This window comes from Malania oleifera, chromosome 9 (genome assembly GCF_029873635.1).
Source record: "Malania oleifera isolate guangnan ecotype guangnan chromosome 9, ASM2987363v1, whole genome shotgun sequence".
NCBI classification, from domain to species: domain Eukaryota; kingdom Viridiplantae; phylum Streptophyta; class Magnoliopsida; order Santalales; family Ximeniaceae; genus Malania; species Malania oleifera.
Genome location: NC_080425.1, coordinates 16,432,807 through 16,576,985, shown reverse-complemented (window position 1 = coordinate 16,576,985; position 144,179 = coordinate 16,432,807). Strand labels below are relative to the sequence as shown.

At 36.4% G+C, this 144,179-nt stretch overlaps 2 protein-coding genes across 3 annotated transcripts; one reads left to right on the top strand and one right to left on the bottom strand.

The window, feature by feature from the left end:
• Nucleotides 1-47,736: 47,736 nt before the first annotated feature.
• Nucleotides 47,737-70,135, top strand: LOC131164145 (uncharacterized). Of its 2 annotated transcripts, XM_058121132.1 has the most exons (7): nt 47,737-47,846; nt 47,950-48,253; nt 68,102-68,226; nt 68,423-68,488; nt 68,591-68,737; nt 68,841-69,010; nt 69,515-70,135. In XM_058121132.1, the coding sequence occupies exons 1-7, from the start codon at nt 47,782-47,784 to the stop codon at nt 69,910-69,912; spliced, it is 1,275 nt and encodes a 424-aa protein (XP_057977115.1). In that variant the 5' UTR covers nt 47,737-47,781; the 3' UTR covers nt 69,913-70,135. The 2 variants fall into 2 exon arrangements, with proteins under 2 accessions (XP_057977115.1, XP_057977114.1); XM_058121131.1 differs by having other exon boundaries at nt 68,423-68,737.
• Nucleotides 70,136-74,283: 4,148 nt separating this feature from the next.
• LOC131163855 (uncharacterized) lies at nt 74,284-133,081 on the bottom strand. The gene is made up of 13 exons (XM_058120659.1): nt 132,594-133,081; nt 125,741-125,814; nt 125,327-125,410; nt 125,094-125,174; nt 102,539-102,619; nt 91,283-91,375; nt 79,413-79,592; nt 79,268-79,335; nt 77,638-77,689; nt 76,942-76,995; nt 76,758-76,850; nt 76,395-76,461; nt 74,284-74,700 (listed from the first exon to the last, which is right to left on the bottom strand). Exons 1-13 carry the CDS (start codon nt 132,733-132,735, stop codon nt 74,609-74,611), a joined length of 1,161 nt encoding a protein of 386 aa, XP_057976642.1. The 5' UTR covers nt 132,736-133,081; the 3' UTR covers nt 74,284-74,608.
• Nucleotides 133,082-144,179: the final 11,098 nt, after the last annotated feature.

Below are 144,179 nucleotides of genomic sequence, written 5' to 3'. Positions count from 1 at the left end.
TCTGATCGACCGAACCACGTGGATTTGGAAAATCGCCTCTGAAACCTTTAAGGTAGTTGACCATACTTTCAATTCAATTTTTTTCCTGGTCGACCAAACTGAACACTACGGTCAACTGAACCTCAAGTTCGATCGATCGAGTCTCTCGGGTTGTTGAATTTTTACCGAGAGTTAAACTAGGTTAACTTTAATTAAGCTTACTTAATTTTTTCAAAAATACCCAGCGTGTCCCCAACGACTATATTTTTTCCAAATTCTATATATAGCCCTTCATTTGCAAAAATTAAGCATAGATTAGGATTTAAGATTAGGAAAAATTCTCTGAAAAAATTTTTTGTCCAAAATATTTATACTTTCATATTTCTTCAATCCTATTGCCAAAAACCTACCTCTTGTACTCATTTAGCCACTTGCTTTGAAAGAAGGTAATGTTTTCATAGCATTTGTATAAGCTAAACTCTCTCTTATTTATATTTGATTGTGTTGATTTTTAGAGAGTTAGCTAAGGTTTTTCCCATAATATTTCATTCATAAATATTTGATTGGGGAAAACCCTTGTGTGGTTTAAGATCTTGCATCCTCATTGAAAGTTTTCATTAGCTTTATTTGTGCTTTGATGAAAATATTTTTTAGCAAGATTGAAAACCCTAGTATCTACTGTGCTTGATATTTGAGAAATATTGTTTGAGATATCTGTTAGGGTTATGGAAAGCTTATGATTAATCACATTACAAGCATATTGGCTTGAAATCAAAAGCCTTACTCTCACATACACACATTGATTTGAGCTGGATATCCTATCATATGTGAATGCATTATTTGGTTGAACATATTGGTACACATCTACTTAGTTTAAGAAGCATATTTGGTTGTACACAAAAGGTTGTATTCCATTATTGTATTCCAAGTAAGGGCCTGAAGAGGGAGACTAGTCCTGGTAAATAATCTCAGATTGGCTTAGACTCGGTTAGAAAAAGTTAAGTGCACCATCCTGTTAAGGTGTGTTTAGGTTGAGGTCAATCCCGTTAATTGACTTAGTTGTAACTGGGGCCGCTTCACCCGTTAAGTGAGCAATAGTGGTAATCATTGTATTTGTGATTTAAGGTAGGGACGTAGGTAGTATTGACCGAACCCCGATAGAATATCGTGTGTGCTTTTATTTTTCCGCAAATTTATTTACTGCACATGTATGTTATATTGTGAATGTTACGCAGGATTTACTTTCTACATATTAATCTTATCTACGAATTTGGGATTGCTTAGAAAGACCCTAGGTTGCGAAATAATACTGATATCTTACTTAACCTAGGAGAAAAAGTTTAAAATTCCAATTCAACCCCCCCCCCCCCTTAGGAATACACCAATCCTAACACTTGTGAAAAAGTTGGCTATTGAAACTCTTTGTTGGGGAAAAAAATTATTTATTTATATTGATTGTTTTATTCATTATTGTTATGCACTTGGTAGTTAAAGAATTGACTTTAGTAAAGAGAAATTCATTTGTGATGGTGTTTATACAATAATCATATATCCATAACCATTTAATGCCACAACCAACTTCTCACTCTCTTTAATTTGACATCTTTATTCATCATAAGTTGATGTAATTTTTTTTTTGTGGCTACACATTTAAATTTAAATTAGAATACGAGATTTTAAATAATCACAACAAAAAATTTAAAAAAAGATGAATTTCAAAATTCACAACATTTAAATACTCAAAACAATGAATTTACAAAAACATGCATTTTAAGAATTTTAGGGCCAACAAACACTTTTTGTTTTTCATTTTTTAGTTTTCAAAAGAATTGTTAATCGAATTACATGCTCATATATAAAAAATAAGAGTCAAAATTTGTAAAAAATAATGAAAAATATTTTCAAACTTTTCTATATAACTTTGAAAAATTATAAAATGGTATAATATTTTTACAATTATTCAAAAAATTAAAAATGAAAAATAAAACTATTTAGATAAATAAATAGAATTTTTCCTTTTTTATTTTTTAATTAATAAAATATTAATTAACGGTTTGGTGGGAAATTTTTTTTTTTTTTTTTTTTTCCATTTTGATGCTTCCAAAATCTCGCTGGATCGTTCAGCGAGATTTTAAGCAAAACTCGTTAGACTATCCAATGAATTTTAAATGAATAGGGCTACCCACTGGTTGGGGAGGAAGGTATAAAAAATGGAGATGAGGTATGTACCTTATCTAAAACTCTTAAACTCTTATATTATTTCATTTAGATTTGTTAGTTTGATTCATAAATTAGTATTTCATACATTCAATTTGCTGATTGGAAGCATCATTCAAAAATCCCCAATTTTTGAGATTAGGGTTATTCTGCTTTCATATTTTATTTTGTTGAATTTGTTATATATTGTGTAATGACAAAAAAAAAACATTAAAAATATAAAATAATAATAATGAATAAATAAATAATAAAATAAAAATTAAATTAATTAATAAATAATATAATATAATATCTTTAATAATATATATATATATATATATATATATATATATATATATATAGGATGATAAGGATGTTATATAACATCCTTATCAATTTGAGATTTCAGATTGAAAACACAACCCCCCTTTTATTTCCCTCTCTCTCTCTCTCTCCTTTTTCTTTTCTTAATCCTTAGAAATCCCTGAAATTACAAAAAAGTCTCTCCCTCAATTCCCTATAAATAGGAGAGTTCTCAGTTCATTTTTCATAAGGGATTTCAAAGAAGGAATTGAAAAAAACAAGTGAGGAAAAAGATTTAGTAGTGGACAAAAAATTTTTATATACTTAAAATTCTTACTCTTCCACTCTTTCCAAACTCATTTTAAGAATTCATCTTTAACCGTGTTAGAGGAGTAGGTAAGTAAGTAAAATTATGTTAGCTCTTTTTATAAAATTTATACCCAAGATTATTTGTAAGTTAGTTTATTATGTTAGTTTATTTTTAAGAAATATTTAATTTCTCTTGGGGAATTTCTAGCATTATGATATTGTATTAAAAATAAATATTTTTACCACGAAAATCGTGTGACATGAGCTTATTTTTATTACGTTGCATGTTTTATGATGAGATTTTCACAATGTTATTTTTATTGCATAAATTATAATAAGATGTTTTCAAAAACTCTTATGGCTCAGAGATCACAAAATTACAGATGTTTGGTACCGTAACTTAAAGTTTACAGGGATCATTGTGCACCCTCATTGTTTATAGAGTGGTTTTACAGAACAGTGAATTTCTCCTGAGTGCACACCTAGGTCGAACTAGGACTTAATAGGGAAAATCTCACTTAACGTTAAAGTTAAAATTTGATTTAGTTTGGTTAGCCAGTCAGCTAAGTCCAGTCTTCGAATCGCACAACCTAATCATAGGGGTAAACATGACTTAGAGTTAACAAGCCTAAGAGAGGTTTCAAGAAAATCAAGTATATTTCTATGTAGGACATACTAGTATATAAGATATCAAAATGAGCTTTCAAATGCATTTTCACACACAAGATATCTTATATTTAAATGAAACTTCATAAGAACAAGCATTAATTATCATTGGCTTTAATATCTTTTACATACTTTTGTCCAAGATTGGTTTAATTCATTAAAAAGCATCTTAGTGTGAAAAATAGGGCAATTAGTCGATTAACTGGCCTTACTCGTCTACGAATTAAACCAGTAGCCAAATTGAGTTTCTGCCTAGTCAAATCGTCAACGAATTGGCGTAAGTCATCGACGAACTAATTAGGGGAACTCATCGATGAATTGGAGCATATTGTTGATGAATTAGTTCAGTAGCTAAATGAGTTTTGTGCCTAGGAAACTCATCAACAAATTAGGGTAATTCGTCGATGACTTGGGGCAACTCGTTGACGAATTGGGTATAATAGTCGACGATTTGCATTGAGCCACTAAACCAGTGAGCAAGAAAATGGCTAGTTCTCAAGCCATTCAAATGGGATTCACTCCCAACGTTCAGATAATGGTTAGCTTGTGCATTTGCCTATAAATACAAGTCCATAGACTTATTTAGGAAGGGTCGTGATGATTTTACATGGTTTTTAGTCAATAACATCTTTGAATATCAACCCTAAGCACTTTGCATTTAGTTCATCATTTCAGTGCTTAATAGCTCTCTTACTCTCCAATCTTGTATGATTCATTACTTGAGAGAATAGTGTGAGGTTCACATTGTATTTGATATCATCTCAATTAAAGGAGCATTACTCTGTATATCATCTTCTTGTTGCGAAGAGTTCTTTGTGAACCAAGTTGTGAAGGTTCTTGGTGAACCGAATTGTAAAGATTCTCGGTGAATCCTGCGGCCCTTGGTGAGCGGAAGGGATTTATTCTCGTGTGAAGGCTCGTGGTGAGCATTGAGGGATTTGTTCCCTTGTTGTAGGCTTCTCTGTCGGTAAAGGAGTTTGATAGTGGATTGTGGAATCCTTGAGTTTGTCTCAAGGCATGGACGTAGGCTGGGCTCCAAACCACGTTAATTACCAATGTTGAGCTTTCTCTTCTCTACACTTTTTTATTTATGTCTTGTGCATGATTTACATTTTATTTATTGTGATATAATTGCTTGTATCTTGCAAAAAAATTTATTTTGTAGAGAAAAAGCGAAAACACGCAAAAGAGTCCATTCACCCCCCTCTATACTCCACTCCCAAGCTGACAAGTGGTATCAGAGCAAGGCACTTAATTTTTTAGAGTAAAATCCAGAGCAGAAAGATCAATTGGTTTATTTGGTAAACACCTCTTCCCAAGGACAATCCGTAACCAAACACCAATGCTCAACGACTCCAGCTATCCAGCATGGAAAAATCAAATGGTCATCTTCATTCAATCATACGACTTGGAATTATGGAAGGTCATCTCCAAAAGAGACTTCTCATTCACAAATAAAAATGACAAGAATAAGGATATTCCGAAGGCTATAATGGAGCTATCAACAAGCGAAAAGAGGTTAGTAGAACTCAATTTTAAAGCAAGACATTTTCTTAATTGTGCTTTAAATGATATTAAATATAGTCGTGTTTGCAGATGTGAAACCGCAAAAGAAATGTGGGATATGCTTCAAAACACTTGTGAAGCCACACCTCAAGTTATACAATCAAAAACATGCGTACTAGTTAGAGAAAATGAGACGTTTAAATTAAATGAGGTGAAGAAATTTCATCCATGCTCACTCAGTTCACACGCCTTATAAATAATTTAAAAACGCTCGGTAGAACTTACTCATTAGAAAATTATATTCAAAAAATTCTCCAAGTTTTACCGAGTCATCAATGACCAATGAAGAATCACACAACCAAGAGAAGCCTAAGAAAAAATAGATTTTCACTTAGAATCATCTAGTGCTCCTCACCAAGATACATTAGCAGAAGAAATTAGTGAAGATGATATTGCATTCTTCACAAAAAAACTTAAGAAACTCTTTAGTAAGAGAATGCAACAATTAGGAAGAGAAGAGTCATGCATTAAATGTTGCAATTACAATAACATCAGGCACGACAAGATAAATTGCCCACTAAATCAAAATGAAGGAGATTTTCTAAATAGGGATGAAAATGCCATGAATGTTGCTACTGGGGATGAAATCGATGGATTATCCACCGATGATGAAATATAGAGAGAAACACATTCTTGCTTCATGGCAAATGAACAAGAAGAGGAAATAAGCTCTAATGATGAGGAGGATTATGCTCCTTCTTATGATGAATTAAGGATCACATGTGCTAAAATATATGATGAATTAGTTGTGGTCAAAAGAAAGAACAAAAATCAAGAGGAAAATTTGTCAAAATACAAACAAAAAGAACCTTATCTTTGTTCTACCTTAAAAGAGGAAAATATCTCCCTTAAAATGGAAAATGAGGAGCTTATTGAAAATGCTCAAAAAGACCATGAAGTTTTTCAAGAAGAAGTAGGAGATTTGAAAAATCAAATTGAAAATATTTCAAAAGAAAATACTCTCTTGAAAAACAAAGTTGAAGATCAAGGTAAAACCATTAAAGGAAAAGAAAACTCTAATAAATTCTTAGGAATTAAAAGAAATAGTTTTTCTAAAAAGAATTTTAAATCCTCTTTTAAATCACATGGTTATGCCTCATCAAACAAAAATAGTACAAATAAGTCAAAACCCTTACACACAAACAAAATTTGTTTATATTGTGAGAGAAAGGGTCACATCCGGTATTCTTGCCCTTATAAAAGAGCTAGAGGCAAAGAAAGGAAGTTAGAATTGGTAGTTAAGAAAACAAACCGCTTGGGACCCAAGGAAGAATGTGTACCAAAAAGAATTACATGATTTTTGAATATTGCTTCCTTAGAACCTAGGATTAGGAAATAGGATTTAGGTAGACTTAATTATACCTAGGTAAAAAGGAATGTGATGACTAAGTTTGTGCTCAAAGTATAAAATCTCAGATTATGCGTTATAAATTGTTTGATTACTATGCTGGGAACTTTAGAGATTTAAGTCAATATTGACGAATTCAAATGTTAAAACCAATATGATTTTTTAAACTATATATATCATGTTAATTGGTTTATTTCTTTTTAAAGTATTGACTATAGTTTATGGGATGAAATAGCATGCACACTCTCACAAGATCTTTATTTAAAGCTTCTTATTTAGGAATAAATTTATGTGTGGCAAATGGAAAAACCTTGTAATGAATAATGGTTCAAAAGCATACTATGATAGGTAAATTCATCTCTTATGGATTCCTTAGTTACTTAATCTGTTTTTGATGATATATGCTTAAGTTTGGATACATAGTAAGAATATCTAAAGCATAGCACAACTTATACCATACATGAAGTTGAGTTTTAGTGGAGTTAATCATAACAACAAGTGGTATTCAAAAGTGAAAAATTAGTCATCACAAATATTGTAGCAAAATCCTACTAGTGAAAACTCTCTAGCAATATTCTACTAGTGTTTACCAAAAGATATCCCATCAAAACCATTTAAAAGTTCTTAGCTATATTGACTCGAGATAGAGCATTCCCTCCATGCTTGACCTACGGAAAAATTATAAATCATTGTTAATGAAAGCATTCCCTTCCAAAGAAAAATACTTACCAAACTACAAAAATTTTACAATGGAGTATCTATTCATAGTATCCCATTATTGCTCAAATTGTGAGCATATGTTTAGTTTGAAGAGTACCTTCTCATTAGTGGCCTATTGGGATATCTCCTATCTCTTAGAGCATTGCTAAATAAAGCCTTGTATACTCCTAAATGCTCATTGCCAACTAGTAAGGACATACTTACCATACTTAAATCGCAAGCATGAAATCTTTATGGGAAATGTCCATGTAAAGACCCGAAAATTTAAAAGGATTAAAATAATTTAGGAAAAAAAATAAATAAAATAACAAATAAATAAATAAAAGGAATGATGTGGGAAAAAAATTAAAAAAAAGAAATTAAATTAAATTAAGTAACTAAATTATTAGTTGTTAAATTAAATATTATTGCATTGGATTTAAAAAATAATAATAATTAAAATAAGATATATATATATAAGTAAGTTAATATATATATAAATATATAAGTTAAAGTAATATAATATATATATATATATATAAGTAAGTTAATATATATATATAAAGTAATCTGAAGATAAGAAGATAAGAAGAGAAGAAAGAAAGAAGAAGAAAGAAAGAAGGAAAAGCAAAAGCAGCATGCCCCCCACCCCCTGAAATTTCATTCCTGCCAGCTGCAGCCGCCTCCGTCTCCGTCTCTGTCTCTCTGAATTTCTCGGTAAATTTGCAGCGGATCAAGAAAGGGAAGGTGCCGTTAGATTTCTGATTCCGCTGCCGACATTTCTACTAGAGCAGATTGGTCGTGGGAACGACTTAGGCACTGCTCTTGGGGAAAGGTAATTTTTTCCCATTTTCTCAATTTTGCTTTAAATCTACTGTTAAATCGGCGAACGGGTACCACCACGTGGTCCTAATCATCGTCATCGTCATTTTGACGTAAGTAATTTTTCAATTGGGATTTTCTAGGTCCTACTCCAAAGCGAGAGTGAGATTCGAAAAATTTGGCAAATTAGTTAAATATGCGGGTATAACTGTAAATTGAAAATTATGACCCTAGAAAATATTTAAATAGTACGTTATTTAGAAATAATTTAAATGAAATTAGGGTTTTTGAATCAGGGCTCGGGTAAGCACCGCGGGTGTAATTTTGGGCCCCGCAGGCATAATTTAAAAAATTAAGTGGGAGTGTTAAATATTAGTTTAAATGTTAATTTGAGGTGTGTGGAGCCTAGGGAAGGTTAGATGGGTAGTATTTTGAGGAAATTAATTAATTAATTTGGAAAATTTAGTAATTTGACTATATTTAAGGGTATATTTATTTATCTAGAATTTATGGGCTTAGAAAATATTAAAATAATATTTTATTCAAGATTAATTACATGGAACTAGAATTTTTATTCAGGATCCGGGTGAGCGCCCTAGGTATTTTTTCAGAGTCCCTGTCGGTGTAGTTCGAGAATTCAGGTAAGGGAGAAATTTATATATTAAATCAGGTTTTTCATGAATTAAAAATGAACATGTGTTATTTATGTATATATGTTTTTATGTGGGTTTAAAATGCCAGTCATGAAATTTATGTTTTCTGAGCCTAGGATTGTTGATATAGTTATGTATGTGTGAAAGTAAACAAACGAAAGTGAAAGGAATTTTCTAAGGAATTATATAAGAAATGAAGTGTATTTTGTGCATGTAAATGTTAAATGTGGGTTGACTTATTTTATGAGAAATATGTATGAATTTTACTGCTAAATTGTGTGGCATGAGAATCTGTGCAAATTATATGTTAAATATATGAGATGCAGGCTAAGTAAGTAAAACAATGAGAATAAAATATGATATGGACAATGTTGCCTGTGTATGTTAAATGCAACCATGTAAATGTAAGACAGTTGAAAGACAGCCATGTTAGCAGATCTAGCACACTTCTGTGTAGACTGATTGATGACAGCTAAAAGGAGCTGTGTTAGTAGATCTAGCACGTTTCTACGTAGACTAACTGATGATGGCTAAAGACCAGCTATAGTACGAAGTAATGAAATGAAATGTTATGCAATGAAATGACGATGAAAAGGCAATGAAATGAAATGACAAAGGTAAATGATGTAAATGAGAAAGAGTCACTTAAAGTGAAACGAAATGTAAAGTTAAGTTATGAACAGGAATGAATGTGCATGAATGTATAATGACAGAACAGAATAATGTATTATGATAATAGAAGTATGTATGTACATAGAACAGGTTACGAATGGGCGAGGTATACTCTTCGCCTGAGGGCTTGCTGAGTAAGGCGAGTGCACTAGTAGCTTCAAATGTGGCAGTAGCTCTATAACACACTAGGGCAGAGGGAACCTACTTGTATAGGCGAGTAGGATTCCCTATCCTTAGGGGCCTTTGTCGGTAAACTATTGTTGAACTGTGTGAGTACGAGATTAATCTACTACTTGAGGGCTTACTAAGTAAGGTGAGTGCTCTGATATGTTTTAATTGTGACCTTAGGGTTACCTAAGTACCAGAGCAGAGGGGTGCTACTTGTATGGGCGGGTAACCACCCCTATCCTTGGGTAATCTTAAATATTTGCATGTGATTGTTTAGGTTTAGAAAACGATTTCAATGTTATATGATGATTTGCAAATGAAATAAAAATGATATCTATCTATCTCATGTTAACCACACGCTGTTTTAATATGTATATTTCTTCCCTTACTGAGATGTGTCTCACCCGAATATGATTATTTCTTTTTCAGGACATCCTCGAGGTCGAGCTTAGGGAGCTCGAGGGTATTTAGCATTTTGAGGGACTTAAAGAGAAAGGGTATATTTTCAAAACACTTTGGGGGAATGTAAATATTTATGTTTTAAGTTTTTATGTTTTAATCCTGTTGAGAATAGGATGGTTGTGAAAATACTAAAATGCTTTTGGAGATGTATGTATATATGGGGATGCAGGTGTTGGATGGATACTTTGGATTATAGATAGAAATTAGTAAACTCTGGTATTGTGTTATATGGAGATTTTATTTATGTTTTTCGCTGCGTATGTTATGTTAATTATGGATTATCAAGGATTTTATCCAGTATAATGCGTCGGACCCGGGTTTAAGGGTTTGGGGCGTTACAGTCCACTTTTGATAACTTTGAAATTATAGCTCTCGAGCTATATACTCAATCTAACAAGCATCTCCTCCGAAGGAATACATGACTTATTTTTGGATGCTAATACAGAAAGCAATACCAAAGTAATTCAAGGAGAGGTTATCTTGACATAGGACTATCTACCTCTGATCTAGAATTAACATTGAATGCTTAATCCAACAATAAGTGGTATCAAGTGATGAGTTGACTAGATCTTATCCTTAACTCTCTTTAATCAGGTAAAGTGTAGCTTTGAGAATCATTTATATGAAACCCTATAAGATGAAAGGAAACCTTCTATGTACTCATTCGTGTCAAACTTTGAATAAATGGGAGATTCATCTTATCAATACCTCAAAGCAAAAATGGGTTCTCCAAATGAAAAATACATTCTCACCTAAGAAACCCACACCCAACCATGAGCATCAATGTGTTTGTGATATGCAATTTGGTTCAAGCATTCATAAATTTTATGGTTGACTAAAAAAGAAGAAATTTTCTTCTTATACTCTTATTTATCTATTGTTGAAATATCCTTTATATAAGAGTATCTATCCTTACTCAATTTATAAGCTCTCAACATTAGATAAATCAAATAGAGCTTTGTAAGTAAGGAAGCCAATCTAGGCATTTCAAATGTTGCGGTACTCGCCTCACCAACATAGAAACTAGTTTTAATAAACTTTTAGGTCATTTTAAGCTAATTGAATAGTACCTCTCTTTTTTATGATGATCAAAGGGGGAGAAGGTATGTGGTATTATGAATGTGGGGGAGAAGTGTATTGTAGATTGGTGTATTAGGTATAAATCTAATGAAAGTTCAGTTTGCTTATTGTTTTATCTCAAATGAACTTTCTATTAATGTATTGCACATTATAGCTCCAATGGATATGAAATATCTAGTTGAATAATTTTATTATGCCTTATATGCATATAGTAATGGGGAGCAAAATTTATAACTTATTCAAACCAATATATATATTGCAGCCTAAATAACATTAAAAACATTAAGATTTTTTTTAACATTAATATGATCTCTGTTGTATGATAATCTTCAAAACACTCATATACATACATATATATATATATATATATATATATATATATTGCAGCCTAGCCTAGTCTTTGACTAATTCTCAATTTAGTAGGTCAATTGTTTTTTAATCCTCGAACTAAATGACAAAATTCATTTTCATTTTTCATCCAAAACTTGAATTGTCTTTCATGCATAGTGAGTCAAACTATAAAATTTTGTTAAAACACAAGTAAAAATTTAAAAATAAATATTAATGATGTGTCAAATAAACACAATAACGAGGTGTTATGGCATACGCTTATATATACATTTTTGTTTTTCGTAGGTCTTTACTATTTCTTGAGGGTCGATCTAAATGGCAAGAAGCCCAAAGGGTGTTTCGATGACTGCGTTGTTGTATATTGGGGGTGGGGGGGGGGGAGGGAAAATTATCACAGGAGTAGAAGATGTTAGTTATTGTTAGCTTTGGTGTATTCCCAAGAGAGGGGGAGTGAATTGGAATTTTAAACTTTCTTCATAAGTTCAACTAATCCAACAACCAGTATTACACAAACCTAGGGTCTGTATATGCAGTTCCAATATGCGCAAATAAATATAACATGTGAAAATTAATTCAGGTGCAGCATTCACAATATAATATACACGTGCGGAAATATAAATTACGGAAATATAAACAGTGCACACACGATATATTATTGGGGTTCAGCCAATACTACTTACGTCCCTACCTCTAGCTCGCAAGCTCGAGAATTCCATTAATGCTCACTTAACAGGGGAGCGGCATCGGTTATAACCAGGTCAAATTAACACAGGGCTGACCTCAACCTTTACAAATTCTCCTTGTGGGGCGGAGAAGGCTCTAGGTCAAATTCACGAGGCTAACCCCAACCTTTACAACCAATCCTTGCTGAGCTGGGTTACCGCCCTCTCAGACCACACCTGGAATTACAACCATTAAACTTTTTGTACAAATAAAAGTGTTTCTAATACAAGCAGACTTGTACAACAATATACACAATATAATCAATGCATACCAAACATGTAGGAATTATAAGCTCAAGGGTGTATATGTGTGCAATCTACACTCAGTACAATGATAATCTCAAGTATGCACAAGAGTGTTCAAACAAGCTAATCTTTGAAAACCAAGTATACCAAATCTTAATGTTAGATCAGTGTTTCAAAGATGCTAGCAACAATATTCAAACAAACTCAAAAATATTTTCTTCAATGTAGTAGGCACAAGAGTTGTTTAAAAATGAGCTTGCAAAATATTTTTTTTGCGTACAAAAAATGCAAGCTCAAGTGAGTATTGCAATGATAATGCAAACTCACTTAGCTATATGATTTTTCTCAACCAAAGATTTATCAAATGAAATTTGAGGAAAAATCCTTTGCTCAACCTTCAAATAAAAATCACAAGCAAGAAGGCAAGTGAGGGTTCTTAGCAAATTAGAATGATGAATAAAACACTCACAAAATAAGATTTCACAATGGAATGAAGTATTATGAGTGTATGGGGTTTGAATGAAAAAATGGTGTTTAGGAAATTTGAGAGAGTTTTTGGCTAATCCTATTTGCTAATCCCCCCCTAATCTTGACAAATGAACCCTTATATATAGAGAAAGGGTAAATTATGACCGTTGGGGGACATTTGTTTAAAAATGTTTAGCAAAATTAACCCTGTTTAAACATTTTAACCTCAGTAAAAAATTAAGCAACCCGAGAGGTTTCGGGTGGCTGAACTATGGTTTGGTCGCTTGAATAGACTCAGCTAAAAAAGCCTCTTTTGTACGTTCAGGTGCCCACGTGTATGTTCAGTTGGCTGAACAAAAGTCAGAAATTTTCTGTTCGCGATTCAGGTGCCCGAAGCTAAGTTTGGTTAACCGAACACAGGTGTTCGGTTGCCTAGGGCCTATTTTCGACAGCCCGAGTTGGTGAAAAGTGCTTTAACATGGGTTTAGTCACTTGAAGCCAGGTGAACCCGCTGACTTCCTAGTGGTTCGGGCGCCCAAGGTCTTTTAAACAGCACAGGTTCGGTTGCTCGACCTCTCACCAAATTTTCAATTAAGTCCAATTTTACTTTAATCAACCCCCCTGATATATTAAGTGATTTTGGGGACATCTTATGTGCTAGTGCTGGGACCTAGGGTCTTTCTAAGGTCTTTTAAGGATATCGAAAAAATTCAGTGTCGGTCGACCAAAGGGTGATCCCTAAGGTATTTTTATGGTCTGCGTATGATCATTTGCTGAGCTTACTTCCTACATGCATGACAAGCAGAGATTATTGCAGACCCATTTAAGCTGAAATTATTACAGACCCAATGATAAAAAATATAACAATAAATATGTTGGGTTGCCGCATGTCATTTTATAAACTTGTCAATAAGAACCTGCACACAAACTTGGAAACCATTAAATACCTGAGTATTTGTCATAATCAAAATAGAGTATGACCCATAGGGTCAACAGTTATAGTAATAAGCTTATTCGACTAATTCGAATTGGCAATAGGACTAAATTAAACAAATTGTATGCGAAGATATACAAACATTTGCATATTGATCCAAAACAATATGCATTGCGGGTGACCGCACGATACCCTATATGAGGGCTCAATGATATAGTACTCTGTGAAGTTGTTCCTATAATAGATGACTATGGTCTACGCATTGTGTTGAATGCACACAGTTCAAGCGCGACATATATAAATGTGCAGTTATATGTGAAAACCATTCCTCAAATGGGCGTCATCGAGGATAAGCAGATGGAAACTCCTGCCGAACATGTGGTTGAAGTGGAAGAAGACACCCAACAAACACGTCATTATGAAATCCTTGTTTATCTCACGAATTAACAGGGAAGGCGTGCGGAAGATTCCGCTAAAGGTCCAAGATTTTTGTTTGCCATTGCAAACGCTGCGTTAGACGAGAGGATGATTATTACGAACGATGTTAATTTAGAAAATGAAGAAACGTACAAGAAGGAAACCGCTGAAGGGTTAAATGAGTTCATCAATGATGTGAACCCACCCCCATGAAACAAATGATGTCATTTACAACGCTCAGTTTATGGATGAACCTCCAATGTATGCTCAAATTGATGTAGATGCTACAGATTTTTCATGCAAAGAGGAGCTTCCTATACAAGCGACTCGTTGGGATGAGTCATCCAAGCTAGGTAAGGGGATGCTTTTCAAGTCGAAGGATCAGCTAATAGATGCAGTGCGGATTTATCATGCTCGAACCCACCATGACTTCTACGTTGTGCAGTCTAACCTAGTGTTATGGGTTGTTAAGTGTAAGGAGTTCAATTGCAGATGGAGAGTGCATGCAATGTTTCGCAAAAAACACAGTTTATTCGAAATCACTCAATATGGTGGTCCGCACATATGTTTGAATGAACTGCTATCACAGGACCATAACCAAATCACATCATCACTAATTGCTGAGGAGATAGTGAATATAATTAGGGGAGATGCGTCCACACAAATCACCACATTGAAAGAATTCATAGATCGTCGCTTTAGCCATTTGATCTAATATAAGAAGGTCTGCTAAGAAAACAGATGGCAATTGCCCAAGTCTTCGGCAATTGGGAGATGTCATAACAAACTTTGCTGAAGTAGATGGAAGTGATGTGTGCGTACAATCTTGGTACTATAGTCAAGTGGAGGTGGACTCCTGTTCCAGGATGCGAAAACACCGCAACGTTGGTATTTGCATTTTGGTCGTTTGCAGCATCCATTGAGGCTTTTCATCATTACCCTCTCGTATATGTGTAGACGGGACACACTATACGGTAAGTAAAAAGGTAAATTCCTAATTGCAACGTCCTCGGATGTAAATAGGTAAATTTTTTCCCTTGCATTTGTCATTTTCCAAAAAGAAAGCCTCGACATATGGAATTGGCTTCTATGTTGTCTTCGTTCCATTACCGATAGGGATGACATTTTCCTGATATCAGATAGGCATCCAGTAACGTCCCAGAAAATAATATACATGGAAGTGTAAAAGAAAAATAAAAAAATAAATTAAGATTAATTATTAATTAATTAATTAATTAAACATTATTAAATTGAACTAATTAAATTAAAATAATATGATGATTATATATATATATATATATATGTATCTTATCATCTCTTGAAGTTTCTTTAGCTCCGGGAGAAATTAGAATTGAATTGGCCCTGAAGCCATCTCTCATCTCTCTCTGCTTCTCTCTCAATTTGTTCGTCTCTCTCCTTGTCTTCTCTCTTTCTCTCCTCAATTTCGTCAGCCAAACGGGCGCCGATCGAAAAACGGAAAATATTGCTGGGTTCCATTCTCCACTACCGACATTCCTACTAGAGTGGATTTTTCGTAGGAGCGTCGTAGGCACCACTCTTGGGGTAAAGTAAACCCACTCTATCTCCTCAATTTCTTTCAAATCTTCAGCCTAACTGATGATCTGAAACCACCACGTGGTTCTATGAGCATTTTTCTACAAGTCTAGCGGAGCATATTTTTGAATTGGGTTTTCCATGCACCAATTCAAGGTTAGGGTAAGATTTAGGAAATTAAGCAAATTGGTTATTTTTGGGAAAGTATTTATTTATTTAAAGTTTATGAGTTTAGGAAATATTAAAATAGTATTTTGTTTGGGGTGGAATTGGTAAATTAGGATTTATGAATTCAGGGTTCGGGTGAGCGCTGCGGGTATAATTTCAAGATCCCTGCAGGCGTAGTTTCTGGAAACCAGGTAAGGGGAATAGATTAAGCCAGTAATTTTGTGAATTTACTGATTAAAATGGAAAAATAAGATGTGTAAGTATATGTTTATTATGCGAATTTTAGAAAAGCCAACTATTTGAACTGTGATTTTGAGCATAGGGTTGTGTTATTATTTATTATTTGCGAAAATGAAATGATGAAAATAATGGATTTTCTGGACAATTATGGAGATAATTAAATGTGTATTTTCAGTAATGTGAATGATGAATGTGGGTTGATGTATTTTAAGTAAATGTATAAATATGTGTATTATTCTAAATTGTGTGGCATGAGTAAAAAGATTATATTGCGATGAACTAAGATATACATACATATATATATATATATATATATATTTATGAGATGTTAGATATATTGAAATGCGTTGAGAATATTTATTGTGTGTGATTGTTAAATCAGAGTTGAATGTGAATGTTAAATTGCAAGTTATGGTTTGAGAACTCCGATAAATTGTGGTTTCGTGCTATGCACAATACTGTTGTGCATGATTTCTGAAGAGCTAGTGCACCCACACGTTTCGTGGAGAGTGTGGAGAAGGGATGGTCGATTGTGTTGTGTAGGGTAGAGTTACCCCTAAAGTCCGGACCAGTGTGGGAAAGCCAATCTGACCTACAGACTGAAGAGGTTTTTTTTATTTATTTAACTCTAGTGGGTCGACCATGGTTACGTCTAGCCTTCGGGCTGCCCAACCCGTCATGGGGGGAAGCATGACAGTGTTTATCCATCCGGTAGTGAGTTCTAAATGTATACTTGTAAATTTAACCAATGTATAATATGAGAACAAAGATTGTGAATACAAATTACATAAAGGATCCCGGGGGACGATGAGATGTAACTCCCCGGTGATGATTATTGAGAAAGAACTCGAGGAACGGCGATACGTAACTCCTCGATGACGTGGAAGTGATATTTTTGTGATGTGAAATACTGAGAAGTGTGAAAACTGGGAACTTGAAAAGATGAATAATACAGAGATAACAGACACATAGTAAAGTAATAAATGTATTATATATATTAGTATTATATGTATTTGGGGCGAAGTATACTCTCCACCCGAGCGCATGTTGAGAAAGGCGAGTTGTAGAGACCCGAAGAATTATAGTAATTAAGTAAATAAACGAAAGGAGAGAAAAGGATTTTTTAAAAGGGGGATTGATCAGGGTCTCATCGACGAGTGTAGAGTGCTCGTCGACGAGCAGGCTTCTTGGGCACGTCGACGTGGACGCAAGTCTTGTCGACGAAAATTCACCGACAGGGTTATTCTCAGGGCTTGAAACTCATCGATGAGGGTTGGTGCTCGTCTACGAACCTCCTTCTTGGACTCGTCGACGAGGCACCGTGGTTCATCGACGAGGCCACGTGGACAACACTTTATATAAGGCCAAAAATCACATTTTCCAGCGAGAAACCTGCATGCAACCTCACTTTCTCTCTCTAAAAATTCGCCCCTATGACTTCTCTCTAGGCTTCTGGCTTCATCCTTCACCACTTTGACGATCGGAAGCGGCCACACTACTCCTAGGAAGATGCTCTTCATGTCTGCTAGAGTAGTTCGTTGGTTAGGCCAACTTGGGCACCATCCCAAAATCTGGGTAAGTTGGGTATTTTAAGTTTTATAAGGTATTTGATATTTCTGAATAAAGGAAAATGCTTTGGATAGAATATGTAATGACTAGAAAAATAATGGTATTCAAATATTAAGAGAGAGGAAAATGGAAAATTTAAAAGGATTCGCGTTCGTCGAAGACGTTGTATACCCTCGTCGACGAAAAAATATCGAGAGGCCATTTTGTACAGCTCTAAATTTCATTGACAAAGGGGAGCACTCGTTGACAAAGTTCCTTCTTGACCTCGTCGACGAGGTGACGTGGCTCGTCGACGAAGGCGAGTGTATAAATGGGTAAAAACCTCATTTTTGGCCCAATTCTTGCGCAAACACTCCTCTCTCTCTCTCTCTATGTCCCTCCTACCTTCTCTTTACGATCTCGGGCCAAATTTACGCCAGTTTGACGATCTGAAGCCACCATGACGCTCCTGGAGAAGTTCTCTGCATATCTGCCGAAGCGGATCGTTGGTGGGTTTGAGTTGAAGTTCATCCCTGGTTTAAGGTAAGAAATTTTATTCAGAATTTGGGTTTTCCATAATTATAGGAAATGTTATACACGGAAAAATACTGAAGTTTAGTTCTGGGAGTTGTTATTTTTAGGGTGTTGAACGGGGAACCTTGCGGGTGCAGGACGAGCGTATTTAGGGGGTTTCTTTTCAAAATCAGGTAAGAGAATAAACTAAAGATGTTATTTTTTCATGCAAATTATTATTATTTATCAGCAAATTAATTTGTAGAAAAGCATATATTATACTTGATTATTATTAAGAAAAATGCATATTTGGGAAAATACTAATGTTATACAGGAAATACGATTTTAAAATGAAATGTATGATTTTACTCAGCATTGTGTGGCATGAATATTATTTTACCTGATAAGTATTATGATATGGCAAATTTATGAATAGAGTATGTTTTTCAGAAGTTATGAAATAATGCAGTATATTATGGTTTTTGAAATACATGATAAATAAATTATTTATTCCAGAATGATATTTATGAAATGTTCGGCACAAGGCCGTGATTGATAGCCGGCGTGAGGCCGTGTACATGTATGATTTCGGCGCAAGGCCACAGATATGAAAGTAAACGACACAAGGCCGTATGTATTTACATTATTACAGAAAATGCTATCAATCTATTTATACTAAATTATAAACTATCATGTATTATGTATTATAAGAGCCCGGATGATAGTTTGGTTCATTTATAAAAGCACTGTACGTAGCTATACAGATCATATTACTATGTTCAGATTTGTGCTAACCGCTCCACAAGGGGGTGGGAGATGGATAGTCGATGTGGCTTTTAGAGTAGAGTTGTAGATGTCCACCTGACAGTCTGGATCAGGGTGTGATGGACCCATCGTACTTACATATATTTTTGACTCGATAGTGGTCGGCCAGCTATTGTCGGGTCCCGCCTTCGGGCTGCATAACCCGTCATGGGGAGTAATACATGACATCAGCTAGCTATATATCCTGAGTGAATTTTCTATATTATTAGTTATATGAGACATTTCATGATCAGTATAAACTGTTGACCTTATGGGTCACGCCCTGGTTTTGATTATGACAAATACTCATTGTATCTAATGAGTGTTTGAGGTTTTGTGCAGGAACTAAGGGTGATAAGATAAAGATGTGCACAAAGCAAGAAAAGCCGGAAGACCAATTTATAATTTAGCATTGTAATATATTTATATTGGTCTGTAATAGTAAGCAGGTATTTAGTTTGTAATAAGCTCATACACATCACATGTATGATTTACTACGTAAGCTCAAACAAACCATGAATGAGAAAAGGACCATAGAAAGACCTTAGGGTTTTCCCTTAGGTCGACCGACACCGGACTTTTTCTATGTCTTCAAATTGGACCCCAAGTGCCCCTAGGACACTCACACTTTCACATATATTTGTTAGGAACTTGAATAGCGCTTGTTTTGCTTCAATACGAGACCGAAATGCACACACGATGCACTTTCAGTCGACTAGCCAAGCCAGTTCATTTTGGCCTGGTCGACCGAGACTCCCTTGGGTCAAAGTTTGACCACCCGGTTGACCAGCAAAGGTAGTTCAAAAGGCCCTGGTCTAGTGAAACTCCCTTGGGTTAAAGTTTGACCACCCGGTCAACCAGTAAAGGTAGTTCAAAAGGCCCTAGTTGACCGAAACTCCCTGGGGTCAAAAGTTTAAGCAACTGGCCGATCAAAACTGGTAGTTCAAAAGGCTCTAGTTGACCGAAACCCTCCTAGGTCAACAGTTGACTATCTGGTCGACCGAGAACATTTGTTCTCCAACTACCTGGTCGACCAAAGGGTCCTCGGGAGAATTCCCAGCGGTCTGGTTGACCGAACCAGGCAGTTCACAATACCTTGGTTGACTAAAACTCGGAAAATTGAGAAATCGCCCTCTCCTGGTCGACCAAGACCTTAGTTCAATATTTCCCTGGTCGACCGGACCATTTGAAACTTGGTCGATCTAAACATTTCTGGTCTACCGGGCCTCTCGAGTTGCCCTGATTTTTTACCGCAGTTAATATTTTTTAAACAGGATTAAAATGCTTTAAACATCATTAAACTTTTCTAATAATACCCAATAGGTCCCCAACGGTTATATTCTCTCCCATGTCTATATATATGAGATCATTTGAGAAAATTAGGGGTGATTAGCCACTTTGATTAGGGAAGAATTCTCTGAAAAATAAAAACCCTATACTACTTATTTTCTTACTCAAATCACTCATACTTGCCTTCTATTGTTGCCTACATCAGTTGTAAGTTGATTGAGTGTTTTGCTTTAATAGGTTTGCTCTCCCATTCATATTTGATTGATTTATTTTCATCGAGAGCTAAACCTAAGGATTCTTAGGGGTTTTTGCTAATAAGCCTATCCTAAGAAGACCTTATTTGATCTTTTGAGCTTGCACCTTTATTGCAAGATCTTAAGAAGATCGTATTTGTTTTTGGTTGCAAAAACCTTTCAAACACTTCCAAATATCTATTGCGCTTTTATCCCATAAAATATTCGAAGAGATATTTGTTTGTGTGATAGTGATCTTTGTTGCAATATTCTTTCACTCATATATTATTTGCTGAATACAAAGATTACACATCTTTTGCAAACCAAGCATATACATCGTTTAATACTTACATGCTTGAGATATCTTACTGATTGAAATACTTAAGACTTGACACCTTTGTGTGAACTTATTTGTTGAATATCTTGTGATACAAAGATTATTTGTTTGACACTCTCACATACGCATTACACTGATAGAATATACTTTGAGAGTTGAACCATCTAGACCACATTGAGCTTACATATTGAATCACATTGTGGTGTATGTTATTACGCGCATTTGGGTACATATCTGCTTTACACAAAAGCACAATCACTATACCATCTATTTATATACACATCTGTTGTATTTCTAGGCATAGGCCTGAAGAGGGAGACTAGCCCTGGAATAGTCCTGGATTGGCTTAGACCCAGTTAGGAAAGTTAGGTGCGTCGTCCTGTTAAGGCGTGTAGGTTGAGGTCAGCCCGCTAATTGACCTGGTTAAGGTTGAGGTCAGCCCTGTGTTAATTTGACCTGGTTGTAAACGGTGCCGCTCCACCCTTAAGTGAGCTATTAGTGGAATCCTCAAGCTTGCGAGCTTGAGGCGGGGACGTAGGCACAGTTGGCCGAATCCCGATAACATATCTGTGTTTGCTTAAATTTCTGCATTTTATATTTACCGCACATGTATGTTATGGGTGAATGATGCGTATGACTTAATTTCCACATTATATTCATCTACGCATTTGGAAATTGTATAGACTGATCCTAGGTTGTGTACATACCGTTGTTGCATAGATCAACCTAGGTGAAAAAGTTTTAAAATTCCAATTCACCCCCCCCCCCTCTTGGGAATACACCAATTCTAACATAAACTATTATAAATTATGAAAGTTATGTTTATTCAGATATGTTATGATGAATGTTTTCAAGTATATGAAATGTACTGTATATGTATAATTGCATCAAATATTCATGTTGCCATACAGCTATATTTAGTTTATTTTCCTTTACTGAGAAGTGTCTCACCCCTGAACTTAATAAATTTCTAGGAAACCCGGAAAGATCGGCGGACCGAGACCATCATTGAGTCTGTTGAGTTAGTTGAGCTTCCCTATTAGGAGGGTAAGTTTGGACTAGGATTAGAGGTTTTTGATGTGGGATCCTAGAGATTATTTTGTATTATTTTCGGGAGATGTATATAAATATAATGTTTTGGTTTATAGTTAACTTTCGTATTATATATATTTTGTGGGTATTAGAATGATGATTTATATTTACTACTGCTTAGGTTTGCGCTGTGAATGTCAAATGTGTCCCCGTTACCCACGGGTTCGGGTTGACTTTATTATTATTTATGTTTTATTATATGATAAGATAAGCAGGTCGTTACAGTTTGGTATTAGAGCCTAGGATACTAGGTTCTGTAGACTCTAAAATGCAGTAGTAATAATACCAGAGTATAGGATAAGGAAATTTGAGCTCTGGTTTTGTAGTCTAAATGCAGGACTTCCGTGGTGGTTTGTGTGATTTTCCTGGGGTGAAAATTTCAGGAAAGTCATGGTAAACTATCATCGGGTTGAGTATCTAGGTTGTAAGATTGAACCTTGAATCAAGATCAGGAGAGATGAATTAGTTAGAAGTAAATATTATATTGGTTAGATAATATGTATAAAAGGGGGTTCTAAGTTAAGTTTTTTTTTTTTTTAGGATGGAACCTAGTGGTAGTAGTGCCCATGCTAATGGGAATGAGGGTGCTGGACACTCGGGCCCTACGGGTGGTGATTCAGATGTCGTATTGTGTAGTGTGGCACAGTAGGTTATAGCCGAAATTGCTAGGAATTCTAGGGAGCTAGGTGGTTCGCCTGCAGGCCACGGTAGCTTGATCGAGAAATTCATTAACATGAATCCTCCAGCTTTCTCAGGAGGAACTGATCTTGCAGTCATTGAAAACAGAGTCTAGGAGATAGAGAAAACATTTGTAATGCTGCAGTGTTCAAAGGAGTAGAGGGTGCTTTTTGTTACCTATAGATTGACTGGAAAGGCCGAGAGATGGTGGCCAGCAGTGAAACTCTTAGAGCAGCAGAGGACAGTACCTGTGGAGATGACATGGGAGCGGTTTAAGGAGATATTCTTTGATAGGTATTTTCCATCCTCGTCCAGGGAAGCTAAGATTGAGGAATTCCTGAATCTGAAGCAGGGACAACAGGTCATGCAGCAGTACGCGCGAGGTTCATCGAACTATCTTGCTTCGCCCTATACATTATACCAGATGAGGCAAAAAAGGTATGGCAGTTTGAAAGAGGCTTGAGAAGAGAAATACATAAGCAGGTGCCGATATTGAAGTTACAGGATTTTACTGAATTGGTGGATAAGGCCACTATAGTAGAGGTTGGGGAGTGGATGGAGGCTAAGGAGTAGAGATAAAAGAAGAGATCCACACCTTCTGGTTCCCAGTAGGAAGTTGGTTGTGGCTTATGGAAAAGAGGTGGCTACTATAGAGATCAGAGGTAGGAGACTAGGAATCGTGATTTTTAGGGTGTGCAGCCATCTCCAGCTCACCCAACCTGCGGGAAGAGACACCTAGGGGAGTGTCGTGTCGGGCGAGGTGTCTGCTATCGGTGTGGGGAGCCAAGGCATGTGATGAGGGATTACCAGGCTCAAATTGATGCTGCTTCTGCTTCTAGACTTGCTTGAGGAGGCTATCAGGCGCCACGTGGAGGCCAACAGAGGAATATAGCTCCAGCTAGGGTCTTTGCTTTGACGCCGAGTGATGCTGAGGCAGCCGACGACGTGGTGACAGGTGTGGTTAATATGTTTTTATTTAAAGTTATAACACTTTTTGACTCAGGGGCCACACACTCGTTTGTATCTGTGGGGTGTCTTAAATTGTGTGGGGTTGAAACACAATCACTAGATGTTGAATTATTAGTGGCTACATCGACTGGGTCAGTGGTAAGATGTAGTAGGATGCTCCGTGGTTGTCCAGTTGTTGTTTAGGGGAGAATTTTATCCGCTGACTTAGTGGTGTTGGATATGCATGAGTTTGATATCATCTTTGGCATGGATTGGCTAGTAGCTAATTCTGCTGTTATAGATTGTCGCGTGAGAGAAGTGATATTCAGACCTCTAAGGAAACTAGAATTCAAATTTACAGGGTCATGAGTGCAATCTCTACCTCAAATGGTTTTAGCTGTTCAGGTGAGAAAACTACTCCTGAGTGGTTGTCAGGGATTTGTGGCCTCCGTGAAGGAAACAACAGGGAATGAAGTGAAGCTCACGAATACGCCAGTAGTAAAGGAGTTTATCGGTGTGTTTCCAGATGAATTACCAGGTTTGCCACCTGATCGTGAGGTAGATTTTTCTATTGATCTACTTCCAGGTACAGCACCAATCTCTAAAGCACCGTATCGAATGACGCTAGCAGAGTTGGCATAATTAAGATATCAGTTACAGGATTTACTTGATAAGGGTTTCATACGACCTAGTGTATCTCCGTGGGGAGCTCCAGTACTATTGGTGAAGAAGAAGGACGGGTCTGTGAGGATGTGCATAGATTACGGGGAGATTAATAAAGTGACAACCAAGAACAAGTATCCTCTACCCCGTATAGATGATCTATTTGACCAGATTCAGGGTACATGGGTATATTCTAAAATTGACCTCAAATCAGGCTACCATCAAGTAAAGGTAAGAGCAGAAGATGTATCGAAGATGGCTTTCAAGACTAGGTATGGGCATTACGAGTTCCTTGTTATGCCATTTGGTCAGATGAATGCACCTGCTATATTTTATTGATTTGATGAATAGGATTTTTCTTCCATATTTAGATCAGTTTGTTGTTATTTTTATTGATAATGTACTGGTCTATTCGAGGAGCTATGAGGAGCATGAGATACATTTAAGACAGGTTTTACAGATGCTCAGAGAGAAGAAGCTATACACCAAGTTCAGTAAATGTGATTTCTGGCTCGAGAAAGTTGTATTTTTGGGGCATGTTATCTCAAGAGACAGAATCTCTATGGATCCCAGTAAGATTGAAGCGGTAGTGAATTAGGCTAGACCGAGGAACATCCAAGAGATCAAGAGTTTCTTGGGGTTAGCTGGTTATTACCGTCGTTTCATTGAAGTATTCTCAGCTTTATCAGGGCCTCTGACACGACTGACTAGGAATGCCAGATTTGAATGGGATGACAAATGTGAGCAGAGTTTCTAGGAATTGAAGCAGAGACTTGTCACAGCGCCAGTACTGATTATCCCATCAGGGGGTGAGGGTTACGTCATTTACAGTGATGCGTCCTTGAAGGGACTTGGTTGTGTATTGATGCAGTATGGCAAGGTGGTGGCATATGCATCTAGACAGTTGAAAGAATATGAGAAGAATTACCCTACCCATGATCTTGAATTGGCTACAGTCGTATACGCATTGAAGATTTGGAGGCATTACCTGTACGGCGAGCAGTGTGAGATTTTCTCTGACCATAAAAGCTTAAAGTATTTCTTCACTCGGAAGGAATTGAATATGAGACAGAGAAGGTAGTTTGAGTTAATTAAGGATTTTAACTGTACCATCAGTTACCACCCAGGGAAAGCAAATGTGGGAGTTGATGCACTGAGCAGGAAGTCTGGGGAATCAACATTGGCGGCTATGGGGATCCAGCATCCGATCATGATGGATCTGGAGAGACTCGACATAGAGTTGATAGAAAGTGATCCTCCAGGATGTATCGCCAGTTTAGTAGTGTAGCCTACTCTGCAGGATAGAATTAAAGCCACTCAGAAGAAAGATCCAGAATTAGTAGAGGTGATGGATAGAGTGCATATTGGTCAAGGAGAGGAATTCTGCATTTCAGTTGATGGAGCTTTGTGGTTCTGTTCCAGGTTATGTGTTCCTGCTGATGTTGACATCAAAAAGACTATTTTGGAAGAGGCTCACAGATCTTTGTATACAGTTCATCCCGGCAGTACAAAAATATATAGGGAACTGTGAGAGTTTTACTAGTGGAGTGGCATGAAAAAGGAAATCATTAAGTATGTAGCCCAGTGTTTGACGTGCCAAAAGGTAAAAGCTGAACACCAGAGGCCGGCGGATCAGTTGCAGTCGCTGTGTATCCCAGAGTGGAAGTGGGACCATATATCTATAGATTTTATCTCAGGGCTGCCGTTGACATCGCAGAATGTGATTTGGGTGATTATAGATCGGTTGACCAAGACCGCCCATTTCTTCCCTATCAAGATAAGCTATTCCCTCAGTCGGTTGGTGGAGATTTACATTCAGGAGATAGTTCGTTCTCATGGAGTGCCTGTGTCCATAGTGTCAGATCGAGACCCACGTTTCACGTCACAGTTCTAAGAAGCTTGTAGGAAGCTTTAGGGTCTTAGTTATCATTTAACACGACATTCCATCCTCAGTCAGACGGGCAGACTGAGAGGACGATACAGATACTAGAGGATATGCTTCGAGCATATGTATTAGATTTTTGGGGTAGTTGGACTCAGTTCCTGCCGCTGGTAGAATTTGCAATAACAGTTATCAGGTCAGCATTGGCATGACACCGATTGAGGCTTTGTATGGTAGGAGATGCCGATCTCCTTTGTATTGGGAAGAGATGGGTGAGCGGCGAGTTGTGGGACCAGAGCTTGTGCAACAGGCGTACGATAAAGTTCGGCTTATCAGGGATAGAATCAGTGCAATTCAGAGCCGACAGAAAAATTATGCCTATAATCATCGCAAGAATTTAGAATTTGATACCGGTGATCATGTATTTTTGAAGATAGCTTCGTTAAAGGGAGTTATAAGGTTTGGAAGGAAGGGTAAACTTAGCCCTAGGTTCATCGGTCGATTTGAGATTTTAGAGAAGTTGAGACCAGTTGCCTACAGGTTAGCTTTACCGCCTATACTATCTAGGATGCACGACGTATTCCACATTTTTATGTTGAGAAAATACGTCCCAGACCCTTCTCTTATTATCAATTATGGTGAGTTAGAGCACAACGATTCACTGGTTTATGAGGAGATACCAATATAGATACTGGATAGAAAAGAACAGGAATTGTGTAACATGAAGATTTCTCTAGTTAAAGTTCTATAGAGGAATCATGTAATAGAAAAGCCTTTTTGGGAGCTCGAGGAACAGATCAGACAGAAATACCTACGATTGTTCCAAGAAGTTTAGATGTAATTAGAAAGTGTAAGTAAACATGTAGTAATTCTGTTGCAGGTACATGTAATACTTTAGTTAGTAAATGGTATTTTAGTTTTGGGGGAAATTTTCTTTTGATATATGTAATCTCCCAGGACTTGAAATGTAACCACGGTATTCCTCTGCCATAAGTGAGGGTACTAAATAAAATAAGTAGACCGTTTTGCCTTTAAGGGATGATGGGTTGTATGAATAGTAAATTTCAAGGACGAAATTTTGTAAGGAGGGGAGAATGTAATGACCTGAAAAATAATGGTATTTAAATATTAAAAGAGAGGAAAATGGAAAATTTAAAAGGGGGACAGCAGGCTTCATCAACGAATGCGAAGTGTTCATCAACGACGTTGTATATAGGGCTCGTCGACGAGGGTCTCGTCGACGAGAAAATACCGAGAGGCCATTTTGTACAGCTTTAAATTTCGTCGATGAAGGGGAGCACTCGTCGACAAAGTTCATTCTTGACCTCGTCGACAAGGTGACGTGGCTCATCGACGAAGGCGAGTGTATAAATGGGTAAAAACCTCATTTTTGGCCGAATTCTTGCGCAAACACTCCTCTCTCTCTCTCCTCTATGTCCCTCCTGCCTCTCTCTATGATCTCAAGCCAAATTTATGCCGGTTCGATGATCTGAAGCCACCATGACGCTCCTGGAAAAGTTCTCTGCATATTTGCCGAAGCGGATTGTTGGTGGGGTTGAGTTGAAGTTCATCCCTGGTTTAAAGTAAGGCATTTTATTCAGAATTTGGGTTTTCCATAGTTATAGGAAATGTTGTACATGAAAAAATACTGAAGTTTAGTTCTGAGAGTTGTTATTTTCAAGGTGTTGAAAGGGGAATCCTGCGAGTGCAGGACGAGCGTATTTAGGGGTTTCTTTTCAATATCGGGTAAAGGAATAAACTAAAATAGTTATTTTTTCATGCAAATTATTATTATTTATCAGCAAATTAATTTGCAAAAAAGCATGTATTATACTTGATTATTATTGAGAAAATGCATATTTGGGAAAATACTGATGTTATACAGGAAATACAAATGTAGAATGAAATGTATGATTTTACTCAACATTGTGTGGCATGAATATTATTTTACCTGATAAGTATTATGATATGACAAATTTATGAATAAAGTATGTTTTTGAGAAGTTATGAAATAATGCAGTATATTATGGTTTTTGAAATACATGATAAATGAATTATTTATTCAGAATGATATTTATGAAATGTTCGGCACAAGGCCATGATTGATAGTTGGCGCGAGGCCGTGTACATGTATGATTTTGGTGCAAGACCACAGATATGAAAGTAAACGGCATAAGGTCATATGTATTTATGTTATTACAGAAAATGCTATCAATCTATTTATGCTAAACTATATACTATCCAAGGACTAAAATTTCGATCGAAATGTCGAAATTTCGAATTTCAAGGGGTCCCAAAAGGAAATTGAGAGACAGATTTGATTTTGAAAAAATTTGACCCAAATTTCGAGCTTTCAGCAAATTTCATTCGAAATTTCAAAAATTTCGGCTGTTCTTCTGAAATTTTCTAGAAATCATGTGGAAAAAAAAATTTTAAAGGGAGGAATTTCAGCTCTATTTTGAGTATTCTTAGATTTTTTTTTGCTTTTCCCACGTGATTGTGCACGTTGTGCAACCCGTGAGCTTATACAGTGAAAAACAAAAATCTCACAGAGATACTCTGCAGATCCATTATTCAATCCAATAATTCCACCGACCACTACACAAATTATTTGTATAAATTAACATGCATTCGGATACATACCTCAAGCTCAAACTCTCAAAGCCTTCTTCTTCTTCCATCTTCAAACTTAAAAAAAAAAAACCCTAGATTCCAAATTTTCTGCTGCCTCCTGCCTCCACCTTTGAAGTTCGAACTCCGAAAAGCCCTAGCCTTCGAATCCCCTCCTGCCAGCCCTTCGAGCCTTTGCCTCTAGCCTTCGGCTTCACCCTCCGCCTCCATCGTTGTCGACGTCACACACAGTCGCAGCCAGCCACAAGAACTCTAGCCTGCAATCTTCCTTTTTGCCGAGGCTCTCGTAGAGCTGCGAGTAAGAAATCGAGAGAAGAGAGACGAGAAATGAGGGACGAGAGTCTGGAGCCACTATCGCCCCTCCCTCCACGAGCAGCAGTAGCTCCACAAAATAAAAAGGCTACAAACTAAAGGCTGGTTTATATTTTAAATAACAAGTTTTAACTTTTAGGTTTTTTTATTTACTCAAAATCCCCTTTGCCCCCAATATATTTACAGCAATGCCCTCCTCTCCCATTTACTATTTACCCCTTAGTTAATGTTACTAACTTACTAGTTACAACTTACTACTTTACTAGTACACTAAATAATAAGTTAGTAAAATAAATAATTAGTTAATAACTAGTAAATTTAATAACTAAATAAAATTAGAATAATTTACTATTATTGTCTTATTATAGTGTAAATTAATAAATTATTTCATTTATTTAAATATATTCATTTTAAAAATTTATTACTTAATAATAATTTCCTAAAGATTATCATTAATTTTGTAATTTTAATTTAATAATTTAATATTTCTCTTAGTTATTAATTTATCTTTATTTAGCATCTAAATATTTTTATTTTAAAATTATAGAGTAACATCCAAATAAATTTTATTTTTTTTTTTTACAAATTTAAAGTAATTTAACACCTAATCAGTATAGCCTAGTAATTAAATAAATTAAAGTACTTATTAGCTTATAGTTTAAATTATTTCATTTCTTTGACTAATTTAATTTCCATAATTTATTGGTAATTTTGTACATTATCATTAAATTTTGTAAATTTAATTTAATATTTTAAGGTTTGTATTATTTATTAATATTATATTGATAATAAAACATCTCAAATAATTTTCTTTTAAAATTGTTGACTAATTTAACACCTAATTTTTGATTCATTGTTACCTTGTAGGAAAGTAAAATTATCTACATAAATGTCTGAAGGAAGAAAACAAGATCCAGCATGGGAGCATGGATACCCGATGCCCAATGTCAAGAATGGATTTATCTGCAAATACTGCGGAATACAAATGAAGAGTGATGGTGCAACAAGATTAAAAATGCACCTAGCAAATTACGACCCGCAGCATAATATAAAATTTTGCAACAAAGTACCTCCAGAAGTTAAGCAGGAAATGAGAATTGTTTTAGAAAGAAAAACAACAGCTAAGGCAAAAAAAATAGAAAGAATGGATCAAATAAAAAATGAATTGCGTGGGAACTTGATGCAATCACAACAAATTGATGAAGTTGATGATGTTGACAATATTGCATACCCACTTGACATTTCTTCCTATGAAAGGTCTGCATATCGTCAAGCATTCTATGCTTCAAAACAGACGGAATGGGAAAGAGACCAATCTCGTAGGTTTGCAGGTAGCCAACAAGGAGGCAGTTCAAGGGTTGGTAGTAGTGCAGGGCAACCTCCGATGAGGCGATCTCAAAGTGTGAGAGAGCCAAAAAAGAGCCACATATTTCAAAGTCTTCTCAATATTACAAGTCAAATGCAGCAAAACAAAGAAACTTGAAAAAATTATTCAAAGGAGGTAAAATAAAAGAAGAAATGAATAGGTTGATTTCAAAGTTTTTTATATATGATAATGTTCCACCTGAGAAGGCAAAATCACCTCATTTTAAAAACATGGTATGGGGTTGCCAATCAGCTGGAACGGGAGTCGATCCACCGACGCCCTATGAAATCAGAATAAAATACCTTGATTTAGAGGTAAAAGAAATGGAAGGCCATGTACAAGAAATGAAGAAAAAGTGAGCCACGTATGGCTGCATTGTAATGTGTGATGGATGGACAGGCCCTACAAAATTATCCATCACAAATTTCATGGTTTACTCGAAAGGAAGCACAATTTTTCTAAAGTCGGTAGATGCTTCTGACAAAATAAAAGACCATGAATACATATATTCCTTATTAAAACATGTTATGCAAGAGGTAGGAAAGCAACATGTTGTCCAAGTGGTGACCGATAATGGTAGTGCCTACAAGAAAGCGCGTCTAAAATTAATGAAAAAATTCAACTTGTATTGGATTCCTTGCGCCGCTCATTGTATTGATCTCATTTTTGAAGAGATCGGAAAAAGAGAGGCAATAAGCATAGTGATCTTGCAAGGGAGACATATCACTAATTTTATATATAATCATGGATGGTTGCTTGCTAAAATGAGGGAGCACTGTCAAGGGGATATTGTGCATCCATGGGCCACACGATTTGCTACAAACTACATTGCACTTGATAGCCTACAAAAAAAAAGAGTAGGTTTAAAATCTCTATTCACATATGATAAATGGGCTGAGCATGCTCTTAGTCGAACAAAAATGGGTAGAGAAATTGAAAGTACAGCTCTTAACCATCAATTTTGGGATAGAGTGGCAAAAGTTTGTAACATTTATGAGCCTATATATCGAGTGTTGCGTATGGTTGATAGTGAAGTGTGGCCAATATTAAGAGTTGTGTTTGAAGCAATAAGAGTGATGAAAGAGGCCATTGAAATAGGTGCAAGAAGTGCAAGATGGGTTCTCAAAGTCATCAATAACCGGTGGAAAAGAACCCTTGAACATCCTTATCATGCAGCAGGTATAAAATATTTATAAATTTCAAGAAATTCATACATCAAAATACTTATTACATATTTATATTTTACTTTATTTGATTGGCATCTTATTTCTTGAATCCAAAATGTCAATACAAAGAAGGTGTTGGGGAAGATCCTTATTTTCTTGATGCAGTTCACAAAGTTTTTAACACCCTTGAGCCACATTCCTCGGGCCTGGATCAAATTGGAAATGAGGAATATTTTTAAAATAAAATTTAAATAAAATAAGTCTTAATCCATGTTTAATTATTTAATAACAATATTTTTTTTAGATTATTATATTTAGAGATGCTAAAAGAAGCTTTGGAGAAGCAGTTGCTTAGGGCAACCATGGCACCTGGTAAGTATTTTTATATAAATGTACAATATAAAGTTACAAACTTCAAGTACAATCTACTAAGTAGTAAATACTAACTTGTGTTCTTAAAACATCTTGCACAGCTGATTGGTGGATGATGTATGGATCAAGTGCTCCAATCCTAAGAAAGCTAGTATTGCGCATTTTGTCACAAACCGCATCTTCATTAGCTTGTGAACGAAATTGGAGCACATTTGCACTCATTCACACAAAGCAAAGAAATAGACTAGCCTACGGCAGACTTCAGCAGCTTGTTTTTTTTTATTACAACATGAAGCTTCGAATAAGAGATATGGAGGCCAAAATGGACAAAGTGGCTGAACAAGATCCCCTGGACCTTCTTAACATATCAGTTGAATTGGGTGATGAGGATGAGTATCCACTTTTTTAATGGATTAGTCCATCCCATCTTGATGAATGAGATGGAAGTCCCCATCCACAAATGGCTAAGCATGCACAAGATGACTTTGGCATTGATGTTAATCAGGTAATGGTAGAAGAAGTAATATCTAGTAGTGATGATTCTCAAATGAATCTTGGATCTAGATATGGAATTTCATCCACTATTCCCTTTGGTGGTGATGATGATAATGACGATGATGATGTTGGTGGTGACGGATCTAACCCCAGCGGTAGCAGTGGGCAAGGTGGTGATGGTCCACAAAGAGAAACACGTCCAGTTGATAGACAGTATAGTCGTAGAAAAGGAAAAGGGAAGATTGTTGACCTTATAGGTCACGCCTAGTTTTGATTATGACAAATACTCATTGTGTCTAATGGGAGTTTAAGGTTTTGTGCAGGAATTAAGATTGTTAAGATCAAGATGGGCACAAAGCAAGCAAATCCTGAAGACCAATTTATATTCAGTGTTGTAATATGTATTTCATTTACATAATTGGTCTGTAATAGTAATAAGGTCTCTGGTTTGTAATAAGCTCACAAACATCACATGCATGATAATACATAAGCTCAAACAAACCGTAAATGAGAAATGACCTGAGAAAGACCTTAGGGTTTTTGGTCAACCGACATTAGACTTTTTCCGTGTCTTCAAAATTGGATTCCAAGTGACCTTAGGACACTCACCTTTGCACTTGCATGTATTAGGCACTTGAATTGGGTTTGTATGTTTCAGAACGGGACCAAAATGCACACTTGGTGCACTTTCAGTAGACCGGTCAGGACAGTTCATTTTGACTTGGTCGACCAAACCTGACCTGAGTCAACTGTTGACCAATGTCCTGGTCGACCGAACCAATGCAGTTCAAAACTCTCTGGTCAACAGAAACCCTCTCTGGTCAACAATTTGACCATCTGGTCGATCGAGCCATTTTTGTACACCAACTACCTAGTCGACCGAGGGTCCTCGGGAAAAATCCCAGCGATCTGGTCTACCGAACTAGCCAGTTCAAAATGGCCTGGTTGACGGAACCTCGGAGAAATGGAAAATCACCTTTGGAAATGCACTTTTGGTCGATCGAGCCCTTAGTTCAAAATCCTCCTAGTCGACCGAACCATATGAGATCTGGTCAACCGAAACTGTTCTGGTCGACCGGACCTCTCGGGTTGGCCTGCATTTTTACCATGGTTAACTTATTTTTATCAGGGTTAAAATATTTAAAATATCATTAATCTTTTCTAATATTCCCGACTATATCCCTAACGGTCATATTTTAGGGGTTTTCTATTTATATCCCTTCATTTGGGAAGATTTATAACTTGATTAGCCTACTTGATTAAAAATTCTCTCTCAAGTTCAAATATCCATAATACTCAGATCTAAGCCCCATTCACTCATACTTACCTGCTACTATTGTCTAAATCCTCTGTAAGTCGATTGAATGTTTGTTTGGAAAGTTTTGTTCTCCTTGTTCTATTTGATTGACTCGATTTTCTTGAGAGCTAAACCTAAGGATTCTTAGGGGACTTTGTTGATAAGTCTATCCTAAGAAGAATTTGATAGATCTTTTAAGCTTGCACCTTATTTGCAATATCTTGAGAAGATTGTATTTGTTTTTGGTTGCAAAATATTTTCAAAATACTTTCAAATATCTAGTGTGCTTTTATTTTGAAAAATATTTGAAGAGATATTTGTTTGTGTGATAGTGATCCTTGTTGCAATATTCACTCACTCATATATTATTGCTGAAAACAAAGATTACACATCTTTTGCAAACTAAGCATATACATCATTTGATACTTACATGCTTGAGACATCCTGCTGATTGAAATACTTGAGACTTGACATCTTTGTGTGAACTCATTGGCTGAACATCTTATGATACAAAGATTGCTTGTTTGACACTTTCACGTACGCATTACACTGATAGAAAATACCTTTGAGAGTTGAACTGTCTAGACCACACTGAGCTTACATATTGAATCATATTGTGGTGTATGTTATTGTGCGTATTTGGGTACATATCAGCTTTACACGAAAGCACAATCACTATACTATTTGATTGTAATACACATCTATTGTATTTTCAGGCACGGGCCTGAAGAAGGAGACTAGCCCTGGAATAGTCCCGGATTGGCTTAGATACGGTTAGGAAAGCTAGGTGCGCCATCTTGTTAAGGCGTGTAGCTTGAAGTCAGCCCCGCTAATTAACCTAGTTAAGGTTGAGGTCAGCCCTGTGCTAATTGACCTGGTTGTAATCGGTGTTGCTCTACCCTTAAGTGAGTTATTAGTGGAATCCTCGGGCTTGTGAGCTAGAGGCGGGGACGTAGGCACAGTTGGCTGAACCCCGATAACATATCGTGTGTTTATTTACATTTACGCACTCTATATTTACCACACGCATATGTTATTGTGTGAATGATGCGCTTGATTTAAATTTCTACATATCTTATACACCCATGCATTTAGAATTATATAGACCGACCCTAGGTTGTTTTATACGGGTATTTAACCTAGGCGATAAATTTGAAAATTCCAATTCACCCCCCTCTTGGGAATACACCAATTCTAACAAAGATGCATCAAATAGAAGAGGATACCTTTTCCCTTAGTATGGAATCTATGAGTATAGGAACAGAGCACGACTCTAATAGTTATGCTAGTTATGAATCTACACAGAACAACTCCTCACAATCTACATATGGTCAACTGTTTTCACATGCAAATGAGCAGGCACAACAATATGGAAATTGGCAACCACATGTCTATGGGTATGGACAAACAGGTCAAGAATATGGGTATGAGTATGACCAATATGCAAATGCAAAACAATCCTATGGACATACACAACAAGTAGAACCTGCAAGAAGAAATCCTAGCACACGAAGATCTTCTGGCCGAGTAGAAATTGCCATGAACCAGATGACTACGGAGGAGTATGAACAACACATGTACACCTATACTCAATATTTTGGAAATTATATGACATGAAGTGATTATTGTAAACAATATATGTCATCTCGAAATCCTAATGATAGGGATAGGAGAGATGACTTTGAGCCACCAAGAAAGTCTATGTGGTATTAGATCATTAAATGTATAATTTTTATTGAAAATGTAGTTGTTTAAATGATAATTTGTTGCCTTAAATCTTAAAGGAATAGCTTCAAAACTTTATAATCATTTGAATGTTCTTCAGTTCATAGTTTGTTTCGCGATATGCAGTTTAATATCCTACACACTGGAAACTTGTCATATATGCATTTTTTTAATGTATTTTGATACCATATTAAGCATAATCATCTATTCTAATATTTTCTAAAGTTTTATTGTAAATTTCCATCATTTACTATAAATTTTTGTAATTTCTTTAAATCAAAATCGAAATCGAAATTTCCATCGAAATTTTCGTAAATTGAGACTATCGAAATTTTCATCGAAATCAAAATTTAAGTTCTTGATACTATCATGTATTATGTATTATCAGAGCCCGGATGATAGTTTGGTTCAGTTACAGGATCACGGTACCGTAGCATAGTTTGGTTCAGTTACAGGATCACGGTACCATAGCTATACAGATCAGATTACTATGTTCAGATTTGTGCTAACTGCCCCACGAGGGGGTGGGAGATGGATAGTTGATGTGACTTTCAGAGTAGAGTTGTAGACGTCCACCTAGCAGTTTGAATCAGGGTGTAGCGGACCCATCATACTTACAGACATTTTTGACTCGATAGTGGTCGGCCAACCATAATCGAGTCCCGCCTTTGGGCTATACAACCCATCATGGGGGGTAATACATGACATCAGCTAACTATACATCCTGGGTGAATTTTCAGTATTATCAGTTATATTAGACATTTCATGATTAGTATAATCTATTAGAAATTATGAAAGTTATGTTTATTCAGATATGTTATGATGAATGTTTTCAGGTATATGAAATGTATTGTATATGTAAAATTGCATCAAATATTCATGTTGCCATACAGCTATATTTAGTTTATTTTCCCTTATTGAGAAGTGTTTCACCCACGAACTTAATAAATTTCTAAGGAACCCAGAAATACCAGCGGACCGAGATCGTCGTTGAGTCTGTTGAGTCAGTTGAGCTACCCTGCTAGGAGGGTAAGTTTGGGAAAGGATCAAAAGTTTTTGTTGTGGGATCCTAGAGATTATTTTGTATTATTTTCGCGAGATGTATATAAATACAATGTTTTGGTTTATAGTTAACTCTGGTATTATATATATTTTGTGGGTATCAGAATGATGATTTATATTTACTGCTGATTAGGTTTCCGCTGTGAATGTCAGATATGTCCCCGTTACCCACGGGTTCAGGTTGACTTTATTATTATTTATGTTTTATTATATGATAAGATAAGCAGGTTGTTACAGAATAATACTGAAGTTTTGTTGGGGAAAATGTAATTTCAGAGTGTTGAGCTGGGAATACCATAGGAGTAGGTTTGGTTATTTTTGTAGGCTTCTCAGTAAGTCAGGTAAGGGGACAAATTAAGTAAGCTTTTTTCATGAAATTATTATTATTATACAATATTTATTTTCAGGAAAATATGTATGTTATAGAACTATATTTGGGAATACTGTTGTTGAATAGGGAAATGATTTTAATGCATTTTATAAGAAAATATGATTTCAGAACAAATTATGAGTTTATGAGGCTACTTATATTTGTGTGGCATAAGTATAATATTTCCATGAAAATTATATTATATTGAAATATTATGATTTTTCTAAGATAAGCATGTTATGGCAGTTTTCAGAAAAACCATAAAAACAATACAAGAACTATAGTTTTAAGAATATTACGTTAACAAGTGCAAGAATTTCATGTACAAGTACGTCATGTTATGCCAACGACGGTATCATGATTTTTACGTTATGATGTGATGGCATAAATGTCGTAATTATGCATGTTATGTCAAGATTCAAGAAAATATTACCATGTCATGTTTTACTCTGAAATATGAAATTGTTATGTTCAATATCATGAAATGTATTATATGTTATCACAACTCGGATAGCTTAGTTTAGTTTCATGAGGCACAGTACCGTAGTTGTATGTTCATGTTTATGTTTTCGTTTACTTTAGTGCTAGCACACATCTTATGTAGAGTGTGGGAGATGACAATCGATGTGGCTTTATGGGAGTGTTGTAGTTTCCCTGATAGTCCAACACAGGTGGAACAGACCCATCGTACTTACACACCTATGTTTGACTTAGCATGGTCGGCCAGTCATTGCTAGGTCCCGCTTTCGGACCGCATAACCCTATCATGTGGGGGGTAAGACATGACAATAGTTAACTATCTATCCATCGTGGGCAATAATTCAAGTATGATATGATTTTTAAGATGATTTTCCAAGTATAGATATTTAGTATGTTAAACTATGTTATGTTAAATCATGTTTTATTTAAATATGATACAAATTGTTTTTACCAGATATGAATTATGTACTATTTATATGTATATCATGAAAAATACTTATGTTGCCGCACACTGATATTAGTTTATCTCCCTTACTGAGAGGTGTCTCAACTCAGCCATACAAACATTTCAGGAAATCCAAGTTGGAGGGCGGACCGAGCTCCACGGCAGTAGAGATTGGTCGAGCTACCCTGTCTGTAGGGTAAGTGGGTGAGCTAGGGTCAGATGGATTCGGGTTATGACCCTAGGATACTTTTTGGTCTTTATAGGATGTATGTATATGTATAAGACAAATTTAGTAAAACTCTAGTATTGTGACTGGTTGAATGGATGTATGTAATTTATGTTTTCCGCTGCTTAGGTATCAGAGATGTATGATAGGTATTTCCTCGGTACCCACGGGTTTGGGTTGATCATGATTAGTCCAGTTTATAAGTAGGTTTACAAGGTTATTATGTATATTGTCATATAAATTAAAAAAAAAGTAAAAATAAATATGAAAAAATAGGCAGGTCGTTACACGAGTGCCCTGATAGGTATCAGATGTAGCCATATAGGGTTGTATAACATATTAGCGTAAAGAGAAGTTACTTGTATGAGCGGGTAATCTTCCTTGTCCTTAGAAACCTTCGCTGATAAATAATTGTGTGAATGTGTGTGAATATGAGACAAAATATCCACCTGAGGGCTTACTGAGTAAGGTGAGTGCCCTGATGAGCTTTAGTTGTAGTCATACCCGATTGCATAAGGTATCAGAGTAGATGGGTGCTACTTGTATAGGCAGGTAATCACTCCAATGCTTAGAAAACTCTCGCTAATAAAATACCCTACATGTGTGTGAGTAGGAATAGAGAATGGTTTCATAATTGTGGATTAAAATGTAAATAATGATTATATTTTGTACACAAACCTCATGATAGCCACACATTGGTATTAATCTATTTCGTCTTACTGAGATGTGTCTCACCTGATATGAATTTCATTTTTTTCAGGACCTCCGCATGATCGAGCTTAGCGAGCTCAGGGTTGGGTTTGTTGGCATAGTATTTTTTATGAGAGGGTATAACTTTGGATATATTTTTGGGCTGTAGTATATTTATGATTTTTGAGTTGTATATTTTTGAATACTGGATGTTGGGGAATATTACTTTTTGGGATATATATATATATATATATATATATATATATATAGAACTCTGGTATGTTTTTAAGGATGTTTATTTAATTTTTCACTGCGTGATTGATGTTATGGTATCAGATACAGGTGATTGGATCACACCCCGGACCCTACTTGGCGAGGTCTGGGCGTGACACATCCAGACATTTTGGCAACAGTGCAAAAAAATCTTGACTGGCAACCACCACATGCCCACCACCGATTCTGCCTTCGACACATGGTTAGCAACTTCAATACTAAAGTAACAAATGTCAATCTAAAGCGTATGACAAAGCAAGTGGGAAGGAGCATCAAGTAAAAAAATTTAACAAGTGGATGAAGAGGATATTTACTGAAGGTGGAGAGCCAACAAAATCATTTTTTGACCAAATCCCTCCTCATATGTGGACTCAGTGCCACAACGATGGACGAAGGTATGGGAACATGACCACCAACCTTATGGAATGTTTCAACGCCGCTCTGAAAGGAACTTGTAGCCTCCCAATAATAACCCTTGTGTAACGAAAATTTTATCGCATTGCATATTATTTCAATATTAGACAAGAGGCTGCTCGTAAGATAAATACTGGAGGAAATGCATTTACTCCACATATACTATTAGCCATGGAAAGAGGGAAGCTTAAGGCGACTGGACATTGAGTCATGAAGTTCAATAGGTCCATTGGTACCTTTAGCATTACAACCGCGCAAAAGAGGGAAGTGGCAAGCTTTACATTTTCCCTACTCCCACCTTTTAGATGCATGTCTTGAGACACAACTGAACACTGTTAGGTATGTTGTGCCTTGCTACATCACTGCCGAAGACTATGTGACATATACAACTGATATTAACTCGATTAGACACAAGGCGTACTGACCAGCACCCTTGTCATCGACATTGCAAGTAAATCCTGTGTATGCTCGACATAAAAGTCGACCTAGGAGCTCACGTCTATTTAATGAGGTGGATGCGAGAAAGGGTAGGAAGAAGAACACGTGCAACATATGTCATAAAGAAGGACATAACTGCACAAGGTGTCCAAGAAGGACCCAATCTAGGGCTGGAGCTAGCCCACCACATTGACTGATAACGTCTACGAATGTTTCTACTTTATATCATTTAGCTTATATAATGACTGTATTTCACTTTCCCATTTTTCAGGATCGATCTAAGGCCGACCGATTGTTTTGTGTTGACATTAGGCGAGCAACACCGGTCCAGCCGAGTGTGGGCTAAGGGTCCTGCGGATCCTTTGTACTACCGCGGGGGCATGCAATACCTGGAGCACTTGTTCGATGCAGACAACTGCATCATTAGATGGATCTACGAGGTGAGATTTTACGAGATTTATCGTATTGTCCATATTTAGTTGGATTGACATTTATTAATAGCATTCATGGAGCGATGGAGGCAGGAGATGCATATGTTCCACTTACCACACGATAAGGCAACTATCACGCTTCAGGACATTGCGATATTGTTCGACCTACCCATTGACGGAAGGATCGTCACTAGTTATACTACCGGATCAATAAAACGGTCCTGCAGACAACAAGGATGAGTCGCACTGTACCGTATGCGTGAGCGATTGTTAGGGGCTGTGACACATTTTGAGTTTGATATGTGGGATGCTATTTTGCGACCTATCGAACAATTACGCCCATTTGATTTTCCTCCCACTGCTAGCAGACCTCACGTAGACTCGCTTATACAGTTGGGGGTCTGCGGCTTGGCGTGGCTGTACAGGGAGATGTGTCGTGCCACACACCCGTTGAGGTGGGAGATATGCGGCCCACTACGCTTACTACAGATCTGGGCCTAGTACAAATGCCCCTCCTTAGCTACTTCATGCCTCGGTGTGCTATAGATTCAGAGGGACGAAGACGATCATCTAGTTGACCCAGTCCCACTTGCATACCGGTTAGTAACAACATTTGTTACAATGTAGTTGTGCTCTAAGTACTATGAATACTACTTCGTAGTACTTATTGCTTGCTACATTCAAATATTTATGTTTTCATTTTGTACACATGGAGGGACGAGATGCGGGCGCCATCATTTGCGCAACATACATTGCCTTGGTATAGGTTCAAGTTGGACATGCACCGAGAGCATGAGGTATAGTCCGCTTAAATTCTAACAAATCACAATTTTTTTGTCGAGATATGTATAGTTCACTTAAATTTTACTTATGTTTAAGTGTAGTTCATATGGAGGCCCTACATCGATAACGTTATAACCAACTTACCCACCGATTATGAGTTCGAGAGTGACTTGTGGGTAGCCCGAGTGTTACTCATATGCTTTCATATTGTCGAGTGGTAACTCCCTGACCGAGTTCTGCAGCAGTTTGACTATCGTCAAAGCATTCTCGACCCTTTTTCGATGTCATAGGTACATGTACATGGGCAAGACCTCCATACAATTGACGGACATGGTCGAGGGGTGACCAATTGGACAACTCTCCACAAGATGTATATGACTGCATGGGAGCATCGGCGAGAGCATATCATCCCAATCAAGCCAGAGGACGGTCCTTTGTACCCGGATGACCCATACTTTAGCAGGTATAGGTTCATCACATGATGCTTTGTGGATAGGACCGCCGCTGTATAAATGAGCCTCGTAAATAGACATTAACCCACACCTTGTACTTTTGTTATGTGTATGTTATGATATTAATGTACTAACTAATTTTTTTTTCTATACTGGAGGCTGACATACTGCATGAGGTAGATAAGATCTTTCCAGATCCTGCAATGCAGGGATTAGTGAGAGCTGGATTGGAGCTTGTCCATGAGGACAGACGACAAACCCATGTACCTCTATCTAACCCGCCTACACGAGGAGGTTGAGCAGCTCCAGTACAAGGAGGACATGCTCCACGTGCATCAAGTGGCTCATGGAGCCGCTTTGGTGAGTCATTTGTTGTATAGAGTGAGTACGTGTTTTGATCGTCAACACCATATGCATGTTCGGAAGAAGCTGATATTGTGGGGCCGTCTGGTAGTAGGCCAGACACCCCGTCTGACATTGCTACCACCCCATCCATATCATACATGTTGGACGATAGTGTAATGCCCGGAACCCTCAAACCCGGGTTCGGCGCGTTATACTTGATAAAATCCCTGATAATCATGATCCATAACATACGTAGCGAACATGAACAAAATCTCCATATAACATAATACCAAAGTTTACTAATTCTAACCACCAACCATAATAAATTATCCATCACCTGCATTTCCATAAATTTACATAACTTCCACAACAATTCAGTATTTTCACAATCATTCCTTACTCAATAGCCTTAAAACATAAAGGCATTAAACCTAAATATTTACTTTCTACAAAATTAACATAGAAATATACCATTTTCTTTTTCTTTTCTCCAATAATGCTATAAAAACCTCGAGCTCTGAAAGCTCGATCTCGAGGAAATCCTGAAAAAGAATAAATTCATATTCGGGTGAGACACATCTCAATAAGGGAAGAAACCATATATTAAAACAGTGTGTGACCAACATGAGTTTATATATAACATAATATTTAACATTTGAAAATCCTTAACATAATTTCTAAAATCATTTCCTGATCCTAATCAAACACATGCAAATATTTAACCCACGAGATTACCCGAGGATAGGGGTGATTACCCACCCATACAAGTAGCACCCCTCTGCTCTAATATTTAGGTAACCCAAAGGTCACAGTTAAAGCATACCAGGGCACTCACCTTACTCAGTAAGCCCTTAAGTGATAAATTAATCTTGTACTCATGCGTTCAACAATAGTTTACCAGCAAAGGCCCTAAGGATAGGGAATTCTACCCGCCCATACAAGTAAGTTCCCTCTGCCCTAGTACGTTTTGCAGCTACGGCCACATCTGAAGCTACTAGTGTACTCGCCTTACTCAGCAAGCCCTCAGGCGAAAGGTACGCCTCGCCCAATCATAACATGTTCTATGTACATACATACTTCTAATATCATAATACATCATTCTTTCCGTCGTTATTCAATCATACACATCTGTTCATATTCATAGCTTAACATTGCATTGCATTTCACTTTAAGTGACTCTTTCCCATTTACATCATTTACCTTTGTCATTTCATTTCATTGTCATTTCATCGTCATTTCATTGCATAACATTTCATTTCATTACTTCGTACTACAGCTAGTCTTTAGCCATCATCAGTTAGTCTACGTAGAACGTGCTAGATTTTCTAACATAGCTCCTTTTAGTTGTTATCAGTTAGTCTAAACAGAAGTGTGCTAGATCTGCTAACATGGCTGTCTTTCAGCGGTCTTACATCTACATGATTGCAGTTAACATACATAGGCAACATTATCCATATCATATTTCATTTTCATTGCTTTACTTACTTAACTTACATCTCATACATTTAACATATATTTGCACAGAATCTCATGCCACACAATTTAGCAATAAAATTCATACATTGCTTGTAAAATAAGCCAACCAACATTTAATATTTACATACTGAAAATACCTTTCATTTCTTACTTAATTATCCTAAAAATATTTCCCACTTTCATCAGTTCATTTTTGCATATACATATCTAATAAACAGCCTTAAACTCGAAAAAAAATATAATTTAAACAGTTGGCATTTTACCCATACTGAAACATATATACGTACATATAATACAATTTATTTTTCTATTAAATTCATAAAAATTCTAATTTAATATATATTTTTCCCCTTACCTGGTTTCTTGAACTACGCCAACAAGGACTCCGAAAAATACCTGTGGCGCTCACCCGAATCCTAAAATTAAATTCCTAGTTCCAATAAATTATTCATGAATAAAATATTATTTAAATATTTCCTAGGGCCATAATTCCTAAATAAATAATAATACCCTTAAATTTAGCCAAATTGTCAAATTTCCCAAATCCTACTCTCGCTTTGGAGTAGGGCCTAGAAAATCACAATTGAAAAATTACCTATGCCAAAATGACGACGACGACGACTAGGACCCCGTGGTGGTGTTCGTTCGTAAATTTAACCACATATTAACAGCAAATTTGAGAAAATGGGAAAAAATTACCTTTCACTAGTAGCAGTGCCTAAGCCGTTCCCATGAAAAATCTGCTCCAGTAGAAATGTCGGCAGCGGAACCAAGATTCCAACGGCACCTTCTGTTTCCTGATCCGTCGCAAACCCGCCGAGTAATTGAGAGAAGGAGAGAGACAGAGACGAATGCAGGAAAAAATATTTTACGGGGGGGAGGGGGGGCGTGCAGTTCTTCTCCTGCTTCTTCTTTCTTCTTCTTTCTTTCTTCTCTTCTTTCTCTTCTGTCAGATACTTTATATATATATATTAAACTTATACTTATCATATATATATATATATATATATATTATAATAATTTACTTATATATATATATATCATTCTAATTAGTTTTTTTTTTTAAATCCAATGTAAAAATATTTAATTTAATTACTAATTATTTAATTATTTAATTTATCTTAATTTAATTTAATTTCTTTATTTTAAATTTTTTTTCTTTTCCCCACGCCATTCATTTTATTTATTTATCTGTTATTTTATTTATTTTTTTTTCAAATTATTTTAATCCTTTTAAATTTTTTGTGTCTTTACAAATAGTGTAGTTACAGAGGACATGGATGCACCAGCCATGCCACCTTGTTCTCTTCTAGATTCATTATATGAGTCATCTCCTCATCCACTTTGTATGGATGCTGATGATGCAGTACCTTTGGTCAGAGATGATGGACATACACTGTAACGACCTGCTTAACTTATGATATAATAAAACATAATAAATAAAATAGTCAACGCGAACCCGTGGGTTGCGGGGACACCTGTCATACACAGCGGAACCTAGGTTGTAGTAAATGTGAATCACAAACACATAACCACAAAATACATAATACCAGAGTCAAGTATATCTCAAAATATTGTATTTATATACAATCTCCCAAAAATACAAAACATCCCTAGGACCTCACATCAAAATCCCTTGATCTTAGTCCAAACTTACCCTCTTAGCAGGGTAGTACAACCGACTCAACGGCAGTCACGCTCCGCTAGTCTTTCTGGGTTTCCTGAAAATCATTTATTGTTTGGGGGTGAGACACTTCTCAGTAAGAGAAAAATAAACTAAATACAGTTGTGTGACAACATGAATATTTGATGCAATTATACATATGCAGTACATTTCATATATCTGAAACATTCATCATAACATACTGAATAATCAAATACTATCGTATTTTCTAATAAATCATATAGTTCATAAAATGTCTGGTATAGCTGATAATATTGAAAACATACTTAGGATGAATAATTAGTTGATGTCATGTATTACCCCCTATGACGGGTTGTGCAGCTCGAAAGCAGGACCCGATAATGGCTGACCAACCACTGTCGAGTAAAAAATGTCTGTAAGTACAATGGGCCCGCCACACCTTGGTCTGGACTGCCAGGTAGATGTCTACAACTCCACACTGAAAGCCACATCGACTATCTATCTCTTACCCCCTTGTGGGGTGGTTAGCATAAGTTTGAACATAGATATCTGATCTATATAGCTACGGTACCGTGCTCCTGAAACTGAACTAAACTAACATTCGGGTTCTGATAACATATAGTACATGATAATATACTTAAATGAATTGATAACATTTCTATATTTTCATAAATACGGCCTTGCACCAAACATTTCGTAAATACGGCTTTGCGCTGAACGTTTCATAAACACGACATTGCGCCGGAAACATATAACATACATGGCCTTGCGCCGACTATCAATCACGACCTTGTGCCGAAAATCTCATACATATCATTCCGAATAAATAAGTCATCAATCATATATTTCAAAATCATCATATACTGCATTATTCCATAATTCTTGAAAACATGTTTATTCGCTAAATTGCCATAATATAATACATATTATATAAAAATAATATTCATGTCACACAATGCTGAATAAAATCATACATTTAATTCTTAAATCGCAATTCCTGTATAATAACAGTATTTTTCCCAAATATGCATTTACTCAATAATATTCAAATATAATACATGTTTTCCTGAAAATTAATTTGCTGATTAATGATAGTAATTTGTGTGGAAAATATTTACTTTAGTTTATTCCCTTACCTGACTACTGGAAAGAACCCCTTAAAATATGCCGGTCATGCACTCGTAGGGTTCCACGAGCAACACCCTGAAACCAACAACTTCTAGAACTAAACTTCAGTATTTCTCCGTGAATAACCTTTCCTATAACTACAAAAAAATCAAATTTGGCTTAAAAAAACCTTACCTCAATTCAAGGATGAATTTCAACTCGGTCTCGCCAGTGATCCGCTCCGGCAGATTTGGAGAGAACTTCCTTAAGAGCGTCGTGGTGGTCTCAGATCGTCGATTTGGTGAACGACGGAGCTGAAATCGAAGAGAGCGGAGAGAGAAACCGTAGGAGAGAGAGAGAGAGAGAGAGAGAGAGAGAGAGAGAGAGAGAGAGAGAGAGAGAGTTCCGCCAATTTTCTACGTAAAAACTAAGTTTTAGGCTATTTATACTAGGTGCTTCGTCGACAAGCTACGTCACCTTGTCAACGAGGTCAAGAGGCAATTCGTCGAAGAACTCTCCCCTTCGTCGATGAAATTCAGAGTTGCCCAAAAACCCCCTCACGGTATCTTCTCGTCGACGAAGTGCACCTTCATTGATGAGCCCAATATACAATGTCGTCGACAAAGCTTGCTACCCCTTTTTCTTTTCTGTTTCCATTTTTCTCTCTCTTTAATATTTAAATACCATTATTCTTCGGGTCATTACATACACGACGACGACGAGGCAGGACATCAGATGGAGATGACCAGGAAGGAGAGGGCGAAGGTAGATGGTAGCCCCCCCAAGACCGGAGACGACCTCCTTGTGGCACTTAAGTAGTCTGATTCTTTTGATTTTATCTGTATATCATCGATTATTTTTATTTCATTTGTATTGACTCATTGCACTATTTATGTATAATTGAGAATGTTTATTTGTTCTTCTCCAATATGTATACGTGAATGAAAGTTGTATATGAAAGTTGTGAACATACTGTTATTCTCGATGAAAACTGTTTTCTTTAAACAGGTGCATGAATGGATATACTCGATTTTCAGAGGAAACTCTATCAAAAATTTTTCAATTATTTGATGTACTATGAATGTGTATAAAAGTTGTGTATGAAAATTGTGAATGAAAGTTGTGAACATACTGGTATCGACTGCCGATAAAAAATGTTTTCTTTGAACATGTGCTTAGATAGATGTACTATATTTTAAGAGGAGACTTTACTGAAATTTTTACAGTTATTCGATATTATGAATGTGTATGAAAGTTGTGAACATACTAGTATCAATTATCAATATGTTTTCTTTAAATAGTTGCATGGATGGATATGCTCGATTTTAAATGAAATTTTTACAGTAATTTGATGTACTGTGAATATGCATGAAGGTTATGAAATACAAAATCACATTCATTGTAGTTATTTAATGTCCTAATTGAAATACAAAAGTTATTCAACTGCAATAAGAGGGACCATTAAATATCTATATTTCACATGCACATGTTAATTTAAATTTACATTGTCAAATATATAAATAATAACTAAGACCTCACTTCAAACGGGAGTTTTACAACTGTTTTTTTTTTAATCAAAACTCAAGGAGTTCTTTTATTTTTTATCTTGGTAAAATCTCAAATAGTTTTACTATATTTTACTCTTTAGTCTGCACAAAGTTTTGATGGCTAGTAAAATTAAAACGGTCTACAGATTTTTTTTTTTTGAATAAAAAAATTCAAGGAAAATCCTTTGCGTGTCTTCCATCCACTTCAATTGAATTTTGCAGATGATTCACTGTGGCATTGAAGAGCAGGTCCTCTGCCCGGGGCGGTGTACGCCTGCGCTTGTGTTGTACGATAGGAGCTCATTCATCGTTCTTAGCCATTTCTATAACCTAGTCTTAGGTCCCCGCATCCCAATTACTTAACTTACCCTCGACGGTTTTCTTCTTCAGAGCTGCAACAAATACAACCCGAGGAAGGCTGAAAGCAGAAGACGCAAAGATGAAGAAGAAAAAGAAGAGAGGTGGTAGAAAGAGGAAGATGACAGCTGAGCAGATAGTTGCTCACAACTTCGTGAATGAATGGGTGTTCTTAGAAAGTTCTTCTGTTTCCTTAGATGTTGCTGATGAATTTGGGGTGCAGAAGGTCCGTGCCAGAGTAGCGGAGAAGGTAGTGTTTGAATTGCATTCTCACTCGACTTGCAGTGATGGGTTCTTGCCCCCTTCGAAGCTCGTCGAGAGAGCTCATGCCAATGGGGTGAGTTTGTTTGTTATGGTTTTGTTGTTTCTGAGATAATAGTCGAAATGCGTGTGGGGATTTTTGTTCTGTTTAACTGTATGATCATATATTTGTTTATGTATCTCTGTGTTTTTTAATTGATTTTTTAATGGTAGCAAGCATTTATCTTTGCTCGTCGTTGGTGGCTTGAACTTTTGGCTTGGGAAAAAATAGAAATAACTGCAATCACAATTCTGAAAAACACAAAAAGGTACATATTCTGAGTCTCAAATCTGTTAAAAAAATTGCCGATTTGGCGAGAATTTTTGAAAATTACAAATGAAGTTTCAGTATCATCTCCAACTTACAAATCCTCTTTTAAATGTTCTAGGATAAAATCTTCTCATATTCTTTTTATTTGCAATACCATGCAAAATAATTCAAATGAAATGGCATAGAATTCAATTATTCCAGGAGGCATTATTGAACTCTATTGAACTCAATTGAATTGAATTGTATTTTCCCTGACAGGGTAATGGTTGCTTTGCCACTACTCTTCTTCTTCTTCCCCAACTGTGTAATGATCTTTTGTGACCATTTCTGTGTTTCTTCATTGTTACTTTGTTTTAAAATTTTTTTCTTTCTATTTTCAATTGCTGTAAATTTCTCTATTGGGTTTGTTATACCACTGTTCACGGAGAGAGTGACAGTTCTCTCCCCCTTCCTTCTTTTTGGTTTCCTGCTGGTGATTTTATATGCCTTAGAAATCCCATCCTAGTTTGCTTTATTTTGAATTGAACTTTCCCTAAAGTACTGGCTCATAAAAAAATGTTTAATGTCAATATGGGTTTGTTGTTTACTTGTGTTGACACATTGTTACTTAAAATGTGGAATTGGGACGGGGACAAGGTTGCGGTATGATACATGTCCTAAAATGTGAAATGTTAGAGGCATACTTGAATCAATATATTGGTGAAAAATTTGTAACGACACTTGTATGTTTGGAGAGGATGTTGAGGTGTCTCTAGATGCAAAAAGCTTTTCTATGTTGAATAGATTAACAGTGATAGAAATAAACTTGATATGTGATGATTCCCCATTTTTAACTAATAAAAATATTATGTTATGTGAAAAAAATTGAGTTAAAATTTTGTGTCGATAGATTTAGCATTTTAGAACGATAATGTACCATGTTCTGGAATGCTTGTATCAATATGTTGTTCGCTAGGGTTTTAGCTTTTTTCTTGTAACTATGTGTTGGCATAAAAAATCGAACTTTGATCTTTGCATATGTCATGGTGATCATTTGTTACAAAGGTGAACCCATCTTGGGAGCCTAAAGTCCAAGTTGGGTTCACATAAAGAAGATCCATGGCCCATGGGGTTGCCTAGTTGAGAAGCATGAGGTCAATACAAAAGGACCCAAAGGGTCGCTTTGGTTGAATAATTTGGGGTTAGATAAAGAAGACCCATGGGATCACCAAAGTTGAGAAATGTAGTGTTAATAAAAAAAGGCTCCAAAGGTCATCTCGATTGAATAGTTCAAGTTTATTGAATAAAGAAGACCTATGGTGTCACCTCTATTGAGGAGCTTGAGGCCAGTGCAAAAGCCCCTAAAAGGTTACCGTGGTTGAACTATATTTTAGATTGATAGAAAATACCCCAAAGGGTCATCAACTATCGGGACCAATGAGGTCACCTCGGTTCAAAACACTAAGGTCATCTTTGGTTTGGATGACCAAGATCCATTTCAATTGAAGGAAGCAAGGGGAAGACCTCGACTTGGAATCTTAAGGTTCTCCTTGGCTCGGAAGACTAAGGTCCACATCAACTTGGGAAATTGAGCTCGGATTGAAGGAGCAGGGGAGGAAATCTTGACTTGGGAACTCGAATTCTAGATTGACCCAAGAAATTAACCTCAAATTAAAGGGTCAAGGGAGGAGATCTTAGATCTCGATGTCCACCTCAACTTGGGAAATTGACCTCAGTTTGAAGGGGCAAAGAAGGAGATCTTAGTTTGGGAGAGGTTCGCCTCAGCTCGGGAAACTGACTTCAGATTGAAGGAGCAAGGGTGGAGACCTAAAATTGAGAGCAAGAGGTCCATCTCAGCTTAGAGGACCAAGGTTCACTTGAGCTAAAGTGGCCAAAGGGTGATCTTAGCATGGGAGCTTGAGGTTTACCTTGGCTTGGAGGGCCAAACTTGTCTTTTGCTTGGAGGACCGAGCTCAATTTTGGGTTGGACGTTAGTTTGTGTTGTTTTTTTCTCTCTATTGTTTTGTAGTTTTTAGGCTGTTTCTTTGTGTTTTTTATCTAGATTTCCTAGACTATGTTAAGGAGATGTCTTGTTCTCTTAGTTGTATATACTCATCCTATTGATGAAATTCTTCTTTTACTATATAAAAAAATTGGCTTGGAGGTGTCAGGTCCATCGTGATTTAAGGACTGATCTCACTTGGTCTAAGGCTCTTCCTCGATTGGAAAGAAATGAGGATTTGCCAAAACTTACTCCCTCGCCTGAAAGTGCCTTTCAACTTTCAAGGTGTGGGAGTGGGTGCCAAATGATGGAGATATAAAATATGTAATTTGGTTAAAGTCTTGGCATTGGGTAATGGAAAAGGCTCCAACTCCAAGACCTTTTGAAGATTACGGCAATATCTAACCACAAGGGACCTTGTAACCTATGTCATTAAATTTATGAACTCCACAAAATGGGAGCCTTAACTCAAATGGCATTTATGCTAGGAGGGATTTCACCTATAAAAGCAGAGGCCTCAAGTAGGGCAATGTATGCTCACTACTTCTACTACCTCTGTTGCCTACGTTCACATTATCTCCTCTCCTAGACTTAAGGATCAGAGTGATCCCCCAAAGAATACCCGGAGTCCCCCAAGGCTTGTGTCTTTTCCATGTAGATATCTGACAGCTTGGTCCTGCAAGTTTTGACGGCAACAATTTGTTATCAGATTCTTGTTCTATTTGTAGGAAATCTGTGAGTACAAAAACAACCAACAAAAAGTATTAGTGTTTTATTTTGTCTTTTCAATTTGGGAAACTCTCCAAATAAAATTCATTGAAGCTATTGTAAGAAGTGGTTCTTGAGGAGGGATCTCATTGTACACTAGCAATGGATGTGGCAGACCAAACAAATTAATAAGCTCAAGCACAGAGGGTGACAGGTGGAGGAGGGTACTTGAGTAACCTCAGAAAAGCTTAATGGGGGCCCAGCGTCCCATAACAAATTTTATTTTGAGCTCATCAAGTCAAAACTCTTTTTTAGATCATTTTAGGACTACAATTGGTTGGGGATCTTGCGACTTATCCCACTAAACAATCCAGGGAATGTTTGCGGCAGGTCTGATCTTGTTCAAAGGTGCAAGCATGAAATAATTAGCAATCAAGAAATAATTATATGGATAATAGGTCCATTATGAGATGATATTCACAATTATGGCAAAATGATAATTTTGGGCATTTACAGACATTAAGTGTGAACAACTGTATGATGAATATTTTTATTAGAGTGCATTTGGTAGCTGAGGAAAATATTTAGGAATTCTCTAGTCAGATTATTCATGCAGCTCAAGAGGATTACAGTTGAAGTTGAAAAGAGGACTGAAAACTATGATGTTGGTGCCTCATGGAGGAGCAGTTGTCCATAATTCTTTTCCCCTAATCCTTTGGGTGTGAGATGATCTAGAAAAATGAAACTTCTATAGATGGTTGCGAAAGGCATACTGCCAACCATTAAGCAAGGAAATTATATCTTGCTGTTGTCTATACTTTAACAAAGCCTCACTATTATCAAAGTGCTTCTTTGTGGGCTGTCTCATTTATGTATTTTTTAGGATGAGAATAGCAACTGGCAGCAGGACAATGTTAACTGCATTTCCAGATAGGAGTAGCAACTGATAGTAGGGAATGTTGACTTGACAGAGTCTAGCTTCCTTCTTGTCCTTTCCTTCTATGCATTGTAGTTCTTTGCTTTTTCTGTCCTTATTTTTTTCCTTCCTCTTGCTTTTCTTGAAGAATTCTGCCCTTTTCTGTATTTCTGACACTAATAAATCTCAATTCTTTTTATCATCCAAGAAAAGACAAAAAGAAGAGAATTTCATGGAGTTGCGATGGTTATAGTTTTAAAATACGGTGGTCTGATCAATGGGCCAACCTGGTTTTTGAATCAATGACACGCACATCCAAAGAATTTGTAGGATTTTTCATGATTATAAACATACTTTTAAAACCTGAAATGGTGACTAGCCCAGTGAAGCCATAGGGTTGGTTGGATTGGTCTAATATTGGGCTTATATTTAAAAGTCTAAACTTTAAAGAACTAATCTGAAAAAGTGTTGTAGAAGAAACCCAGTTCAACTAACTACTCATTACCGAAATTCTTTCCCACCATGTTTGATCCTTTTCTTGGGTTTTAATTTTTGAAATAGCATTATAGTTAGAGTGTGGTATTTTTGAATGGATAGATTCATTTTTTTATTTGTTCAGTAAAGGCACTTTAGCTGACATTCAAATAAAATTGCTCAGTTACATATATAAAACATACATGAGTTTGGTTGGTTAGTACTTTTGGAGCATAATTGGTGGTCAAGGTTCAAAGCTTGCCCACCAAAAGACTCGCACAAGCTTTTTCCACCAATACCAAGTCAATCTACTCACTAATCAGGATCAGGCTGAATTGATTTGGTTTGCACTGGGTTCATTGAGTTTTATCATTGCTAAAAAAATGTGATTTTCCCCTTGATCCAGACTGCCAAGTGACTGGATCTGTTGAATCCAATTCAGCAGCTGGTCTGGTTTAGTTTTTATGCTATGGTTGTACCCAATTTTGTGCTATGGTTGTAGAAGATTGCATATGTTTTTCACACTGTTAATTCATGTTGGTTATGGAGATTTTTGTCCACACGTAATTCAAAAAATTGATAAGCTCAAATTTGGAGCATTAATTTTTGGTACTTCAATTTTTTTCAGATTCTTTAAGTTTTATTCACTTTACAAGTTTACCTGTATTGAATTATACACACAAACATGTGCACAGTTGTGGCAATTCAACAATTCTTGGCTCATCCATTTGTGGAATATTTTCAAATTCAGTTTAAAAATGGTTTATCAATTTTCTTTCTTTAGATTTCGTAATAGATAGTTGTATGATCACAGAAATTATACAGCAGTTAATCTTATAAATTGGTATCTGTAGCAGCTAAAAACTTTATTTTGATAAAATATATTTATGACTTTATTGCATTTGGACTGCATTATGATTTGGCTTCTAGTATCTAATTAATTTTCCACACCAAATAGGGATAAGAAATTAATAATGAAAAATTTAGATTTTTTGGTAATAAAGTATTGAGTATTTGAGTTATAAGTAAAATGAAACCTTTTTTTTTTAAGACCTTTATATCAAATTGTTTGTATTTGAGTTTGGTGTTATATTTAGTCGATTTATCAGTTGTGTTTATATTAATTGATGCTTTTTATTAGGTACATATTCCACAATTTCTGCACTTTGCGAATTGCATATTTATCATTTAAGCATTTTAGTTGCAATATTCTGATTCTAAATCATGGTTCCGGTAAGCGGAAGCAGGAGTTGAAATGAGTGTTGGGATGTCGGGAGACATAAAAGAGTCAAGGTTTGAAGCATTTAGGAAACATTGGGAGTGTGTGTTTTCTTATAGAAAGGAAGAGAAGAATTGTTAATATGAAGCATCAGTGATTGTAAACCCTATGCTGATTGTAAGCAGATCTTTCATAATATTTTTTTTTTTATAGTAATCCCCCATTTGGGAGCTGTCGATAGTCAATTTTTGACCAAACACATTCAATCCAAATGAAGATGGAAAAATTGAAAGGATTAAAGAGAAAAGAGCTAAAATTTCACTGGGCGATCGACCACCCTCGTTCCTTTCCTTTGTGTTGGCACCATCCTACTGACGGTTGGGGTTGATTGATCAATTTGCCTGAAATTTGAATTTTTGACTTGACTTAATGCGATTGGCTGGAGATTCTGAACCAATCACATGTCCCTTTGATGCCACATGTCAACTGCTGACCATGGTAGTTGATGGTTGGTAGTTATTGGTGGTTATTGGTAGTTATTTTCAAATTTGAATTTTTGAAAATCAAATTTGAAAATGGTTTTCCCTCCCTTCTGTTGAAGGTCTATAAAAGGACCTTCTATAGGAGATTTTAAGGCACGTCCAAGTTGGGGGCAAAGTGAGAGTTTCAAGATCAATTTGTGGGTTTCAAGAGAGTTTTCTATTGAAGTAGAGAAAGACGAGATTCTATAACTCCCTTCTTTGAAAAAGGGCTTTAGGAGTATGATCCAAAGTGAAGGGCCTTACACTTGATTTACAGAGGGTTTTTCTTTAAAAAGGTTAATGCCAAACCCTTTACTTCGTTCATTTCTATGCATATGATTGATTTTGGCATGTTGAAACATATATGTGTTTCTTTCAATTTTGTGATTTTCTCTTTACGATTTCTTTACTTTGCTATGTCGAAATTGCATGTTAAGAGTTGTAAGACATGTTTCTATCATGATTGCATAAGAAAAAACATGTTAGGATGTCAAAATTGCATGCGTATGTTGGGGTTCTTCTTTAGGCGGTCAACCGACCTCTCTCCATTTTGAAATTGTAGCTGTTGGCTACAAGTGATCGACCAACCCCTGAATGTGGTGGACCGCCAATTCCTGAGAGTGCTCATTTTACACTCTCTCTTGACTTCTTTGGTGATTCCAAGTGTCTTAGTGTCTCTATATATGGTAGAGCACCTTTGATTGATATTGTTTGATTTTTTTATTTAGAGTTTTCATTGTTTATCTACAAAAAATCATTTTTTTTTAATAAAAAGCTAATGAATTTGTATGAGTTTTCTCAAAAACAGCAATGTTTTTGCAACATTTTCAAATTATTTGGGGTCATACATCGATGAAGCGACATTTGAGTGTTCTCTAATCTTTTGAATGATGGTCAAGTCGGGTTTGTGGTTCTTCTTTCAAGAATCCACACTTTTTCAAAATAGTTTTTATGGTTTTCTTTCAAAATAAGCCAAACATGTCTTTTAGAATATTTAACTTTTTAATGAACCATTCATGATGCTGTTTTTGAATGGACTAAAAAGTCTCTTTTCTAGAAGATAAAACAAGGGATTTCAAGTTGGTTTTTGTGGTTTTCCTCCCAAAGAAACCAAAATTATGCAAATTCCTACTGTTTCATAAAATAACCCAAAAAATGTTTTTAAACTTGAATGAAAAATGTTTTTTGGGAACTATAGATGACTTTCTTCCCCTTTTGAGGTTATGTAGGCAGCCTACTTGGTAGATCCAGCTATGCCAAACAAAAAAACTAAATCCCTCGTTTATCATTTGTTCATTTTTCCTTGTTGTTTGTGTATTATATGTATTGTGTATGTTTGTTTGATTAGGCATTGAAGTAGTAGGACTTTCACAAGTCCTACGAAAGTCTTTTCAAAGGGAGTAAAGGTCGAGCATTTTCATAAGGGGATGTACACACACAAAAGTTAAGCACAATAACCATTCATTGGAATGGGTGCTTTAGGGCACTAACTCTTTGAATTCTCTAGTCCTGAACCTAATCTTTTTTTAAAAATGTTTTCCTTTATTTTGCCTTCTAAAAAATTAAAATAAAGTGACGACTCCATTTTCAAAGATAAAAAGGACAAGTTAGATGCACCAATGGTTTGGTACTCTATACTTCTTTGATTTCAAAATGGTCACCAAATGCTGGCAACCCAAATGGGCCTTCAAAACTTGGTGTTGACAAGAGCACTTAAAAAAAGGTGCTTATAACACTTGTCACTCAAAATAATTGATTTTTTTTTTAAAGTGCTATTTGGTTTAAATGCTTAAAATAAGGATCGGACTATTTGTAAGATAAGATGTATCATATTTGCACAAACAAATGAAAAAACCACTTTGACAGTACCAAAGCCCTCTTCAAGTGTTGGGAATCACTTAGAAAGAACTTGGTGTTACTATTAATCCTAATACAGAAGGAGGGCTTGATGTTGGCAATGAAATATGGGATTTATTTGTTTTGGTAAGCTTGTTATAATTCCAAGTTATTGTTGTGATCAAACTTGTTGTGGTATAACTTAGGCATAGGCATGTATGCTTTCATTATAGGCCCATCTACAGTGTAAGTACTTCCATGATAGGCCTCTACAACATTTAGGTCGACTATGGACTATTTATAATGGTGCATATGCAATGGGGGAGCATCGTTGGTCTTCTTCAATGGGCAGACTACTGAATTTTGTTGAGCCCTCCGAAGGGATTCATAGGTTTGCCATAGACTAGGGATTAGGAGATAGTGATGATCCACCTTTTGATCCTACTGAGCAGCAACCTCTTTTAGGTGAACATAGTTCATCTGGGGAAGGACGTCGGGTAAGGACTAGGGGCCGAAAGTGTAAGAATGGTGAAGGATCTAGTAGAAAGGGAAAGCTCATTGGAGGGAGTCTATGGCCGAAAAGAATCAGAGGTTGATTCATATGATATGCAAATCAATTATTAGCGGAGATGTAGAATCAGGTCTTCGCCTCCCCTAAAGGATAAATTTTCAATGAAGAAATGCATTGAAATGTTAACTAACATGTTGACACTTATTACCCAAGAATTAGATTTATATTTAGATGCCATCCAATTGTTTGAGAATGAGGGAAAAAGGGGAATTATGATGTTAGACAATGTGATCATTCGGTCATAGTAAAGTTGTATTTTATGTTAAGTTGTTAACCTATGCCCATTTTATTAATTCAACTTTAATTGGTTATTTATGTTAACTTATGTCTATTTTTGTATGTATGTATTGTGTGTAGAAATGGAAAAGAACATAAAAAATAAATTACTTAATGTTGTTGCGTTGTTGAGACTACAAAACCAAAGTACTTTGTGTCTTGCAAAAATGCCTATGAGGATGTCCATATTATCAAGCCATGAGTACATTCTCAAAATATTGAATGGTCATGTTGGTTGCAAAGAACTTTTTCGTATGGAAAGACATGTATTGTTGGATTTAGAAAGACAGTTAAAGGAAAGGAATTTATTGCTGGATGGAAGGGATGTGACTGTCGTAGAATAGTTGGGCATATTTTTATATATTGTTGCATATGTAGCTGACTACCATTTAGGGGTGGCAGAATGGGTTCAAGGGCCAAGTTCAGGCGGGTCGTAAATGGGTTGGGGTTAAATGGGTTTGGGTTGACCCGTTTATTAATAGGTCACTACTATGTAAACCTTGATCCGTCTGTTTAATAAACGGGCCACTCATTTAAAAAATATAATTTATTTATTTTAAAAATTTGTAAACATTTCATATAAAATGACAATTTTTTTTTAAAACAACACTCCATTTTATTTATTAACATCTAAATAAAAAGAACATAACAGAGAACCCAAAAAATGCGCAGTTCTACTTTGGTTCTTTCCGTTGCTGAAATAGTGAAACTCTTCGCCCTAGAACACATCATGATTCATCAATGGATCTGTGAATAAACAACCCAGAAACGTAATAGAGAACCCGAAAAATCAAAAAATCGTAACTCACCTCCACCTCTACGGCTTTACCTTTGCGTTTTTGGGAGTTTGGGACCTGAAGGCTGAAACGAATGCCGAACAGAACTACAGATATCCACCGACCACTGTTCGAGCATCATGAGGGAGCTTGATCTGTGATAGATACAACGGATCGTGAATAAGAAAACCAAGAAACGTAATAGAGAACCCAAAAAATCAAAAAATTGTAACTGACCTCCACCTCTACGGCTCTACCTCTGAGTCTGGGACTTGAAGGCCGAAACGACCACCGTCCGAGCATCATGAGGGAGATGGCGAGCTTCAGTTTTCAGAAGAATCAGAACTTGGAAGTTGGAAGTTGGATTGGCGTGCAGCGTGCTGGGCAGATAGGAAAGGGCGCAAGGCAGTGGACTAGTAGAGTGCAGGAGTGGAATAGTGGATAGAAATTAGGGTTTTATGTGTAATGTGTTTATATAGTAGACAAATAAACGGATCACTCGCTGGGCAACTCAACTCGAACTCAGCTTAACCCGTTTATAAACGGTTCGGCTGGTATAAAACCCAAATCCAATTTAAACGGGCGAGTCACGGATCACCCATCCGGTTTTGACCCGTTTTGCCACCCCTACTACCATTTGACATGTAATAGATTTCAACATTTGATTGAAATAGTAAGCTGTCACTTCAATACGGTCTTAATGGCATTATCTCAATTTTCTAACCACATAGAAGACTCATAGAAATTTCCCCTGAAATAAGAAATAATGAGAAGTATTGGCCTTACTTTAAGGTATGGTAGTTAATTTATTGTAACATTCACTTGCTCTATTTTTAAATTTTGTTCTCTTCAGTGATCATATGAAAAAGTAACAAAATTTTGTGATTGGTTTTGTTATAGGATTGCATAAGTGCAATTGATGGAACAGATATAAATGCATTTGTCAGAGTAGATAAACAAGCTCTATATCACAAGCGTAATTAATTTGTACACAAAATGTTATGCCTGCATGCTCATTTGATATGCTATTCACCTTTATCAATGCGGGATGGGAAGGAAGTGCTAATGATATGAGAATATTTACTCATTGCCTTTGATCATTTGAACCACAATTTCCCCATCCTCTCTTAAGTATTATTGTTAACATTTGAATAGTAGCTACACATTTAGGTGTTGGTACAAATTTCAATGTTGCATAATGTAATTATCTTTCCATTTGATAAGGAAATATTATGTGGTTGATATTGGGTATCCTAATACATATGACTACATGGCTCCGTACAAGGAAAATAGATATCATTTACCTGATTTTAGGAGGGGCAATAGACCACAAGGGAAGAAGGAACTTTTTAAGTATCGTCATTCATCACTAAGAAATGTTATTGAGCGATGCTTTGGGGTTTTGAAGAAGAGATTTGAGATATTGACAAATATGTCTCCCTTTCAACAAGACAACAGACGTATATTGTAGTTTCTTGCATGACATTACATAATTTTATTCGGCTGAAAGCACATCATGATGAATTATTTAAAATGTACAAGGATGGAAATGATTCTTTGCAAGGTGATGCATCAAGTAGTTCAAGTGTTTTAGAGTATGGTATATTTGATGCTACACTAGCACAACTGATCAATAATTAATTTTTCATGAATGTAATTATGTGTAATTTTTATTGGACTTTTATGTAATTTGTGCTATGGTTGTAATATGAATTATATAATTTGACTTGAAATGTGTTTTTAAGAGTTGTGCAATGCATGTATGGTTTCAAGAATTATAGTTTGTCTTATTCTAAAGAGTTGCATAATGAATGTATAAGAACAAGTTTTTTTTTAAAGAAGTACCAATTAATTTATAATAGTAGACAGCTAAACAACACTTATTTTATAGTTCTTAAAAAACCATACATGCATTGTGCAACTCTTGAAAATACATTTCAAGCCAAATTATTAATTCATATTACAACCTTAGCACATATTACATAAAAGTACAATAAAAATTACATATGATTACGTTCATGAAAACTTTGATTTGTGTTCTCATATCTCAAATTATTCATTAGCTGTGCTCGTGCAGCATAAACATACCATACTTCGAAACACCTGAACTGCTTGATGTATGGTTTGAATGAAACATTTCATCCTTGTACATTTTAAATAATTCATCATGATGTGCTTTCAGCAATATAAAATTATGTGATGTCATGAAAGAAATTACAATATACATATGTTGTCTTAATGAAATAGGAGGTGTATTTGTCAATATCTAAATCTTCTCTTCAAAACCTCGAAACATGGCTCAATAACATTTCTTAGTGATGAATGATGATAACTAAATTTCTTCCCTTGTGGTCTACCATTCCTCCTAAAATCAAGTAAATGATATCTATTTTCCTTGTATGGAGCGATGTAGCCATAAGTATTAATATACCCAGTATCAACAACATAATATTTCCCTGTCAGTCTCAAATGTGAAAGGTAAAATATAATGATGCAACACTGAAATTTGCACCAACACCTAAATTTTTGTAGCTACCATTCAAATGTTACCAATAATACCTGGGGGAGGATAGGGAAACTGTAGTTCAGTTGATCGAAAGCAATGAGTAAATATTCTCATATCATTTGCTCTTCTTTCCCATCCTACATTGACCAAGGTGAATAGCATATCAAATGAGCACGTGACCATAACATTCTGTGTATAAATTAATTTACGCCTGGGACATGGAGTTTGTTTGTCTACATCAACAAATGCATTTATGTGTTCCATGAATTGCATTTGCACCTATGCAATCCTATAACAAAACCAATTACAAATTTTTGTTACTTTTTTATGTGGTCATTGATGAGAACAAATTTTTAAAAAAGAACTAGTGTATGTTGCAATAAATTAACTATCATACCTTAAAATAAGGTTCTCATTATTTCTTATTTCTGGGGGAATTTTTTTGTGTCTTCTATGTGGTTAGAAAATTGAGATAATGTTATTAAGACCGCATTGAGGTGACGACTTATTGTTTAGTCGAATGTTGAAATCTATTACATGCCAAACAGTAGTCAGCTGCATGTGCAATAATGTATAAAAATATGCCCAATTGTTCTACAACGGTAACTTCCCTTCCATCGCGCAATAAATTCCTTTCCTTCAAATGTCTTTCTAGATCCAACAATGAATGTCTTTGCATACGAAAAGGTTCCTTGGAAGCAACATGACCATTCAATATTTCAAGCATATACTCATGGCTTAAAAATACAGACGTCCTAACAAACATTTTTGTAGAATGCAAAGCACTCTAGATTCGTAGTCTTAGTAGTGCGACAACATAAAGAACACACACACAAAAAAAATAGGCATATGTTAACATAAATAACCAATTAAAGCCGAATAAGTAAAATGGGCATAGGTTGACAACTTAACATAAAATACAATTGTGCTTTGACCGAATGATCACATTGTCTAACATCATACAATCCAAAATAAAGTGGTCCATACATGAAAACATACCAACACAACATAGTTCCATGGATTAAAAAAGTACTATATAACTCGCATAAAATGATGCAACTACTTCACTCTATTAATCTCTCTAATCAATCATTGATAACGAAGCTCATCACTTGGCGTTAATAAAATGATGTCCCTTTCTCCCTTATTCTCAAACAATTGGATGGCATCCAAACATAAATCCGATTCTTGGGATGTTGTGCAAAAACGTGCGGTGCAATGCAACAATCACGATGAATAATATGAAAACACACAGAGATAATGAAAGCAATAAACACACACAGGATTTAACGTAGTTTGGCAGAATGCCTACGTCCACTAGAGCAAGGAGCGGCTGAAATTCACTCTCTTCAAAAATAGGGTTACATCATTGTATTTATTCTAACCCTAGACGTACAGAGGGATTATAAAAATCCCCAAATATCCTTTCCGCGGAGGATTCCCCCCCCCCCCCACCCCAACCTATTAACCGTCCAAGTTCAAATTTTAAAACCGATGTCGAACAAAACCATTGACAGTTTTTCTTCACTAGAAGAAACTGTTGACGTAACTGTCGATGCACCTATAAAAACCGTCGACAGTTTTTCTTTAGACAAGTTTCCTTGTTTTCTTCAACCTGCTTTCTCTGCACATGTGTTCCACTCAATATGAGTCACATACTACAACAATCTTTACCTTGGCGAATAATCACCCCTTAGGAGAATAAGAAAACATAACCTGGAGCTCCACCTGGGACAATAGGTTGGGACGCCTCCCAATCCCATCTAGCATATGGAGATGTTCATCAAGTCCAAGCAGTGCTTGAACTTGTGATGTAATTGGTGTGATCCTAAGAGAGGAGGGGGGGGGTGAATTGGGTTTTAAAGACCTTTTGGCTAATTTAAACATTTCGCTGATTCACGACAAATCATATCCCATTCAATATACACGCGTGTATGTAAAATTATTTAGGCAATGAAAACCAGCACGCACGTATGCAGTATATCTTATTTAAATTAAATGGGTGTATGCAAATAATTATGACAATGAATATAAACAAGCATACACTTGCAAAACTTAAAGTGCAGGAATTTAAATAAGATAGAGAGAAAAACATAAGATATTTGTTATCGAGATTCGGCCAAACCAGCCTATGTTCTGCCTAGGGCAGACCCCCCAAGGATTCCGCTAAATGCTTACTTGAACTGGGCGGAGCGACGCCACTTACAATCCTCTCCTTATGGGGCAACACTTGCAAAAATTAAAGTGCAGGAATTTAAATAAGATAGAGAGAGAAAGACATAATATATTTATTATCGAGGTTCGGCCAAACCAGCCTACGTCCCTGCCTTGGGCAGATCCCTTAACGATTCCACTAAATGCTCACTTGAACTGGGCGGAGCGATGCCACTTACAATCCTCTCCTTATGGGGCAAGGGATATCCTAGCTCAATTACCAGGTAGAGCCCAACTGATCTCCCTTACGGGGTGGAGACACTCTAGCTTAATTCACGGGTTGAGCGACAACCAACACTCCTTACAAGGCAGAGATACCTCAGCAACACTTTACAGATGGTGCCAAAATCCAGCTCAATTATCAGACTGAGCCCAATTGGTCTCCTTTATGGGGCGGTGACCCCCTAGTTCAATTTCTGGGCTGAACCCAACCAGTTTTCCTTACGGGGCAGAGACTCCCCAGTTCAATTTATGGGATGAACTGAACCGGTCAATAAACACGTTTTTGTACATATAAAATGCTTTTGAAAATACAAGCAGAGATGTATACGTTTAAGCTCAATGCACTCTCAATCATGATATGAATTTATGCTCAGAGAGTAAGGGTGTTTTTCTCAAAATGATTTTTCAACCTTTGAAAATTAATGTATATGATGAATGCTCAAAGGTTTTGACCCTAATAAAAATTTCTCCCAAAAATATATTTTTCAGGGAATAATAGGAGAACCTGGGGTTTGGTTTTTCAAATGATTTTTGCATCATAAAAATTTATTTATGAAAGCATGGATGCAAAAATAAATGCCCTAAAATAAAAATGCTCTCTTTCAAATTTTTTTTCAAATGAACAAAAGGAAAGAGAGTAGGAGAGTAAAAATTTTGCCCCAAAGGAAAGATTTTTGCAATGAAAATAGGTTTGGGGGAATTTTGATTGAAAATAGCCTAAATAAATTTGAGAGAAAAATTTGACTAATCAAAGTTGCTTATTGTGCTAATAAGAGGGGTATATATAGAGTTCTAAAATTTTTGATCGTTTGGGGACACGCTTAGTATTTTTCAATTTGGTTAGTTAAATATTAAAAGCAATTAGCACTGGAAAATAACTGGAACCTGAGAGGTTCGGTCGACCGATGCTAGCGTTGGTCGGCTGAACACACATAGCAATTTTGAATTTCAAACCGGGTTCAATCGGCCGAGCAAAGGGGCCGGTTGGCTGATTTAGGGTGATTTTCCTTCCCTTCATAGGTTCGGTCGGTTGGCCAAATGACCGGTCGCCTGAGACTTGAATGCTGGTCGGCTGAGGCTATTTTGATCTTATCGGTTGGTTGGCCAGGGAAGGTAGAAAGGCCAAGTTTTATGGTCGGTCGACTTTGGAAACTATGTTCAATTTATGATCGGTTGGTCGAGGCTTAGTCAAATATTTTGACTTCTGGCCTATGGTGTGGTCGGTCGACTGAGGCGCTTTGAACGTGCATGGGTCGGTCGACCGAGGACCTTATGAAAATCAATTTTGACCTTGTTTTTTACTTTAAATTATTTTGAAAATCTTTGTATAAGTTTAGCTTTTAAGAGCAAGGTTTTTCTTGAAAATATTGGGTGCCCTAAGGTCTGTCTATGACCTTTGATTCCCTATGGTCAGTCTATGGTTCGTCCAGTCAGAGAATTCAATCATATCATGCAGATGCATGCATTATTACGGACCAAAGATATAAAACTAAAATGCATTGCAATAAAACAAATATGTCGTCTTCTTTTTCTTCTTTTGCTCTTTTGACTTCACGGAATGTGCCTGATTGTATGAGCTTTTAAGTCCCTTCAAGCTTCATTTTTCCTTTCCCGTATGTGTGTGTTTTGAATTATAACATGTTTACAAACTAAATACACACATAAGATGCTTGTGCTTTGTCAGCATCAAAATAGGAATCGGACTAAAAAAGTCAACAACTAGTCTATGGTAACAGGTTTTGTCAACATGTCTGCTGCATTCTTAGAAGTGTGAACTTTCTCGAGCAATAATTCACTAGAAGAAACCAATTTCCTGATCTTGTGATTCCTCACATCTATGTGTGTGGTCCTTGCATGATACACCTAGTTATTTGCCAAATAAATGGCACTCTAACTATCGCAATGCAGCTGAATTCCACTTTGCTGAATACCCAACTCCTTGACCAATCCTGTAAGTCACAAAGCTTCCTTGCCAGCCTCAGCTACTGCCATATATTATGACTCAGTAGTAGATAGTGCAACTAATGTGTGTTCTGAATTATAACATGTTTACAAACTGAATACACACATAAGATCCTCGTGCTTTGTCAGCATCAAAATAGGGATCAGACTAAAAAAGTCAACAACTAGTCTGTGAGAATAGGCTTTGTCAACATGTGTGCTGCATTCTTAGAAGTGTTAACTTTCTCAAGCAATAGTTCACTAGAAGAAACCAATTTCTTGATCCTGTGATTCCTCACATCTATGTGCTTGGTCCTTGCATGATACACCTAGTTATTTGCCAAATAAATGGCACTCTAACTATCGCAATGTAGCTGAGTTCCACCTTGCTGAATACCCAACTCCTTGACCAATCCTATAAGTCACAAAGCTTCCTTGCCAGCCTCAACTACTGCCACATATTATGACTCAGTAGTAGATAGTGCAACTAATGACCGAACCATGTGCCTGCAATCCCTCCCCTCCCCCCCCCCCCCCCCCCCCCCCACAAGAGTGAATGCATACACTATGGTAGACCTCCTGTCATTCAAGTCCCCTACATAGTCTTCATTCACATGTCCCACAACTGAAGGATCACCCTGTTGTTTGCCAAACATGATGCCATAGTCTATAATACCCCTTAGATATTTGAAAATCCATTTGACTGCATCCCAATGTTGTCGTCCCGGACTTTATAGAAACTTGCTCACCACACTGACAACTTGTGCCAGATCTGGTCTTGTACAAACCATAGCATACATCAAGCACCCCATTGCACTTGCATATGAGACCTTTGAATTTGAGTTTGAGTGAGGCCAATGATCCAATTAACAATGAATGAAGCTGCATTTATTCCATTACAAACCAAATCAATTTGACAAATGCAGTGCAGAAATTTGATAGAATAGGACAAAAAGTGCAATCAGTGTGTCTTTGTAAAATTTCCCCCAACCTGATCCCTTCTTTGAAGCTGGTTGTTCCTGTTTGTAAATGTACCCTGTACTGTATTTTTGAAATAAAAAAAGTGAAAATAATAATGTTGTGAATTTTTTGCTTATACTCTCTGAATCCCAGCTCACTGCAGCAAACAGAAGTATAAATAGTTGAATCTGTTCTTGTAAAATAAAATTGGCAGAGTTAATATTATTTGTTCAAAGCCTTGCATTCAAAATGTGCACGGATCCCTTAGCTCTGAAATGTTATTATATCATTTACATTTAAATCCATGATTTGGACATAGATGAGGGAATCACATCATCACCAAACCCATATGATTTTATCTAAGGTACCACAACAATATCAATACACGCATAAAAATGGCAGAAGAGAGCCATGACAATATCTGTACACATAAAAATGGCAGAATAAAAATTGGGAGATGGATTTTTCACCTTCATCAGCAGCAATGATCCACAATACTGGGGAGAAAATTACCTCATAAGCAGAGGGAAGGAAACTTGGAAATTACATTAGCAGATCTGGAAGTTAGATCTGAAATGGTGTATGCCTGTGCAAGACATCAAATAGCAAGTAGAGCAGCGGCAATGTGACTGATTTGTGCTTGTGCATTGTGTGTTTGTGCGTGAACTGCTGCTCATGGCTGTGACAGATGACAAAATTGCCAGCCCCCTTTTGTTTGCGCGAGATAGAGAGAGGAGAGAGAGTGAGAGACAGCAAGAGAATCCTGCTACTGTGTGCTCGGCTGGAGAGAGCTCTGCTGTAGCCGAATGGTGGGGAAGAAGAAGAGGAGAAGACGAAGAAGAGATGGGAGTTCTGTGTTCACTTGTTGAAGTCGGAATGTTTCCGAAAATTTTTTTAATGGCAAATGACAGAGATTACCCCTACGTGTAGTAACAGTGACCACTTATGAGTGGTCATTGCTCACCCCATTTTCCCTAAAAGCTATTTACTTTTGCTTCTTCAAAATCGCTTTTTTGGGTGTCAAAAAAGTGGTTCAGGACAAATGCTTTTAAAATTAAGCATTTATTTTCTTCAAACCAAACAACACTTTTTGTTTAAGTGCTCCCAAACAGGGGCTTAGACTTTCGAATTTGCTTCAAGGTTCCTTTCTCTGAATTCTTTTATGTTATAATGTTTTGTCTTGTTAATTGTATGTTTTTTTGCTATTATATTGATAAAATGATATCGTAATGTACTTTACCATTTTATACATTGTTATCACGGACAGACACTTGGTGTTTACAATAATAAACTGTTATAATATTAAAAATATAAAGCAATATTATATTATGTCATAGTCATATTAAATAATCAGACATGATAATTTAATTTATTACAATATTATATAATATTAATTTGTGATACTATTATATTATAGGACAATAGTATAATAATGTAACATTAGAGTAAATATATTTACATGTTATGAAAATATGAATTTTTATCAGCTATTGTTTCCTGCACAAGTGAAGGATATTATAGTAATCTTGTTGAAATGCTTAGCATCATTGCATGCTGGACCAGACTGAAGTGGCTGTTGGAAGTAGAAATCCCAGGTAGAATCTATATGAAACAGAAATATTCCCATGAGATAGATGTTTTATTCTTGGAAATAGGAATCTCATTTCAGATGCATCTGAGATTCTGCTAACCAAATGCAACATGGCAACCTTGAGGTTGTATCAGCCTTTATTTTTATTTTTTTGGCTTGGTAAGGTTGTATTCTGTAGGGATCGTGATTTTGACAACCATGGTTCTGCTCATCTTAGGCAATGCAGGTGCCGTGCATGCTGCAGTGTTTCTTATATTTCTTGCGCTTTTATTTTCAAACTTTGTCATTGCTGGCAATGTGATGACTAGTTTAAACCTGATACCGATTTAAGCAGATCTTTCAGAAATCTTTTTTTCACAGAAATCCCAACCACTTAGACTGTCAACTTTGCTTCCTGGTGCCTTTTGTTCTCTGATACTTTGGGTTACATGTTTATCTCTGGAATGAAAAGCATGATAAGCCCTTTAGTTGTGCAGAATATCTGAGTAATGCTTCATTCTTTTTGCATTCTTTTGACTGAACACTAAACCTATTTGGTTGATCCAATTTAATAATTTGAATGGAATTTTTCATTTTGACTTCCTCTTAATGAGTATTAAACAAAGGAAAAGAAATAGTGTTAGATGAGATAAGTGTATTTTAGTGAGCAGTATCCCGGGAATGGATTCTACAATCTGGGGAAATATATCAATTATTGTGATCATGTTTTATTTTGTGTGCACCTGTTTGATCTCAAAATTTGTCTTTGGTTTATTTTTTTTGGTTGCAGCCATGTACATTTAATTATAATGTAAACCGCCCTCTTAATTATTAGGAAGAAAAGGAGCCATCTAGCTTAATGCTTCAATGGTCTGACAAAAAATCTAGTGCAATTTTTTTATTAGTTGATGCATGTTGAACAGGTGAAAGTACTTGCTCTGACTGATCATGATACAATGGCTGGCATCCCTGAGGCCATGGAAGCAGCTTGCAGATTTGGTATCAAGATAATCCCTGGTGTTGAGATTAGCACAGTATTTTCCCCAAGGTCTCCTTCACAATTGCCTTGGTTTTACCCTGCTTTTTTCTCCTGGAAACACTTGCCAATTCTTGCAATCACCACTCTTGGGGCTGTACCACTCGATAGTCATTGCAAGAAGTGGGAAAAGAAGGTCCATATACATTTTATTATTTAAATATTTACCAATATAAATAGGGGGCTGATGTTTTGAACTAATTAACAGAGAGGGGTCGGAATCGGAGGAACCAGTTCACATCCTTGCATATTATAGTGGCTGTGGGCCTAGAAGGTTTGATGAAGTGGAGAAATTTTTGGCTAACATTAGGGATGGTCGTTTCCTTCGTGCAAAAAAAATTATCTCAAAGTTGAATGATCTCAAGTTGCCAATCAGGTGGGAGAGCGTAGCCAGGATAGCAGGCAAGGGGGTTGCCCCTGGGAGACTCCATGTGGCTCGTGCAATGGTTGAAGCTGGCCATGTCGAGAATTTGAAACAGGCTTTTTCCCGATATCTTTATGATGGTGGTCCTGCTTATTCTACGTAAGAATTCTAAGTTTATGTTCATGATTTGTTTATTATAACCTGCATATTTCTTTACTTGAAAAGTTTGATGGATAACAACTTTTTTTTGCTCTTCATCCAGGGGAAGTGAGCCCCTTGCAGAGGAAGCAGTGGCATTTATCCGTGACACGGGGGGTGTATCGGTGCTGGCTCACCCATGGGCATTGAAGAATCCCATTGCCATCATCAGGAGGTTAACAGATGCAGGTCTTCATGGTTTGGAAGTTTACAGAAGTGATGGAAAACTAGCTGGTATTTGATTTCAAATTCATAAAAATGTTGCTTTATTTATTTATTTATTTATTTTTTAATTTTTTCCCACTCTGTTAATATTGAATTAAATCCATAGATGCCCGTCTCTTAAACTTTTTTCCCCATTCTGTTAATATCAAATGCGTGACACATTAACCTTTTTCCTCTTCTGAAAATCTGAAAGAATTGAATGTTAATGTTTGTGTAAATTGAGACATGTTAGGGCCTGCTTAAACATCTTTCATTTTCCATTTTTTTTTTCTAATAATTACAAAATGCAGTAATGCACCTTATTTGCTGGTATTCCAGCATTTATATTGACTTTTTATTGTTTCTGAGTTTTTTATGTGAATGTTGGAGAGCTGAAAAATGCAGATTATAAAAGTAACAAAAACCATTATTATTAGCCAAAAGATGACCCCCCCCCCCCCCCGGGGGTTTTTTTTCTTCTTTTAATCCATTTGTCCATGGTTATGCATTGATTTATTTGTTGGGTTGTTTTAGCACTCAGTGACCTTGCTGATGCCCATGCTCTTATCAAACTCGGAGGATCAGATTATCACGGGAAAGGTGGGCATGATGAATCTAGTCTAGGAAGCGTGAACCTTCCTGTGTTAGCCGTGCAAGACTTCTTAAAGATAGCCCGGCCAATCTGGTGCAGTGCCATTCAAGACATTCTAAATAGTTTTGCTGAGGAACCCTCTAACACAAAATTGCAGCAGATAACAAAATTTGGTAATACCCGGCCCCATAAAGGGGTTTCCAGCTGTGGAAAGGATTTGATTGAATTATGCGTATCTTCTTGGTTGACAGATGAGGAAAGGCAGAATGATGAGTTTGAGGCCATCAGGTTGAAGCTTTCCAATATTTCAATTTGCCAGGGAAGGGGTCTAGTCCTGTGAGGAGTGGATGAGCGATGGTGGTCCAATTAGATAATGTTTTGTTTTTTGGTGTTTCTTCTGCTAATGTGGGTGTCATAACATTATGTACATTTTTTATTTTTATTTTGCTTGTCTTTTTCTTTAATGGTTTTCTCAAGTATATTTTTGAAGTAGCTGTTGGTACTTTGTGAACCATGAAGAATTTTCTACAGGATTTTATGTAGCAAAAAACAGAGTTCTATTATTTATTTATTTATTTATTTGTGTTGGTGGGGGTGGGGGAGTAGGGGTTTTGGTTAGGGTTTGCAGATCTATTGTAGCCGTTCTATTGTTTGTTCAGGTTGCATTTTCGAACACCCCTCCCCACTTCATCCCACCCTACAAGTAATGGATGACTAAAAGGGCCTAGAGAGAGCAATGGGGCAGCCCTTAGGAGGTGTCAAGTCTAGATGTTTGGGGGGTGTGGGAGTTTTAGATAGAATTGTAGTTGGTTTCAATAGGATTCCCTCAGGATGTATGTTTTTGACATCTAATAGGAGGAAGCATGTCACTGTGTTGGGAAATGGCTAAAGAGAAAATTGAATTTGCTAGCCCACATAACATGGTGATGATATGTGGTGGGTGATTTGGCAAAATACATAAAAATTCATCAATGTGAATTGTCTGATTCAGTTAAACCAATTTAAGTTTGACCTGCATATTGAATGAATTAAATATGGATTGCAATTTGTTTATTTGATTATTTCTCTAACTCGTCATAGATTATTTGATTTGACTTGTGCAATGATGTCACGAAATAAATTACCAACTACAATAACAATAAATAACAAAATCAAACCTTAAGTTTCATTAGGTGGAATCGGTCATACGAATATTTTTCGTCAATTTATGTGATCATGAATCATTTCTTTTGACAAATTCATGATTATTAAATCCTTATTCACTATCTCATTTCAAGTTATTTGAAGTCTACTTCTACTTTTACTATCCCAACAGTAATTAACTCACTCTTCCTCATTAGTGTATTATGTGGCGAATGACGAATTATTTGTTAATTGTCATCCTATCTAAATTGTGGGTTGAATATAGATTGACGATCCACTTAAATCGCTAGACTATTTGATTCAACTTGTCGGGTTGGGAGAGAAAGGAGTGTAAGAGAACAAAGGAGTATTTTTTGCGGCTAATATGTGGTGGAAGCAAGAGCCAACTAAGAATGGGGTTGGGCCAACCCTAATCAAGTTAAAACTCTTTCAAAAATCATCTATTAGGATTTGGATCGAGATTGATGATTAGGATTTGGATTGAGGATTTTACCGTCTATCATATGATTGATGGGGGACGGTAGGTAGCTTTGGTGCCTACAATAATATGAATATGAGTTATTTGGCAAGAACCTGTTGAATGCTTGTCTTAGTTAAAAAAGAAACCTCTTAAATACGAGCCAAAATTGGGCTAATTTCAAGATCAGGCAAAGTTGTTAATATACACTACATGGAAAATCCATTTGTAGCTTGAAGTTCTTGAATTTCATATTTATTATTTTCATATTGAGATAGGATAATAGAAATGTGACCTCTTTATAAATTATTATATTTCTATATAATTTTCATTTTATTGTCAATTCATTTCATTCTATCCTTAGGAATAAATATTTTACGAGACAAGAACTCAAAAGAGAAGTGAAACCAACAATGGAAAAAGATGAGAGATTGTTTTAAACTCACCTCTATCCTTGTGCCAAGATAATTTTTGCAGAGATAAAAAAGTTGCTTTTGATTTTTTCCCAAGGTTGATTTAGTTGCTAAACTCAAGGCTCCCTTGATTAGATCATAAAGTTTGAGTCTTGTGATTATAAATTTTTAATTGAGATTAAACCTTGTTATTTAAATTAAAAATTAAATTAATCAAATGTTTAAAGAGTCTCGCAGATCATTATAACCAAAAAAAGAAAACAAATGCTTCTGATGTTCAAATATTTGTAAGGGTGGACTGGCCCGGTGCCAGCAGCTATCCTCGCACAGGTAACTTTTTCATAATGCTTCTTGAGCTCACTTTTTTCTTTCGTCATCTTCAATTTGCTCCACTATTGTCAATCATGGGTGTATGCATTACCTCCCAAAGCCATCATTCTCAAAGATATCTACATGTTGAAGTTGAGTTGCTTTGGGAGATGAAAAGGAGGCGGATATCCCCACAGAGGATATTGCAATCTTAACTCTTCTATGGTCTATCAAATTACCATAAAGAAATTTCTACAAAAGGGTTTCTAGAAGGCACAATACATAAGTCACGCTATGCGCCGTGATGATACGGACCCATGCCACAATGGTTCACAGGATACAGCATGATAGGCCCCATACTGTTGTATCTAGAAAGGTCCTGCCACGCGAGCTCGTGTCATTACGGGCCGTGATAGAGAACACTTTTCAAATTAGACTCATCGAACTTCTGGGATAAAGAATAAGAGAGGGTTCGGAGTGTCGAGGCATAGGGGAGCAGATGCCTATTTATTGGGAGCAATTAGAAGGATATGCGCCCAAACCGAATGCCGCCTCCTCATCTAGCTCAGGGAGGAGTTTTCAAGCCACGGTCATCCGATCGATCTTCTAGAGGATGGCTACTAGACTATGTTAACCAGAGAATTTAGAGTTTGCCTGTGAATGGAGAGGACGTCTCAGGTTATGAGAGTTGTGCTGGACAGGCACTATCATATTTACTCTTGGGTCGTCCTTCAACATGGTCTCTGGCTAAAGCATCTTGGAGCATTGCTCAGCTTGGCTCCTCTCTTCGATGAACACGAGAGAGAGAGACTGCAACTCTGCTGAATTTCTGAAAACTTAAAAAGACTCTGGGATGACAATTACCAGTTACCATCATTCCTGCACGAGCCTATTGTTTTAGCTCATTCAAATATTTCCAAATGGGCGTACCTATAAAGGGTAAAATTCCTTTTTAGAATATGATACTATCCTTGTTGAAGTAATCACAAAACTCACCTGAAGTTTAATTTAATTAATAAAATGAATCTTCCGTTAATTGACATTATTAAGTTTAGCAAAAAATTTTTTTTTTTTTTATCTTTAATAAAATGATACGTTTACCTTTGCACTCTATTTTGATAAAATAAATTTTATAAGAATGATTTAATCTAATAAATAAAGTTAGAAAAATTGGTCACCTAATTACAATATATTTTGAAAACTAAACTTGGGAGTGAATTGAACACCTAGGACTACATCGGATCAATCAATTGACTTAAGTTTGATAATATAATTAAATTATTATTTAAAAAAATTAAAATTATGAAAAGTAAATAAATAATATTACTATTTTTTTTTTTAAAAAATTATATAATTATATTGTTACAAAATATTTACTCTATAATTTTCATGGAAATTATATAACTAAATGTATCTTTAACAAATAAAATATAATTTTAAAAATCAACTCAGATCAGTTACTTGATCAAATTGTGGCTTACTTTTTCTGTGTTTAGTTGAATATCATATTTAATAATAGAGCAACTTGTGTAAAATTAGAAAAAAATCAATAAATTGTCTCGAACAATAGTCAACCAATTAATATAAATTTGAGTTTTCTTTATCCATTTAGCATTTGTATTTTACACACACAAAAATTAACATCTAATTTTATAATTTTAATTTTAAAAATAAAACTTGTAATTTTGGTTTTTGTTTTTTTAAAACACCATACTTGATATGTTACTTGAATTTAAAAATATTGAAATGTATTTTTATTTGTGTAAAATTAGAAAACGTCAGTAAATTGTCTTGAACAATGATCAACCAATTAATATAAATTTGAATTTTCTTTATCCATTTAGTATTTGTCCTTTACACATGCAAAAATTAACATCTAATTTTATAATTTTAATTTAAAAAAAAAAACTTGAAATTTTAGTTCATTTTTTTTTGTCATTAAATTTCTATGAAAATTACACCTAACAAATGTTTTGTAGTATTATAATTATTAGGTATATATATATATATATATATATATATATATTAAAATCTAAATAATAATTACTTTTCTTTATTATAGTAATGCCAGTTGATTGATCTAAAGCAATAAAATTGGATAAATTAGTTGATTTGAGAATCACTTAGATCTTCAAATCGCTTAGTTAATTTTTAAGAATTATGTTGATCAATTTTTAAAATTTAATTTATTAAACATGTGTTATTTTAAAATATTATTTTATTATGACTATAATTAATTTTTTTCACATATACATAGCAATTGACTAACGGTTCATTTTATCAATAAAATTATAACTCAGAGGTTCTTTGGTAGTCTTTGGAAACACAAGGGTGAAGTGTTATTTTTTGAAAACTCGGGAATATTGCGGATTTTACCCTACCTGTGATATAAAGAGAAGGCATGAACTTCATGATGGAGCATTTAAATAGAGAAGGAAAGGAATACAATTTCTAGCATGTTTCAACATGGAACTAGACTAAATAACTACATTGAGTGGACAAAAAAATAGGAGTGCAAAAACAAATATGAAATCGCAAGGTGCAAAAACAAATATGAAATTGTGAGTCAATCTTGCCCGTTAATCACACTTCTAATCTTGCTCTGCCCCGCCACCTTCCCCCGGAAAAAAAAAACTAAAAAATAAAAAAACCGCCATCCGATCCAGATGAATTTGCACAATAGCCAACCCAAAAACTAGGGCAAGGTACACAAATCAGCCGAACTTTCCAAGTTGTACCTTCTTCTTGATTGTCCTTCGACCATGGTATATGACTGCATCAATTATTCCAGAAACTGTGAAAATACCTACAAAAAAGACAAAAAAAAAAGAAAAAGGAATTACATTCTTAAAAGGTTGTCCATGGTGATGGACGGAATTACATAAAAGGCTACTAATGTAGGATGGAAGCAAGTCATTAGTTTGATTACTCTGACCCAGTTCGGAGATCAATATCAAAGAAAGGGGTCAAAGATATTTGGGTCCTAAACCCAACATTGTTTAATTTAATTATTAGTTAGGCTCAGGTGTATGTAGGGTGAGCTTGTAAATAAATAAACCTCTAGCAGTTTATTTGTAACTTTCTTGCGTTGTAGTGATTCTCATAAATTAGAGTGCTGAGATCATGCTCCTTCCTAATTCCTTTCTCTTCTCCTCCCCATAAACCCCTACTATCCTGCATCAGTTGCCATCCATGAAGGAGGTGCGGTTATCTTTTCAGCAACTCATTTCGTAAGGCCCCAACTGAGCAGGCGAAATAAGTGAGCGAGGAGCTTTAAAAACTACCACATAAAAAGCTTGTATATTTTAAGTGCCTACTATGAGCAACTGAATAGTCATTAATGCCACCAATGAATGCTGGGGGTCCGCCCTTGGGGTTTCAAGTTCTATATCTGCTCCATGAGGGACAAATACTTGGCATTTTGAGAGTTTTGCACGCATCAAAGGCACTTCAAGGCTAAAAGAAATCATGAACGATCCATCCAGTGGCCAAGAAAAATAGAAGACGACCATTCAAATGTCAAAAGCTGGAAAAGAAATTCTGCAGACCGGCTAGTGTCCATCCAACTAGTGCAGGCAGCAGAATCCTAAATTTGACCTCACGCATTTCTAATTCTATTGTTCCAAACTTCTCTTCCTCAACTGATTTTCAATAAAAATAAATTAATTGGGCCTCAAACAAGTGTCCCACCAAGTAAGTAGAATTTGGCCATAAACACCCACACCATGTTTTATTGCATGAGCCAATCAATATTCCTTTCCCAACATGAAGTTTTTATGCATCCAAAATGAGTTTAATTAATCAAATTGACCGATAACAAGACCTAACACACTTGGATGATGCTTGAAAGTTTTACGTTGAGGAATCTCATAATTGCTCTAAGTCTGACTTAGATACAGGAGGAAATCAAATGCATGAAGAAATGGGGAAAGAGGGGGGGGGCGGGGGGGTTGTATTCTTCCAACATTTTGACGCTCTTGGGAATATTTCTTATGGCCTCCCTGGAGGATGGATCTAGCTCAACTACAGGTCAAAGGGAACTAAAGATGACACAGCTCTATCAATTATAGCGTGAAGAACTTAAAGTGGGTTTTCTTAGTTTTTGCTTCGTTTTTATTTCCTTTTTTTGGTTTTTTTTTGCTTTCTTTTGCATTTTCTGCTACAAGGATTTCTAGTCCTCTCCTATGTTGTACCTCTCTGTTCTCCTTAGTTTATTTCTTTTGCGGTAAAAAAAAGTTCCAATACACTAGGGAATTGTAAACAAATTATTCGATCAATCCAAAGTCATCAACAGAACATCTGTAATCTACCGCCCCATAAAACTGCACATGTTCATGTTCATCCAATAAAAAGCCCTGGAATCGAAGAATATTACTTTGATGCAAAGAGTGAATTTCCCAATCAGTTTGAAGCACACATTGAGTAATAAGGGATGTGCAGGGGAGAGGAGGGGAGGGGAGGGGAGAGAGAGAGAGAATAGATGGTACATGTTCCTCATACCTCCAATTATAGCACATACGTTTGTCATGAAGTGTAAGAATGGAACATGTTCCTCTGTGAAGGTCACCTACAACATGGAAATGTAAAACATATATATATGAGATGATCTGAAAAATAAGGCAACTGATTTCTCGAGTTCTCATTAAATTATAATACGTGAAAAATCTTTATTTTGTACATAAATATAAACAGCTGTTCCTACAGTATAGTCAACCAAATGAATCACATCTATTGATAAGTAACAAAGAAAAAAGGAAAAGAAAGAGAGAGAATAAATGACAGCAGAATAAGCATCTGTAGAATCACAAGAGACTCCTACAAAAGTTTTCAACTGACTGAATATATATGGACAGAGAATCCAACCTTAATTGGAGATAGGTCATAGAAGAAAAAAATTCCAGGAGGTGACTGAGAGTGAGCAAATTCTGAATTCCTAAAATTCTCGGTCACGGAGAACTGCAAAATAACAAAGCCGGTGCATCTCAGAGCATCCAATGAGTAACAAAATGAACAAGCAAAAGTTCAGAGACAAAACGTGCATTGGTACCTGGTTTGACTGGACAGTGCGGCCTCTAATGTCTGTGTATATTGTGGGCACAACCTAGAAAATAAACAAAAAGAACTCACCAGAGATTCTCAATTCTGGACATTTAACAAACAATGCATGTGTAGAAAAGCAAATACGAGAGAGAGAGAGAGAGTGAAACCCAGGAACAACTATAATTTTTTTACGGACTAAATAATAAAATGAATCTTCAAGATGCAACAGAAAGTGGGGAGAAAATAAAAATAAGGGAATAATATAGGTGAAGTTCCCTACATCCAATCATGTATTTTTCTCAATGAAACCACAGAAGTATGTCATGTGGGCTGAGAAAGGAATCTTCTTTGCAAGTGGGTCCAACTATTACAATTTTCAGTGTGTCATTTTTAGAGGGACAAACTGAATGTTAGTAACTTCACCCAAGTTATTCCCAAAAAATAAATAGTTTCTTTTAGATTTACTTAAAGTGGCATACAGGCCCAAGACCAGTGTCTTACATCAGCTTTCTACTTTATAGACATAATATGTATGGTATCTAAAGCCTATGCTATTAATATTGACAATACAATGCACAGATTTTCAATGACCAGTATCAGCATGAAAGAATGACAATAGCAATGTAAGATGTGAGTGCTTCTATTCTGAATAAACTCAATCACGGAAATGAGAAAATTGGTCAAATTACAGGAAAATACTAACCTTGATGAAATACTGATATAATCCATGTTGATTTTCTTGAACCCATCGTACCCTAAAAGAGCGTTTATGAAAGTAGGGTAAAAAGATTTTTTTATAATTAGTATTAACAAAAGATAACATTTGCAGGGACTCAAAACTATAAAATTACAATGAGATTAAAATAACGGTGTATTTCCAACAATAACCAAAAAAAAAAGAAAAAAGAAAAAATGATTCAGAATCAAGGGATTTTGCTGGTTTTGGTAAATGGCTTAGCAATAGACTAGTTCAAGGTTTCCAAGAGCTTAAGTTTTTGTGTTCATTTATAGCTGATGTCCATAGAAAGGTTTCAAAAGAGAATAGAATAGAAAATACGAGGGTTTTGGTGTGGGAAGGAGAGGTTTCAGGACACCAAGAGTTTGAAATACTACATTACCACGCTAAGAACTTTAAAAATTATGAGATATTAAATTCAGAACTTCATAGCCTTTGAACACAATTAGAGAAAGGCATAAATATGAACCGAAAATGTGTTGATTACTATTGCACAGCCAGCATGATTGGAGGCTAGATACTTTTGGGGGATTTTTCTTGCAAGGCCTTAGTTGATTATTTGATTCTTGCTTCTTATGCTAATCCTTTTTTGCCTTAATCTTTTATTTAGAAAGTTAAAGTAACTTCAAAGATATAGGATTTTTCATGGACTATAATCCTTAAAAAGAAAAATCAACACTAACGATTTTCTTTACAAGTGAAGATCCAACAAGCCCCTCTCTGGATGTTTGTGTTCCTAATTTATGAGTATGGAGAACTGCACTCATTTGTTCTTACATTGCATTTCTGCTTGGATGCTTTGAGTAAATCATTTGGTTTTCCTAGTGAGAATTGAGCCTGTCCCTCATCTTTGGAGGATTTTCTATTATTTTTAGGAGTTTCAGGAGGGGGATAAAAGGAAGGGTTTGTGGCAATGTACCATCCTTGCTATCATTTGGTGTACTTGGTCCGGTGAGGAATGCCAGAATATTTATGGACATTACCATGTTCATAACTTGGCAAGGAGTAGAGTGGCGTTTCTTGCATCACTATGTTGCCCAGCGAATGATTTGTCTGAGAATATTTCTCTGGAAGACTTGCAGCATGATTAGATTGCTTTGCTTAACCATAGTTCTTCACTTCCGCAGTTTTCCTTTTGTTACTAGAGCCTAGAGGACACCTTTTTTCTTCTTGTGATGTACTTTCCTTCTTACTTCAATACAATTCTTTGTTTATCCACAAAATAAGATGGAATTTAGCAGGTTTTCATGCACATTATGAGTAAAACTCAATCTAGATAAGCATAGTGGATATAAACTCTTTTGGAAGTCGGAATATTTTGGCAGTTGCTTAGACAACTTTTTTTGCCTCTTCCCTCTTGCAATTTACCTTTTTTCTCCTTTAATTTTCATATAAAATTCAAGCAACCAAAATTTTGAAACTCTCTAATACAGAAGCAAAGAAATTTCAAACATTAATTCATCAATTCAAGTTCCATGTCTATATCAACCAGGATGGCATTGATGGCAAAACAAAAGGATTCACTTTCATAAATGAAACAAAAATTTGAGCATTAGTAACAGTTAAAACTTGGCATGAAGCTAAAGAAATTTTTTACCCATCAAGGGGATTTAAAATGCCAGGAAAATAGTCCCCAAAAGTTAACTTGTTGATCCTGTGACTAATCTGTATGCAGACATAAAAATAATTAGAAAAATAACCAAAATTTACCTAGAATTTTAGTACTGAAAGTTGTATCTTACATTGTAATTATTCTTTTGAACAGCCAGAAAACCATCCATGTGAAAGTTTGACTGTTGAAAGCTTTTCCCAGGGGCAAAATGAAAACTTCCTGCCACTTTATTAACTTCCAAAAGTCCATTAATATTGCACCCTTCACCTTCTTCTTCCATAATCTTTTGAAGAAAACCTTCTCTTTTGCACTGAGCACATCAACCATACATAGACGTTCAAAAAACCCCACAAATGCACACATATTTATGTATAGGCATAAATGCATGTATGTGATACATGTCCAAATGCATGTTTGCTTGTACACAGTTACACACCTAAGCATAGAAGCAAGGCTAAGTCATAAAAACATATTTGTGTATCTATGTCAAATTTGAGGCTTTCAGCATGTTGTGAGAAGTGGAAAATAATATGAACTACAAAATGATCCTAATGGTTAAATGCACAAACAGCAATAAAATGATATTAGACAACATTATGCCTTTAAAGTGAATCTATCATAATTAGACACTGGCCAAATCATATTACACATGGGATCCCTTGCATTATATTTCTCCAAAAATGATGGACCAAAATAGCACTTCTATGTTAAATAAAAAGAATCAGCTGGGTAGGATCCTGATTTATGTGATCAAATAAGGGATTAAAAAGTGGTTGTTATCTAGTGTACCGGCCATTATATAATGGAAAATTGGTTCTCTGCCTCCACTTCAGACTACTTTAGCAATGAAGTAGAATCACGACGAAAACATGCTATAATAGTTCCATTATGAGCCATACTGCCCGCTATGTTGATAATTCCCATGATTTTCTATCTGAATCAAAAGCTTTCAATTTCAATTGCAAAGATAGAGATCATCCAATAATAAGAGACGAGGACTAGCTTGCAAGAAGATAGAGATGGGTCTGGTAATCATCACTGCAGCTGAACAACAGTGACACATCATCTCTCATGTCATGCCTTGATGCCAATTGCCTCAGAGAGAGAGAGAGAGAGAGAGTTGAAGAGGAAGGCTAGCAGGAAGAGTCTTCAAAATCTTTGATTGAGTCTGTGGCTTCAGAAAGTCTCAAAGGAATTGGTTTCAAGAAACTAATGGAAACATATTTTTTATTTTTTATTTTTGGTATTGGAAACATTTATTTTTATATTATTATAGTAAAAGATGAAGGACTGAAATGTTTACACATATATTAATTCTGCATGTTACTTGTAAATAATATATTTAGTAAGCAGTAATTGATATGCATTATTTTTTACATTTGTATTTAACTACATAAGCAATATTCATGTTTTGTGACTTGCAGTTAATTGATGTATTTAATTCATTTGTTTTATGCCTCTATTTACCTGCCAGTTCTAATTGTGCTTCTAAACATTTTGGTCATTAAAGTAGTGAAGTGAAAAAAATAGAATTTTTTTTTAACAAACAGCACAATAAAATTAATATAAATTTACTTCCCTAGCTAAATAATGTTCATAGGTTGAAAAAGGTGATCCAACACACACCAAAGATTGTATTTTAGAAGATCATATGCTTATTCTTCAATACAGGTATGGTTCTGCATGCTTGAAAAAAATTCAGAACACCTCAACTCGTTGCTGCTGTGTAATGTCTGCTACTCCCACCTCCTGTTAGACTGAAAACTGTTATGCGAAATTACTGACAACTGCTATTTTAAAACCATGGACTGGCCAACCTTCTGAATGGCTAACTTACAAATAATGCCAGGCAAACCACTATGAATTCTGACATCCACAGTCACTGACCACTACGACTGGCACCTGCATCCTTCTACAAAGGCATTCTTAGAGCTAGGTATCAGCTGACTAGTTGCTTTCTCCAAAACACTAGTTGAAGTGGCATCCAAATAAAAATCACCACATTTCAGTTTTTTTTTATAAATAAAATCACTTGGTCTCAGTCGAATATTGACATGCTGTGTTCGGATTTCTTTTTCTTTTTTGAATATGACATGGAATTTATTTTATCTATATATCTTGCAGAAAAGAGTACTCTTAATTGGAGATGAAGTTTTTGAATCACCAGACCATAGAGGGGGTAAATCCGTAAAAAATATGAAACTTCACTGGGATAATCCCCAGCACATTTAGAAAAAACCCATATAAGAAATTCTGACATGCCCAAGGCTTTATAGTAGGGCTGCAAACGAACCAAGCTGCTCGTGAAGCTTGGCTTGGTGAGAGCCTGTTCATTATATAAATGAGCGATTCCCAAGCCCAATTTTGTAGCTCGTTTAATAAATGAGCCAAGCTTGAACATGAATGGGCTTGGCTCGTTTCGGCTCAGTTTGGGATCGATTAATAGGCTAGAATTATAATCATTTATGAGCTAGTTTAATAAGGTCAAATTAGGCTTGATAGGCTGTAGTGGGCTAAAAAGTAGGGACTATTTGTGCATAGGAATATAGGATTATTTAACTCAAACTTCATAACCAAAATTTAGTGATAGGACTAATGCTTAAGGACAATAGGATAGCTTTGTGTGGCAAAAAAAAGTCTAAGCAGTATTAGTAAGAGCCCTCTTTCACCTTTTTACCTAACAAAATCTCGTCTCTCTCAATATGAGAAGTTCCAAAAGAAAGCATCTGAGTAGCTCAGCTCAGTAAGGGTTCATGAGTTCGTTCATTTGCATAATAAACAAGCTTGAGGAAGTATATTAAAGCTCAGTCTGACTTCAGCTCGAACGCCGGCCTAGTTAAAAATTTAATGAACAAGCTTGGGCATGGCAAAGCTTGGATTGCCTCAGCTCATTCGCAGCCCTACTTTATAGCCATTAAGAGCCATAGAAACACCTTATCCTCTTCTCTTTCCAATTATTGCACCAGGGTCAGGCAACCTGCTGAATAAACCACATACAACTTAGGCTTAAACCCTAGATCATGTGTATAAGTTTTCTAGTCAATGACTAATTTCTTGATATTCTTCTCACTCATATGGTGCATCCAGTTAAACTCTTTTAAAATATATATATATATATAGAAAAGAAGAAATATCATAAAAAAAATGTACATTAAAAAGGAGCATAAGAAATTCTCCTCCATTTATCTGTTTCACTTGTCACCATCGGCCGTAGTATGAAAGAATCATGCATTTTTGGACCCTTCATTCAGACATAATGGGTAGGTTGCCCGCTACTTATCACTTCAAATTTTTATTAATTTTCTGAACAGCCACTTCACATGAACTCTACGAATAACTTTCCATACCATCAAACTCTTGACCCTTTCCTTCACATCAAGCCAGCCAATCTCTTCAAGCATTCAGACATTTTTACATCTCAAAATTGCCATTCCATCTTTTCAGCATCTCCTTCAGCAGTTTCAATTACATGCTCTTCAAACCAAATGTTTTCAACACTAATGGAGCTATAGCATTTCTTAGATCACTGCAACTCCGAAGCTGTTAGAGGTTATTTATGTCTTTCAGTATTATTATTATTGAGTGTGTTTGTTAATTAATTAATGAGAGTTAGTAAGGGTATTATTGTCATTAGAATGTATTTAATTTGTATTATAAATGGACGGAGAGAACTATCTTCAAGTTAGGTCATTCATTTTAATCAAATCTTAACATCATATTGAGCGTGATCCAACTTAAACCCTATTCCCCTCAGCCATCGCCAGAAAACACCATTCCTGCTGTCCTTCCCAGATCCACCTCCATCCCATATTATTTCACAAAACCAACCATACACCCATAAACAAACCCGCCCCTGACAACTCACTCCACAAAACCCATTGCCGGAGGACCCCCCACGCGCTCCCATGTGCTGGCCAAATGCTGGCAGGGCCAACCCAATGGGCTGGCGCATGAGTGAAGTTCTGACCATTTTTTTTTTTTTTTTCTTTTTTCCTCTTCCATTCTCTGATTACTTATCTAGACTATATTATCAAGCTGTTAGGCCAGTTTTTTGCTAAAAAATTCAACCTTTTTCAACTATGCATTTGTGGCATTCTGTTATTTTCTGTTCAAGGTTTGTAGGCTTCTTTGTGAGTTTTTTGGAGCCATGGCAGCATTTATATGTTCAGTTGTGAGGCTGTGGCAGTGCTATATCTGTCAGTGAATCCATCGATGAGTTGTTCACCTCATCCGTAGTTGTGTCGGTGCTTCACATAGTTTGTGATTGTCCTAATTAGTTTTGATTGTTCTTTGTGTGTGTGTGTGTGAATGTGAATCTATGAATCCCAAAAATTTGTTTCCTATGCTGCCACAAATAATGACTCAAAATTTGGATGGAAAGAACCATGTTCAAAGGTCTAAGGCTGTTTGTATTTATTTAGCAGGATTAAGGAAATCTGACCATTTGCTCCAATTTAATCCTTTTGATGAGAAGACAAAAGATGTGTGGGTTCAAGAAGATGCCTTGATTATTTCCCTTTTAAGGAATTTGATGGGCCACAGATTGTACGGATGTGTATGCATTTGGATATGTGCAAGGAGATTTTGGATTATGTCAAACTTATATACTCCAATAACATTACATGTATGCATGATTTATCCATGAAGTAAGGTGCGAATTTCAAGGTGTTCTTCCACCCTGCAACCCCATTTTGTTGAGGAGTGTGGACATAGGATGATTAATGAACAATACCAAACTGAGTCATATAAGCAATGAATTGTGCGCTGAAAAACTCTTTAGCATCATCACTTCGAAGTATTCAAATTGGAAAACCAAATTGAGTCTTTATCTCAAAACAGAAGGCACAAAATACATGAAATAACTCAGAACGATCTTTTATTAAATATAACCACGTCATTCTTGAATAATTATCCACAAAGGTTATGAAGTACCGGAAACCCAACTTGGACACAACCCTACTAGGACTCCAGACATCTGAGTGAACTAACATAAAAGGGCATGCAACCCATTAAATCAGAAAACGAAAGAAACACGATGGTGATTTTCCAGCTAACAAGACTTACAATCGAGACTAGACATAGAACTCAAACTAGGAACAAGCTTGTTATCTAATCAACATAATGCCATCCTCTATTCTTAGTGGTAAAATTCCCTACTCCATTCTCTTTCCTAATTCACCTTTATTTTCTCTTCCTCCTCGTATATTTGGATGTGTGTCCTTCGTTTATCAACTAACTCCTGGGGTGGATAAGTTGGATCCTCCTCCTATAAAATGTGTCTTTTATAGGCTACTCATATACTCAAAAGAATATTGTTGTTACAGTCTTATGCTGCATCACTTTGTTTCTGCTGATGTTACATTCTTCGAGTCTACACCTTACTACACCCAATAACTGAGTGCTTCTGAGCTCAATGAATCTCTTCCTTTGCCTAATCTTCTAGATTTTACATTGTTGTCCTTGCCCAACCAACCATCTAAGTCTCTATGCAGTTCGAGTCCTTCTCATCGTCTTGATCATCCTAATTTGCAATTGTATTCATGATGGCGGCTCCAAGGAAGAGAGTTCCCTCTAGCTTCTACTACCACGCCTTTGGTTTCCTCATATGATGATCATACTTCCCATGATGTTGATCCTCCTATTGCTATTTGGAAAGGTAAATGCACATGTACTCAACATCCAATTTCCAACTATGTTTCTTGTGACTCCTTATCACCCTCCTATTATTGTTTTGTTATTGCTCTATCATCTACTACCCTTCATAAAGCCTTAGCCCATTCTAGGTGGAGGGATGCTATGGTTGAAGAGATGAACACTTTACATGATAATGGTACTTGGGACTTGGTAGCTCTTCCTCCTCACGAGTTTCTGGTTGGTTGTCGTTGGGTTTACACTGTGAAAGTTAACCATGATGGTTTTATGACTCGTTTAACGGCCCGTCTTGTTGCTAAGGGATACCCTCAGGTCTATGGTCTGGATTATTCTGATACTTTTTCTTTGGTTGCCAAACTTACATCAGTACGTTTGTTCATCTCCTTGGCTACTACTTATCATTGGCCTCTGCATCAGTTAGATGTGACAAATTCCTTCTTGGATGGAGACCTTGAGGAGGAGGTTTATATGGAGCAACCACTTGGGTTTGTTACTCAGGGGGAGTCAGGCTTAGCGTGTGGGCTCAAGATGACTTTATATGATTTAAAATATTCTCTTAGAGTGAAAAATGCAATTCATATAAATGAAATCCAAATCATAATGATACATTCCTCTGCCCTTTATTTTTTTTAATATATGTATATATATATATAAATCATATAAATAATATAAAATAAATAAATAAAATATATATCCATGTAGATGATCTATATAGGAGATTTTACTCATTGGTGTCGATTTGGCGGTTTATGGGCTTTTGTTGCTCTCCATGGTGCTTTTGGACTAATAGGTTTCATGTTACATCAATTCGAACTTGCTCGATCTGTTCAATTACGACCTTATAATGCAATTGCGTTCTCCACTCCAACTTTTGTTTTTGTTTTTGTATTCAATGCTTCATTAGCCCATATTGCACCTGAAAGAATACTTATGGTTAAAAATGGAAACCCTAGAGTAATAACACGATAACTCCAATGATCCAATTGTTGAATCAATAGAAACCTAAAATAATTCCCAGTAGAAGGAAGATAAATGTTTTGCAAAACATTCCTTCTTTCATTCATATTTTGGATTTCATTAAAGTAAAATAACTTGTCTAATAAATGATTACTTTTACCAAAAATCCTTATGTTTTTCCTAAATGTAATGACTAGAAGTCCTACCGATAATAATGATCCACATAAAAAAAGAGGCCGTGCCTTGGGGCCACAGCAAGTGCCTCCGCCTCGGTACGGGTGGTCTCAGGTTCGAGACTTGGAAGTGGCCTCTCTAAAAATGGGGGTAAGGCTTGCCGACATCCACCTCTCCCAAACCCCACTCAAAGTGGGAACCTTGTGCAATAGGTACGACCTTTCTTTTTTTTTTTTTTTTTATTAAAAAAGTTGTGTAGCCCAATATTATCAAACTTACATGCATCATTAACCACTAGGATTGAATTGTTCTTTCAATGGTTTTAGTACCTACGAGGTTATTAATAGTACATTTTTTAGATAATGTTAATAAATTCCAAAATCCATTTTGTCGCCTAGTAGTGACAACTATCTTTTTGATTGGTACTACAGTTGCCCTTTGGTTGGGTATTGGCGCAACATTACCTATTGAAAAATCCCTAACTTTAGGTTTTTTTTAAATTGATTCAATTGTGAAATAAAATACCATGATATCTAGGGAATAGTCGCTTTAAAGTGAACTCTCCCTAGATACATTTGTTCAGTTAAGTTCTAAATATATCCGAATATATAGATTTGATAAAGATTCAAAACCCATTTTTATCTTCTTTTTTTTTTTCGTTAAGAAAAAATAAGTTTTAAATTCGACATGATCATTCAGTGTTTTATCGTCATACTTCATAAGGTAGGATCCTTCTTGTTGTTTATGTGGATGATATTATAATTGCAGGTGATGATGATAAAGGTATTTAGAATCTCAAACTTTTTCTATAAATTAAGTTTCAGACCAAAGATTTGGGACTGTTGAAATACTTCTTGGGTACAAAAGTATCTAGATCTTGTATCATAACTGTTTTGTCACATAGAAAGTATGTTCTTGATATGTTGGATGAAACTGACTTATTAGGATCTAAACCGATTGATACATCCATGGATATTAATAGCAAGTTGATGTCGGATATGAGTGATTTGCTATCTAATCTTGGACAATACCAGAGACTTGTTAGAAAGTGGAATTATCTCAAAGTCACTCGGCCGGATATATCTTTTGCAACAAGTTTTGTGAGTCAATTTCTAGATTCTCCAAGGATAAGTCATTAGGACGTAGTAATTCGCATATTGAGATATCTCAAAGGTGCACCTAGGAGAGGTCTTTTATATCGTGATCAGGGTCACACTTATATACATGGATATATAGATGCAGATTGGGTTGGATCGCCTTCCAATCAGAGATCCACCACTAGCTACTGTATCTTGGTTGGTGGAAATTTGGTTTCTTGGAAGAGTAAGACACAAACTGTGGTGGCAAGGTCAACTATTGAATCATAATATAGAGCTATGACTCACTGCTTGTGAACTTGTTTGGTTGAAGAACATGTTGGAAGAATTGGGTTATTTGCATTCTCAGCTTATGAAGTTGATGTATGACAATCAAGCCACTTTTCATATTGCCTCCAACCCGGTCTTTCATGAGCAGACGAAGCACATTGAAGTTGATTGGCACTTTGTTCAGGAGAAACTTGTGTAGAAGCTCATCACAACCGCTTATGTGAAGTTGGAGATGCAACTTGTTAATTTGTTTACCAAGGCAGTGGGGGTGCTCATGTTTAATTCATTTGTAACAAGCTAGGAGCATATGACATTTATGCTCCAAATTGAGAGGGAGTGTTGAGAGGTTATTTATGTCTTTTAGTATTATTATTATTGAGTGTGTTAGTATGTTAATTAATGAGAGTTAGTAAGGGTATTATTGTCATTAGAATGTATTTAATTTGTATTATAAATACAAGGAGAGATCTATCTTCAAGTTAGGTCATTCATTTTAATCAAATCTTAACAAAAGCATTGGAAAATGATTAGATAGTGGGCGGATGCTACAGATCACATCTTGAAAGTGCTCCATCCAATCTGAAGAAACAAGAAGCACCTCTTGTTCACATAAAGGCAGCACCAATGAACTCAGATTATTCGATATCCGAAGAAATTCTAGAGCATTTTATTTTGTGGCAGGAAAAAATATGACAATAATATCCTCTCCAATGTGGCATGAGGCACCCCACTTTTGATTATGGGACTCTTGACCTCGTCATTGACCCATAAAACCTAGAGAACCACCAATTAAAGCCATCTTCTTCATTTTGTACAGAACATGAATTCAAATACACCTTCTCCACATCAAACCTATACAAAATAGATTGGTCCCACATCAAAACTACCCCTTGGCAGAATCTTCGTGCTCCAAACAGAGGACTCAATACCACACAGAAGCTCCCACTCCATCTGAATAGAAACCTTTTCCAATTTAAACTCCCGAAGACATGCGATGCTTTTAATGCCTACAGCTTTACAGACTTGCTCCAGTGCGAGGAATTCAGCCTCAGAAGATATATTAAAAGAGAGAATATACAAACTAGCCGAGGATATGAAATCATCAAAAAAGTAAAAAAATATATAAAAAAAGCAAAAACAAAAACACAAAAGCAAAAAAACAAAAAAACGAACTAAAATTAACCAAGAAAACCTCTCTTCAAGCCTTTCCCATCAGAATTCACCGAGCACTTCAAATTTTCTAATTCCCTCTGAGTCTCTGACTCTTCTTTACCTTAGGTTTACCACTGTCAAGGCAGACCTTGTTTTCTCCACAATCAGACAATTGTAAATTCAATTTTTTTATCCAACAGAATCTGAGTTTGAAGATCCTTCCCAGGAGACTCTTCAACTGTTGTGGGCGACATTCCATAATGACCCATTTGCTAATTGTGCCATCATTTTAAAAAATAATTACCTCTCCAATCCTTCCAAAGGAGGTGGTGGCACCTACATTAAATCCCCAATATGATCAGAATGAAGAATAAGAAGTATAGCCATGCTGATTAAATATCTGTTTTTTATATATAGCAAAAGAAAATTTCATTAGTAAGAGAGGGATTTACAAGAGGGAGAATAAGAAGTACAGCCATGCTGATCCCGAATCTTGTCCAACAGCAAACGCCTATCACATTCAAAAATCACCAATGCATTCACTATCATTGTCTGAGACATACCTCTAGTTCTTTTTTTCCATGTAAATACTAACCCTCTCGCTAGAAACACCCTTCTGAACAATTTACTCTTCCATTACACTTAAATTTCCTCTTGAATCTCTCTTAGGAATTTCTTATTTTTCTCACCAGAAAAATCTTGATTATCTTCAATTTTTCTCCTCATCTCAAAGCTCATCAGCAGTTCCTTTCGACAAGCATAAACCTTCTGATCCCTATAATTAACATAATTTATTCCTTTACAGGTATCATTTTCTTCCAACCAACAATACAACCCTGAATCTCATTCTTGCAGAGATTTATATTTTTTTAGGAACCTTCCTCTTTTCCATCCCCAGCAAACAGCCCACTGAATATCCTCACCTCTACCAGAGAGGATCCCTCTAAGAAAGCAAAATCATCAACCAAATTTAGCTTCTACTATCCACAAACTGCTATTTTAACCTTTTGGTTGCCATGAAACTGTTTCGAAGATGAGCATTGTACTGTCAGATTAGTGCTTTCTTTTTGCTCTGGAGATAGATCAATTCCAGACACCTTTGGAGATCTGGAGAAAGAATTTGAGCTTTGTTAACAATGGGTTGATGATCCTCCTTCACCTTTTTCGGATTTTGGGCCTTCCCATTAATATAGTCCAGCAGAAAAAACAGCCAAGTCATGCTCCTTCCCATTAAATAGGCCCACAATGGTCTCTTTAAACTGAACAAGGGTCTGCTCAATAATCTGGCCAACAATGATTTAAAGAGACCCCCCGTAATAAAAAATTCTGCCCAAATCCAAGAAATCAACAGTGATCCAGACCATCACCATCCAGTCTTCGACGCCCCATCTTCCACGAAGGAAACCCTGGCCGCCTCAGAAACCTTTAACTCTCCATCCAAAACCCTCACCATCTTTGACTTTGACTGGTCCTGGTTCACTCCCTGTGATATAAAGCCAAGAACCTCCCCTTGCATCTTCCCCCCATAATGAACACAAACCTGCCCTAGACCTGATGATAAACCGTCCTCTAATGCAGTAATTAATTGGAGATATCCTTCTCCTACGCCTTTGATTCTATCTGAGACTCCTCAACTCCAAGACCAATTAGCACAAATCTTCTTGTTACCCTTTCTATCAGCATCAGGAAGAAGAGATTTCACCATAGCGCTAGATTCCTCCCCAAATCAAATCCATCCATCACCTTCAGACCGTCCAGGAACAAAAACAGAAAACCTCTTACCTCTCCAACCATGCCCTAACTCCAGAAACTTCCCAACACTTGTTGCATGAATCACCAGCTATTAAGTCACAGTGTCTAACTGAAAACTTTGAAAACCCATATTCAAACTCCAGAGGAACGATGAGAAGCCATAAAAAACCCATTTTGCTGCACCTACCCATAGCCTCACCCACCTATTGCGCATCTTATTTTTCTCAAGAATGAACAAAGCAAGATGTGAGAACGTCCTCACTGTGTCCAACCTCAAATCAAAGTTTGCCTCCTTTAGAAGTACTTCATCTAATCACTGCAAAACAACTCAATGCCTTCTCAAAGACCCTCCTTCCCAAGGTACCCAAAAACTACTAGTTATAGAAACAATGTTCAAATTGACGGCTACCAACATCCAATTATAAAAATATAAATATCATTTATAAGAAAAGTTGTGCGATTCAAGAAGCTAGAAGAGCACAAGAAGTGCCCGAGTGTGGGTTGCCCATTTCAGCTGAAGCATCAAGCATCAGTGTTCAAATTGCCAGCTATCAACATCCAATTAGAAAATTTTAACACCACTCTTAGGTTCTGGCCTAGAAGTTGTGTTCATTTCATTACCTTCTACATGGGTTCTGGCCAAGGAGTTGTGCTCATTTCATTACCTTCTACATGTCTTCAAAAAATTAAAGCAGAAAGCCAGAAACAAAGAACAACAATGAGCACTAGGGAACTTCGATATTTGAAAAAGGAACTCCATTCCAGCAAAATAGTATTTACCTTCATTTACAGCAATAATAAAGAAAAGAATTTCACTTTGTTGCTCTAAGACAAGGTGATTGATGAAAAAAAAAATCAAGTTTACCCAATATTTGTAACCTTTGTGTTTGTGTGTTTTTGTGCACAGAAGAAAAGCACGCTTAGAGTATAAAGTATACGAATCAACCTGATCAATCAAATCGACATTTGTCAGTGCCCAACCTTTCTTGCGATATGCTTCACGAACTTCTTCACAAGTATTACAACAGTCATCATCCGACTGCCAAAAAAAAAGAAAGATGAAGAAACTATGAATAGAAGAAAAAACAGACTTTTAGTTAACACAGAACATTAGATTCTGATGGAGGATTTTCATTAAAAAATAAGCAGCAAGGCACTAATCAGCTTGACATAGAACTATTAAGAAAATTGCTAGAACATTAAAGAAGAGCAAATTTAGTTCAAGATTGATGCATAAGCCATAGCCCTTGGAACATTTTTTCACCCCAGAAATCATTTTTACAAACCAATACAAGTATCAATCACCAAGTTCCTACTTAATTGTGTGATCTGCACTGTATGGTATTCCTTATATCTTACCAAACCTAGTTGCTGGGCGTCCAGGACAGGACAGGGAAAGGAGTTGAGTGTCGAGGACATGGAGGAGTTACAATTGCTCAAGGAAATAAAAAACCAAAAAGAAAAAATATACATCCACAAAACAACACTAATGAAGCAACTCACTCGAGTCTCGCTACACATCAGATAAAGAGATTCCGCTACAAAAGCCATTTGCAGAGCACCAAGCAAGCAAGAAAAACCACTCTGCCCCGAACCAAAGTATGGGAAGTAGCAATATCCTTCAAACTTCTAGCACTCCTCTCCAATCAAATGCACCAAATAATCACAAAAATAATACATTTTCCAAGAGCTTTCTGTTGCTTCTCCTTTCCAAAACCCCTAAAATGAACACAACAAAGGTCATACAAAGGAGAACAAACTTAATTCTCACAAAAAACTCCGAAGTTGCCGAACAGATTATTCCACATACCCCAGGAAAAAAGGTAATGTTGGAACAAATGAGAACAAGCCTCCCCACATCTAGAACAGACAAAACACACATTTATGATAGTGCCTTATTAGGCCTGCTCCTAAAGCAAATCATTTGTATTAATTTTATTCAGGATTGAAGTCCAAGCTAAAGCCTTTTTTTTTTTTCTAGTAAATTTTAGCTTTCCATAATAAAGGAATGTAAAAGGAAAGGCTTTGCAATAGGAGCATAAGTCAGATGAACAAAGAAAGACTTGCAAGAAAAGTTCCAAGAGGAATTCAAAACCAAACTTACTCCCTCCGTTCCCAAATATGTAGAAAAAGAATCAAGCACCTTTGACAATAGGATGAGATCAATCATCTCCCTTTTACTCATCATGAAGGGTAAGCAACCAGAAAAGATGAGGAAAAGCTGGAGCATTCCCAACCCAATGATCCCCCCAAACGTGTATTCTCTCCCCATTACCAACTTTATAGCAAACACAAAGGAAAAAGAAATGGCATATGTGCAAAACAAATATCCAAGGACTCGCCAAATAAATATTAGCTCAAACTTAAGTGTCCCACCCATTACATTGAAGCCCATACCTACTAAAAATTACCATGTGCCAAAGAGAGTCCTGTTCTAAAGAAAACCTCGATAATCAGTTTCCTAAGGAAATGTTTTGCAGCCAAATTACCCAAATTCAATCCTCCAATCCCTCTTTGACCTACCAACTGGACTCCCAGCTTACAAGATGATCTTTGCGCCTAGACACTGCACCTGACCATAATTTTTTTTTTTTTGTTGCTATAAAAAGAAATTCATTAGATAGAGAGAATATACAATCAGGAGAGAAGCCATCTCCTTAACAAGATCTGGGGATCCCCAGAAAAACAAAAAAGAGAAACGCAAAAAAATAAAAGACAGCGAAAGAAAATCAGCAGGCCCTTAAAAGAGACAGCCAATCATGCTAAACATCTGAGATACTCATCCCCTAGAAATTTCTGTTGCCCACACACCATAAAGAAGCCACAAAAAGAACCTTTTCCCACACCAACCAATATGGTAACTTCTTCCCTGAAAAAATACGCAGGCTACATTCCTTCCACAAGCCCTAGAAACTGCAAATAAAGCACAATTCCATAATGAAATTCCTTCCTTCTTCCTTTCAAACCCCACAAAAGATATTGCCAAGAACTTCTCCACTGTCCCAGCACCTGACCATAAAATATCCCTCAACTTCTCTAGCTTACAAATAACAATTCGAATCCTAAAAAGCGGCAAGTAATGCAATGGGATATAAGAGAAACAGGCCTGGACAAGTGTAACACAATCCTTTAACATTAAAAAGGCTCCTTTCGTGTTGATTTTTGTTGCATGATTGCATCCATTCTTGACACCCTTGACATAATCTAGGATAATATTTACTTACAAGTTACAACCATGTATGTAGGTGACAAAGGTCTAAAAAAAAAAAGTGAGGGATGCTATATTTGATTTGCATACAGAGTATGAGACATCGCTGCAATCTGAAAGTGTTGAATCAAGCAATAGAAGTGAAAGTTCAAGCTCCATTCAAGGGGAATTACAACAAGAAGCAAGAAGAATCCTTTGTACCAAAAGTTCAAGTCTCAAGTTGGAGCCCGGAGGTGCAGACAACAAATCAGAGTTGGTTAAGTATTTGGGAGAGGATAATGAAAGGACATATAGGGTTTTGATATTGTGGGTGGTAGAAATTAAAGGCCCATTTAGTTGTGGAAAACATTTCTCATTTTCCATTTTAGTTTTCCAAAAAATTACAAAAATGTTAGCCAAAGTTTTTGCAGTATTTGCTTGTAGAAATAGTTTTATTTTCCATTTTTTTTTTTTCAAATAATTACAAAAACGCACCTTGTTTTCCAATTTTCTAAATCTACATAGAAAAGTTGGAAAACATTTTTTATTATTTTCTAGATTTCTGACTTCTTACTCTGTGTATAGAAGCATGGAATTTGAATCTTGCAATTTAATTTGTGAATTATGCATTAGGTTTCTACCAAGTCCCTAAATATCCAAATCCAAGCCCCAAAATCCATGATCCCAAATGCTACCTATGTAATTTTTGGAAAATTGAGAAAATTTCCTTTTTGATTTTTGAAATTCTTTCGAAATCTATAAATAAAAAAGGGAAAACTGTCTTGCACAACTAAGCAAACTCTTTATTTTCTACCTTTTAATACGAATCTTGGAAAACTAAAAAATAAGCTGAGATATGTATGGTTCTTTGGAAAACACAAAAATAGAAAAAAAAAATGTTTTCCCAACTAAATGGGCACCAAATAGTCCTATGTTTCCTATCCTCTCACATATGGCTCATGATATCTTGGCAGTGCCCATCTCCATGGTTGCTTCAGACTCTGCTTTTAGTACTGGGATTATGTTTCTTGATACATTTAGGAGTTTTTGGACTCCTAGAATTGTACAAGCTCTTGTATGGCTCAAAATTGGATTTGGGTTGTATAGTCCAATTAAAGTTAAGATTTGGATGACCTTGAAAAAATAAAAGAAGATAATATAATTTTTTTTTCCAGGTTTATGAAAATGCAACTAATAGATGTCTGTTAATTGCATACCTATTGCAAGTGTTTCTTTATCATTTTAAAGAATTGTCAAAGGTTGCAATGGAGTGCACAATGTTGATGTATAAGCTTTGAAAATGATGAAACCAAGGTAAATCTGTATATGGAATTGAGATTATGTACAAGAATTTAATTATGTTGATCACATGCTACCAGTCTTGATTTTGGGTTTTTTTTTTTGGGTAAAAAAAAAAGCACCATATATTAAACAAGCTGGAAAAGGCACAAGCCTTACAACAATTTTGAACAAGACTAACAACCACCAACAAACTTACATCCAAGAAATACAGGGTTTACCAAGTTACAGGGCTATTCCTTTAATACTTTCCCGAGCAGAGTGAAAAGTAAAGGAACCAGATGTAGTCAGCCCCCAAATAATTTTGCCTTCAACCCCATTATTTGTGTGAAACCCAATAGCTTCTTTAAAAGTTGATACACTTACAGTTTTTCTTGCTGGCAGAATCCAAGAATCCCCACTAACAATAGAAGCAGTCTTAGCATTGATTGGGAGTCCCAGCTCCACTGGGAAATGAGGATGATCCAATTCTGCATATTATGTTTGGGTAAGCAAATTCCCTTGCCTTTAATATTCTTTTCCATGTCCAAGAGCACCCAGAAGTTCCACTTCAGGGCTTCATGCCTCCCTGCACACTCCAATAACTCTAATGTGAGTAACGTTACATCTCCCACTCCTATACTATAAATGTTTGAAAAGGATAAAAAAGTCCTCCAAGTTTCAACAATGACCCAAAGCTTTCGTTTTTTTTTTTTTAAATAAAAAAGAAGATATCTTAGATAGAGGAAAGAGAAATTACAACCTAGATGAGGGCAGGAAGTCCTTCAAAAAATAATAAAAAAAAGTAATAAGAATTAACCAAGAAGCCCCTTTTAAACCCTTTCCGTATTCACCCAGAACTTCAAATTAGCCAGTCCTGTCTGGCCCTTCTTCACCTTACTTTTACCACCATCAAGACAAACTTCGTTTCCTCCAGGATCAGACAGACAAACCCATCTTATCCATCAATTGTTGTGCTTCTAAATTCTTCCCAGAGATGTAGGAATTCATCCTCACTGTTGCTTATTATCCATACCAGCATCCTCAAAAATAGGAATCCCCTCCAAACCTTCCATTGGAGATGGACCACACACGATAAATCCCCAAGTAAATCAGAACACATCACAGTGAAACTCATCAAAGACTAAACTTCCCCCCCCCCCCTCCCCCCCGCGCCAACTCCTTCTTCTCCTTATCTTTGCTTTCCCTCTTGCTAGTAGCAGCCTTCTGAGCATTTAGGTTTGCCACAAAACACAACTTTCCTTTTGTATCTCTCTTTAGAACATTGGCACTATTATACCAGAATACACTTTCTTCTCCTCGATTCTTTCCCTTATTTCCAGACTTACCTGAACCACCTTCCAAGCATAAACCTTTTGGCCCCTGAACTAATCCAATTTACTTCCATACCGAAACATTTCCTCCCAGAACCTTAAGTTTTCCCTTGAATTTTGTTCACACCAGCTTCTAGGTCCCTTATAACATCCCCCTTATTAACAGACAGGACTTGGGAGGTAGGGACTCCATAGTATTTCTCTCCTTTGCATAATGTGCTCTGATTTGAATCTGGATTTCATGGAATTTTATCCTGCAAACTAAACTGGATCAAATCTCTTCCCAATGAAGAACAGGTAGCCACCTGTGCTTTCACCTTTCTGTGAACCAGAAGATAGGAGGTGAGCTTGATTCAGAGAATGAGAAGAGCTAATAGGCTGCACATTTTAAAAATTTCCTAGAATCTGGGCCTGGTTGCTATTGAGTCCAATTCGCTGAGCTTGAGATAAATGGACCTGCTGTGAATTAGATGTTTGGACCTGAGTTGAATACCCATTTTTATATGCTGGATCTAATATAAGACTGCCCAAAAGATGGCCTAGATTTAGTGAAATATTATTAATACCCAGCCCAACCCATTCCAAGACGAAGCCATTCCCCTTGGAATTGCAGGTCCTATCCCCACTCTTCACATAAACAAGCCCATTCCACTCCATTTTCTCCACCCGACCATCTTTCAATGAAACCCTAGGCACATCTGGATGCACAGCAGGACTAACAGTCAACAGTCATCATGACCTGCAATGAACCCCCACACCGATTGCAGACCTTGTTGCTTTCTGTTGTCACCACCTTGCTCCACAAGCGATTAGTGTTCAGTAGCCTCTCAACATTAACAAAAACCATTGCATCAAATTCATTGGCCATCACACAGAATTCCAGCACAAACCCATGCCACCCATTTCCTTCAGATCCTCCGAGGACAAAAACTGAAAAACGCTTACCATTTCAACCCAACCTTAACTCTAAGAACTTCTCCACTGTCGTTGATAGAATCACCAATCAGTATGTGACACTACAAATTTGAATGATCCAGTAAGCCCTTATCCAACCTTCCAAACACCAATGACAAACCCTCGAGGACCACTTCATTGATGACGAAGATAATCTCACCCATCAATTATGCTTAAAGTTCTGCTCCAGAACAAAGCAAACTCATCCTTCCCACTCTATACAACCTCATATCATTTTTCCCCTCAGTCTGGACTGATCATCTGTGAATCTCTTTCATGACCTACAGCCATAACAGAGACACCAAACCAAGAAGAATACGGGGAGAAGTTGCGAAGGGGAAAGGGTGTGTTTTGGGAGAGTTAATTGAAATCATTCAGTTAATTTGACATATTAGCCGAATTCATCGTGCCAACTGAAATGTCCAAGCTGATTCCTATATAAAAGGTTTGCTCAGATGTCAAATTAGGATTCACTTACTTTTCTCCATCGAAAACACCCAATTTTTTGCCAAGCCTCATTTACATTTCTCCATCGAAAACAACCAATTTTTGTCAATCCTCTCCCTCCCATTGACCATCCTCCTGTACAAAAGATTTGGATATTATTTTAGCGTTTCATTTTCTTCACTCCATGAGAGGGACTTGATTTCTCACGAAGCCTCCCTCTGTCCTTAACTCCCCACTTTTCCGCTAGTTGCTTGTTCCTTTTACACACAATGCAATTGACATTCCTTCAAACTGTCCCCTTTCCTCCCTCAACCCTCCCACAAATAGCCCCTTTTATTCACATAACAACACCAAATTCCTTCTAGATAAAAATTTTGTTTGGGATATTAGATTGGGATTACCCTCAACCCTCCCACAAATAGCCCATTTTATTTTCACATAATGACACCAAATTCCTTCTAGATAAAAATTTTGTTTGGGATATTAGATTGGGATTACCTTCTCTCTCTCTCTCTCTCTCTCTCTCTCTCACACACACACACACACACACACACAAAAATAAGAGAGAACCAAAACAGTGAAAGAATAAGGAGGATAAAACATCCTCCCAATCATCAAAGAATTAAGCCCAAAAAACAAGAAGAACAGAGCTTTCCAGTCCTGGTAAATATCAATTAAGCAGAGTCCCTTAACAGAAACCCACAGAAGAAAGAAGAAAACTCTCTCCCTTCCCCACAGACATCCTCCTAATCACCAGAGATTTAAGTTAAAAAAAAAAAAACCTCAGCACGACAGGGCTTTCCAATCCTGGAAACGAAGCACCGACACACCAAGAACCTCCAAGTGCCAATGTCCCACATGCATCGGACACCAACACTCATCCTACATGGCCCAACACTTGTCTGACTCCTGTCAAAAAACAATTATTTTAATTTTCTGACATGGCCCCACACATTTTTGGACACAGCTTTAACACTTCCTGAGATGGTCCCATACATCTTTTGAGTTTTACATTTTTTTGCTAAATTACTACTTGTTCTAGGACCAATGTTTTTCATGATGTTTATTGCAGTTGCTTCTTGTTTTTTGTTATTAGGTGATTTTTCATTATTGACGATACCTTTATGATTATCTTATTAGTCTAACAGTACCTTTATAGATGTGCAGTGTCTATGAAATATGAATGCTGGCAATGTATTTAGATGAAATTTATTTGAAGAATGTACACTAATGATGCCTACAATTAATTTAATTTACAGCTATATTTTACAACTAAAAGGGAAAAATCTTCGATAAAATATGCCTAAATAAGGAATTTTTAGAAATTAATTAATTGATGTATCCCATCTGTGTCATATCCTTACTTTTTTTTAAAGAAACCATGTTGTCATATTCATTTCGCATGTCAGCATCCATGCTTCTAAGCAATTAAGCAGACCTTTTAACAGAATCCACAAAGAAGGTAGAAATGTTGACCCTTGAATATCTTAGTATTCCTTTTTTTTGTTTTTAAAAGAAAATTTCTATGAGAAAAGAAAGTGCGCCTTGGATAAAATATCCTCCTAAGGGAAACAAAAGAAATGAAAGGAGTAAAAAAAATATCTAAAAAATCAAGCTAACAGAGCCATCCAATCCAGCTGGAAAATCGAGAAGCGAATTCTGTTAAAAGCAACTGTCTGATCATTCCCTACCAATCAAAGATAGCAAATCAGAGCAAATGCTGCACAGCTCCACAAAATCTTTGCCTTCACATCTCTCCTAAAGCCCCTTAAAAGAAGTAAAAATCCATCCAAAGAATATAGGCACACACACTGCCCTACAAACAAACCAAAACACAATTCCACATCATCCATGCTTCAGAGCATCACTGAAAAATACGAGATCCACTGCTATTCCAAAGAATCAAACTAATATAAGGAGACAATGCCTTGTAGAGCCTTCTGACTAGCAATAGGTTTGTTGGTATCACCTTGATCAAGGACTGAATAATATGAGAACAGAAAGATTAGTAAGAATAGGCTCCAGAAACTCTCCAAAGTAAAAATATTACGATCACCTCTACAGAAAGATTGAAAATGCTGCAAAACAGTAAGAAGCAAAAGTGAGCTCGTCAGTCCGCCAAAGAAATTAAGGTTCCAACTTCCAAGGAAAAGACTTTTTCCAACTACCAAAAAACTAGCTATTAGAGCATTATGAAGATTAGAGAGGTGATAAAGATAAGGAAAAGCAGCATGAAAAGAGCAGCCTTTCTCCACATACCCAAAGCAAACATGACTGATTACCCACTGGCCACTGCATATTTAACCCGATGGAAAAACAAACTAGAATCTTAAGAAAGGAATTTCCAAGGGCTCACAGGTAACATTATCTCCTAATTTAGCAACTCAACATTCTCTTGGAGATCAAACTTACTCTTTATCACTTTATGACCAAGGAAATTAAGTTCCAAAGGAAAATACCCTAGCCATCTCCCCACCAAACCAATGTTTTTTAGATACCAAATCACCAAGCCCCTGAACTTCCTTTAGACTTGGCCAACAAATTACCTCCTAACAAACCAAATGATCCCTCCTCACCTAGGTTACCATTGGCATAATAGAAAAGTCAATTGTACAGGGGTATAATAGTTTACGAAGGAAAGGGTGTCAGTCTTAGGCCAATGACATGCTAAAGTTTTTATTTCAACTAATATGAAATATCATAGGAATAGGCATTCCCATGGTAAAATTTAGGAATTGTCATCCCCCAGCCAGTCCATATTCAGTGCAATAACACCAACTTTTTCATGATAATTTGCCTTGATTCCACGAACCAAACGTAACCTAACTATCTGACCGCTAAGAAATCTTAGTGTGTTTCGTTGGGGAGAAGTGGAGAGAAGAGAAAAGAAATTAATAGGAGAGAAGAGAAGATAAACTATTTTCTACCCAGTATGCTTGATTCAACAAGAGACAAACTTGAAGAAATCTATGTTTTCCCTGTTTGGCTCAACTAATGGGAGAGAAGAAATTGTATATAGTCATTTTGCAATATTGTGCATGTAAAAAAAGTGTAGGATAATAATAACAGTATAGAAAATGAAAAAAAAAATTATAAATATTTTTTAAAATACAATTCTTTTAGATTAATCCAGTTGTACATAACATTCTTAAATTTAGGAATTTATTATTTTGTTAAGGGGCATAATTATCTTTCACAAAGTTATGAGCTTTTTTTTTCCCTCTCCAAATCTATCTGATTTGGGAAGGAAAAAGAGGAAAGAGCGCCTTTTTCTCCCCTTTCTTCTGTCCACTACTCTCCACTTCTTTCTTCTTCCCTCTTTATGTGTACCAAACACAATATGCAGAGAGAAACTATTTTTTCTCCTCTCCAGTTCTCCCCAACTGAATTCACCCTTAGCAACCACTGGATCCCAAAATACACTTAACTTCAAAGGAACCCCTAAAATGCAATCGGCCAATCAAGAGCAGAGCAGCAAGCCAATTAGAAAACTAACTAGAACTGAAATTCACAACAGACAAGCTACTTTGGAACAAATTAATCCTTAAACCCAATATTCTCTAAAAAATTTCCCAAAAAAAAAAAAAAAAAAAAAAACGTAATGGCATTAACAAAAGAAGGCATATCTTGAGATAAAAACGGAATAGTACAATCAGCAAAATATAAATGGGAAAACAACAGCCTCATCAGAACCAACTGAAAGATCCTCTACAAGCCCCACTGAAAACAGATATGCTAACAATCCTATCCAATACATCAACATCTAGGACAAAAGGAAAACTAATAAAGGATCACTTTAATGCACCCCTATAGAGGCTGAAAACCAAGTCTTAGGTTTGCCCTTGACAGTAACTGAAGCGGGTAAATATTCAACTCAACAAAAGTTCACTAGAAATAACACCTATATAAAAGGTTGGATAGGATATCAGTTGACCTCCTAATGAAACCCAAAAGAAAAGCTAGGACTTATATGAAAAGAATTTTAAAAAAAAAAAAAAGGGCAACCTGGTGCACAAAGCACCCGTGTATGTGGGGTCTGGGGAAAGCGTGGACCACCTTAGAATATAGAAACTTCAAGAAAAAATATAAAAACTCTAAAATAAAGTCATCCAGAAATTTACGGAATTCTAAGCAAGACTCAACTAAGCCCTAGCGAAAAAGAAACATGATAACCACGCAACAATTGACGGAGAACCTAACAATCCTATCAAAACTAACAAAGTAAACAAAACTACAAATAAGAAGAATATCTCAAATAATCCCAATTTGCTCCTTTCTTGTTAACAAGAAAATGTGTCTCGGAAACCTCAAGGGAACAATAACTTTCCTTTCAAGTGAATCCCACTAAAATACATAACAAGCAGTCCAAATATCACTTAGTTATCTAGTTACCCAGGCAATCTCTTGAGGCTTAATTCCTCAAATTTTTCTTTTTTAACTATTTTCCAAATCATTATAAGGTATGATGTGCCTCACTTGGGTTCCAATACATTATCTACACTATCAGATTTTTTGCAAACATTTCAGTATCTCAAACTGTCACAAGCATTAAAATAAAAACGGTCTGTGAAACATTATGCAATCATTTTTTAAACAGAAACATTCAAAATAAACAAGCTTTTCATTTGCAGCACGTAGAAGAAATGAAGAAAAGAGCATAGCAAAAATGAAGTCTTAGGACCAATAAATGGCCAACCAAAATGAGGCAATCTCAGAAACATGAGCACATGAGAAAACGTCATGCAATACAAATAAATAATAAGAAAAGTTTCTGAATAAAAACTAACAAGCTTTCCATTTGCAATAAAACCACATGACCATAATTTTGAGATCTCTTTGTGAGATTAATGGGGAAAATAGAATTCCTTTATCCATCCAAACAAGAATGCTACTTAAATCAACCAGGACATCTCCTTCACATTTTCCAGTAAAAAAAGTTTGAAATCCACAACTTAAAATAAATAATTTAGCAATGCAAGTAATTATAGACAACAAAACATACCACTTCTGCACCAAAACATGAACCACAATATGTCTCATTGTGTTCAAGCCTGCCACCGTGCCTCTGCAATGGCTTCTCAATCTATATCCAGGAAAATGAAAGAGGGGTAAGCAAACAATTTAGCAAAGAAAAGTGAACCAAGTTTGCTTTAGCTTTGTCAATGCAGATGTTTCTCTATGTTGATTTTTTAAAAAAAAAAAAAAAAAATTATACAATTCCTTGTGCCTCAGTCTCAAAACATTTGTGCTGCCATCATTTCATCATTTTCTAATAACGTCTTAAAGCTCTATACTGAGTTTTTTTTTTTTTTTAGTTTAAAAGAAGAAAAGAAGATATATTAAGAGAAAAAAGGAATACAATCTTTACAGACAAGAAATCCTCCAAAAAGACACTAAAAAAAAACTTTACAATGAATCTTAGTTGCATAAAGCATTATGAGTTTGGACTCGAGGCATCAACCAAGGTCTTAAATTTCAATTTCAACTTATGGAAATTTTGATGTCAATGTCAAATTTGATTTTTATTTTTTGAAAAAATGATGGAAATAAAGAGTTAAGCATGGACTTTTTTTAATGTCACATTAGAAACAAATAATAGGCACAATAATGCAAGATTTAGAACAACAATATTATAAATAAAATACATCAAGTGCAAGTATGTGGTGTATACGGTGCAATAACTGCAATATAATGATCATATTAAGCATATTCAATTCACATAAATGAAATTCATAAATGAGGTGGATATTATTTATTATACAAATACAAATAATTTAGACAAACTATAAAATAAAATGTTGTAGCTAATATCTAAGTTTAATTCTTCTTTTAATTTCAAAATTAAAAGCTATTCATATCCGTCTTTTAATAATCTTCAGTTTCAATAAAAAAAATTAAGAGAGGTTGTTGATTTTCGGTCTTTTAGTCTAGTTACTAGTATGTATCGCTAATGTACTTGCAGAAAGGCTGCATTTTTATTTATTTTTTGTTTTGTTTAACGACACACTATTTCTCAAGCTCAAAGTGCTTTTCTGGGGTGTAGGCAAATTGAGGATGCTATTTTAGCAGCAGAGGTTGTAGATGATGTGAGTAGGAGGAAAAAGAGGGAGATTAGGATTTTGATCGAATTAGTTGGGATTTCCTAGATAGGATTATGCCTAGAAAGGGTTTTAGGGAGAGAAGGTTTTCTTGGATGAGGGGATGCTTGTCTAAGCTTCTTTTCCGGTCATAATAAATGGAGAACCTAAGGCATGGTTTAGGATAGATGTTGGACAGGGCCGCAAGGAGATCTACTTTCTCCATTTTTGTCCATTCTCATGATTGATATTTAGAGCATATTGATAGATATGACAATGGATAAAGATTTTGTAAGAGGGATAGGAGTGGAAAGTGCAGGGGTAGTGGTGCCTCATCTTCAATTTGCTTGCTGATGACACAACTTTTTTCTTAGAAGTTCACAAGGAGTCTTTCAAATGTTGCTAACTATCTACAACTCTTCAAGAAGGTTTTTCGAGCTTTAAAAAATCTGGGTAACAGCAGGATATCCAGTATTAATTCGATTGAGATTAGATCATTGGATTTAGCCTCTTTACGTGGGTGTTATATTTTAGAGTGGCCATGGACTAATTTAGGGGTTCCTTAGGGAGGTAATCCTAGGCCTGTTGCCTTTTTGGCTCCTATGGTGGTGAAAGTGTCTGGGCAGCTAGATGCATGGAAGTGTGCTCTTTTTTCTCTAGGTGATCCTATTACACTCATTCAGGCTTGCCTCTCCAGTATCTCTCTTTATTTTTTTGCCTATTTTTAGAGTCCCCATAACAGTAGCTAGGAGCATTGAATCGTGAGATTTCCTTTGGTTTGGGACTAGGCAGCAGAAGGATCTTTTGGTTAGATGGGAGGTGGTTTGTAGTCTAAGCAACAGGGGATTTTGGGTCATGGTAATTGGGTCTCTAAAAAGATTGGGTAGATTGTTGTGGTGGTTACCATTAGAAGCGAATTCTGTCTGGCACAAAGTTATTAAAGCAAATATGGCAAGCAAGATGTTGATAGCCTATTTTATCAAAGGTCAAATTATCAAAATTAGAGCAATTTTTGATAAATTGAGCAAATAATTGACAAAAAATAAACTCAAAGCAATTAATTAAGGATCTTCTATCTCTTCTTAACACTTTGGTGAGAAAACTTAGGGTCTAGACTAACTCCAGATTCCAATATCACCTTTTTCTGTGTCAGGAGAGTAGCCCTAGCTCAATTAAACCTTCTTAGACTAAATTTGGAGAAGGGTCGAGTACAAAAGCACCCATTGCACAGGAAAGGAAATCTCTTGTATTTTAGGATTATTTTGGGAATGGGGATGCATTAGGGCAGCAGCCTAATCCTTAGTCTATTTAAAGGAGGCTTCAAGGTAGAGGAAGTGAGGAAAAAGGATTTTAGGAGAAGGCACACGTTTTTTTTCTTTATGGAAAGGGGAGGCTAGAGCAAGAACAAGAGATTTTTTGCAAGGGAGAGGGTGTGGTTTTTGGAGCAGCCAAGGGAATTTATAGCTGTGGGATGAAATCAATATGGCTAAGGGTATTTATATGAATTTCTTAATCCTATATGCACATTCATGCATAGCGACCAGCATATGTGAAGAAGTTCAATATGCATGATATTATGGGTTATCATATCGCTATGATAAGAACAAAAAGCATGTTATTTGCAGAGTCATTGGAATAGTGAAACTTGAACTGGGTTTAGGGGGGGAAGAGAGAGAGAGAGATCTGTGATATAAACTTCAGAAAAAGCGAACCCAGAGAGATATCTCTGGCATGGATGGTAAGCAGAGTCAGGATAGCAGCAAGGATAGATGCAGTTGAGCACTCGTGGCAGCAGCATTGCCTGTGATGTTTGTGAAGGAGGCTCAGAGGGTAACCATTGCTTCTTTCCACATTCATGCATGGCTCATGCATCTACATATATGTATGCAAGTATGAATGCATGTGAGTATTTTTCTCTATTTCTTCCTTTTATTTTATTTTTTCACGCGTCACAACATTTTAGCCAATAAAAAAAGAGAAACGTGAAAAGAACAAGAAAAAAACACTTTTGCAGTTAATTCCTTCTATTATACTTATTATTATTGTTGTTGTTGGTAACTTAATTTCGTTATAAAAATAAAAAATCTAAAAGTATTCATAAAAATTGCAAAAAAAAAAAAAAAAAAAACAAAAACTTATGAAAAAAAAATCTAAGGTTACTTTCTAAGGTTCTAAGGTTTCCTTTTGTGTGCTTCTTTAGATTAGGGATTCAAATTTGCAAAAATCACACCCAAAAAAGAAATGAAAATTAAGAAAGAAAGGTTGCCTTTTGTACATAAAGTTGTTTTCTTTAAATTAGAATGTTTTTATCTTGTTGTGCTTTTGCTTATTTTAGGAGATTGGAAGCTTTTGAAAAAGGAAGGTAAGATTGTGTGTTTATTTGGTAGCCTCTTTAGGCTAGAGCAATATTTTAACAATCATCTTTGTTTCCTCATTTTTTTAATTGAGCATTGCACTTGTTTTGATCTCTTTTGATGCTATGAATCAAGTTCCATTCTTGTCTTGCTTGACAAATCTTTTTCCCAACTTCAGCATCTAAGGTTACAATTATTGTTTGTTTGATGTATTTTATTTCCTCCTTGGACTAATTCTTGTATGGTTGCATCTAATTTAAACTTAAAAACCCTAATTCAATCAATCTGAGGATCAACTTCCTAAATGGGTGCACTAGCGCCTCCTAGGGTTCTTGAGATGAGAGAATCCTTGCATCTCTAATTAGACTACCGTGAGAAATGTAAGGTGACTCAATATTTAAATAAGGGGCAATGAAGGCTAATTTAAGGATAATTGATTCGGTTTGGAGATCATGCATGCTAAGTAGGTATGGTTTGTGGAATGGTTGTGTAGGGAAGTAGGAATGCTAATACCTTCCCTTCACATAACCATACCCCCGAAATCAGCTCTGGCTTGCAAACCAAATGGAAAGCTGCCTATTATAGGTTAGACCTAGATTAGCTTAGGCTTTCTTTGAAATGGTAGTAATAGGTGAATGAATGAACCATACCTAGGGAAAACAAAGGTTAGTTGTGACTCCGCATAACCCTAAAAGACAAATCAGACACACAATTTTTGGATAACCATCCCCAAAAAGATTCATGTAGCCAACCCCAACTAGTGAGACTTAAGGCTTGGCTTGCTGTTGTATCCCCTTTGAGGCATTGGATCCAAAGGCCACAAGTGTTTGATGCAACTATGGAGATTACATGTTTTTTTGAGAGTTGATGGAGGTGTATTTCACAACTTAATTCTCTTTTTATCCCTTTTACTAAATTTGTTCTGGTACGGATCTCACATTCAGTTTTGGGAAGATATCTGCACGTTTCAATTCTTTTCCTCATCTCTACTGCCTATCCTTGTCGCACAATGGGCTTATCTCCTCTTTTTTTACCATTATGGGGACAACTTATTGGGATTTTCATTTTCATAGGTCTCTTAAAGATGGGAAGGTAGAGGAACTATCAGCCTTGTTGTGTTTGCTTGAGGGTTTCTAATAGGAATAATACTCAGGTTTAGACTCTTCATTCTTGTAAAATTGTTGTTCTTTGATTCAAAAAAATGAGCCCTTTGAGCCTCATGGCAGTATTTGGAAGGCCAAAGTTCACTTAAAGATTAAGGCCTTTATTTTGTTGGTTGTTCTTAACAAAGTTAACACTGACAATCTGTTGCAGAAAAGGAGACCTTTGAAGGCTTTACCTCCATATGTTGCCTTTATTTAGATAGTTGTCTGCTCCTCTTCTCTTTCTGCACTGCTCTTTTTCATGCAGGGTTTGGAATAATCTATTTGATATTTTTGGGGACAGTTGGGTATGCCTCCATTCGGTGGAGGATTTGTTGGCTACTTCCTTTATGGGTTTGGTAGGAGTGGAGATGGTTTGGATGTGTGGAATTTTTGCCTTTCTTGGGGTATTTGATTGGAGAGGAATGCACACATCTTTATAGGGAAGACGAGGTCTTGGACTTTGCTCAGTGACTCAGTATTTGGCTTTGCTACAGGCTTTTTCCACAGGGTCTTTTATGAGGGTGTGCTTTCTGAATTCACAGCAGCATCACTGGAAGCCTCTGCTATTTTGATTGTAATTTTTTTTTACAACAAAAGAAGATATCATTAATAGAAAGAGAACTTACAAGAGGGAGAATGAGAAATCTCCCAAGACAAACTGAGACTCTCTAAGACTAAACAAAAACATAAAAAATGCCCAAGAAAAAAATCATCCAGTCAACATGTTCCTCCAATCTCTTTGCAGCTCCTGAAAGCTTGCCTTTTAAAAAATCCATACCCGACACACCACAAAGAGGCCAAATAATTTATTTTTTCCCAAATCAACATCTGATTTTAATTTTTCCCAGAAAACATCCAGGTATTACATTCCATTCATAAGCCCCATAGTACTGAAAATAAGCCACACTTCCATAAAGCATAGTTGTTAGAATCGTACGATTCTCGATTCGAATCATACGATTAGTATCGAGAAAGGCATAAATTGGTTCAAATCGCATGGGAGAATCACAGAAGGCAGTGAATCGGGGTGAATCGTACAATTCACCTGGTAAATCGGTGATTTGAATCAAATCATATGAATCGTAAGATTCGGATGCAACTCCTCTAAAACCTAACTCAAAGATTTTTAAACCCTTTTTTCTTTTTCATGGCTTCCATTTTCTATTTACATGAGTTTTGTTCTTCAAGAGGGAAGAAAGAAGTGTGTTGGCCCTCTCATTCTGCACCTCTTATTTCTGCCATTAGATAAGATCAGAAGAAAACCAGAGTTAGAGAAGGAAACCTGTCTTAAGAAGAAAACCAAAGTGATTTAGGTGGGTGCTTTTGGTTGGAATATTGCCCTCTCCACTCCTTTGGATTTAAAGATCTGATTTTCATTAGTTTCTATATTTTAGTAAGTTTTCTTTGTGTTTTTTATTTTCTTTCTCTTCTTGTTTTAGTTATTAGAGCAAGCCCATGCATTAAAAATGACTTTTCTTATTAAACACCATGAAGTTCAAATTTTAATTGTTTTTCATTGATTCATTCCCTTAAAATCCATAGAGTTCAATTTTTCATTAAGTTTTTCTTGTTTCCTCTCCTTATTGTTTTTTAAAGAAAGCATATACATGAATTTTTTATTGTTAAACATGTAAACTTACACCATAAGCATGAATTTCAATTTTTAAAATTTTTTTTGTGTCCTCATCTTACTTTTTAGCATATCTTGAACTCTTTGACTTGGTGCTTTAGTTCCAAGTCACCTAACAAGTGTTATGATTTCATAGAAATTAGCTTAACTTGATACTTGATAAGAGGTGGAATGGTTAGATCAAGGTATATCTTGCTTATATGGCTACTTTTATTTTTTGTATCAATATACGTATAATGGTAGGATTTAGACCAACAAAACTTGCTTTGAAGGCAAGCGCCATTCCGCTTATCAACAAGGATGATCTGTATTTGTTGAAATTTCAATGTATTTTACTTGTTTTACATATATGCAAGTCATTAGGGATCAATTTTTCAATTTTTGAACTGAATCTTACGATTCAATTCGATTCTCGATTCTCAATACATGAAAATTGGGATTTCAATTCACAATTCTAATCTCAATTCAACAACTATGCCATAAATTTTTTTTTTTCCCTTTTGTTATTTTTCCTTAGAAGGGTTCTTAATATAGTAAACACCCTTTTTTGTACATTCAGTCATATTTAACGATATTTCTTCTCTATAAAAACATTTTTTTCCTTTTCTAAAAATGAAAAAATAAATTTGAAAAGATTGGAAATTCCACTGTTTATGTTCAGTTCTAATTTTTATTGGATACAGGTAAAAACAGTATTTTGTACCCATTTTCTGTGCCACTTTGTTTGCCCTTCAAAAATTAAAGCCACACCCAATGGTTAAAGTTTGGGATTTCATGTTGGAGGTCTCATGATTGAATCATGGAAGAGCTGGGGGGGGGGGGGGGGGGTGGGAATGGGAAACCCACTTGGCAGCCAAATCTCAGTTAAAACCAGCATTTGAATTACATATCTGAAATTTATACTAATGAACCAGTTACATTATGTTTGGTCCACCAAATGGAATGAGGTGGGAATGGAATAGCTATTGTGTGGGAAACCGGGAGTATAGTAGTTTACACAATAAAATTTATGTTACTTGAGGCAAATGACTAGAACAAAGTTAATGTTATTTCAACCAATATGAAAGACTCAAGAGTAGGAATTCCTATATCTCACGATGGGAATGTGTGGAATGACAGCCAGCAGTGTGAACAATGGCCACAGTTGGTGAATGACAACCACCTACCATGGTAGGTGAGCCACCGCCACCTACCATGGTGGGTGAGCCACCACCACCATGAGATCTTGCCACAAGCCAGAGGTTATAAATTGAGACCCCCCACCGAAGCTAAACTACACATCTCAACTGCAAGTTGTGTCCTCTTCTGTTTTTCCATATTTTATTCTCCGTGTACATGTTAAAAAGGGACCCGAGTATGTAAAGAATACACAATTGAATATACAATTGATTCATTCTCATTCTCTACATGGTATCAGAGCTCGGATTACTCTAAAACCCTAAGCAATTCATGGCTGCCATAAAAGGATACAGCCATGAGTCCAACTAGTCGACAACCCAGGAAGGAGTCAGAGATAACCTCCTCCATGGGCTCGGCCAGCGTATTCGAGAATTCCCCACTCCATCTTACTGTTTAAAAGTTCAATAGTAAGAATTACAAAGAATGGGCACAGTCAATCAAGCTCGTTATCGACGATAAGGGAGAGCTCGGCTTTCTTACCGGCGAGACTCGGCGATCACCTCCTACCGATGCAGTGGCATCCCAGAAATGGTGGTCTGAGAACTCCTTGATAATGTCATGCTTGATAAAGTCTATGAAGCCAACCATTGGCAAAACGTACCTGTTTCTCCCGAGGGCAAAGGACGTGTGAGATGTGGTGCGTGAGAGATACTCCGATGCTGAAAATGCTTCCCAGATTTTTGAGTTGAAGACGCGGCTATGGCAGACGAAGCAAGGAGATCGGGAAGTCACGGAATACTACACCGAGATGCTCAGACTTTGGCAAGAACTTGATCTCAATTGCGAAGAGGAATGGGAATGCACGGGTAACAGTGTACGTTTCAAGAAGAAGATGGAGAACGAGAGAGTATTCGAGTTTCTGGCAAGGCTGAACCAAGAGTTTGACGACGTGAGGAGCAAGATTCTAGGTTGCCGGCCGCTGCCCTCCATCCGAGAAGTCTTCTCTGAGATTTGGCATGAGGAAAGTAGGAGGAACATGATGTTGAAGGAGCAAAACAAGTCTGGGCCCCAGGCATGAGCTCTTATAACCCATGGGCTTCATAATGGATCCAGCCCAAAACAATCCAGAAGGCCTTATTGTGAGCATTGCAAAAAAACGAGCCATACTAAAGACACCTGCTGGACCTCACATGGCAAGCCCATGGATTCCAAACAGCCCAATAAAGCCCATGGTCATCAAGCCTCCACCAAAACCCAGGAAAAAAAAAATACCCACAGAAGCCCATGGCCCAACAACTTCTAGTGGGGGATTTAATTCTGACCAACTTGCAAAAATATATGAGCTATTTTCCAATTTCCAAGCCTTGGGTTAGTCCGCTAATACTATGTCATCTGGCTCTTTAGCCCACAAAGGTACTTTTTTGACAGCCCTTAGTACCACTCCTCATTTTACCCCTTGGATTATTGACTCTGGTGCATCTGACCATATGATTGATGCTCATCATTTATTTTCATAATACTCACCTTGTGCCGTTAATTTAAAAGTCAAAATTGCAAATGGTACTCTATCCCCTGTCGCTGGCAAAGGGAGTATTCGTATTTCTGAATCTATTACTCCTGAATTTGTCCTCCATGTTCCTAATTTATCGTGCAATTTGCTGTCTATTAGTCAGTTAACCAAACAGTCTAATTGCTCAACTAAATTCCTATCCCCTCATTGCGTCTTTCAGGACCTATCATCAGGGAAGACGATTGGTAGTGCTAAGGAATGTGATGGGCTCTACTACTTCGACAAAGCTAATGTGAATGGACTGTATCCTCCTACTGTTTGTAATTATGCATCTAGTCCTAGGGAAAGTGAACTTTTGTTAAGGCACAAAAGGATGGGACATCCTAGTTTTCAATATTTGTACCACTTATTTCCTTCAATATGTTCGAATAAAATTGCCTTGGATTTTCAGTGTGAAGTGCGTGAACTTGCCAAACACCATCGTACTACTTTTCCTAGATCTCAGTATAAACCATCCATGCCATTTAGTCTGATTCACAGTGATCTATGGGGACCTTCTTGTACTCCTAATAGGACCCATACAAAATGGTTTATTACTTTTATTGATGATCACACTCATCTATGTTGGGTATATTTATTGACTGATAAAACTAAGGTTTGATCAGTCTTCATGAATTTTCACTATATGATACAAACCTAGTTTCACACAAAAATCCAAATCTTTTGTAATGACAATGGTATTGAGAATTTCAATCACTCCTTGGGCACGCATCTTCAAGAGAATGGTATTATCCATCAAAGCTCTTGCGTTGACACCCCTAAAAAAAATGCGGTTTCTGAACAGAAAAATCGACATATCCTTGAAGTTGCTCGTGCCTTGTTGTTCACCTCTCACATGCCAACAAAATTTTGGGGTGACTCAATTTTGACAGCCACATACCTCATTAACCAAATGCCTAGTAAAGTCCTATCCCTTGCAACTCCGCTCCAAAAACTCCAATAGACTTTTCCCAATTCTAGGCTCAACTCACATCTTCCGCTTCGTGTCTTTGGGTCCACTGTATTTGTCCACATTTATGCGCCCAGGCGAAACAAATTGGATCCCAAAGCACTTAAATATATCTTTCTTGGTTACTCTCCCACACAGAAGGGTTACAAATGCTATGACCCGATCTCTTAGAAACTCTATGTTAGCGTGGATGTCACCTTCTTCGAACATACCCCCTACTACTTGCTTCAAGGGGAGTCCTTGAGTAAAGCTCGACCCTTAAACTCAAACTACTTCAATATTGCTGTTTTTGAGAACACTCCATACCCCATATCCGTTCCTTTTCCTAGTACAGAAGGAAACTTGAGCTCAGGGGGAGATGCGGAAATATAAACAAACAGGGAAACACTAGTCTACTCAAGGAGGCCAAAATCGAAGTCCAATGAGACACTAACTGCCGAAGCACCAAAAGAGTCAAACCGGTGATAGTTCCAACTCCTCATGAGTCCGACTCCAATCCCGACCAAGTAAAACATGACTAACCCATTGCTCTTAGAAAACAACGTCGTTCATGTACTCTCCACCCTATCTCAAAATTTGTATCTTACAATGCTCTTTCTGCCAAGTGTCATGCTTTGACTTCTAACTTGATAGAAACCGGATTCCTAAAAACATTCAAGAAGCCTTGGAGATTCCAAAGTGGAGAGAGGCAGTGATAGATGAGATAAGGGCACTAGAAAAGAATGGAACTTGGGAGGTGATGACTTTGCCAAGGGGGAAGAAACCAGTGGGTTGTAAGTGGGTGTTCATAGTAAAGTACAAGGCTGATGGCACAGTAGAACGATACAAAGCCTGCCTTGTGGCAAATGGGTTCACTCAGACATACGGTATTGACTACACCGAGACGTTTGCACCAGTAGCAAAGTTGAACACTATACAAGTTCTCTTGTCCCTGGCAACAAACTTGGATTAGCCACTCCATTAGTTTGACATCAAGAATGCTTTTCTAAATGGTGAGCTAGAAGAAGAAGTGTTCATGACACTACCACCAGGATTTTGCAAGGAGGGAGAAGAAACCAAAGTGTCTAAATTGAAGAAATCCCTATATGGACTCAAGAAATCACTGAGGGCGTGGGTTGATAGATTTGCAAAGGTGGTAAAGAATCAAGGATACCGATAGGGGCAGTCAGATCACACTATGTTCTTCAAACAATCCAATGAGGGAAGAAGGACCATCCTGATTGTGTACATCGATGACATCATTCTTACTGGAGATGACACAAGAGAGGCGGAGAGATTGAAGAAGATCTTAGCCGCAGAGTTTGAGGTAAAAGACCTGGGTCAAATGCGACATTCCCTGGGAATGGAGGTCGCCAGATCAAGGAAGGGAATTAGTGTCTCCCAGAGAAAGTATGTACTTGACCTTTTGACCGAGACTGGCATGCTTGGTTGTAAACTACAACCAAGCAATATTCCTATCGAGGCAGGAAAAAGAACGGAAGACGTGGGAAAGCCTGTGGACAGAGAGAGATATCAAAGACTAGTTGGTAGATTGATCTACCTCTCTAACACTAGACCTGACATTGCTTTCGCTGTAAGTGTGGTTAGTCCACACATGCACTCACCAAAGGAGAGTCACCTAGAAGCAGTATATAAGATTCTCAAATATCTGAAAGGCTCTCCAGGGCGAGGACTATTCTTCAAGAAAGGTGACAGTAAGAAGGTAGAGATCTACACAGATGCGGATTAGGCAGGATCAGTAGAAGACAAAAGGTCTACTACCGGCTTCTGTACCTATGTTTAGGGAAATCTAGTAACATGGAGGAGTAAGCAGCAGAGTATGGTAGCCAGAAGCAGTGCCGAGGCTGAATTCAGACCAATTGCACAAGGGATGTGTGAATGGCTATGGTTACAAAAACCTTTGGAAGAACTACACATCACAGTATAGCTCCCCATCAAACTCTATTGCGACAACAAAGCTGCCATTAGTATTTCTCACAATCCTGTTCCAACGATAGGACTAAACATATAGAAGTGGACAAGAATTTTATAAAGGAGAAAATTAAATAGGGGACAATTTGCATGACCTATATCCCTACAAGAGAAGGATTAGCAGATATTTTCACTAAGGGATTACAGAGATCTAGCTTTGAAGAGTTTCTTTGCAAGTTGGACATGATCAATATCTATGATCCAACTTGAGGGGGAGTGTGGAATGACATCCAGCAATGTGAACGACGGCCACGGTTGGTGAATGACGGCCACCAACCATGGTAGGTGAGCCACCGCCACCTACCATGGTGGGTGAGCCACCACCACCTACCATGAGATCTTGCGACAAGCCAGACGCTATAAATTGAGACCCCCCACCGAAGCTAAACTACACATCTCAACTGCAAGTTGTGTCCTCTTCTGTTTTTCCATATTTTATTCTGTGTGTGTTAAATAAGGACCCGAGTATGTAAAGAATACACAATTGAATATACAATTGATTCATTCTCATTCTCTACAAAAGGTTTCTATGTTCATTGGAACAAAACACCCACTTTGCATAGTCATTTGCCTTAGAATAGCGTCACCATCTTTATAAATTATTATATCAATATACCATAGTTATTTTATTGCTGCCCTATTTCATTCCACAAACCAATCAGAACTGTTAGATTACCACTTTACCTAAAAGCATAAGTTGTTAGGTCATGAGCCAACAATGTATATCAAGCTTTAACACTCCCCCACAAGTGCAGCCTCATAGCATGTGAAGAGATAAACATATGATAGATAACATCCATTACAAGGAATATAATAATTTTTTAAACACCACACAACAAACGCGGACAACAAGACTAGAACCTAGGTCCTACTAGTAACCAATTTTGATACCAAGTTAGATTAACACTTTACCTAAAAACTTAAGTTGTTAGGTTGTGGGCCAAGTGGCCAACAATGTATATCAAGCTTAAATGGTAACCTTGGAGCTTTACGAATTGAAACAAAGCTGTTGGAAGGTCAAAGCTCTCCCAAGAATTAAGGCTTTCATTTGGCTGATTGTGCTAGATAAAAATAGTGACCTATTGCAAATCAGGAGACTGTTGAAGGCCTTATCTCCAGATGTTTGTGTGCTCTGCTGTTTGAATTCTGAAACGGCATCTCATCTATTTTTACACTGTGATAATGCTTGGAGAAATTGGAATAAATTATTTGGTGTCATGAGGGACTTCTTGTGGTCTGGATAGGGAGTTTTAGGAATCATTTGGTAAGCTAGGAAGTGGTGGGCAAGTCTAAACGGGAGGGTGGTTTGGGTCTTGGAAAATTGGTGTCTAGAAAACACAACTCTCCTAGCTAAATGGCTTTGGCAGCTTTGCTAGAGAATCCTTCCTTGTGAGATAAAGTTGAAAAAAAAAGTATGGATTAGACAAGAATGGGTGGGATACTAATTTGAGATTTAGATTTTCTTCAGAGTCCATGGAAAACTCTCTCTCGGATTTATCCCCTTTTTCACTCCCCATAATAAATTCCTAGTAAGAAGGGTAGTAATATCCACTTTTGGAAAGATCCTTGGTTGGAGAATGTAGTCTCATTCACCTCTTTTCCTCACCTTTTTCGCTTGAGCTCAGGGCAGGATGGTTCCATTTCCATTTTTGTTGTTGATCCAGGCATCCTTTATCTTCTTGGGATTTTCATTTTCATAGGTCATTGATAGGGAGTTGGTAGAGTTATACTCTTTGCTAATCTTGTTAGAGGAGGATGATCGACCTTGCTCTTTGGATCCTTTGGGGGTTTATTCTTGCAAATCTTTTTGTCAATCGCTGACTAGATCTAATTCCTCTTTTCCTCTCAATAAATCCATTTGGAAGGCCAAAGTCCCCTCTAAATCAGGGCCTTTATATGGTTGGTTGCACTTGATAGAATTAATACCAATAACTTGTTGCAAGTCAGGAGGCCTTTGAAGGCTCTCTCTCCAGAATCCAGATGTCTCTGTAGTTTGTTTTAATTGTTCATAATCTGCATTGCATCTTTTTATGCATTGTGATTATGCTTGAGGGTATGAAATAGGTTATTTGGTTTTTAGGCGAATGTTGGGTGAGTTCTTAGGCAGTGGAGGACTTTTTAGCAGTTTCTTTTGTAAATTTGGCAGGAAAAAGGAAAGGGCAGCTCTCGAAATGTGCTTCTTTGCAGTATTTTAGGGGCTGTGGAGTGTGGAAGAAGCGTAATGCGCGTATTTTTCTTCAGGGATGAAATCGTCATATTTGCTGGTTTGGGAGAAGATACATTATTTGGCTTCTCTTTGGTGTGTGGGGCAAAGGAATTTTATGGGGATGAGCTTTTTTTATATTCAGGGGCGATCAGCGTTATTTGTTGGATTGTTAATTTGCACTGGTTTATTTTTAGATTTTGCTTTTATTTTCTAATTTTTGTCTGGATTTTTCCAGATCTCGCTAGGGGGATGTCTTATTCTCCTAGTTGTACATTTTTAATCTTAAGTTATAAAATCTCTTCAGCGAGCTTTAATATTGCGTTAGCTCTGGCTGCTTTAAGGGAGCGACCTTTTCGGAAATTCAGGGAGATTGGAGAAATTAGCTTTGATATTTAAAAGTATTTTTTTTTGTTTTTAATTTCTTTCTTTTTACAAAATTTCCAGGATTTTGATGGGAGATGTCTTATTCTCCTCTTGTAAATTCTTCTCTTTCTAATGAAATCTCTTCTTTTGCTATCAAAATAATAATAATAATTATTATTATTATTATTATTATTATATTCATCTTTTGCTATCAATAAATAAATTATTTGGTGTGATGAGAGAAACTTGGGTTTGCACAGTGTTGGTGGAGGGAATATTGTCTATTTTTCTTTTGGGGATTTTGGGAAAAGGAAGGAGAGGCTGCACTTTGGAAAAGCAGCAGTTTTGCAGTGTTGTGGGGATTTATGGTTTGAGCATAATGCACAGATTTTTACAGGTAAAAAATTGAATTAGCAGCTGGTATGGGAGAAGATTAAATACCTGGCCTCTTTATGATGTGCTGAATTTGGATGCTTTAAGGGAGTTAGCTTTTCAGAGATTCAGCAATATTGGAGGAATCTTTTGCTCTGATTTTTCCTAGTTTTTATTTGTTTCTTAGTTTATTTCTTCTGGTTTATTCCAGAATTTTGACAGGAGAAGTCTTATTCTCCTCTTTGTAAATTCTTTTCTTATTAATGAAATTTCTTCTTTTATTATCCAAACAAAAAAAAGACTGGTTGTGGTCACAATCCGTGTGCACTGAAATAATAGAAACAAAATAAGAACATGGAGAATAAAATAAAAAAAGTAGCTAGCACAAAAATTTACACAAAATATTTTTAATAATGATAAGTAATTATGTTATACAATATTATGGCTTTTTCCTAATCCAAATGGAAAAATTTTAGAAATCTTAATAAAAAGGGCTTCTATAGACTCCTATTTAGAGAGGAAAAAGACCTCCCAACATGTATCTAAGACCTAAATCAAACCCAGGTCTACTAACTCCAAGTCTTCAACACCAAGCAACTCAAATCCAAGATATTACCAAATTATATAGGTATGTGGAAATTGCAGACTTCTAAAAATCTAAGAAAAAATTGTCAGTTCTATTGGACCCTCTAAAGTAAGTTGCATTTTTTTTTTGGGGGCGGGGGAGATAGGTTGGATTGATGTAGATCATGTAGAGGATGTTGTTAGGACAAGAAAACCAAGAAGGACATAGAGAGTTAAAAAAAAAGACTAACAAAACTTTTAATAGAAGTGGTAAGGTCAAAATGAATTGAATGGAGAAGAAGAATCCATATAGCTTGCCCCAAAAAGTGGATTGTTGAATAATTGGGTAAAAGGGAAGACCTAATCACAATGATAGGTCTCTCCCTCTAACAAAACTTTTAATAGAAGTGGTGAGGTCAAAATGAATTGAATGGAGAAGAAGAATCCATATAGCTTGCCCCAAAAAATGGATTGTTGAATAATTGGGTAAAAGGGAAGACCTAATCACAATGATAGGTCTCTCCCTCTATTTATAATATATGTCGAAGCACATACCAATGGCCATAATATCCTTACTAACTCTCACTTATTTTAACACAACACTAACACATTATTAATGCTAAATGACTATGATAACCATCAACACTCTCCCTCGAGATAGAGCTATCATATAATCCTAATAACTTGTTACAAATGAATTTAACACAAGCAACCCCCAAGGCTTTAGTAAATAAATTAGCAAGCTGCAAACCATACTTCACATTAGTGCTGACCATGGTGCTAATGAGCTTCTACATGAGCTTCACCCAAACAAAGGGGCAATCAATTTCAATGGGTTTTGTTCACTCATGGAAGATCGGGTTGGAAGCAATATGAAAAATGGCAGCTTGATTATCACACATCAGCTCCATAGACTGAGGATGTGGAAAACCCCATTCTTCCAACATGTTCTTCAACTAAACAAATTCACATGTAGTGTGAGCCATGGCCATATACTCTTGACTCAGCACTTGACCTGGCCTCCATAGTTTGTTTCTTACTCCTTCAAGAAACCAAATTTCCACCATCAACGACATATTACCCCGGTTGTGGATCTTCTGTTGGAAGGTGACCTAACCTAATTTGCATCAATATATCCCCAAATATGAATGTGACCTTGATCCTGATATAACAGGCCTCTCCTAGGTGCACCTTTGATATATCTCAAGATGTGAATTACAGCATCCGAGTGACTAATTCTCAGAGAACCAAGAAACTAACTCACAACACTTGTTGCAAAAGATATATCTAGCCGAGTGACCATGAGATACTTCAACTTTCCAACAAGTCTCTAATATCGCCATGAGTTGGGCAACAAATCATCTATATCTAGCACTAGCTTATGGTTAGGATCCATAGGTGTATCAACAAGTTTGGATTCTAATAGTCTAGTATCATCTAAAAGATCAAGAACATGCTTCCTCTATGACCAGATGGTTCCAGTACAAGATCTTGATACTTCTATACCCAAAACGTACTTTAACGGTCCCAAATCCTGTGTCTAAAACATAGTCTGCAGGATTGTTTTAGGCTCTGGATACCTTGATCATCATCACTAGTAATCACAATATCATCCATATACATAGTAAGAAGAATCCTTCCAAATGGAGTATGGGAATAAAATACAGAATGATCTATTGCATACCGTCAAAGGCCAAACTCAAGTACTACATCATTGAATCAACTAGTCCATACCCTCTAGACTATTATAAACCATATAATGACTTCTTGGGCCCACACACTAAGCCTAACTCCTCTTGAGAAACAAACCCATGTGGTTGCTCCATATAGACCTCCTACTAAAGATCACCATGTAGGAAAGCATTCTTCACGACTAATTGGTCAAGAGGCCAATGATAGGTCGTGGCTAAGGAGATGAATAAACGTATTGAGGCAAGTTTGGCAACAAAGGAGAATGTTTCTGAATAGTCCAAGCCATACACCTAAATATATCCCCTAGCTACAATGCAGGCATTCAACCAAGCCATAGAACCATCTGAATTGACCTTCATAGCATACACCCAACCACAACCTTATCTAGAGGAAAAGGTACCAACAGCCAAGTATCATTATTCTATAGCACATGCATCTCTTCTAGCACTGCATTCCTCCATCCAAAATGGGATAGGGCTTCAATAATAGACTTCGGATGAGCAACAAAAGATAAGAGTACTAACAAAACAATAGTATGAGGGTGACAAGACATCATAACAAACAAATTTAGATATTTGATGTTGGATACAAGCAAGATCTTAAATTTCGATTTCGACTCAAATTTCGAAGCTCCAAAAGTACAGAAATTTCGATGGAAATTTTGATTTCAATGTCAATTTCGATTTCGATTTGAAAAAATAACGAAAACGAGTAGTAGAACATGGAATTATTTTATGAAGCTTTAGAAATGATTAATAGACATAATAATGAAATTTTAGGACTAATATATTACAAGTAAATACATCTATGCTGTGTTTAAGGTGGATAAATTGTAATATAATATGTGCGTCAATCATAAATGTAAGATAATGTACATTAAACATATTTAGTGAATCAGTCAATACAAATGAAATTCATAAATCATTTAAATATTATTTATTATACAAATAATGATAATTTAGAAATGAGGAGTTAAATAAAATGTTGTTGTAAGTTTATTTTTTCATATAATTTCAAAAGCACTTGTTATAATCATTTGTTTCGATAAAAATAAATTAAAAGAGAAATTTCATTTCACTCCTAAATCCTTCATTGAATTCCGAGGAAATTTCATTACATAGTTTAAATTTCGACAAATTTCGCTAAAATTTCGAGATTTCAATAAAATTTGGATGTTTTGTTGAGATTTGGATGGAAATTATGCAAGACGAAAATCGACTGCCATTTCGATTTCAAAGGTGACAGAAATCGGAAATTTCAAAGGAAGTTTCGACAATTTCGTGAAAATATAAGACCATGGGTACAAGTTCTTTTACCCTTTTTTAATAGCAATATCAACCACTAGGGAAAAGGATCATCTAACGAGGGAATTGGAGTCGTAGAAGCGGAAGCTAGTGGAAGCTCTCTTCCCTTGAGTTGCCATGTATACAATTTCAAATTGGGACGATCCAAGCAATGAGAAAGACCCAAAATGGATGAAGATGTAGGAGGACTGGACAGAGAAAATAGGTTAGGATTAGGAAGGCTAGGCAAAGGAAGGGACTCATCAAGGTCAACATAACTCAAGGAATCATAATAGTACGGTGTAGACTCAAAAAAAGTGACATTAGAAGAGACAAATAATCAATGTAAAGTGGGGCTATAACAACAATATCCCTTTTGAGTATAAGAATAACCTAGAAAAATACATTTGATAGCACAAGGATCCAATTTATCCCTTCCTGGATTTAACTGATGAACAAAGGACACAACCGAATATACGAGGAAGAGAGAACAAAGGAGGCTTAGGGAAGATAAATGAATATGTTATTTTACCACCAAGGACAAAGGATGGCATTTTATTAATGAGAGAGCAACCAGTAAGCAGAACATCACTTCAAAAACCCTTAAAGGCATTCATTAGATACAATAAGGTTCGAGCGACTTCAAGAATATGTTTGTTTTTCCGCTACACAACTCCATTATGTTGGGGAGTGTGGACATAAGATGATTGATGGACCATGCCAAGGTTAGTCATATAGGTAGTGAACTGAGAACTAAAGTACTCCTTAGCATTATCACAATGAAGTATTTAGACTAACATATCAAACTATATCCTTATTTAAGAATAGAACACACAAAAGATGTTAAACAACTCATGATAGTCTTTCATTAAATACAACTAAGTCATTCTGGAGCAATCATCCACAAATGTAACAAAGTATCGAAACCCCAACTTTGACATGACACAACTAGAACCCCAAACATTAAAATGGACTAAAATAAAAGAGCTGACGACTCTTTTATTGACTCATATGATGATGCTTTCCTAATTGACAAGACTCACAATCAAGGTTAGACATGGAACTCAAAGTAGGAACTAATTGTTTTAACTTGTCCAATGATGGTTGGCCAAGGCGAGAATAGATTTGACGTGGTATGTCAACAACACTACAAGCAATAGGGGAAGAGAAAAGTTCAAAGTAGTGAAGTCCACCAGCCTCACGTCCTATGCCAATCATCTTCTTCATATTCAGATTATGAATATGAAAAGAATTAGGCAATAAGGTTACTAAGCAACTTAGCGACTTTGTAATTTTACTAACAAACATGAGATTAAAGGGGGATTCAGGAATGTAAAAGACAGAGGAAAGAGAAGTGGAGGGAGTAGGATTTACCGTTCCTATTCCCTTGACAGCAGTAGTGGACACATCAACAAGGGTAACTTGAGGTAGATTTTTAGAATACTAGAGAGTAGAAAAGAAGTTGGTGACACCTATCATATGGTCAATAGCAGTAGAGTCAATAATGCAGTGACAAGGAGAGATATCAGAAGACATATAGACAATATGATTACTTTTTTTAGCAAAAGATGCAATGTAATGAGAAGTTTGTTGGGGTGTCTAATACTGCAAGAACCTTGAATACTCCTCCTTTGACAAAGTTATAGTACGTTGTTCACTCAAACAAGTAACTGAAGAGGGAGACACACTTTTAGGATTCGGGAACTCCATCCCAACACACAAAACACATCGATAGAGCAGCAAATCAAAACTACACAACAGACTTTTTTTTTTGAATTCAACAACTCCATCCCAACACACAAAACCTTTGACAACCAATGCAAAGCACAAGCATGCAACATATGAATCAAACACAAAGCAAATACCACTGTTTCAGGCCAAATAAACTCAATAACCATTGACAACCAGCTTCAGGAAGCATCAGACAACCACTCCTCGGGTGCCACACATGAGCAATTAAAAAGGGTGAGATCTTTGGACAAAAAACATCATGAAAAACTACACTAATACATTTATACAGGGATTCGAGCACCTCTAGATAAATTCAGGCCAGAAACATGCCTGAATTTGGCTTCACACGCTGGCGTATGGGTCGGTTCTAGCAGCCTTTGACCAGTGCATTAGGGCGCAAGGGGGACTGTCTGGTGATGGGATTTCAGTGGGGAGCAGATCCGAATGTCTGTGGGTGACAATGGTGTTGTTTTTGCAGAATCTATAACATATTTTGTGTTCCTGAACGGGCAGTGTCGCCCAGGAAATTCAGCGACTCCTCTGACTTCCGGCAGCTGCTGGCTGTGTTTTTTAGGGCTATAAAGTCAATGGAAATTCTTCTATGATGACAGACATGCAGCGGATTTAGAGTGTTGGGTTTCGGTTTTTATGGTGGCTGTGACAATTAGGGTTTAGGTCTCAGAATCAAGCTCTTATACCATGTTGAATAATTGGGTAAAAAGGGAGACCTAATCACAATGATAGGTCCCTCCCTCTATTTATAATATATGTCAAAGTACATACCAATGACCGTAATACCCTTGCTAACTCTCACTTATTAACACAACACTGAACACACTAATAATGCTAAACGACTAAGATAACCATTAACAGGGATGAAGGCTTAATTTTTGCTGTTGCTGTTGCTGCTGCTCTGTCACTGTTGTTATTGTGGGGCTGTATTCTTTTAGACCAACCGTATCGATATTGGAAAAACAGCAGATACATGTGACACTGGTCTAACAAGTATTGTGCCATCGTAGACAGAGCATGTTGCAATAATTTTGAGGATATCATGACCTAAGGTTTAAAATGGTTAACATAATTTATCTAATAAGACTGGACCTGGGGCAACTGAAGCTGAAGAACAACACGCATAAAATAAGGTCTGCTAAAGCCTCATTGTTGACAATAGTGTGAACGTGTTATTTCATTACATCGTAGCCTACAACACCTACCAAATGGAACAGTGCACTCAACTAAGGAGATGGCCTCCTGCCCTTTATAGGCAATCATGGGGGTGCAGTACAGTGATTTCCTAGCTTACATATCTGTGGAGCAGAGAACACAACTTGATTGCAAGACCTGATTCTGAATGGTGTCGTCACCAGTGTAGCCTCCTTGTCATCATCTTTCTCTTATGCTTGCTTTAATACATTAACTCAAGTCTGTTCAAGACAATGCCCTCCTTCTCAACACAGTTATAACACTGCTCAAGATTCTAATAGGACTTCCTATAAAGTAAAATCTGCAGTTCAGCTAAAGATAAGGATAGGATTCACAACAGACTCTTAGGAACTAGGCACAAGGCATGTCACAAATGGGCTTCTTCATCATGCTAATATAGAGGCAATTTTCCCTAGAAAACTATTACTATTATTGTGCAGGGCACCATGATGTCAATCCGTTAGATTTAACAGTTCTTGTCATGGTTGAAGGGATTTCAGTCTGACTTTTAAAAGTTTAAGGGGCATTTATAACATGATAAATAGTTCAAGGGGTGCGAGTGTATTTCCTTCATTTAATTATAGAAGGAAAGCCACCTAGTACTTGTACTGTACTATAAATAGGTAGGTTATGATGTACAACTCTCATGGGTATCCTTCAAAATTAGGTTTAACCATGTTAGTCTTCACCTGGGAAAAAATATACAGTTAGAATCAATAAGGGGCTGCCCAGTTGTGGAAAACAGCGTTTATATTCCTTTTTCAAGTTTTTCAAAGTGTTATAAAAAATGCCACCTTGTTTTGTAATTATTTGGAAAACTGAAAATGGAAAATGAAAATTGTTTCCACAACTAAGCCCTAAATGTCCTTGTTTATGCTGGAAGATACTAGACCCAGATGTTTGGCTTATTCAGCATAGTCCTTCTTATCTAGTCCAATTGGCAAGGTATGTGTGTTACTTGAGAAATTTTGAAAACCTGTTGTTGCCTTTTTCGACACAGGCAGCTTCACCCATCATGAGTCCATAAATCTTGTCATTTTTAATGAACTACACAATTTCCATGAGGAACTAAAAAGAAGTCACTTAGGTGAGTTGAGGCCTAGGGCATGGTCAAGAACCAGACACTGAATTCAAGGTCTTTATGCTTTGGTGGGTTCATTTGCATGTGCCCATCATTTATTTCAAACACATCAAAATAGAAACTGATTAAAATTGCAATAATATGATCATAAACCAAACTTCTTGAATGAAACAGTGATAAAAAGGAGGTTAGTTTGAATTATTGCTTATAAAAAGAAATAAGTACAAATTGTTTTTGTACCAACCTTAGGTGTTCCAATTCCATCCTGCCTGACTTCTATCACATTACCATGAGCATCTATTCTTTTCTTTGTTATGTCATGTCTCTACAAGTAGAGCAGTAGATGAATATCGCAAATGGATAGAACTTTCAAAGCTCAAAGCAATAAAAAAGGAATTGAGGAAGCATTCAAACTGTATTTGAACTAATGCAAACACAAGAATGAAAACAGCCAAAAACCTCCCTTTTGGCACATACAATATCAAAGTGTTGCTCTCCACTAATATCCATAGCATCAAGACTCAGTATCGTGCATGGAATGGCAGGATAAGTAATATCAAACTGCACATTCACGATAGAGAAAAGGTGGGGTCAGGGCTCAATAAAACATATATCATTCCTAAAAAAATACAACAAATAAATAAAAAACACACAAAGTCAACATTTACATGAAAGGTGAAAGTTTCATATTAGGGGAAGAAATGAAACTACAATGCAAATAAACCTTTGAGAAATGAAATTTAAATTTTACAAAGCATAAATTGTAAATCCTGTTAAGGATCACAAGTGGTCAACCGTGAAAGACATAGAAACCAGAGTTTACGAATGCTTATGGGGAAGTAAAGAGTTACTTGACATCTCCATAAGAAAATAAGACATTATTGCATTTACATTTATACGCAAGGTTCCTCCTCTTGAAGTATCCACTACAAGCTTTGTTTCGGTAACAGCATGCAGGTATAACCCTGTAAGCACAGAGACAAACCACTTAATAATGAACAAAAAGCATAACCCTCACTGAGTGCAGTAGCAAAATTCAATAGGCAAAAATCAATTAGTGGGGCGAGAAAAGCTTCATTAGGTCATCGCTGAAACATGCAACATAGGGAAAAAAAAAAAAAATTATTAGTGTGTCAAAATCAAGATTGATATCCCTAGTCCACCCTTATTTCTTACTTCCATATTCTGATCTATGTTCACGCCATTATACCAAACATTTTCTGGGTTAAACACAGTTACTAACAAACTTGAAGCTCCATTTGGTTAAGCGGAAAATGTTATCCAACAGAAAATAGGATCATGCAGAATGGTGAAAAAAGAATAATGTAACCAACCCCACCTAATGAGACTAATGAGACTAAGGCTTAGTGACTGTTGTAATTATTTTATATATGCATGTACATGCCACACACACATATGATCATTTCTCTCACGACTCTGAAAACAAGTAACACACATGTGCAGACAAAGCTTTACCAACGTTCTTCTCTAAAAGAGATCATTTATGGATAAGAGAAGACAATTTATTAATAGCCAAAACAGAGTACAAGGCTTGGAGGACAAGGAGACCTCTTCAAAGATCCGAAAAACAGAGGATACAGGCATTTAAATTACAAAAGTGCAGCCTTCCAATCCCTTCTGAGACCGGAAAGCAGTAAAACCCAAAAGAAGCTGTGAGAAAGCACCCAAAAGGACTAGAGGAAGATCACTCTATTTCATAAAAGCTGTGACCAGGTTGTGCAACCCTCAAAAGTTCTAGCACTCATCTCAGTCCAAAAGGTCCAAAGAATAGTGAAAAATGCTGCACTCCAAAGAGCTCTACCGTTTCTATTTTTGCCAAGGCCCCTATACCTAACCAGTAAAAGCTCTCCCACAATCCATGGTGCCACCCACTCTTCGACTGTGTAAGAAAAGAGAGCGTCCAAAGCTGTGCCGCCACAGGTGAGTATTCATTTCCTTGCATTCATGGCACATGATACACATGTTGGGACTGAGAGTCTTGTTTCTTCTCAGAAGGATATCATCTGTGTAAATCCCATCCAAGATCACAGTCCAGACAAAGGTCCGAATCTTCCCAGGAACCTTAGCCCTCGAAAAGATGTGACTCCAAGGGAAAAAGTTAGGGGACTGGGTTTCAATAGATATGAGAAAAAATATTTTAAAATAAACATACCTGAAGAATCACCCTCCCACACTCGCATCCTCCCGAAGGAATATAATGGTCCAACAAGGAAAGTAGGGTTGTCAACTCATCAACCTCTCCTTTGTTGAGTCCTGAAAAAATGGAGGCCTCATGAAGAACACCCCAAAAAATAAATGAATGAGCTCATGGGTGCTTTATGTAAGGAAGAAAGTTCAAACACTCGAGGCACCTTCAGCTCCAGCAAAGTCACCCCCACTTGCACATCCTCCCAGAAACAAACCCTATTACCATTTCCCACATTGAACTGGATGAGGAAAGAACCAAGATCTTAAACTTCGAATCTCCAAAAGTACGGAAACTTCTATGGGAATTCCAATTACAATGTCAATTTCAATTTTGATTTGAAAACCAATGAAAATTTGTAACAAAGCATGGCATTCTTTTATGAAACTTTAGAAATGGTTAATAGACATAATAATGTAAGTTTTAGGGCTGTTAGATTACTACTTTACCTAAAAGCCTAAGTTGTTAGGTTGTGGGCCAACAATGTATATCAAGCTATAACACTCCCTTACACGTGCAGCCCGTCAGGATGTGGAGAGATAAACACATGATCAATAACACCCAATTATAGGGAATACAATAATTTTTTTTAAACATGAAACAATAAACGCAGGCAACAAGACTAGAAGCAAGACCTCTTGGTAACCAACTCTGATACCATGTTAGATTACCACTATACCTAAAAGCTCAAGTTGTTAAGTTGTGGGCTAACAAAGTATATCGAGCTTTAACAATACTATAAACAAAATACACCTATGTTGTGTATAAGGTGCAATAGTTGTAATATAATGTGTATTAAACATATTCGATTAATATAAATGAAATTCAAAAATCAATTAAATATTATTTATTATAAAAATAAGGATGATTTAAACATGAATGGTTAAATAAAATGTTGTTCTAAGTCTAATTTTTCGAATAATTTCAAAAGCCCTTGTCATAATATTTTTTGTCAATAAAAACAAAAACCCAAAAAAGGATAAATTAAGAGAGACATTTCACTTTGCATTTAAATCTCACATTTGAATTCCAAATAAATTTCATTATATGGTTAAACTTTCAACAAGTGTAGCTAAGATTTTCATATTTCGATAAATTTCAGATGATTCCTTGAAGTTTCGACAAAAATTATGTAAGATGGAAATTGATTGCCATTTCAATTTTGAGCGTGATGGAAAGCAAAAGTTTCGACATTTGCATGGAAATTTAAGACAATGGAAAGGACTAACGAACCACTTGGGAAACAAATTTCATGGACGCGCTTGCACGCATGAGAGTGCTTCCTCTCATTTCCCACCCATTAAGTTGGTCCCAAGGTTACTTTTGATCAACTTATGCCATAGAGAGTTAACTTCCAAAGAGATCTTACCATCCCCTGAACCCAACCAAAGGAAATTACGCATCAAGCTCTCTAAAGATTTGGCTACATTCAGAGGAATTTCAAATAGTGAAAGGTAAAATACTAGAATGTTGGAGAGAGTGGCACTAATGAGTGTCCCTCAAGGGAATATTGGATAGAGGCACTAAAGGAGATCATTCATGTTACTCCTATTACAAACCGTAAACCACATGAAAGTCTTGTATTTGAAAGGAGTTATAGCTTTTTAAATAAAAAGGTGCAAAGGGAATTCAACACCTTTGGATTGGCAAGTTGGATAATTAAAGAACAACTTACGACAATGAAAGAACATTGTTAGTCCTTTTGATGCCATTTGAGAATATCCCTTTTTAAGGAAAAACTCTCTCATGAGATTTCCCAATGATATTGGTTCTCTGATGGCTTATCGAGCTTCAGTTGGATGGGAAGGGGATTTAGGAGTATTCAAAAGGGTATTGTTCAGTATTGGATGTCAATTCATCCAACAAAGGTGGGGAAACTTTTTGGAGTTAGGGTTAGGGTAGAAAGGGAAGAGATATTCGGTGTTCATCCTAGGGGGCCTCTAGGGTGATGGGTGGCAAAGCTTGTGACTGGATTTTGCAAGGTGGTGAGGGAGCTCCATCCTAAATGTGGCAGCAAAGATGAAGGAAGCGAACTACTCAATCAATCGTGGAGCCCCGTGGTGTCGAGAGAAGATTGACAAGGGTGAGGGAGACAATCGAGATGAGCACACAAGGAGGGAGGTGTGATGACAGGGAAGGATCAGCTATGTACTCACTGTGTTGATAGCCCTGATGGGTTACAGTCAAAGGAAGCCGGGATATCTCTGCTGGAACCTTCAGTTCTTGCCCAGAGATGAAGATTTCAATATTAAAGGAGGCTAGTTATGGAAGGTATTGCAAGATTGGTAGAGGCGGCTAGGGTTTCTTTTGGGAAGGAGGAAGAGGTGAAGATTCAGTCAAGGTCTTTGTCGTTTGTTTTGGACTTGGGCCAGAATCTTGAAAAGGGGGGGAGGCTCTTTGCTATCTAAGTTGGGCCAGCCGCTACAATAGGCCCATTCTCATGATAAAAATGGGTTGGACATGAAACATCCTCTTGATAATAAAGAGAACTCCTTCCAGTGTATGGATAGTGCTGAGAAGGCCTCGGTGTAATAGCCCCTGGAGTTGGTCAATTTTCTAATAAGAATCAAGGGATTTCCTTTCGTGCAACTACAAGAGAGGATTGAAGTTCAACTGACGACCAATGTAAAAAGCAAGGTTGTTCGTCCAAGTGCGAAGGATTTATGGGTGGAAATTCTCTGGAGGAGCAGGAGATGCAACTAATTGCAGATGAGAATCTCCTGCAATCAGCTGGAGGCCAGAATCTCTTGCAGTCACTTGGGAGGCCAGATTGGGGAATGATTTGGTGATAGTTTGCATACACAGGAGATGAATCTTTATGGTAAAAGAAATTATGCAAAGGAATGTAAAATGGAAAAGGATATAAAGTGCACAGGCATCATACAGCGGGGAAGTATGGGAAAAGTAAGAAAATTAACATAATTGTGAGTTACTTTTTTAAAAATAGATGAGGCACAAAAGTTTTATGTCAAGGAATCTTAAAACTACTCTAATTCTGCTTCTGATAAAGGAGGAAATCATTTTCCATAGGAAAAGAAGAACAGGGGAGGGATATCTCAGACAAGGACAGCGCATCCGGCAGCAATTTCACTAGTGATAGTGGTTTTTGTTGGATGAGATTCGTGGAAAAACAGATTACTTTTCTGACTCTTCTGACACACTTGGGCATATTTCCTATGTGCCTCCTCTGTTAGAAGGTTGGAGGATGTTACTATTTTCAAGGACAGATTTCTGGTGTAAACTTGGCTGTGACTAATCAATGTAGGAACTGGTGGGTTATCACCTATTCTTGTGAAGGAGGCTAGTGAGCAGGATGTAAGTACTCAAAATTTTTTGGATGAAATGGGATTATGGTTGGAGGATCATGTTGGTTGGATAAAGCTAAGAGAAAGTGAAGAAAAGTCAGAACAAACTGGCAAGACTTCAGAGCTCTATTAATTACAAAGGTAAAAATTTAAAGAAGGGTTTTCCCAACTAGAATTGGCTATTTTTTCTTTTTCAGATTTTTTTTTCGTTCTTGTTTTTTTTTTTTTTTTAATTTTCTCTTTGAGGATCTCTTGTCCTTTCCAAGCTTGTAATTCTCTCTTTTCTTTAACATATTTCTTTTGCTATCAAGAAAAGGAACAATTTACAAGCAAATTCCCCTCAAACATGCCAAGTATAGACCCTTCTACTTCATCTATAAGAAGAATGAAAGGAACCATGCAACCCAAACAACTAAAAAGGATCAACAATTTCTTCAATTCCTTGTTAAGAAGAAATTCCAAGAGAAATACTTCATATAGAGTTAGACATTAAAAAATATAGAATGACAATATAAAAGGCAAAAAAAAAAAAGAGGAAAAGCATTACACAAAGGAGCATTATCTATCCTCTCATCCCCCGAAAAATGAAACTTTTGCCCACAGCCAACGTGAAACTTCACCAAGGGAAAAAATGAGGGCAAATCTAAGAAATAACTTTCTAGGGACTGGAGTAGCATGAAAACCGACCTTTAGCATTTCAACCATTCTGATGAACCCTATGCTAAGTTGCTAACAGCAGGACACCTCGTGCCAAAGGGACTCAAGATGCAGAGGAAAGTGCTATAAGTTTAAAACCCTTTAACCACTAAGAAAATGTTTCTTACCCTAGGTTTCCCATACCGAAAGCACCAATCACGCTTAGGCTTACAAACCTAATCCTAGTAGATGATCCCTCTCACACACAAACCTTCTTTTAACCTCCCTGCAAAAATGAAAAAGGCACCTCTTTGAGCACCCAATCTCCGAAAGACCTTCCCCAATTTTGATGCATACAATATGGCAGCAAAGCTTGCATGAACAAGTACTACGGCTTATGAATCATACAAGTAATTTGAGCAATTTGCTAAATAAGTCCCCATTGTGGGAACTCATGCACTTGGGAACATCAATTAGGAGCCTTGGATTTGAAATTGTTTGAATGCAAATAAAAAACACAACAAAACTTTGTACGATGTTTCCAAATCAAAACAATTCTGAAATTATGCACCAAATCTGAGTTTTCAAACAAAATGTTGTGTATTAGTGCACTGGACATGTCTTTCAAACCCAGCACCCTAGAAAGTAGTATAAAAAAGAAAGAGGATGCCCCCTGAGTAACCAATAGATGGTAGACATTTCTAAAATAAGAACCCCAAATGCTCCCAATCAGGAAGATATCAGCATCTTCAACACCAGACTCTTGAATCATGACAATATTAGGGGGAAGCCTTCGAGATAACCTCCTTTAGCTTCCTAGGTATGGTGGGATTCCCGAGGCCCCAAACATTCAGACATAAAATTCACATGATGTCTTATCTCCTGTTCTCCAACTACCCCAAACACAAATGAGGAAGCAAATTTCTGCAGCTCCTTCCCCAGCCTATTCTTCTTTTCCTCGAGGATCTAGGGGTAGATCAATGCATGCATCACTCAACTCAAGGCTGACTATTCTAAAGTTTGCAGGAAATTGAATCATATAAAAAGAAAGGAAAAATATGAAGAAAAGAAAATATTCTAGGCATAAAACCTACAATTTATTTAGCATCAAAAATGGAATTAAGAGTTTCTAAAGACTCAAATTCTGGACTTCAACCATTATACCCTTTTCTGTAGTTAAATTAAATTGTTTCTCTCATGAAAGAGTTTAATTACTTTACCATAATTACTAGCTATGTCATTCAAACATCACTCCCCATTTTGTCGCTTCAAATTTCAATCCCCAGCAACTATGCCACAAGCTCTTAAGTGCTGCTGAATTGCACTTCACTCCCTCAAGTTTATTTTATGGCAGTTTTTTTCTTGTTTTAATCTCAACTTGATGGGATTCCTGGACGGGAACTCGAACCGGGGCAAAATATGAAAGTTCATGGGTAAAATTTTACTTAATCTCAAATATGTAATCTAATACAATTTGACGCTATAAAGTTCAAATGTTTCAAACAGAAATTGGGGATTCTCCTAATTGTTATATCAGTATTAATTTATAGCAGCAACAAGTATGTGATGAAAATAAGCAGGAGACGGAGAGGCATACTAAACTCCGAGAAGAAGAGCAAGAGCATGACGAGGGAGGAGACGAGGGTGATAACACCACCGGAAAGGGTACGGCTGTAGAAATCCTCATTGATTTTAGGGTAGGCGTCCAGGTTCCGCAGCTTTTGAAAGATGTTCTCCATGGCCGCCACCAGAACCACCGGAGCTCTGTGCCCCCTCCCTGACTGGGTTTATCGGAATCTATTCCAACTCAAACACACAATTCTCCCTCCCTCCCTCCCTCCCTCTCTCTCTCTCTCTCTCTCTCTCTCTCTCTCTCTCTCTCTCTCTCTCTCTCTATGCAGCTGAGCCTGCACTGGCCGGAGCACTGCGTCGTCCGGTGAGCGGAACTACGCGTGGTTTTCGGATATCTTGGTCGCTTTTAGGTTTGAAACAGCCTAAACGATTGCGCACGTCAAAGCATACGAGTCCAGCTAAGCGGACCTTTGACCAGCTGCATCCTGTATTGAATGCTTTAAACTTTGGAAGGAACTTGACTAAAGGTAAAACTAAATTTGAGAGAATATGTTTTACAATCTAAAAATGAATGAAGTTAGTGATATTAATATTATACTTATTCATAGAGTTAACTTTCAAGTTTAATTACAGTTTTGATATTGAACTCTTAACTCGTAAACTAATTAAACGAGTTAGTAAATGAGTTAACTTGGAATCTTAGTGAGCTGAGTGTACAAAACAACTCAAGTTCAATTCATTAACTGACTAGTTTCAAATGTAAGTTCGAACCAAATTTATTGAACTCAATAAGCAAGTCCCAAACAATTATTAAGTCAAGTACCAAGTAGCTAGCAAGCTTATTAGTTTATTTATAAAATTACACGCATTGAATAGCTAAAAAGTGCGTCAAATTGTATCACATTTGTATTTTATGTAAGCATGCTCGCTTGTATCCAAAAGCACAATAAAAAGAATATTGTGAATTAAATGTGATTTTTCAATTTTATGCAAAAATTTCCTAAAACTCAAATGATCAAAGTAGTTGGATTCACGGGATATTGAGAAGAAAAATTAAATGGTAAGCGATGAATACTACATTCGTGAATAAGTTTTTTTAATATAATCGGATCATTCTTTAAATTTGGAACATAAGTTATTTCCTTCATTTGGTAGCTAACCTGCGCGGGAGATTAGGAGAGAGGTGTCATAGGAGGAATAGAATTTTTGAAATTTGTATTCTTTTCAGTTGGCAAAAATGACCACTAGAGCCTCTAAGTAGATCTTTTCGCAAATTAATAACCAAAAAATCTCTAGTTCGATAAAAGGTCAATACATACCAATTAATAAATTTATCAAATAAGGTTGGTTCACTAATTTTTTGGTCAATTAAGAACTTAGCCTATAGTTAAAAGGTATTATGTGTAAATAAACAAGGCATGAGTCTATATGGGAGTTTATCTTTCTAGTTTCTAAAGCATTAGCCCTTTATTAGCTACCTCGAGGTTGTAAGATTTTTGGATTTTTTAACAAATCCTCAAAAGGTCACAAACCAAAATGTCATATTTTTTTTAGTATCAACTTAAGGGTTTCCCCCTCCACATTGAACAAAAATATGATAAACCAAACCCCAATTCAATTGCTTATGAGTAAGGTCCAAATTCACTAGCAAAGATTTAAACAAGTCTATAATGTGTTTACTTATTATCTATATACTTAAGTTTGGGACATCCTAAGGTCGACACATGGAGAGTTTGCATTTTGGTCTTGGGGATTGATGGGGATGCTAGCTCTTCGCCTTGTTTTCTCTTTTATTTCTTGTTGCAAGGGACTTGCACGTAGGTTTGGTGGGCACGACTAACTAGGTTCTTTCTTCTTTTTTCTTATTTGTCTTGCCGTGCCCAATAAGATTTCACACTTTTTTCTTTTATCAAACATTCACAATATCTCATACTGACTCTCTTTTATCACCTCTACGAACTCTTTTTTTTTTATTTGTTCAAATTTGAAAATATGGATGCTAAAGACTAGCAACAATGTTTTTTTTTTTTCATCCCATTTTTCCTTATTTGTTGGAGGTGAACAAGGGTGTTGGTTGAGCAAGAAGGTTGCATTGGTGGAGAGGAGTGGGTTCCGATTGGGGTGCTCCTTCAAATTTAGAAATCACAAGTTAAGGTGGTGGTGGGTTAAAAGGAGGATAGCAGGATGATGGTTGGGCCACAAGGCAATAGTGATTTTTAGGGAAAGGCTTAAGGGGCATTGGTTGGGTAGCACAATCCATAGAGGTAGACTCTCTCTCTCTCTCACACACACACACACACAAATACACACTTTTGTGTGCAATTTTTTTTTCTTGTTCCTTTCTTTCTAAGAGTTAAAGAACCATGTAAAAGCTTGGTGTGCGAGTTTGAAATTTCTAATCAAGGAATTATTTGTTGCTTTTGAGAGTTTGTCCATGAATTGAAAAATAAAGCATTTAAGCAAAGATGATTTGCAAAAAAAAAAAAAACAAACAAACAAACTCCATCAATGTTCTATGAATACATGATTATGTAGTATTTTTTATCATGAATATTTATGTTCTTTCATGTTTAAGATGTGGTGCTTCATTTCAGTCATTGTATTATCGTGGATGTAATAATTTAATATTCTTCATTTTTTATTTGTGTTCATTATCTGTTTTAAACACATTTACATCTTGTTGAAACATTATGATTTTTTAGTATGTTTTGATAAAAATATGTGTGATTTATTTTATCCTTTTTGTTTCTTACAATAAATATTTATACTCTTTTATACTGCAAGTATGGTGCTAGAAGGAGTGAACTTCTTGGTGATCCATCAATATAGGAAAGGCAATAGTTGTAACGATTTGCTTAAATATTCATATAATAAAATATAATTAATAACAAAATCAACCTGAACCCGTGGGTATCAGGGACACCTGTCATACATAGCGGAAACCTAAGCAGCAGTAAATGTAAATCACATTCATCAACCATAAATTACATAATACAAGAATCTACTACATTCCCAAAATATTGTGTTTATATTCAATCTCCAAAACATCAAAATAAACCTAGGATCTTACAAAAAAAAATTTCTGATCCTAGATAAAAAAAACCACTCTTCTAGCAGAGAAGTTCAACTCACTCAGCGGCGGCCCTGACCCGCCAGCCTCTCCGGGTTTCCTGAAATAATTTAAACTTCGGGTGAGACACCTCTCAGTAAGGGTAGATAAATTTAAATCAGTTGTATGGCAACATGAACATTTAATGATGTAATATATATACCGTACATTTCACATACCATAAAACATAAGTCGTAATATGGTTAGATAAACATATAATTTCATACTTCCCAAATAATCACACTAATCATGTATTATCTGATATAATATATAATACTGAAAACTACCCAAGATGTATCGCTAGTTGATGTCATGTATTACCCCCCATGACGGGTTGTGCAGCCCTAAGGCAGGACCCGACAATGGCTGGCCAACCACTGCCGAGTCAAAAATATCTATAAGTACGATGGGCCCGCCACACCCTAGTCCGGATTGCCAGGTGGACGTCTACAACTATACACTGAAAGTCACATCGACTATCTATCTCCCACCCCCTCGTGGGGTGATTAGCACCAATCTGAACATAGAAATCTGATCTATAAGTTATGGTACCGTGCTCCTGAAACTGAATTAAACTAACATCCGGATTCTGATAACATATAGTACATAAACATATACTGTTTATAGTAAATCAAATAATAGCATTTTCTGAATCCTACATTAACATAATAATTACGGCCTCACGTAGAAAACATGAATAAATGCGGCCTTGCGCCGAATAACATGAGTAATTGCAACCTTGCGCCGACCATATCATATACTCTGAAATCATAATTTACTATGTTTATCATGTTATTCCTGAAAATATTTGTAAACATGTTTTATTTTGTAAATCTAACTTAACATGGTATAATATATATATTCACGCCCCACGAATTAAATGAAACCATATATTCCATTCTAAAATCACATTTCCTGTACAATTGCAATATTTTCCCAAACTTACATTTTCTCAATTATACTCATATATAATCATATGCTTTCTGAAAATTATTCTACTATTAAATAATAGTAATTTCAAGAGAAAATAACTGCTTTAATTTATCCCCTTACCTGACAACTTAAAAGCCGCTCTATAATATTGGTCTTACACCCGTAAGAAACTCTGAGCAATACCCTGAAAATGATAACTCTCAGAACTAAACTTCAGTATTTATTCGAGTACATCATTTCCTTCAATTGTGGAAAGACCAAATTTCGAATAAAAAGTCTTACCTTGATTCAGGGATGAATTCCAACGTAGTTCCACCGACGATCCACTCTGGCAAATATGCAGAGAATTTCTCCAGGAGTGTCGGGGTGGCTTTAGATCGATGAACCGGCGGAAATTCGGCCCGAAATTGAAGAGAGAAGGGGGATAAATCAAAGGAGGAAGAGAGGGAATGGTTCTGCGCCGAAAATTCAACCTAAAAATGAAGTTCGGGCTATTTATACACTGACCTTCGTTGATGAGCCACGTCACCTCGTCGACGAGGTCAAGAAGGCTACTCGTCGACGAACTATCCCTCTTGTCGACGAAATTCAGAGTCGCCCAAATATTCCCTCGATATTTTCTCGTTGACAAAACATACCCTTGTCGACGAGACCCTATGTTATCCTTGTCGACGAATTCCCTGTATTCGTCCTTGATGATATTCCTCAGTTATTACTCATAAAGTGCAATGTCGTCAACGAACGCGAAGTCTACTGCCTCCTTTTGTTTCTGTTTCCATTTCCCCCTCCCCCTCTTTATTATTTAAATACCATTATTCTTCAGGTCATTACAATAGTGCACCTAATTTTCTTGCTAGAGAAGGAGAAATGGGAAACAATGTCATCTACGAAGAACGACATCTTTTACCACGTTCTCTGAAAGGTATCATTTGGATGGATAGATTGAGTCTCACTTCCCTTTGTCATTAGTTCATCCTCTTAATTGTTGTTTGGTTGGTTTAGATTTTTTTTATTTTAGTTTATTTTATTATGTTTGTTTTTTGTTAAGCCTGTTTAGATTTGTTTCTTATTTAACTTTGTTTGGATTTGTAGTCCTATTTTGGTTGGTTGTTGGTGTTATTTTTGGGAGGCCTTTAATGTCTTTTTTATCTGTAATCTCTCAATGCTTATCTTGTAACCACATTATTCATCCGCCAAAAGTGAGGGTATATAAATAAATAATTGGAGGTGCCGCCCTCCTTTAGTTAAAAAAAAAAAAGAGTATGGTGCTACACTTGAATTTATCATTATAAATGTGAAGAATTAATTTCCTTCATTTTTCTTATTTATTTCTAAGTATATATGTTTCGAACGCACTTGTATATTATTGAAATATTATATATATTTTTTGATATATTCAATAAAATACATATAATATATTTTATTATTAAAATACATTTTAGTGTTTCCACCACATAGTGCTCACTTTTTTCTACTTACTAATAAAATGATTTTTTATAATAATTTTTAGTGCCATGTTTGAGAAATGAAAAACAACGAAATAAATATTTGGGGGGGAGAAGTGAGGGAGTAACTCAATTGACTTCGGAACATACTTTCAAACAACCCAAAAACAAGATGTTCAAATTCTAGGTTCTAACAAACCCTTAAATGCTTAAGTCTAAATAATAGATAGGAAATGGAGCAAATGGTTAGGGTGGTTTAGATTATGTACCTTCCTTTGGGAGGTCTTTGAATAAGAGTCCTTCTTGGGTGGTTATAGATAGTTTCCTTATAAGACAATTTGACTGGTAAAACAAAAGAGTGGATTAGAAATGCCACCATTATGTCATGGTCAAGGTACTTTCTTGGTAGATTATTCTTATTAAATGTCATCTCGTTCTTACTCAATGCATCTTAGCATGATTTCCCTCATTACTTGCATTCGTGCCATCCTTGTCCACCTATTGAATATGGTAATGGTCGTCTAGTTGTGACAATTGCCTAGCACATGGTAAACAAGGTGAACCACTTATCTTGATGTTGTCATGAGAACTACAATGAAAAATTACCTAGGTGACGCATATGAAGAGTGTTGCTTGGACATATGGCAATCACTCATGTAAGGTGAAGCATTAATCACCAAACCATCTAGGGAATAGCAAGGAAGATAATCCATCCATCTGGAGGTCATCCACTCACCAAGAGAGGCAAGTAATTAATTGCCAACCTGAGCGACAGGGTCACCTAGACATCACGCAAAGGTCATGTGCTTGTCACCAACAAGGCAAGCAATCATCATGCTTGAGAGTCAATTATAGTAATTGAATTATTCATGCTTAGAAACGTCCTAATTTATGACTAGGCTTTTAAATGCTTTAAATTTATGATTTGTAACCATATTTGCATTTTGGACATAATTTGGATAAATTGTAACTCTAAGATTGACTTGGGGAAGGTATACATAAGTGTTTAGTTTCATTTGTAAAGGACTTTCAAGATATTTAACTCAATTCACACAATGTGACAAACAATTATCACTTCGGACTCTACACCACTTTATCTCTGTATTTCTATCTCTTATTAACTTTACTTCCCTATCTCTATTCTTTCCTCTCTCCCTCTCCTTATATCTTCTATTCTTGTTCTGGTCACCTCCTCATTTTCTTTCCCCTTTCTATGATTTCTATGACACTCTCATTATCTTTATCCTTACACCTTTTATGAAAACTGATATAATGAGTCCATTAAGAACAAATTCACAATCTCTTTATCTCAATCACATCATCATTTCAAAAGGTGTCACTTCAAAATGTGTTAAATTTTTTATCAAACATATTTTTTGTATGCTTTCCTGGAACACTTTATGTTGTCAATACCAAAGGTGCAAGGTAAAACCACAATGTTATCGAAGCCAGTCGGACTCACTGATGCTGATTTAGCGATGATTTGACAAAAATTAGCTGAAAAAGGTTTTTGTGAGTCACTCACATCTATTATAAGGTAACAATTGTGATGAATACAATTATGGGCGATCTAAAAACTAAGATGAGATCTTGAATAAAGAGCATGCGAAGATATATGTTCTCAACAGAAATGCCCATAGAAACCTTCACTTTAATTCGCCTGTAGGTTTCTATGGGCATGGTCAAATCATTGCCTATAAATGCTATATTGTATTCAACCAACATATTCTTTTTAAGAAGGACGTTGAGGGCAAAAGGTCATCGCCACATAATCTCCTTATGGTCGAATCATCATTCATGATGACTTTGGCCATATTTAGTAGCATGGGGGCAATAAATTTTTTCCATAGAGAATCTCAATCATGGATTATGTGAATCTATTAGCTGATTGTATAGAAGAAGATGAAGAGATTAAGCCCACTATTAGCTAAAATTATGAGAACTCCTTAGTGGCTGAACATACTAAGGAGGAGGTGGATTACAAATCAGTTATGTATGAAGAGTGCCAAATATCATTTCCAATGGAGTCCAAAAATTATAAGGACTCCTTAGTGGCTGATTAAATTACAAATGAGAAGGATTCTAACTCAGCCAAATATAAAGAACGTGGAACGCGTCTTTTGCCAAGGATTTAAATTTTTCCAATGATGAAGACCAAGATTGTAACGCCCCGAACCTGCCAAATGGGACCCGAGGGTTACGTGTTTCATTTGCCTGTTTCTGATACCATACACCACAATCATGCAGTGAAAAAGTAAATAACCTCAATTTAAATACTATAGTCTATCTATATATATCCCACAAACGACTGCCACCATTTGTTTATATTACATACTAGTATTTAAAAACATAAACTATACACAAGTTGTTTTTACAAACTCCCCAAAATTAACAAAACGCTACCCTACTAGAGCCCTAAGCTTGATCTCCTGATGGACCTGAAAATATAATCATCCACTAGGGTGAGACACATCTCAGTAAAGAAGAACAAATCATAACAGTGTGTGGCAGAGAGTTTACATAAGTATAGAACATATATTCATTTGTGTTTCACCAACCATAATAGCTGAGAAAACACATTATTAACAAAAATACTATCATATGATATCATACATGCATTCATAAATATTTTTAATAATAATACCTGAGAATAGGGAAGATTACTCGTCCATACAAGTAGCTTCACTCTACTCTAATACTAATATCAGGGCACTCACCTTACTCAGTAAGCCCTTGGGCTATGTATATAAGCAAAGTCTCCAAGAATAGGGAAGGCTACCCACCCATACAAGTAGCTTCCCTCTACTCTGGTACCAAACTGAAAATATCAGGGCATTCACCTTTCTCAGCAAGCTCTTGGCAGAAAGGTTCACCTTGCCATAAATTATCCACACAGGATAACACTATCCACACAGGACACACATTCATACAAAATACATGGTCCACATAGGACTCACACTCTCATAGGATATACGGTCCACATAGGACTGGACTGCCAATGCTCTACCCCAATATATAATGACAATATATGAACTCCTTAGACCTACCAACGTATATCGTGATTACATATAGGCAATATAACAAACCCCTCAGGCTTGCCAACATTATATTGTGATACACACGAATAACGACACAAAATAACTCATATACACACATCACATTATTTGTCACACAGCAATCTCAAGCAGTAGTATTCTCAAATAATCATTATTCACCAATAATTGTACTCATAACTAACCAATGTTCACAATCCAACAATATATTTCATCATTCTGTACTCACATAAGCCAATTAAATTGTGAAAGTTGTATTCCTGTCACACAATTTCTTTTCCCTATATATATAAATTATATTAAAGGTCAATATTTTCCAAATGCTCAACTACTTAAATAAATCATACCTAAATATAAATATTTTGTATACCCAAATTAACCGATTTAAAATTTAATAAAAACCTACTATAATTAATTCCCCTTACCTGGTTTCCCAAATTATGCTCGTAAAGACCCTAAATGATGTTCGCAGCACACACCCGAACCCTAATTCAAAAACCCAAGTTTATCAACTCAAATCTTAATAAAACACTATTTATCATTTCTTAGACCCTACATACTTCATATTAACCATTAAACCAATATTTAATACCCTTACCTTAGTTTTGGGATGGTGCCCCGAAACCCCAAACTAGAAATTTGCTCTGCCTAAGATGCAGAGAATCTTCCCAGAAATCCTGTGGTGGTTCTTGATCGTTGAAATGAGGCTTAACAGAGCCGGAATCGACGGTGGAAGGTTGGAGGGTCATGGGTTTGCATGAGGGAGAGAAGAGAGATTTTTGTTTTGATTTTACAAATGGCTCTCAATTGTCTATAGTTTCAGGTCTGCTGACAAAAACCATCATCGGTTTTCTATTTAACAGACCCGATTCTTACCGTTTACCCTTTACTAACCCACGGTAAAAACCTCAAACCATCGCTGGTTTTCTATTTCCTCCAGAAAACCGTCGCCGGTTTTCTCCCTACTTTGTCAAAAATCTATTTTTTCTAATTTTATTTTATTATTTTATTTTTCGGGTCTCTACATTCTCCCCTCCTTATAAACTTCGTCCTCGAAATTCATTAATTCATCCTTTTTCACAATTCAAAAGCTAGCTAACCACATTCATACAATTCAATTAATTTTAACATATGAACCATCAAATGACTTAAAATTAAACAAAACTATTGCTTATGCTAATGTAAACATATTACCTGCACCTCTAGCATTGTCCCTCTCAGGTGTACCAAGCATATAGACACGCACCGGGCCACCGCCGCCGCGAGGTACTGGGTTGTTTCTCCTATTCTGACTAAGTGCGAGTGCAATGCTCGGTGGAGCATGACAATCACGAGCGATGTGGCCATGACTGCCACACCTATAGCACATGGTATTCCTGCCCCGACATTCCCCCCAATGCCTCTGATTACATCTGGCACAAAGGGTGCGGAATGAGTTCTCCCGGTAGTCTCGATTAACCTATCCGACCTCTTTCCTCCAGCATCTCGATCTCCCCTACAGGAATCCTGTCGAACATCAGTATGTAAGTTGGAAGGTATGGATCTCTTCTTTTGTTTCGCTTCTGCCTCACTCTCTTATATACTGGCCTTAACTGTGATGGCCCTATCCACCAGCTCAGAGAAACTCTAAGTCATCAATGCCACCACCTGAGCGCATATCGCCAACCTCAATCCTTTCTCAAACATCCGAGCTTTCAGCGGCTCATCTGGAACCATGTGTGGAGCGAAACGTGATAATTCCACAAACTTGGTCGCATATTGTTGCACCGTCATGGACTTCTGGGTCAAATGTAGAAACTCCTCTCCTTTTGCCTCTTGGGTGGAACCCGGGAAGTATCTGCCAAAGAAGACCTCCTTGAAACGGCTCCAGGTAATAGATGTATACCCTGGACGTTGCTCCTCCGCCAGTTTTGCCGACCTCCACCACCTTTTGGCCTCCCCAACCAGCTTAAAAGTGGCATATTGTACCTTCTGCTCCTCAGTACAATGTAGAACAGTCAGGAGTTCCTCCATCTCCTGAATCTAGTCCTTAGCTATGATCGGATTTCCACCTCCTTCAAAAACCACCGTACTTGTTCAGGTGAACTATTGAATTGTGTAGCCCCCAACTACTAGTGGCTAACCCTGCTCTCTTCGAGTTTCCTTTCTAGCATGACGTGTTATGCTACGCATCACTGCTAAGACATCAACGTCATCCTCACTAGAGGTATCCACGTGTATATCTCCTCCAGTATCAACGTCCTTCCCCCTCGGATCCATCCTGAAGACAAAATAAGAATAAGATTATAATCCCTCATTAATCATAACTGAAACGAGTTTAACACGAAAAGTTACTATAACATATAAGTTCTAATTCACAATTCATTCATACCGTCTCACTACAAAATCCTAAAACCAACACCACAACGTGCTCAACTGACCTACCGTTCCAACTTATGTGCCCTAAGTTTCGATCTCTCAACCTAGAAATGAAACCATTAATGGATTTACTGTAGTTTTTCCAGAAATCATCACCCTTGAAAAAATATAGAAGACCATCAAGGATTAACGCCTCCAAGTTTCCAGACCACTATTCCTCCTAACCTACTCGCTCTTATCCTTATCCTAACTTGAACCTATGCTTTGGTATTTATTATCCTTAAAGTATGCACGGCCATTAGGCTCTGATACCAACTGTAACGCCCCAAACCTGCCAAGTGCGACCCGAGGGTTACGTGTTTCATTTGCCTGTTTCTGATACCATACACCACAATCATGCAACGGAAAAGTAAATAACTTCAATTTAAATACTAGAATCTATCTATATATATCTCATAAACAACTGCCACCATTTGTTTATATTACATACCAGTATTTAAAAACATAAACTATACATAAGTTGTTTTTACAAACTCCCCAAAATTACCAAAATGCTACCCTGTTAGAGCCCTAAGCTTGATCTCTTGATGGACCTGAAAATATAATCATCCACTAGGGCAAGGAAGAACAAATAATAGCAGTGTGTGGCAGAGAGTTTAAATAAATACAATATTCATTTGTGTTTCACTAACCACAACATTTGAGAAAACGCA

Bases quoted from the DNA above. Each gene is read 5' to 3' on its own strand.
- LOC131163855 (XM_058120659.1), bottom strand. From the start codon at position 132,735: ATGGAGAACATCTTTCAAAAGCTGCGGAACCTGGACGCCTACCCTAAA. The intron at 125,175-125,326 runs GTATGTGCCAAA...CTCTACTTGTAG, and splicing joins GAGAGCAACACTTTGATATT to AGACATGACATAACAAAGAA. The intron at 76,851-76,941 runs GTACCAATGCAC...GTTATTTTGCAG, and splicing joins GCACTGTCCAGTCAAACCAG to TTCTCCGTGACCGAGAATTT.
- LOC131164145 (XM_058121131.1), top strand. From the start codon at position 47,782: ATGATTCACTGTGGCATTGAAGAGCAGGTCCTCTGCCCGGGGCGGTGT. The intron at 68,227-68,422 runs GTCTCCTTCACA...ACTAATTAACAG, and splicing joins AGCACAGTATTTTCCCCAAG to AGAGGGGTCGGAATCGGAGG. The intron at 68,738-68,840 runs GTAAGAATTCTA...CTCTTCATCCAG, and splicing joins GGTGGTCCTGCTTATTCTAC to GGGAAGTGAGCCCCTTGCAG.